Here is a 144,179-nt window from a genome sequence, read left to right as displayed (position 1 = left end):
AATAAAGGGCTTCTATTTTTGGCCATTTGAATGCAAATCTTGAGCCTTTTTCTCATTGTTTGGAAAAGTTCCAAGAGATGTTATAATAGAACGCAAGATTATGAATTTCTGCAGAGAATTCTGAAAAAATTGAAAACTATAAGCCGCTCGTACATTTTTTGTAGAATCTTGCAATATTACTTGACGATTATCGCAATATTTTCTTCTTTCTTAACCAAAATTGATTTGAAACACAATTCCCAACAAAAATGGGAATCATTAAATGATTCAAGTCAATTATTTGGTTCGAATATGCTTGCGGACAATGTATTTTTTTAAGAGAACCAATATTTTGTTTTCAAAACGTGGTTTCAATAATTAGGGAGATCGTACTAGGATGAAAAAGGTTGCAGTGAAACGGAAATCTGTATAGCTTTCCTAATAGACATGCAAGTTGTTGATTTTCTTGATATGCTTTAGCAAGACCTTACTTTGCCTAGTTTTCACAAATAAACTGGAGTTTTTTAATAGCTCTTGTTAAATTTTGTGAATTTAACAAATGTAAGATATTTAGCCAATATTTTACAGTTTTGTACACGTGTTTGACACCTTCTTACCCGGGATATTGGCAGTTATCAAAATCGGTGAGCGCAAAGTAAACCGAAGCAAAAGTAAGCCGAAGCAAAAGTAAGCCGACATAAAAGCAAGCAGAAATTTATGTAATAGTTAAGTAATCTATCAGAAATACTACTTCGTTAACCAGAGCAATCAACACTGTGCATAGTATTATAGTGTTTAATCTATTCCAATACACCAAGGAAACAAAAATACGTCAATTTTTTGACATTTATTGGGTACGGGCTTCAGAGGACCGCTGTCCATGGCCATGCCTCTCATCCGATGTGGTCTGTAATCCGGAAATCGCGGGCCCGTTATCGCGAGCGCGCCCACCGGTCCGCAAGAGCCAACTTAAAATTCGGGTATTCCAAAATTTTTCGGCTTACTTGACCTCATTTTCAAAATTCGGCCTGCTCGCCTATCGACTTGCTTGACCGCCACCATCAAAATCTTATCGATAAATTTTAAAATTCGGTTCGTTGGTATCTTATTTACGGAAAGAGTTCTATCTTCAATTTTCAGTAATTAATTCAACTTGATTGGCAGGATGTGCCAGCACCTGGAATTTTTTGAAGAGCAGATTGATTTCAGGGTTGAGGCAATCGAGCATCAGCTGATATCGACTCAATTCACAACATTTAATCCACTCTTTGTGCCGAATAGGAAGCCAATTGTCTGGATGAACCTGACAAGCTACTTTCTGGTGCCCAGGGAGGCGTTGCCCGGGTTAGTTTTCAATTTCCTGACCTCTTAGTTAACTGCAGTATAGTCATAATTGCTCAGTTCAGTTACTGATGCAAGCTACAAATGTATACAACAATACAAAAAAAAGATAACAACTTTGATTGCAAAGTAAAACGGGAGACATCAAGGCTCAGATTTGAACCTCAACTTAGGAAAAAGCTCAAAAATTCTTGTAGGCTCAAAAATTCCTGGGGGGGGGGGGGAGGAGGAGGAGGTGAGTCCTCTATTGACTGAAATCTCATGGATCGAGGAAAGTTTTTTTATATGCCAAATGTTGGTCGAGCATGCTTTTTTTGTAGGTTAAGGGTAGAGATTACGATCACGGTACAATTAGCAGTCAGTAATTTTTTAAAATAAATAAAGACAAGTACAAAAAGCACCGCTAAAGCAGCTGTACAACAACAACGACTACTCATACAGTTGGAACCATGTCAAAAAATCTTTGGATCTCTTCTGCTATACCCCCCCCCCCCCCACGTAAATTAGGCGCCCCGATTTCTATATGCTCGGATCGGGTTTAAAGTCTTTGCCAGTACTTCTCCAGCGAAAATTGAGCTGAGTCTTGTCATGGGCTAATTTGGCCTAACGTAGTTTTTCCCCGCTGAAATGTGCAAGGTTTTCCACCAATAATTAACTGCAACCATTCATACTTTTTCCCGAGTATTGCTAAGCCGATTATTGTGCCATACTGACGATTGCTGAGCGCCAAATGACGAGCTGCAGATGATCGAAAATTGAAGAACGTCAATCTGATCAAATGTAATTTCATTTGGTCGGTCTGACCAGAGGTCAAATCCATCTGGTACATTCAGTAGAATAGCAATTAGTAGAATAGCAATTAGTAGAATAGCGATTTATATAGACAAGGGAAGGTGCGAAAATACAGCTGAAATAGACTTTCTAACTTGTCTTTTTCGAAATGCTATTAACAAAAGTTTTTCATTAACTTCTACATTTTCTTCACCTAATTCGCTCAAGAGTGTAATAAAGAGTGGAATAAAGAGTGTAATTATAGTGTATTTTTAAAAGTGTAATAAGGGTGTACTAAAGAGTGTAAAGAGTGTACATAAAAGTGTAATTTTCTCAAAATTACACTCTTACACTCTTATCCCTGCTAATTAAGAGTGGAATTGGCTTTACACCCTTATTCTCGCTTAATAACGGTGGAATACGGGTGTACGCCTCGGCCCGGGAGCTGCTATATTTATTCCTATGTTCAACTACAGGGACCGAGGAATCTACATGGTGGAACTGTACCACGACTGCAACTCTACAGCAGAAGCGAGAGAGTTCAAAGTTGTGATTCACATGCCAGACTATGCTGACTATGTCATTACTGACTGGGTCAACAACATCGGCAGAGTTGCTTTCGATGAGGACCACCGAGCGGACTCAATTCAGTTCTCGTTCCACAGGAGAGCACTTTTTGAAATCTATCAAATTGTTTTTGACGCTTCAAGTTTGTTGTTTAAGAGTTATGAATGGACGCGGTTTGATTAGATCTTACGATGGATCCCCGAACGATGAATCATTAATTTTGAAATTCATTTTTTGTTTTGCTTGAGTTGTGAAAAATGACATACCGTTCTTGACATGTTTTATTTTGATTAAAAAGAGTGAAACAAAAACTGAGATCATCACGATAAAAAATTGTTTTTCAAGCCTACTTTCAATAGTTTGGTGTCAATCAGACAAGTATCATACAGACAAGAAAAGTCATCAACTCGGGTCGCAATTTCTAAGAAGTCATACAAGGATCATATATGCTGCTATACAAGTCATACTCTAATTCCCAGTACGATCCTTATAATATGACTTCAAGGAAAACATACATAATCCCTGTATAACTAATAAGAATTCATAATGATCATATATGACCTAGTACGATTACAGAAAAAAATTCCTCAAAAGATGTCTGCTTCGATTTTTTTGCTGTTAATTGACTAAGGGCGTATCGATTTGAGCATTTTGGGATTGAGTTTGAAATTGTATGCGGTGTAACACGTATGTTGGCGCACTTTAAGGTCCAATCCGCTAGATTTAAAGGTCACTTAAAGAAACAACAGAATTTTTTATCGATAAAAATTTTTTCAGGTGTGATGTCTCAGATCCCTTTCACGGTTTGCGTGTCAATAAGATTAGTTACATATTCTAGATTATAATATATTCTTTGATCGTCAGAATTTTGAACGCAGATAAGCTCATTTCCATATTTCAGAAAATTGTTTCAGATTTTTTTAAAATTCTGTTTTGTTTAACAATTTTTTTAAAAATTGTTAAACAAAAATTAAGACGTTAATGCACAGCGAGATGAAATCCATAAAAAATCAAATAGAGCAGAAAGGTGTTTTTAAAATAGAAGAAAACCGTCACTTGCTCAAACCGTACTTCAAATACGTTTTTTATGCAAAGATAGATTATTGCCCCTTTACCAAAAACAAGGCGGCTCGTTAATGTGCGTTCGCACATGATGTTCCGACCCGAGCTCATCTACATTTTTGACTAAAATGTCAACCAAATCAAGAGATAACAAAAATAGATGTTTGAGTTTAAAACAATCGTTACACATTCTATCTACTAATTGAATTACTAATGCCATGCTTCATTACAGCACCAACGTGACCTGACATTGAAGAGACTAGAAAAAAAATAGCACCAACAAAATTTTGGCGGCAAAAAATGAATATCTAAATTTAAAAGCACCTGGTAACAACGTCAAAATGCAGTCAGATAAAACCTTAACTACACAAGTTTACCTTTTACTAACTATACAGCAGATGAAAAGTTTTCTTAACGAGACTAGGTAACAAGCCGACAAAAAGAACGAACAGTGAGGCGAAACTTAAAAATTAATCAACATTTTTTGCACCAAGAAAATTCAAAAATCTTAAAAAACATTGGTTTTTAATAAAAAAATCCTTGATAAATTACTAAAAAGTCATTACAAAACCAAAAGCACCCGTCTGTGGTCAGACTATGCCATAGAAACAAACTAAAGAGAAACTCAAAAAATTACAAACGATTTGCGAAAACACAAACCTTTGCTACCATTAAAATCAATACCTATCATCTGAATATGTATTTTTAATTCAGTTGTTATTTCTGCTATTTCAGTTGAAGGATTTATACTGAAAGATTAAATAAGTTTACTTGGGCCACATTTAAAAACCATTGGGATCTGTTATTACGCGATTGTTCTGAAGGAAGAGAAAAAGAAACGCAAAAAATGGCCATTCAATAAACGTTCAGAAAAACGAAACAACAGTGGCACATAATATCAATATATATGTTATTTCTTGAAATACACGAAATTCGATGGGACATCTGATTGATGAATAGAAGTTAAATTTGACGAAAGGAACCTATTCGCTATATACTGAATGTTTCGAGCAACATCATTCATTCAGTCCTCAATTACAAGCCTATGAGATCTGTGAGCAATTTACGGCTACCTAAAGAACAAAAACAGCGAATTCAGGAAAAAAAATTGAGCGACAAAAGGGTCGAAGGCATTAAAAAAATGAACTTTTCACTAAACACTCTTCAATTTTAAATTAATTTTTCAGGAGCAATGGGAAAACCTTTTTTATCAATATAATTTCAAAAAATCAACAAATATAAACAAATACATTAGACGCACGAAAATTGCGGGAAAACACGTATTATCAACGCCATTAAATTCATTAGCCTTCAACGGAAGCCAGTATATACAATAAATGCTGCCTCGAGGGGACAATAAGTTTTTTTGCCAATCGTATTTCATCAATAAGACCTTACAACAAGTTAATGACTATGAAAACAACAACAGAGAGAGGCAAAAACCACAAATTCAGTAGAAAAGTGCCTGAAGAAAATGTCGAAGCAACTCAAATCATAAGCTCTTCCCTGAAAACTTTATTTATGATCCGTTGAACTTCTTCCCTAAACCAATAGGGACTCTCAGCAGTAAGATGATGTGATAAGATTTCAAAAGGATCGAAAAACAAAATAAAGTACCCAAAAAAAATATGAATTCTCGTGGCATTGATGTTTTAAAACTAATAGGTAGAAGATAAAACCGCTAACCAGATTAATTTTGGCTATAGTAGAACGGAAATGGATTCTGTTAGAACCAACAATGACCAAGAGTATTCACGAAAAAAAATTAGGAATGGTTGAATTTCAAAAAAGTTTCGAAAAATTATTTTTAAACCCTTAACAGCCAGTAAACTCAATCTTTCATCGGAGCTCAATGACGATGCTCAGATATAACCCATAGGGAGGAAAATGATGTCTGTCATGCATAGATAGTTAAAAAGACATCACAATAAGTCTTATGACAGAAAACAATAACAAAAACAGCAAAAACTAAAATTCAGTAGAAAAATGCGAGAAGAAAGTGTCGAAGACAATTAAACCATTAGCTATTCTCTGAAAACTTTCTCTGTGATCCACTGAACGTCCTCTCTAAGCCAATTGGATTACAATAATCTTTGGATAATGTGATAAAGAGTTCAAAAGTGACCAATAATTCAAAAAATCCAAAAAAAAAATTTAAAAAAATTGAAATCTTTGTCATTGAAGTCATATAACCAATAGCTAGAAGATAAAACAGCTAAACAGAATATTTTTAGTCGCAGTAAAAAGCAAGTGGGTCCAGTCAATACTGAAACTCACTAACAGTTCAAGAAAAATTTAGGAATTGTTATTGTTCAAATAAAATTTTCGAAAAGTGATTTTTATTTTAACAGACATTAAATTCAATAGCTTTCAACGGAAGTCAATAAAAACGCTCAAAGATACCCCGGTGGCAGTACATTTATGTTTGTCATGCATAGGTATTCATTATGAGATCACAGTAAGTATAATGACTATTAAAACAACAAAAAAAACAGGAGAAAACCAAAAAATCAGTAGAAAAGTGCAAGAAGAACGTGTCGAAGCCATTTAAACCATAAATTTTTGTTTAAAATTTTTATTGGTCATCCACAGAACATCGTTTTTAAGCTAATGGGAACTGTCAATATTTGGATAATGTGATAAGATTTCAAAAGTAACCAATAATACGTAAAAATCCAAAAAAAATTTTAAAAAATTGAAATTTTTTGTCATTGAAGTCATATAACCAATAGATAGAAGATAAAACCGCTAACCAGTTTAATTTTGGTTGCAGTAGGAAGGAAGAGGGTGCTCTCACCCCTGGACTGACTTACAATTCACTATAATAAGATTATGATTCTTTAATATTCAAAAAAAAATTCGAAAAATTATTTTTTAAGTCTTAACAGCCATTAGCCGCCCCCTCAATGAAATAGACATGTTCACTTAATGCTCATTATGGAACATATTGCACTGTTAGTCAATGAATCCCTACCATAGGACTCCAAAAAAAATAGTAAAACTTCAAAAAGAAATTCAAAATTTCATTCAAAATTACGAAAACTCAGAATCGAAGCCAAAAAAAAACATGAGCAATTCCTTGAAAACGACGTTTTTTGTTCATTGCGCTTCATTCGACTATAAAGGAGTTTTGTCATTAATAGAACGTCGATATAAAATGTGACTTGTCTCTAGGTGACTTAAAAAAGCAAAAAAGAGAAAAGTTTTATTAAAAAAAGGGCTCTCAATTAGAGTTCGATTTTTTTTTGATAGTGAACTTCCCTATGAGACCAGAACTAGTCTTTCTATCGCCTTGCATTCAACTTTTACGAACTCAAAATTTATTCTTTTTATAGAAATTTGAATTAATGTTTTCGTAAAAAAGATCTTAGTTTGAAGAAAATTGTACTAAAAGTGAACAATCATGCTAAAGATCCCATTGTTCACACAAAACTTCAATCCTCGATAACTCCTCGAAAAAAACGAAATTCAAAAAAATCTTTTTACTTTTGAATTCTACGCTGGACCAGCTTTTTAATGATACCACTCACATTTCTCTACGACGAATATATCGATCGGCCAAAATTCACTGAACAAAAAAAAAAACCCATTTGAGTATATAGTTCCTTCCCCCACAAGTGGGGTCGGAACAATAACGCCAAATAGATAAAGTTACTGTTCCAAAACATGCTCACCTGCTTATTTGTCGAATACGGTAATGAATTTCGTCACAAATTCCAGTCCTAAATTCTCCTTTTGAATTTTGTGCTAATCTTGCTCAAGTTCCGTTTGGCAGGGGCGCTGGTCTGTAATACACAATTTGTATTGATTGGCACTGTAATTTTTTTGAGGATAATTATTTTGTTTCTGTTTTTTGGAAACATTTTTAACTATATTTTACATTGCAGAAATATGCAAATCCGAATAATTAAAGTGCTAGTCATTTTTCAGCATTCAAAAGACGGAGTACTTGCGATTCAACGTCACTTTTGAGTTCGCAGCCAGTCACGAGTACTTCACTGTAGCCAGGATCTACTTCACAGCTCTTCCCATGGAACACTTCTACAAGAAGTTCTACCGAGACACAGACGACAGAGACGCGAACACTCTTTACTCTCCAAAAATCAGTACAGAGCTGATTCAACTCTTCGTACAAGGTCTGTCCCAATAAAACTTGGTGTAATTTTCACGAGCCAAAAAGGGGTCATAAAAAAGGGCCATCTCAATCCATATTGAAAAAACGCGGTGTCAATTGAAAATTAGAGGGGTAACACAATTATTCATAAATAACTTGCGATAATAAGTTATTTTATAACAATTAAATATCGATGATTATCACCAGATTAGATTAAGATGACGTCAGCAAATTTGGTGCATGTGAAACTGTTCAGAGTCTTCATGTGACCTGCTCATTGACATACACAACCTGGATATGAACAACCCTTGCCAGTTCTCAGCCTCAACTTACCTGGACCCGATTGTCTACCCACTCACAGAGAGCTTCCTTCTAAGTGACAAAGGATTCAAGTCTAGCAACTGGGGAGGACAGTATTCGGTCGCACAGAAGTTCAAGGTCAATTAGTTGATACTAAATTATACTTAAGAATATTAAAAACGGGCAAACTAATTAATTTCTGAGTGAAATATTTAGTTCACGAGATCAAACAATGTTTTCATGCCATGTGTTTAGGTTGCCCTGGTAGACGATTACTACCTATCTCGTATCTACATCAACATGAACACAACTGTTAAGAAGTTCAAGTTGAGATACAGCACCGATATAGAAGGACAGTACTGGAGAAAATACGAAGAACTGCATGTTTGGAGAGAGGTATGTAAAAGAGGAGAAATTTGGAACCCCTTTCCCTTTTTGGAGAATAAAGAAAAAATTTCCTTCAAAAACTAATGTAGAATTCGGAAAATCTGATTTTCAACTTCTAGAGCGGCAATCGTACCATTGAGACAAAGTGCATAGTTCCCTTTTCATTTTCCCATGTTTCGCAACTTTTTAGAGAGTGATGTATAGATATAATTTGCCAATTTTCATCATGATACTATATATTGTTTGGAGAAGGGGGCTGAGAAACTATTTCATAGGTAGTCTGAAATGAGCTGGAACAACTCTGAAGCTCTGAAGATGACCCAGTGCATAATTGGTAGCGTCATAAGTCTGATATTTCTATTGTTTTAGTTTGAATAGCTTGTTTAGAAGTAAGCAATGAAGAAGGCGTTCGGGTCATTCAATTGTTCATTTGAAGTCATAACAAACTTTACATAAGGAACGGCATAACTAATGTGGTCAATAATGCGAGGTGAACAAATTCTTTTGTTTGGTCACTCTTGTACGTTGTTGCCTGATTAGTTACTAAGGAATAGAACAAAAACGATTATCAAACCAGTACCATAACAGAGCTGTAGCTTAAGAGTTGACCTGTAGAAAAGATGTGATAACGAAAACATTGTTGAGTGAGATGAACTGACTTGATAAACTCAGAAAAACGCTTTGCGCGATTGGAAACAACAACACCGGTTTGAGCGATTGGAACTCAGAATACCGTGAACACCGGAGAACCGCAGTTAGATCAAGTAACTTAATTGAGAGCTTGTAGAATTGAGAGATCAGTAACTCTTTAGTTGAGAGTTTGGTTACAGAGTTAAAGTTGTGAACCATCTTTTATAATAAAACTCTAGTTGATTTTGATTTGATTTTGTGATCTTTTACATTTCTTGTTCATTCATTTGATGTTATTTGGTTACTCGAATCAACTCATTGTTCCAACTAGAATTTCTTACAGCCGACAAGAGCAGTGTATGGACAAAGTAATCCCTTCAATAGAAGTCTGAGAGCAATCAAAACACCCCTTTCACTTTGTTAGAGTTTTGGGTACTAGTCGGTCCCCAGCTAGTCAGCCTAAGCAAAGTAAAAAATTCTACAGTGGCGCTCCTGAGTGGGCTATCTCGAGACCTCTTGACAGTTGGAGTTGATTGACGGCTGTGGTGGTTGTAGTTGGACGTTGGACTTTGCAAGTGCGAACAAGAGAGTGAAGGAGAAATGACTTGTGCGAGGAGGGAAGAAAGAGAAACTCGCGGACAGAGTCAACTTGGAGCTTGACTGAGAGAGAAAGAGAGAAAGTTAAAGTGCAGAGCAGTTTTCAGTTGAGTTGGAGTTCGACTGTGGGTATTGTTAACATTTAGTTTTTCTTGAGATTAGAGGAGAGTGTGTTTTGACTTAGTCAAGAGCGTAAGTTGCGTGAGGCTGAGTCTGTGCAGAGAATTGAGTAGAGTATCAGCTTTCCAAGCGAAGGTTGTTACAGTGCCTTGACGAAGATCAAGAGATTTGAGAGGCAAGGTAAAGTGAGAGTTGCGAACAGAGAGTTAGAGGTGGTCTAAAGAGGGAAAATATACGTGAGAGCAAGTTATTCAAGACTGTCATTGTTAGTAATTGGTTTTTCTTGAAGAAAGAAAGCCAATTCACAGTTTCGACAGCTTAGAACGTGAAGTTGGTAAGCTGGTATTTGGCAAGTGACAGTTGTGCGTGCAAGGTTGGTGAGTAGAGTTGAGTAGAGAGAGAGAGAGAGAGAGATTTTCCACATGTTTAATCCTTCCTTGAACTTGAAGGAGCACAAGCTAGAGAGTTTGACTCTGAAGGCAGAGAGAAAAGAAGAAGCTTGAAAAATGCCAGTGGTGGTTCAACAGCAGCAGGTCGTTAGAGTAGCGTGGTAGAGCAGATTAGGTCATGTTAGAGAAACGGTAGTTACTGATATGAGTGGAGGAACTGGATTTAGCAGACGTGCGAGGCTAAGGGTTCTTCTCAGACATAGAGGACTGTTAGACAGAGTAGAAAGAGTTCGAGCCGAGGAACACCACGAATATGTAGAGAAAGAAAAAGATACTTAATTATTTAGTAAACATGGAATGGAGTGCGTTCCCGTTTGTTTGAAGAGTATTTTCCATCAAAAAGGTTTCCGAATTGGGAGGACTGGAGGAGGTACTACCTTAACGTTGCAGAAGTGTTACAAATGAGTGAGGATCAAGCTTATGGAGTCTATGCTTAGTCTATTGAGATGTTGGGCGTTGCAAGCGGTTTCGGATTTGCCTTTCAGGTTTTGGTTGTCGGAAACTGGTGAAGTGGTAATGTCGTTAGGACAATACTTTGACATTATTGAGAATAGGCTATCTATATATCTATAAGTAGGGAAAAAACTGTGATCGTACGGACACCGGTAGAATTAGGGGAAGAAGTGTAATGGAAGAGAAAGCGGAGAGTGAGAATGGTCAAGCAGAAGGCTGGATAAAACACTTCTTAAGCGAGAACTCAGAGGAAGATTTTGAGCTAAGTGAAGTTGGTTCGGAATTAGAGAGAACGGGATGCAGTAATCAAGAAGAAGCAATGAGAAACTTCCAGAACGTGGTAGATTTGCTACAATTGAGTGAGGAGCAAGCAGTACAATTAGGTCTGCGTATGTTAGAAGTAAACAGGGAATAGCAAGTAGGTATTAAGTATCGGTACAATCAAAGCACCGGACAGGAAATAATTGTGATCCCTAGTGAATGACTCGAGACGAATATTGCTTCTATGTAGTTCAAAAAGAAGTCACTTAAAAAATTTGGTGAAGAAGCCTGTCGAGGAAAAGAAAACGATTGTAAAAGAGTTGAACAATGCAAAAATTTTGATGCACAAAAAGTTTCGGGGGATAGAGAGTTACAATCACGGGTTCAAAAAGGAAGAGGAGGAAAGGCAGCGCCGTGATATAAAGAGCAAGGATCAGAGAAGACTACAGGAGGGGAGTAAGAAAAAGTTCTTGTCAAAGTTAGAGAAAAGAGTTACGCCTGAAGGTTTTTCTATTACGTTGACAACTTACCAGCAAACAATGGAGGAGAGGACTGCCTCTTTGTGAGCGATTTGGACTATGAAGGAAGTGAGAATGAGGAAAGTTAGGTTCCTACTGAGTTCTTTGGATTTACTCAAGAAGAAAAGCCTTAAGGACGTACCTCTCATGGCACCTGAGTTTCCGTCTCTAGTAGGAGGCTTTGACGTTTGTTTTAGAGAAATAGAGTCCATTCATAGAATTTATGCAAAATGTCTAGCTGAGGACAATCTTAGAGCTAATTTGGTTGAAGAGATTTGCACCGTAGAAAAATTGAAGAAGTTCCACGTTTGCCTAAGAAATGGGGCTGTGTCCCTAGTAGAATTGAAGAGGAGTCTTTTCGAAACGAAAATAAAGACAAAATGAAAGGTAATGGTTTCGTTGGTTCCGCAAGCGTTAGTTCTGAACCTGGGCGATGTATAGAATCACAAAAAATAGGTTTGGAGAAATATTTAGACAAATTCAAAGGACTGACGACCCGGGTGACTTTAAAGGCAGACCACTAAAACTGTGTGTAGTTTTTAAAACAATGGTGGATTTTCAAGATTTTGAGTTAATTAGTACATGGACAATTGTTCATTTTGAAAGTAGCAGAGGCATAGTCCAGAGGTTCCGAGGTGAAGATGGGCAAGATAGATCTCAAGTATTTTCGAGGTGTTATAAAGCATCTCTGTACTGTGATACAGCAAGAATTTTTCAATTGGGTGGAACAGGCACGTCAACTGCTGACTGGAAGAAGTTTTTGACAATTGCACTTCAATTAAAGAAGAAGTGCAACTCGACGTGATTTCGAGAGTTTAGGAAAGCGTTGTGGAAGACAGCTGCGGTGGTCATGGCACCAAAGCCAACAGAAGAGAAAGCTCATTGGATTTGCAAGCTTGGCCACTGCATATCGGCAGGGGAAGTTACGCAGAGGACCAATGACGAATTAAAGAAAAGGCCTCAATTGCTATCGTTGCCAAAAAGTGAAACTTTTTAAGGAAAGTTTGAATATAAGGCACCAGCGATCAGGAAGAAATTGGAAGTTGGACAAACGAGTTTGAAACAGTTGATCTAAAGAAAAAAGTTCAAGTATTAGGCAGAGCTTGTGATACCATTTTGATGTGGGAGGCTACATCAGATTACCCTCAGGTTGATGAAGTATTCGCGTAGGTCGTTCGGTTGGCGAGCTATTTTCATAGCTATAACGAATTAATAGAGACTATTAGGATGGTTCATCTTGGAGAAAGAGGAAGCAGTGATGTCACGGATAGGCAATGGCGTGTAGAGTCTTGCGATTTTTTGTCGGTTTTCGGGACATTGGTTGGATACGTTTTTGCTTGGTTAGATTTCTTGCTTTTTCTAATGTTGGCTATCATGAAAAAATTTTGGAAGTTGGATAGAGCCAATATTTCACAGATCTTAGCAGTAAAACCGAATAGTCGAAATGAGCAGGACAACACTTCAGGATGTTCCTAGGTAGAAACAAACGAGTTGAGACAAGAACAAGATTTGAAGAGGCTCAAGCAAGTATTTAAGAATTACGTTCCAAGGTCTGAAAAATGTCCTTGGGTTCAGAGAGTGTGATGGACACATCAATCTTTCCGCCGCGTAGTGAAAGTTTGCAGAGATCTGAAAGTGAGCTCAGACAACCAATCAGTTCAGGAGATAGCAATCGGAGTCTTCGGTTAAGATTGAGGATTGAAGCGGGTCACGGAGTAGCTTTAGCAAGCGAGAAAATCCTTTGCTTAAAACGACCTCAGGAAAAAGGTGTTTGAAGTTCAGTTAAGCGCGAAAAGTGAGTTTTGATGTAAGGTGTACATAGAAGGACTTGAAGAAGTTTGAGTAGTTGAGTGAAACAAGCAGAAAGCAGGTTGAATTAGGCAAAGGCAGGGCACTCTCGAGCACTGACGAATTGATCTACGATACAGATGTAGAGGAAGCGCAACCAGACTTGACAATTGGTGTGTTGTGTGTGATCACAACCGAAGAGTTGGACTTTTGGTCTACTCTTGAAAATGAAGCTGGAGGTTCCTCGGAACAATCAGAAATTAATAATGGCATGACATCAGATATGGTGGAGGACAGATATGCGGACCCCCAATTGAATACAGGAGTCGAGGGAGCAGAGTTTTTAGAGACTTAATGAGGGAGATACAAGGCACAGCAATGTGTGGATGGTAGAAAGATACTCCGATGACCTAAGGTTTTGAATGGGAGCGGCTTTTAACTGTGTTAGTCAAGGCCTAGGCCCTCGAAGGGAATGTTATCCATTTTGTTTGGGGTCTTTAAACGAATTTTGCAGACGCGAGGAGGTTGATTCAATGCCAATTGTGTAGTCCCCAACTTTTGATAGCGCAAGTGATGTAGTCTACAACAAAAAGGGGAGTCTCTGTCAGTAGTCGAATTTCATTATGAGAAGGGACGAGTTCTGTCAGAGGGGATTCTCTTTCAACGGTTGTCGAGACCCGATGTCATGAGGGACAATGTGGCTTCAGACAAGTCGGAAGGATAGATGGAAAAGGCTGAAGCTGATCAGGAAATGGTGCTAGAAGAGGAGACCTCCAGATGTGAGGTTGCGGTCCAGTGAGGAGATAGGACATCCATTCAAGAATCGAAAGAAGAACGGTTTTGGGAAGGTACAGTCGGTTTCATAAACTTCAGCACGATAGCTTGGTCTTAATTTAATATATCATCTGGTTTTTCAATTTTTTTCTGTCTAATCATTGGTCGTTAAAAAGCTAAAGTTAATCCGAAATATTGGTTAATGGTGTTAAGTTTGTTTTTGTAGTGAAATAATTGCTTGATATTTTTGTCCAAACTGTAACTAGTAGAGGGTGCGTAAAGTATCAGTGGTTAAACACAGAAACTTGGTTTGTGAATTTTAGCTAATGTGGCATTTAACTAACCTTGAAATAGTATTAGCAAGGTGAGTTGAATCACGAGTAATTTTAATTTGGAGTTACCGGAATTGTTTGAAGGAGTAAATGTTGTAAAGATTCGATGGTTCAACTAACCAGTTATTGTGTAGATAAGACGTAACAAAATGGAATTGTGTTGCCTCTATATTAGTTGTTATGTGTTGTATCTATAGACAGAGGCATAATATGTTGATGTTCTATAAAAAACTCATTTGTAGTTAGCGATGGTTCACAAATTGGTCCACTAGTGCTAACTTAAGTGAATAAGCCTGTTGCGAAGTGTTGTGGATTTAGTAATGGAAAAAGTAAGGTGTGTATGCAAAGAAAACTGATATGAGTAATATAAATCTGAGAATAAAAAAAACGAAACTTCATGAGTATTAAACAATGTTGGAAAATAAGATCAAACAGATTCTTAACAATTATTCGGGAGAATAATAGTGTAGAAGGGAGGATCGTAGAATTCGGAAAATTTGAGTTTCACCTTCTAGAGCAGCAATCGTACCAATGAGATGAAACAAAGTGAACATTTCCCATGTTTCGCAAGTTTTTAGAGAGTGATGTATAGATATAATTTGCCAATTTTCATTATGATACTATATATTGTTTGGAGAAGGGGGCTGAGAAACTATTTCATAGGTATAGTCTGAAATGAGCTGGAACAACTCTGAAGCTCTGAAGATGACCCAGTGCATAATTGGTAGCGTCATAAGTCTGATATTGCTATTGTTTTAATTTGAATAGCTGGTTTAGAAGTAAATAAGGAAGAAGGCGTTCAGGTCATTTAATTGTTTATTTGAAGTCATAACAAACTTTACATAAGGAACGGCATAATTAATGTGGTCAATAATGCGAGGTTAACAAATTCTCTTGTTTGATCACTCTTGTACGTTGTTGCTTGATTAGTTACTAAGGGGTAGATTAAAAACCATTACCAGAACAGTACAATAACAGAGCTGTAGCTTAGGAGTCGACCTGTAGAGAAGTTGTGATAACGAAAACTTTGTTGAGATAGCTGAACTGACTTGATAAATTCAGAACACCGCTTTGCACGATTGGAAATCAGAACACCGGAGAACCGCAGTTAGATCAAGCTGCTTGAGAGATTGTAGAATTGAGAGAACAGTAGCACTGTTCTCGTTAGCTCTTTTAACAGTAGCTCTTTTAGTTGTGAGTTTGGTTACAAAGTTAAAGTTGTGAACCAACTTTTATAATAAATCTCTGGTTGATTTTTGGTTTGCTTTTGTGATCTTTTACATTTCTTGTTCATTCACTTGATCTTATTTAATTACTCGAATCAATTCTTTATTCCCACTAGAATTTCTTACAGCCAACAAGAGCAGCGTGGGCACAAAGTAACCCTCCAGTAGAGGTCTGAGAGCCATCAGAACACCCCTTTTAGTTTGTTAGAATTTTGGGCGCTAGTCGGTTCCCAGCTAGTCAGCCCAAGCAAAGTAAAAAATTCTGCAACTAATACCGGTTAAAAATCAAAATTTAACTATCTATTAATTTTGTAATGGTCAAATTTTACTTACGCGCCTTTGTATAAATTCTAATCAAGCCACAATTCTTTTCATCTCCCAGTGATCCCAGAATCTTTGTCATGATAAACCTCATATCAGACATTAAATCAAAACTCATTATTTGTGATTTGATGCAACTCTTATCGCTTCTTATAAGATAATATTACAGTTTCTCGAACAAATATCGTGCGAGGTTTTATAAAAACTTATCGGACAAGCTCAATGCCTTGAAAAAACTCAACTTAAAAGATCCCATATGACATTTCTTCCTAAACCAATTTTAAATAGTCGATTAGTCGTCTGGCAATTCCAATGTTTCTAAATTCAACAAGCCAATAAAATTTGTCTCCAGAGACACAGCAGTTTTGCACCAAAAATAAAGCCAAAAACACCAATCTCATAAGAATTACTTAAAAAGAAGGAGGCTCGGTAATGTGCGTTCGCACATAAGGTTCCGACCCCTCTCATCCACATTTTTGACATAATTGTCTACCCAATGAGGAAGAGACAGAAAACGTCAAGAAATTTACATATTGTTGAGCATATCACTAAATGAATAAAGTAATGCCGCGTTAAATGGCCGAGGAGACCTGCTATTAACGAGAGAAAGACAAAAGAAAAACTTAAATTTTAAAAAATAACAAACATATAAACCCGATTTAAGTCACAACAAAACCACAACAAAATCAAAATAGCCTCAAATAAAAATCTAAACAATACAAATTAGACCGTCCTGCACAAAAAGTCATGGAATCTGGTCTAACGTTCAAAAACAAATTTCATTTTTTGTAAACTATTTTATTCTAAGTGATTAAAACCAACAGGTATCAATTAAGATCATTAAAAAGGTTAATTTATTCCTCTTGAGGTATAATTGTGGAAGCAACTGATACCTCTTTTTTATACCTTTTTGAAGAAGCAATTGAGAGGTGTCATTATCCAGAAAATGTCCAACGACTACAAAAAGAACAAAAAAGACAGTCAAAGATTTTTAAAATATCAAAAATATTAACCAGTAAAAACGCAGTCGCCGCCATTAAAACCAAAATCAATTCGCTGAGGACATTAAATAGGTTCAAATGCGCACTCTTATTTTACCAACGCGACAAGATCTCTCCCTTTTAAGGATATAGGGCCAAGGAAAATATAAACCCACTTCAAAATTGGGCAGATATACAGAAATCACTTTTTTAAATGAAATTGCGTAGCATCGAAGCCAACAAATGATTAGTTGAAAACAAAGCACTAAATAGATGGAAATTTAGCTTGCTAGAAAGAGGATACGATCTATCTTTACCGATGCCCGCTAATTGTTGACAGAAGTAAGATAAAAGTAATAAGAGTTCAAAAATTCATTGATTTTTTGAAACAAACTTTTTCCAAAATCATTAAAAAGATAATTAAGCTTTTAACTAAAAACAAATACGGGTCATCTTTCATTTGTTAGGAAGTCAACTCGGCCAGATAATACTAAGACTAAGTCGTAAGGCTACAAAAATCAAATACGGAGAGAACTTAAAGCTTCAAAATTAATTTTACGAAACTACAGTATTGAAACCACTAAAAATATGAGACATTATAAACCATAAGACAAAAACAAACAACCACTAGAAAAATGTTTTGTGGTTCAGCAGAAATTTGATAAGAACTGTCAAAAAAACTAAATAGCATGATAAAATGACAAAATCAAGAACAAAATTGTAGCTTCAAAGTACTTTTTTAAATTATTTAATTTGAATGTCATTAGAATCGTTAGCTAAAAACTGAATTCAATAAATTGGTTCAATTACATCAAAAAAAGGCATTGCAACCTTTCATTTTCCGAAATATGTTGCAAACAACAAAAAGAACGAAAAATTAGAAAATCTGATAGAATTTGGGAGAGAAATTGTTGAATTTTGTTTAGAAAACGCAAAAAAAACATCAATTAGGTTTCTGGTTGAAATAATTACAAAGACATTAAATAAAAACCATTTTGAACAATTCAAACGCCAATCGGACCTGTCATTTAAGCATTATTTTGCCAAGTAAACAAGAACATCAAAAAATCAACATGTAAAAATCACGTTTATATAAAAAAAAGAAACGGATAGCACCAAAGCCAAGAAACCATTAATTATAAATAAAACCAACATTGAAATTAGAGGTTCTTTTACATACACAAGAGGAGAATTGACTGCCTTTACTGAGACACATCTTAAAGTTGACATAAGTAAGACAAAAAGATGCGAAGTTCACAAATTCACGGACATTATCTATAAACAATCATATACAAAGTCACAAGAGCCTTTAAAGAACACTTGATTTAAATTTACTTTTTCCAAGTGAAGAAGCGAAGTGGATGTAATTGATTAAAGAGACTGAGTCCGGCGTCTGCAAAAAATACGGACAGAATTCAAAATTTCAGAAACAATTTTACGAATCTACAGTATTGAAACAACTAAAAAATGTGCGACATTATAAACCATATACCCAAAGCGTATTAACAAAAAAATATTTTAACTCAAAAAAGTAAACAAAAATGTCAAAAGAGACTAAGTGACACCATGAGAAAATCAAGAAAAATAAGGGGTAGTTTCAAATTTACGTTTGTTTTTGGAAATTTTTTAATTTTAAAGTCGTCAAAACCTTTAGCTATGGAGTGAAATCTTTATATTGTTTCTTTTAAATACCTGGAGGAATGCATTGCTGGAAAACCACAAAAAGGACAATGAGCACTGATAAAAGTTCAAAAATCCATTAAATTTGACAAGAGAACGATGTCGCGGCCGTCAAAACTAAAAAAACACCAGAACTTTTAAATATTTTCTATTGAGAACACAATAATTCCCCATTGGACCTTTCATTAACGCGATAGTTTGTCAAGTAAACAAAAAGAACCTTAAAAATGCGCAAATATTCAATAAAAACAACCTATTTTTTTTAAAAATGGTAGTACCAAAGCCAATAAACCATTAATTATAAGTAAAACTAACATTGAAACTAAATTTTATTTCACTTAAAAAAGAAGAAAGATTGAGTATTCAAGTCTCAATTTTGGTTAAACTTTCACAAAGTGAGCTTAAACAAACCAAATTGAGAGCCTTTTTTGACGAAAAAGTTTGCAATTCGAATAATATAGCAGAAAGTTAAGAAAAAAATTTGAAGAAACGATTGAGTATCCCTCCTGTATCTTTTTAGATGAAACCAATAACACTGTTGTTGACAATTTTATCAAATTTTAGCAAATTTTTGTAAAATAAATACCGAAAATGTGCATGAAATCAACGAAGATCGGTCAACGATTTGAAAAATTTTCAACCTCGATAAATCCCTGGAAGAATGAATTTTCAAAATCTTTAATTATAACGAATTATAAGGAATAATAATTAAATTAATTTTTGAAATCCAGTTTTTCCAGGGATTTATTGAGTGTTAAAATTTTGTCCTTAGTAGACCGAACTCCGTTGTTTTCATTAAAGTTTTCCTTAATTTTTTAAAAAATTTTCATCAATTTTGTCAAAAAGTGGGATAAAATTGTCAACAAGTGTTAGTGGTTTTATCTTTAAAGATAAAGGATGGATACTGAATGGTTTCTTCCAACTTTTTGGGTAATTTTTCTCAAATATGTACGATAAATACCGATCGGCAAAAATTGACTGAGCAAAAAACCGTTTGAGTATACAATTCCTTCCCACTAAAGTGGGGTTGGTATTTCATTGTTCCGATATGTATGCAATAGAGGTTTGCCTTTCCGCCCCGATCCTCCAGTTATCAACATCCTTTTCAACAACTGAATATTAATGAAGGCTTTGAAGAACTGGTTTAATTTTTATTTCTAGTTCGACATGGACGACACATACCCCTCCGCTAATCACGGGCACTCCCACGCAGTCTACAGAGTGGGCTATTTCGACATCCGGGTATTGACGAGACTAAAGTGGGTCGAGTTCATATTCACTGAACTGCTCTCCCCCAATTCTGGCATCTCCTGGAGATTCGAACTGCAGGGATGCAAACCGAGTGACTCTGTAGCCGGCGACTATATTCGTATGTTTAATATACTTCAAATTTACACTCATGGTCATGCTGGTGACGTGACAATTTACCAAATGCCAAAAAAACTCAATGTGCTAAAATTCCCATCGACATAAAACCAATTTTTTCTGTGTAATTTTATTGTTGAATATTTCGGTTATTAACTATAAGTTACTTGTTTCACAAACAGGTTGTTTCATGATACTTAAGCGTAAAATTTTTTATTTGATGTTTGGATGTGATATTTTCATACTAAGTCCAGTGGTCGCTGAGGCATAGTCATGGCCGTATACGTCTGTCTAAATTAACTAGTCTTACATTTAAAACATGATAAATATACTATATACTTTATACCTCAAAAATTACATCATTTAGGCATGATTACGCCGAATAGTACGTCTGATAATTTTAACAATAGGGTACATATTGGGTTTTTTTGGTAATGCGGATCTTGCCCACACATCATCGGTCATGCTATGAAATCACAGCTCTGAAGGAATCTTTGTCTTCGTAATGCATATTTTTGCCTGCACGACCAACAAGTTTAGAATTCAATTTTGAATGAGCAATTCTTAAGTTCAAAATTGGCTAAGAAATAGTTTCATTTATTTAAAAGCCGGTCAAAAACGGCTACATCTATCAACATTACGTATGCGGTTTCTACGCTTTCTCCTAAATTTACCGGTCAAAGTGATCATTCTGAATGTTCTCCGAGACATGATCTCAAGCAAGGTACAAGTTGTTTGTGCGTAGGTGCGTGCGGTCTGGATCAGACGGAGGTTGTGAGGCCGGAATTCTACACCAGAGGGTTCTTGGCCGACCCAGATGCCCGGGCACTCTACGTGTGTGAAAAGAACTTGATGAAGTAAGCATCAGTACCTTTCGTGAACAAATCCTCTAAATACATGCCCCCACCCTCTCAAACAGTAGAACACATTTTAGCTATTTTAGCACTTGAGTCATTTATTGATACGGATTGAACCCAGCTACCTGAGGTATAAAGATAAAGACATACTAAAAAAGAATTAATCAACTTGGTTCATTGAGAGTCAAGTCAGTTATTGCAATAATTAGGATAATCAAATACGAGAAGTCTAAAACGCTGTTCAAAATTAACGCCAATTACGCCAAATTATTGTCAATGCTCCGTTTCGACAAAAAAACATTACTTGTTCTCTCTCTGTAATTACTGTCATCTGAATTTGAAATGTCATCGAATCCATTTCTGATCTCCGATGTACAAATGTATTATTATCGTGGATCCCGGAAATCAACAATAAAAGTTATATAATAGTTTAAAAGTCGTTTTTTTTCAGCGACAACATAATTGACTGTGTTCGGATGATGATCGTCAATGGAAGATTCCTGTGGACAAGTAAGATTTATCGAAAAAGCATTAAATTTATTGGCAAAACAAACACGAGTTATCAATTTCTTTTTAAAGTTTCCTTTTCCCACATTTTGATGGCTTTTTGATTCATATCATTTCGCACCTTTTAAGTGTGCATATTATTAGCAACTCGAATCAAAGGTCGACTGATGGAAAGACCATGTTCGACCGATATTGGGTATAAAGAGGGCGTTGATAGACATATGAAGACTTTGGGTCGATTTTAGTAGTGTGCTCAACCATATAATTTAGGCAAGGAAATCGCACCACCTCGACTTTATTTGTGTTTTCATATGGTCGACGTTTGACTAGGAATCCCATGAGTAGTAATAGAGGCTGACTAGAGGAACAACGGGGGACGGACAATTTGGGTAACGCAATTTGGGGGGACGGACAAAAATTTCTAAAATTGCACTTCGGCGAAAAAAAAGGAGAAGATTTTGATATCAGGTCAAAAAAAATTTTGGCATCCCACCCCGTTGTAAAAATGGCGGTGCTCAAATTGTCCCCCCCCCCCCCCCCCCCACCGTTGTTCCTCTAGTCAGCCTCTATTACTACTCCCATGAGCACATGGCATTTTTACGTAAATAGTTTACCATGTAATGTCACGCGCTCCATAAGTGGAGCTGAGTAGCATTACAAGAAGAAAGGATCCAATAAAAGAATACGATCGCTCAAATATCCTTCCGAAAGACTGGTTAAAAAAATACAATAAAATAGGCAGCTTATCATCCTTTTTCCAGCGATGAGTAAGATGATCGCAGGTGTGATTGGCTACCTGGTCCAGCCAGAGTACCAGATGTTCGCAATTGGCAGAAGCCAGAAGACATATCTGGCATCCTCTGATGTCGGAAACAACTGGATCACCGTCCCTACTAAGGTCATTCTACACTTTGGGTTTTCAATAAATCACAAAAAATGTAGAACTATTTTTAATGTTCATTTTCAACCAGATAGTTTTGCTTTTTTGTAGTTACATATTTGTAATCCAAAAATCTAAGAAAAAATTAGGGCTTTTTTGCTTCCGAATCTAGTCAAAAATCACAACCTCTAGTGACACATCTCGATCACACCGTTTGAAATAATTGAGAATAAAAATTCTAAGAAAATGAGACGCGCAGCAAACAGATTTTATTGTAGTCTGAGATAGCTACGAAGTCACACGCAAAAAAGCTAGACATTTGCGACTGGTTTGTATAATCGTTGTTTTACTGTCTGGCTGTTAATAATGGATATTAATACATTTTTCAATCCATAAGCGGGAATTTCTGGGATAACAACTTTCGTTCGACCCGGGCAGGCAAGAGTTTGATGACCAGATGACAGTGTCATTTGATCTGTAGTGGCTAGCTCGCATCGCTCAAATTTAACATTGAAAAGACAATTAGATTTTCTTCCAGGACTGGTGGGATGCGAGAGCCCAAAGCTCCATGAAATTCAAGGCGGTCAAGGTCATGCCAGAGACACTTCCACTCAAAGCCATAAATGACAACTCACAGGACTGGAGACCCCTTCAAGACAGCTGGTACGGGGTGGAAAGATTCCGGGCTAACAACACTGGGATATACTTTCAGGAGGGTTCTGCTGATCCATGGAGGTTGATCTACAATTGGGGGTCGACTTGCTGCTCGGCTTGAGAAACTTTTTTCAGGACGACTGCAATTTATGAACTACATAATCATAACTATTACAAATTCTTTAATGAAGTCTTCAATCAACTATTACAAAAATACAACTGCTAAAAATTGAAACAACGAAGCTTGAAGAGTTGAGCAAAAATTCGAATCACAGCTGTGCTGTGTAACGCTCAAAATTTGATCAACAGAAAAAAATAAGTGTTCATTTATCATAACCTTAAATACAATTGTGTAATTGCTCGCATAAAAATCAATAAATAGTTTCCTAATGACGTTTTTTTAAAGTTTTAAAAAGCATGCTGGTGTCAAATATATTATTTGAAACGATTTAGCTGAGAAAATGTTTGCTGGGGAGTCACCAAAACATTGAAGCGAAAACAAAAACACCTACTTTCCAACAAAAATTTTCCTTCAGCGATTCGAGAATTGTTGTAAAGAACTTCCAGCGTACTGTGCATTCTAGACCATCCCTCCAACTTTTATGTTATAGGTTACCAGTTCAGTATACTGTTCAGTTACCTCAAAACATAGTGTTCAGTTTCATCATATAAAATGCTAATAACGACGAAAATAATTGTTTCTGCGAAATAGCAGCTCAACATTGGTAAGCCAACACCACAGGTTGTGAGGCCAGACTTAAGCGACCTCTGATTAGACCATTCCCAGACTTTGAAGTCTGACCTGACCATTCCAGACCAATATGACCACTGACCCACTTTCGTGCATCGAAAAAATAGTGCGAACTTTGTGTGGCCGCGGCCTCCTCTCATCAGCCTAGGCTAGACCCCAAGTGTCCTCTGATCACTTGAATTTATTGTAAGGCTTTCTCGCAACGCAAGCTTTTCGCGCGACTTTAGTGCGATCCATGCTCTCTCATGCAGATGGTACGTATTTTAAGTGTTAGGGCGAAATATCTTTAACCGTGTTTCTAAGTCAAACAAAAAGTATTAATAAAAAGTATTAATATAAAAGTATTAATAGACTTAGTATTAACTTAGTATAAAGCATTAATCAGTATTAATAAGTATTAATATATAAGTAATATTAATAAAAGTATTAATAAAAAAGTATAGGTCAAATGAGAGAAATAATTTATTGCTCTGTGATCGGACTTTAATGAGACTTATGACCAGACCATTACAAGATTTCTCTGATCAAAATTTTGCGCGAGCGCAGTCTAAACTTACGTGCAAGCAAGCCTTGTCCAAAATTTTGAGCGACTTATGATCAGACTATGACCTCTGATCAGAGTTAGATGTGACTTATGATACGACTAGTTTCCAGTTTTTGCCCTTCGATGACAGCGTGACAGACCCAATCGGCGTGGTATATCCAGTGGTACCAAAACAGCGTCAGTATGATTCATAAAGAACTGGAATTGGAAATTTTTAACCCATCAATATCAATTTTTAAGGAAAAATTAGCTGGGGGTAAAAATTGAGAAAGGTGTTAAAAGTATGTTAGAAATTTCCCAATTTAAGCGAAAAACATGATATCAATAATCGCGTTTCAGCATTACTTTTCTAAGCTTCAAAAGATGTCAACTGTGGACTGTCAACAAGCACGCATATTGAGGACGCGAGTTTGGGTATGCCAGATTCAACTAAAATCTGTATCTTAATGAAAATTTTACTCAAACTTATAATGATTCTAACAACAAGTTTACTGATTTGAATCATTCAAATTTAAATTTTGGAACAGCTCCTTGATAACAAAAATGAAACAATTTTTGCACTAAAACAAAGAAAATGACAAAAAGATCCTCCAGTTGACAGAAATGAAAAAAATAGGCCAATTGTTTGAAGCATTTCTCACAGTTTTCGTTGGAGCAAACTTTCCATAAAATGGAAGATTAATCCACGTTATTCTTTGAAATATATCAAATTAAATTAAATTAATAACACTACAACACAGTTACAGAGATCAAAAGCAAACGATTGAAACAGTTTCTGAAAATGACATAAATGAAGCAAATGATTGCAAATAATCTACGGGCTGATATTCGTGTGGTACAGACAATTCGTTTCGGAAAAAACTGACTATCGTTGAAATATCGAATAGGCGTCATTGAAATGCGTAATTGTAATGTTAAAGCGTGAAAGCGCAACACTGAAAGTGGAAATTTTATGTTCAATCACGTGAAGTTTTTCAGGCATGCGTGTTTAAATTTCTGCTTTGGGTTTTCATTGAAATCATATGTTCCTTCATACAATGTTAACATGGGTTTTTTTCCTTGGGGTTTATTTCCTAGAGCCGGAAAATGATAATACATTGCAACAAACCAAGCCCAAAAAGCATGATAACCTCGTTTTAATCCTGAAACGACTTCTATTTAGGCAAAGCACATTTTTCAAGACGGTTTTGCTACAAAGACGGTTTAAGGCCTGGTAAAATAATATAATTATTGATCAGCCAAATTCGGAGAAACTCGGCAACGTTACTCTGATATGCATTTTCATTTGAAGCACCAGTCCACGCTGCAATTTAGTTGACAAAAATTGAACTAGATTGGTCCAAAATGCTTCACTAGAAGTTTGTGCATTTACTATCAATTTGTTGATCTTTGGAGCTCTGAAAACCGATCATCGTAGATATGATAACTTTTAATTAAAAAGAAAATTTCCTCTAACTTAATACAGCAATCAATTCATTGATAACGTCTTTGCATAACGCTAAAAACTAACAATGTGCTTTCAACGTCCCCGCAAACGATAACAAGAGAAACAAACCAATTGAAAACATTAGAGATTTGAAAATTGGCACTAACTTGCAAAAAAACGCCCCTATAAGCACCTGTCAACGTGCAAAGTGAAGTAAAAAGAACTTCTCAAGTACTTATTTTTAGTACTGAAATGAAATTCTTAAGCAATTTTGATTGGTTTTGCATTTAATCACCTTAAAATCACCTTAAAATCAGAAAATAGCCGCAATAGCTTCATAGATCTTTAGTCTCATAAAGAAGGTAAAAAAGACAGACCATAAAAGAAACTTATTCTTTTCATCAAGGGCTGAGGTGTTAAATTTTGATTAAGAATCTGTATAACTTATTGCTGTTTCTATTAGCTGCTCTTATATAATCTGCAATTAGAGTGCCAAGCACTCATTTGGCATTATCTCTTTATTAAAGAGTAACTCTATTGAATTAAAGCACAGAAAAGTCAATTTCAGAGTGAGGAAGTCATATTTAAGAGTGAGGCAAAAATTCAATCATGAGAATGAACAAAAAACTAGCTCAACGAAGAGCGAAAAATGACGTCACGCACGCAATTCAGTTGAAATTGCATGAACAAATGAACAAAAAGCCGATTTGACGTGGTTGTGACGTCATATGGTTGTAACAAAAATCTTGACGACGAAATAAACAAAAAAAACATAGCAGGACAAGTCCCAGACGTACAATTCAAAGAATTTTCATTGACTAAATAAAAAAACTAGACCTAGAACGTACTATGAATGAATGGATTGGGAAAACCATTTCCAAAAATTCAGATAAAAAAATCAATGTCAAAATGTCACTAGCGAGAATAAACAACCACTAGCGAGAAAAGTAAAATTGGCTCAAACCAAAAACTAGCCAAGGTCAAAAAAGTCAAAGCCAAAATGACGCATGTGAACAAAAAACAACTAGCGAGAAAAAAAATGGTCGAAACAAAAAATTAGGCCCAGAATGAACTTTGAATGAACTGGGAATATCATTTAGAAAAAAATCCTATCCAAAAAATAAAAAAAATAGTACAAATAGACGTGAAATTGCCGCATGTGAACAAAACACCAATAGCTAGAAAGCGAATTTTTGTTCAAACAACATTTTCTCAATCCTCTTTAAGATTAGAGTGAGAAAATTTCACGCCGCAAAACCACTCGCTTTTTCGCTCCCTTTCCTGTTTCTGCGTGACCAAGATCACTACTCCACGTTGACTTCAAAAATCATGAAAATGTGCGAAGAGATTTTTAAAAAAAGACAGCGCCCCAATACAATTCAAATTCTTTGAATTGTAAAAAACAAGAGCACCGCTTACAGCATCGCAGCTATAATCAACTATCAGCCGAATATTATGTTTCTTTATTCTCATTGGAAAGTCGATGGCACGTCATTTATGAGACTAAGCGACTAAGACAACAAAAGGAACAACAAATACGGGCAAAACTAAATAATTTAAACAATTTATGCGAATAAATAGTATTATAGTCAAAAAACTAAAAGCTGTGATCTGGAAACAGTACATACGTCGTCTTTTTACGCCGATGGGACCTGCCGCTAATGGAACTCATTGATAAGGCAACAAAAAGAACGATAATTACGAGTAAATCAAAATATTCCCAAATAACTTTTGGAAAACGATAGCATAAAATTCAAAAACCAGTGGTTGCCCACTGACTTTTGCTATCAGATAAAAAAATAACTTTGATTAACTCACTTCTTCACCCACTTTACTAACTTCGTGTGTTATCAAAAATCACTCCAATTTAACTTTGATCACTCCAATTTGGCACTCCAATTTGAGTGAACAGATCAAAAGCAGCGCCCCAATACAATTCGAATTCATTGAAACGTATAAATTTACGCTGAGATCAATAATTGCCTTGCTATCTCTCTGTGTCTATTGAAAACTAAAAGAAGCAGTCACAAATATGCTGACTAAAATAGGAATTTTTCCACGAAAATTGAAATCTGCAAATTTACCTTCGTCATTAAGAGTATTAGAGCACTGATAGTTGGGCCTCGGCTTAGATGCACTACTCTATTAGACCCTCATTCAATCTATGTATTAAAATTATGCATTCGAAAAACATAAGTGAGCACTGATGTCATTTTTTCGCGTGCAACACTGGAAAATCTTGTTACCCAGGTGACCTGAACTCCGACACAGGAAAGCATCACATAACATCACGCACACAACTTCAACGGCTGACCGGTAGAATTCGAGTCACAGAAAAATGAAGTCAGATGGTTGCAATAAAATTTCAGCATAGGTAACAGTCATTCGAATACTGTCAAAACAATTTTCGCAAATTCATTTTTAATGAAATGCAAATAGTGAGCTCGTAGAAACGATTTTTGATGAACAGATATTTAAACATGATTTTTCTCTCACAAAAAATCCTTATAAGGTAAGAGGCTTTTCATCAAACTTTGTCCATTCTCATAAATTTCATATATTTAGATGTTCCTTCATTGCATGGCTTCAGACAATCTTCTCTCGACATCTTTCCAGTTTATAACATTAAAAATAGCGTTCAAGTATTCCGGTCGGGCCTTGTACTGTACGTAAAAGGCATGTTCCCATATATCGATGCCCAACAACGGGTGCAATCCAGTAGTAGCCAGTAGAGGGTCTTGATTAGCACAGGTAGCCAGTTCCAGCCTGTTTTTGTCTTTATTGAAGCCAAGCCAGCCCCAACCAGAACCCTGTTAGATTAAAACGAAGGCTCGTGATTAGATAGATGAGAGCTAGGAACACTTGACAAAAGATACTGAACATAACCGACTAACGTCGGGCGAATTGCTCTCAAGCGACCGGCGAGCGGTTGGCTTCGTCAATAGCTAGCCACGGTTTAATGAGGCTAGCTTTAGCATAATTGAAGAGGCGTGAGCTGAGCGCAGCGCGGGAGGTGCACCGGGGGGGGGGGGCGGTAGCAACAGCGGGGGTAGGGCAACGGTTAGAGGACGGTTTTGGCTGTACGGGGCTTTTATGGCCTTGACAATAAAAAACAAATGATTGTCAAAAAAACCGACGATTGTCTTAAAAAATAGACGATTGCTCATTTAGAAAACAGTCGGTAAACTTCAAAGAAATAGAATGACCTGAACAGCTCAATTCTGACGTCTATCAACACTTAATGCTCAAAAACCATTGCAGACGTAATGTCTCAAAAATCAGTCAAAGGGAGTGCCATTTCTGAAAAACCAGCTGCTATCAATACTTCTGCCTTATTCTTCTGGCATTATATCCTTAAAGTCCCGAAAAAAAATGCTATTCATTGTAACAAGCAGCGACAACACATGCATTACCAGCCGTACAATGATTGGTACTATGGCAAAGCGATTTCAAATCAACAGCCAAAAAGGGCACTTTGACTATTACAAACCATATGGACAACCAGCAACGTAATTGGCATTTAGTTGATAGACATTCATAATCGAACAGTCAAATGATTTCAAGACATGAACTTATAACAGTTCTGTTGATTGCTCTGGTCTTTGAAATTCCCGCGTCATAGTCATCAACTCTGGCCTGCAGTTTATCTAAGATTTAAAATCGCTTCTCTTCCAAGATAGGTCCATTACAAAATCTAAGTTTTTAGAAAAAGGTTTTATTTTTTCAAAAACAACTCATTCATGAGTATTCAAAATCATTTTAAAACACCTCAGATGCTGTACATCTTGGTCCACCTCTAAATGCGTAGGACCATATAAAAAAAATTCTCTACGCTTGTACAAGGAACATAAAATTCACCTCAACTATCAATTGTCACCTCAACCTCAAGTATTGCAAAAAAAACGCAGCCAAAAAAACCATTTATAAGTGATTTTTCACAAAAAACAAAAACTATGGACATAGCGAAACGTGGCGAACAAATATAGACGAAACAACGCTATGGGAGTTTGACATTTTCTCTCCTTTCGAGCTGATCGAAAACTAACAACGAACATCCACATAAGAAAGGTGGTGACTTTATGCTATTAGAATCAAAAATTTTAAACCCGAGGACAAGAAGCGACCTGCTCATAGAGTCAGATAGGTCTGAAAGCATTTAGGTAGTATGCAAAATTGACTCAATGCAACCTTTTCTTTGTTGGAATCACTTTAACTATCACAAAAACTTTAGCAGTTGTTTCCTTGAGAACCTGGCAATCAGCATTGACAACACAGCTAATGAAAATAACCTAATTCTCAGGGCGGACCTTAACATCTATGATAAAAATACAAAAGAGAGAATTTTTTGATAAAAAATGGACTCCATATAAACTACAGCCTGTAAATACATCGTTGCCAACGTCAGCCAATCGCAGACAGCTTGATTGATTACATAATTACTGGTAATGCAGTTAAAGAGGGAATTTTTTGACGAAATTTCAAACCCAGCACAAAACTTATCATTTGCCAACTCTTTGTTCTCAGAGAGTTTAAAGGAAAAAATGTCCCATGAAAAAACAAAGAACAAAAGATCACATTACAGCTTGTGAAATTTTCAGTATCATTTCTTGCAAGCCAATTGGTCAAATTTCCATCAGTCCAACCAGCCCAATGAAATGTACCTGGAACTAAACAAGAAAAATATGATGTAATTTTTAAGTGTGCGCCACCAAAAACGTATTTTATAAGAAATGACAAACCAAATATCTCTTCGTTAAAGGACAGTGTCATATCCCAGCTATTCAAAAACTCAACTACTGATCAAAAATGGAAAATCATGAATGACGCAAGAAACAAAAAGAAGAGCAATAGGACAAATTTATTTCTTTGAGAACTCCTTCGGAGAATACCTCTCAAACTCTCAAGACATCGGGATTCTGCTAAATTACAAATTTTTGCGACTTGCCGATTACTTTTTCAGTATAGAAAAAAAATGGATCAAAACATCTGGAGCCGGAAAAAAGCAGCCTTTTCATTTCGGTTTGTTAGTGGACATGAGGTGCATAACATTGTCAGATCACTCAACACCAACAGACCTCTAGGCCTCTTTGTAACTCCTGCCGGTGCGCTGAAAGATGATGCCGAATACATTGTTCCGCATCTTACAAGGCTCTTGAACAACTGTATTGATCAATGTACTTTCTCAAAAAAGACGAGAAAGAAAATTCAGAGAAGCATGGTTCAATTTCTGTAACTTGTGGACTTTCAAATGGATTCGAGAAAAGAGAAAAACTATTAAATTATTAAGCTCTTTTTTGGACAGCAACAAACTGCTGTCTTATAAACGATTTTGGTTTTCGGTCACAATATTATACACAAGATTAACTTTTTACTTTACAGTAACCGTACGTTCTCGTATTGACAACAATGAGTATGTGGCAACTGCACTTCTTGGCCTCTAAAAGGCATTTGACTCAATTAGATTTATTGTTGTTAAAAAAATTAGGATTTACTGGATTTGACAAAAAATCGATACAAACGCTGACTGCTTTTACAAAGAAAAGCATTCAAAAAGTTCTAGTCAATAATAATGCATCCGACCCGATTGAGCCGCACAAAAATATTCCTCAGTGAACAGTACTTGGCCCTCTGCTCTTCAACATTTACAGAAACCATCATGCCTGTCATATTAACGATCGGGGTAACCGGGTTCAATATGCTGGTGATACCTTAGTTTTTTTTCAGGAGAGAAATCTATCAACAGCAGAAATCTATCAAAGTTCAGAACTTTGACCAAAATAACTTAAATTTGAGCTCCAAAAAATTGTGCAACCGATCAAAAAATAGATTTACAAAACCATCGACAATAAGAGTTAAGGGCGAAGTAATAAATCAAAAGGAATCTGTTGAATACTTGAGAGTCTTCATGATACAAAATTGATCTTCTCAGAAGAATTGAAAAATCTCCAACGGCAAATAGCATGTGGAATAAGGGCCTTAATGCAAAAAACACCATTCACAGTAGGCACCAGATTGAAGCTAATGAAGGCCTTGGTGCCTAGATGTCCATTACAGTGCCTTAAAATTAACTACTATCAGGCATTCAGTGACAATATCTCTCGAAACACATTTAAATTGTGCTATAAGAGCATGTGTGAGGCTAATAAAATAAAACAGCAATACCAGATTCTGCCAATCGAGTATGTCCTGAATACAAAAAATAAACATTGTATTCATTCGAAATATACTCAAAACAGTTCCTGCTTTTCATAATCTGAATGCTGCAATAATCAAATATCACCAAAACAAACGCTCGGAAAAAATTCATTTTAAACGTAAAGTTCAAACTAACTGCTCAAGAAATTGTTTTTTCGCAAGTGCAGTGAGCTCATGGAATGACTTCATAATATCAAACGCTTTCAAAAAGAGCGAGAATTTGCAGAATGTTAAGACAACACTATAAAATAAGGACCTTTCACTGAGAAGTTTCACTATTCCAACAAAATTAGGTATCGAGGCCTGTCATGGAGAGACTTTGAGTTTTCTTGATCTACGTTTTGTCCAGGAGTTCTTTTTTTCACTTCAGTTATTTCTATTCATTCATTACTATTTACACACTCCCATTGCCACGGTATTATATATCTGACATTGGAAATCAAGTGCTCTTGAACGATGTGCAGGCGTGGGGATTGGTGGGGGGGGGGGTGAAGTGGGAGGGCGGCTGATGTGGGTGGGGGGTGGAGGGAGGTGGCGGGGTTCAACCTTTTGGAACCACCCGTATAAGTATCCAAAACAGTTTCTGTGAGTCACATACTTGGAGACTAGTGAGCTGAAAGGTTCTAAGAGAACTTAATGCCCGTTCGGCGCTACCTCTTATCCTTTTTTGAGGACAAAAATTTAAATGGGTCACGAAAAGTCGGTCAAGCAAAAATTTGCATAAAAGGAGACCGACATAACTCATACAATTGCTACAAACTTCGTTTGGGAGCAAATAATCACTGACGTAATCTGCCCCCCCCCCCATGGATAAACCCCCATCTTCTTGCCTACCAACTAGAACGTTCATATGCGCTACAACCCATATAGCTACATTCTCATGAGTTGCTAGCATAAATATATGAACCCAAAGAATCGGTATGAGAATTAAATTACTATTCGCAACTGTCAAATTTAATTGACCTGGCGGCATTTTCGAAATACTATTATGTCGAAAAATCCGAACTTAATTTAAAAAGCCGGAGTAAATTAATAATAGCTACCACTTCGTATAGCTACAACGAGCAAACAACACTGGCCTTAGCGTATAACTCACATGAATAGCGATCGTTTTCGAACACATTTCTTCAACGAACACGTCAAATGATCCGAAGGCAGACTTGATCATATCCGCTAGGGTTCCAGAAGGTTCTCCTCCTCCATTGGGGGACAAATTCTGCCAGAATATAGAATGGTTCAAATGTGCGCCTCCATTGAGTGTGAAACTACGTTGCAAACTGAAACACAAATAGGGCAAATACAGATAATGACCATATGAAAAGTCTAAAGTTGAATGGGGGGGGGGGGGGGTTAATTTCCCAACTTTAATTAGATGGTCGAGCCCACTATTATCGTCAACCCAAAGTTTTTTAAGGTTCATCCACACTATTTTGGTACCCAATCGACCACGGTGTTTTTTTTCTTCAGTCAACCTGTCATTTAATGCTCCACCAATTTCTTGCAGAATATAGGTAATATCTCCTTTTGCACACATGATTTATATCTTAAGTCCATAAAAAATCTTCAAGCAGGTATAACTCACCATTACTGGATGGTAATCAACTGAAGATATTCCACAGGTTTCTAAAAGGTCATATTCCACTATTTTCTAAAAGGTAGACTAAACAATTAACAGCTTTCTAGAGCGGGCTTTGATTGAATGCAGAATCAGATTAAAGAACCAAAGAAATTCACAAGTTAAGAGTTGGTGAATTGTTTGAACCAACTGTTTTGGCAAAATTTTCAGCTAAATTTTTAAAAATTCAGCAATTTTTCCTTTATTTCATAACAAAATATCTTCAAAAATGCCTATTTGTCCCACATTGTCCAGTTTGACCACCGATGGTGCAGAGATAACTGCTGACACTCTTCCTTTACTCAGATAGGGGCTAATTATACCCCCATTTCCTAAGAAAGTTTTGGTCTCATCGTTGATTTTTGCATTGAAAGAGGATTCCGATTGTATTTTAGGTGTCCTTTTAAAACCATTTTTTGCAATTTTTTCATCCAATTACAGGGCAGTCTATTTTCATTTAAAAACTCATGGTTTATATGGCTCCGACTAACTCTTTTCTCAATTTTTAACGAATTCTTTGAGTTTTCCAAGCAGTAGAGGTTCATTTTATAGTCTTATGACTGAGTCTGATTATTCATATATCTAATTCGTTATCCACAGAGCTACAAAAAAACTATCTTATGCCTTCAGTTGATACAATGGTTTTTTGGTAAAATAACTCGATAAAATTTCAAAATTCATCATTTATTTTTGATATAACAACTTTTCGGTCAAATTAGCTATTTTTTTAAGAACTGGAACAATTCTTGTTTCAATGGAGAAGCAACAGGTCAAATTTACGTCCAAATGGAGACTAAAAAAAATAACAATTTTCAGCGAAAAGAATACGGTTTTTTGGCTTCAACGCCATTTGTGTAAAAATTTTGGTGAAATTTTCAGTTTTGCCTGTATGCGATTTTAAATTGTAGTCTTTTGACTTAGTACCGATGGTGACATGTCCAATTAGCTTCCTAAGCAAAAACATTTAATCTATTTACCAATTTTTAGTTCAAAATGATGGTTTTTTGAGATTTGCCACTTCCAATCTTATTTATGCCATCTTTAAGCGTAGTCTCAAAAAGAATTCTGCAAAAAAAGAAACACAGCATTCTGTTTCAAGTAAATTAAAGTTTAGTCTTCATTGCTGTTTTAATATTTAAATAATGGCTTTTTGGCATTATTTTCGAAATTTTTTAAATTTATTTTGATATTGATCAGTTCTCGAGGTTCTCTTTTGTTGTCTTGTCCAATCATCATATTAATGGCGCAATAATGACAAGAGATGAGAGAGCGCAATAATGAGAAAGTACAATTGATTTTTTTTTGCAATATTTTTAGTGAATAGAATTTTATTTTATAGGCTTCGACGCCGTTTCCTCGCAACATTGAAATACCTTTGATTTTAAGCCCGTATTCGTTCCTTTTTTAGTCGTATGACATTCTGGATAATGATAGGTCTCGAAGGTTTTGTATGAAGGTATAAATAAAGCCATTGAATGAATTCAGTTGTTTGCTAATTGCTTTCATGACTTTCAATTTAACCGTTTTCAAAAAGTGTAAACGTATTTTCTAACTTATCGCTTTTTGTTTTCTGTCTACTAATTACTTATTCTCAATAAAAAACAGGTCCCATATCTGTTCTGGTGAAGCACAAGTCATTTGGTTTAGTTAAGTTTTTATCTGATATTTTCATTTTTTCGTTTCTTTAATAGACTGAGTTTTGGTGATTTGTAATGCTTGTTTTTGTTTGATTTCATTGTTCTTTTTGTCTCTCACTCTCCTTCATGACAAACAACATTGGCCCTCTAATAAGTTAGTGTTTCATTTGTATAGTGGTTTGAGCTCTGCAATGCTGACACTAAGCTTGGTCCAATTTTGACTATGATCATATTCCACTATTTTCTAAAAGGTAGACTAAACAATTAACAGCTTTCTAGAGCGGGCTTTGATTGAATGCAGAATCAGATTAAAGAACCAAAGAAATTCACAAGTTAAGAGTTGGTGAATTGTTTGAACCAACTGTTTTGGCAAAATTTTCAGCTAAATTTTTAAAAATTCAGCAATTTTTCCTTTATTTCATAACAAAATATCTTCAAAAATGCCTATTTGTCCCACATTGTCCAGTTTGACCACCGATGGTGCAGAGATAACTGCTGACACTCTTCCTTTACTCAGATAGGGGCTAATTATACCCCCATTTCCTAAGAAAGTTTTGGTCTCATCGTTGATTTTTGCATTGAAAGAGGATTCCGATTGTATTTTAGGTGTCCTTTTAAAACCATTTTTTGCAATTTTTTCATCCAATTACAGGGCAGTCTATTTTCATTTAAAAACTCATGGTTTATATGGCTCCGACTAACTCTTTTCTCAATTTTTAACGAATTCTTTGAGTTTTCCAAGCAGTAGAGGTTCATTTTATAGTCTTATGACTGAGTCTGATTATTCATATATCTAATTCGTTATCCACAGAGCTACAAAAAAACTATCTTATGCCTTCAGTTGATACAATGGTTTTTTGGTAAAATAACTCGATAAAATTTCAAAATTCATCATTTATTTTTGATATAACAACTTTTCGGTCAAATTAGCTATTTTTTTAAGAATTGGAACAATTCTTGTTTCAATGGAGAAGCAACAGGTCAAATTTACGTCCAAATGGAGACTAATAAAAAATAACAATTTTTAGCGAAAAGAATACGGTTTTTTGGCTTCAACGCCATTTGTGTAAAAATTTTGGTGAAATTTTCAGTTTTGCCTGTATGCGATTTTAAATTGTAGTCTTTTGACTTAGTACCGATGGTGACATGTCCAATTAGCTTCCTAAGCAAAAACATTTAATCTATTTACCAATTTTTAGTTCAAAATGATGGTTTTTTGAGATTTGCCACTTCCAATCTTATTTATGCCATCTTTAAGCGTAGTCTCAAAAAGAATTCTGCAAAAAAAAGAAACACAGCATTCTGTTTCAAGTAAATTAAAGTTTAGTCTTCATTGCTGTTTTAATATTTAAATAATGGCTTTTTGGCATTATTTTCGAAATTTTTTAAATTTATTTTGATATTGATCAGTTCTCGAGGTTCTCTTTTGTTGTCTTGTCCGATCATCATATTAATGGCGCAATAATGACAAGAGATGAGAGAGCGCAATAATGAGAAAGTACAATTGATTTTTTTTTGCAATATTTTTAGTGAATAGAATTTTATTTTATAGGCTTCGACGCCGTTTCCTCGCAACATTGAAATACCTTTGATTTTAAGCCCGTATTCGTTCCTTTTTTAGTCGTATGACATTCTGGATAATGATAGGTCTCGAAGGTTTTGTATGAAAGTATAAATAAAGCCATTGAATGAATTCAGTTGTTTGCTAATTGCTTTCATGACTTTCAATTTAACCGTTTTCAAAAAGTGTAAACGTATTTTCTAACTTATCGCTTTTTGTTTTCTGTCTACTAATTACTTATTCTCAATAAAAAACAGGTCCCATATCTGTTCTGGTGAAGCACAAGTCATTTGGTTTAGTTAAGTTTTTATCTGATATTTTCATTTTTTCGTTTCTTTAATAGACTGAGTTTTGGTGATTTGTAATGCTTGTTTTTGTTTGATTTCATTGTTCTTTTTGTCTCTCACTCTCCTTCATGACAAACAACATTGGCCCTCTAATAAGTTAGTGTTTCATTTGTATAGTGGTTTGAGCTCTGCAATGCTGACACTAAGCTTGGTCCAATTTTGACTATGATCAGACTTTGGCTTGCTTTTTAGACGGTGCTCGTCCCTCACTTCCGTGTGCGTTCAAGATGTTCTGATTATAAGTTAATTTGAAAGAGCACCTCAACCTAGTTATACTTTAGGTATAGATATTTGACTCATAAGTTAAGAACACACAGAGGCCAGCTTCACGACTCATATTTCCAATTTCCCTCGTTCCGCAATAAATTAGCAAGTTTTCGATGAAGTTCAATAAAACTAACCTGATAGCCTTACTGGTATCTCCCTCTCCGATAGCATCTGCTAATTGTTGCTCCACAGCATTGTAAGTATTGACATAATTTAGATGGTGTTTGCCATGATGCAATTGCATAATCTCAGTACAAATATAGGGTTCCAGGGCATTGTAATCATACTGCAAATCGGGAAGAGTGGCCTTGGTTCTAGATTGGATAGAAAATCCGTCTCGCAAATTTGTAATAAGGCCAAACCCCGAAAATCTACCGACGTTCAACAAGTTACCTCGCGCTAGTTTTGTCAAAAACATCTCATTAGTTTCTATTCATGTGAAAATTCAAAGCACAATATTAAAGCTTTTTATTTTCTATACAGCTGCACGTACTGAAGCTCTTCAAAACATTTCTGTTATTATTATCTAAATTTAACTCTGATTTTGTGTCTATGTATTTAAGCTTATAGCAAATTATTTTGAGCTGCTATATAAGTTTTCATACCATTCGAGAATCTATATCTAAACTGTTAGATACCAACTCGCATAAACTTAAGAGACTTACTTAACGCTTACCTTAACACATTAAAACATGATTCAACAGAAGCAGCTCTTCTGAATTGACTCATTGTTGAAACTCAAAGAAATCGTTTAGCTCATATCCGTAGAGTAAATACAGAGTAAATACAAAGTGTTTAAACTTTTTAAAAAAGCCAACGAATTTCTGAACTTTCAACGCAAAAATCAGAAAACTGCCTTTCCTTTACATTATTAGCTTTCAAGAACTCTCAGAAAACCCACTTAAATTACTCAAATCACAAAAAATGAAATAACTTTTGGAAAGTGAATTCTAAAGAATTTAAGTTGCAGGTGGTAGAACAACCTAGTCACGACTTTGAAACAACCTAGTCAGGACTTAGTCAGGAGTTACATAAATTTCTTTATAGGTCGATTTTAAAATTTTACATGGCCAGGAGGCTTTCGGCTTATGTCAAGACATTTTTCGCCAGAAATTGCCAGTTGTAGCGTAAAATCAGATCAAGTTTCGAGATTGAGGAGGGTTCAAATTCTAATTGTTGTGGCGGAAATGCAAATCCAAAAGACCTCATATAAACTGTATTTTTACTCAGACCTCATCAAATTGAACACAAAAAGAGTAACGTCGAACGGATTGCATCCGAAGGACTGTCAAAGGTATCAATTTAGAAGGGGTCACAGGCTACAGAAACTGTTATTATGCAGAAATCTTCTGACTAGGTAGGGGTTCCAACCCGCACCCTCCCCGATTAGAGTCCTGGACTAACATAGATGCCAAATTGCCAAAAAATAGCCGTCACTGACCCGCTTGAAGCACATTGGAATTGAAACAGAAAAACTAAAAGATAGAAATTGACTGAATTTTTCCAGGTGTCAAGGTTTTCATAATTGGTGGGTAAATTCTGAATATTCGGTTAGATTCTAACATTACACTAAATTCAGCTTCTAAACTGAAAGCTTTTAAGCATAATACTAAAGCCAGATCTCTTTAAAGAATTTTGGTAACCTGATGCAATATGACTTAATGACCGGGCTTTATACGATTTTCTCGTTTCTTTTGATTTTGCTCTTTTGAGTTTCTACATTATATAATTGAATACGTAAAAGAACTGAAAAAAATTCAATTGAAACACAGAATAAAGTAAGTAAGAAATCAAGCGTGAAAATCGTGAAAAAACGTGATCAAAAGGTAAAGCGAATTTAAAAAAACATAGCAGGACAATTCCTGAAACAATTCAAAGAATTTTCATTGACTAAACAAAAAAGCTAGACCTTGATTGGACAACAATTGGATTGGCAACACCATTGAGCGAACATAAACCGAATAATGTCGGAAGAACTGTTCTCGAACGACAGGCGAGGCAATTTAAATCTATGAGGCCTTTTTTTGCCATGCTGCAATCGATTTTATATTAGCAACAAATTTTAGTTCACAGTGAGAATAGAGATCACTCAAAAATGAAAGCGAGAAAAAAGTCACTTGAGAAGTCAAAGACAGTTCTACAAGAAAAGCGCAAAAATGGTCATGCAAAAAACTTGCATAAAAAAGACCGGCACGTTTAGAATAATTGCTACGAACTTCGCATTTGCAAAAAAATCACAACCACGAAATCGAATTTTTGTTCAAACACCGTTTTCTTAGTCATTTTAAAATTCGAGTGAGAAAATCCACGTCACAAAATCACTCGCTTTTTCGCTCCACTTCCTATTTCGGCGTGACCAAAATCACTACTTCAATTTAACTTCAAAAATCAAGAAAATGTGTGCCCAGATCTTAAAAAAGTCAGCGCCCCAATACAATTCAAATTCTTTCAATTGTAAAAAAGGAGAGCGCCTAAATAATAGCCGCTGAGAAGGCTGACGGCGGCTATTAACAACCAGTAATCAGCACGGCCTTCTCTCGCAATCGGTTTTTGTTTTAGGGCTCAGAAACTGACCAAATTATTTTTTTCTGGCTTCCCTTTGCATTTCTTTCGAACAACCACCCTTTGCATTTATCTTTCGAACAAGGTTTATTTCCTAAACTTCAAATCAAAAACGACAGTTGAAAGATTTTTCCTGTTGTGCAAAAATGGCAGCCATCAGCTGCTGGGGAGCCATCATTGCTGAAAACAATTGATTGCTATTTGAGGGAAATTGCGCTTCATCAGAGCTGACTTCTGGTTCATTTATCGTTCAAATAGGTTTAGAGCACAAGCTGACATCTTCCTCAAATTTTCCTCAAAAAACAATCGCGAAAGACGCATTTTGCCACCGACACCATGTATGTCGCCCAACTTCCTTTCGATATCTTCAAGAGATAGAATCAAAACTTTTTTCAGTTAAATTTTCACAGAAACAAGTGTGTACGAACACAACAAGAAGGCTCAAAAACAAAGGAAATTTTGAACTCTCCACAGAAAAATGCGTCGTAAAAACAAGACAAATCTTTCCTAAGTTCCATTAGTCTGCAGCCAGGCTATTTCCTCAAAGCAATATCTTGAACAAAAAAACAAGAAAAATGTTGCAGAAGAACAAACAGATGCTGGTAGATCTGAAAAAACCTGCGATCGTTTTGTAGACCTTTAGTCTTACAATGTAAATGAAAAGCAGACCGAAACATATTTCAAAAAGAAAGTTCTTTTTACTGGAAGGCTGCCCTCAAATAGCCCACAATTAGGCTGAGATGTCCTCAATTGACTTCAACTGCTCCAATTAAAGTATGGAAAACTCAATTACAAACAGAGATAGAGAGAGAATGATAGAAAAGGTCATTTTCAAAGCGGCAAGCCACACGAGACGAAAAAATCTATTCGTGTGACTGAAAAACCTGCTCCAATAGGTATGAAACACGTCTCCCGCAATTCAAACAAACGGCGTTAATAAATGCACAAAGCTGATTTGAAGCTCACGAGTTCAGGCCGTGACAAAAATTTACGAGCAAAACAATATATCAACTCAGTTATCGCAGGTATAAAAACTGAAATAAGCAGCGGAAGATACAAAAGCTTTGCTTTCCAGCGGCCAAGACACTACATTTTCCCGCTAAATGGCGGACTATCCACAACAACAAAGCGGTCAAGAAATCACACTTTTTCAATAACTGGTTGGCCATTCTAAGAAAGATAACTTTTTGAGAGCAACAGATGTACAGTTCAATTCACCCCATTCTTAAACGAACCTACACCCGATACGAAACAGGTTAGGACTACAGCAACAATACAATCGCACCTGGATTTTTTCAAAAGTTCAATAAAATTCGTCATATTAACAGTAGATCTTACACACTTGAAAAAACCATCAAATATGAGTTAAGAGAAGATAAACCCATTACAACGTCGGAGAAAAAGCTCTAGAATGACAGGCGGGGCACTTAAATTCAGAGGGTGTAGCCTAAATGAATTTTTCATAAGTGCAAATAAATGCTGTGACATTCCAACACCGACCTTCAGCATTCTCGACAGAAGCTTAACAACTCGGCTATCAGACCCTTGTGCTTTGCTAACCTACATTTGTTTTCATTTCAGCAACAAACTTTACTTCGAAGTGAGAGCAAATGAGATCACTCAAAAATGACGACCAGCGTCAAAATTCAAGAATGTTCAAGGATGTCCAAGAATCTTCTAGAACGCGCAAAAAGGATTAGGCAAAAACTCTGAATTAAAAAGAACATACATGTCACCAATACTTTCGTTCAACAGCGATCAAACATTCAATTCAAACCAACGGCGGAAAGAAACATTGAAAAGTGTAACTATAACGACCAGACGAAATTGGTTTTTAACTTTAACACTCAGCAAGCAAAAAAGCAAATAAAGTTGCCTAGGAAAAGACTGGTAATGACGATCATGATGTTGATGATGAGGTGGATATAATATATTTATCGCACGAAAAATTTCCCACGAGAAAATTTGCTCAAATCAGAAAATAAGCAAAACTTATCAATCTTTTCACCAAAATTTAGATGAATCTCTACTCTTGGTGGATTTCTATGCTTAAATTCTACATAAAAAAGACACACGAGTACGAGGATTGCTCCAAACTTTGACTGAGAACAATGAAACGGTATCAATTCTTGAGATCATTTGTAAAAAATGAAGTTCAGAAAAAAAAATTGTACAACCATTTATTTCTGCAACGTTGAATAGAACACTCAAAATTTGTTTCAGTTTTTGCTACTAGTTGTAGTTTGTTGATTCTCTTCATTCGACATAATTTCCTTGATCAAAGAGTGAATTATCTTTTTCTGCATATCAATGATTTTGCGGGTGGCAACTGCCTCGTTTTTCAATTGGGTAACTAATCCAAACTGCTGATGATACAACTTCAGAGACCCATCTTGAAGAAATTTAGTTTGCCTGTCAACAAACTCAAGATCTTTCTCTAACTCAATTTTCTCCGGGTCCAAAACCGGTGGGATATATATCATTATAACACAGTCGGTCCAGGTATCAATTAAATCCTCATATCGTGAGCAAATCAAATAATCTTGAGTAAAATTCTGCTTTTTGAAAAACTGAACCGCATCGGTGTCTGCCAGAACCGCTAAAGTGTCGAATTTGTCTTTCTTGCTTTTAACTTCATCCACAAGAAATTGTCCCAAACCCAACTTTCTGAACTTCATCCTAACAGATAGAACTGTAATGTGAAATACTTTTTCGTTTGGAATAGCGAAGCTTCTTTCGTACGTTAAGGAGGCGATAAGTCGATTTTCAACATGCACTGAGGAAAATTTGATTCTCTTCGTTTTCTCAGCATAAATGTTTCTGACATGGCGACGTCTCGCAACCTGAAATAAAAGCATCCAATGCTACATTTACTACAGCAAATAACCAGTATTAAAAAATTCCACTTCATAGAACACATTTTTTAACCTTTTCTTATATAATTTCTTATTGGGCAAATACTTGAAAATGAACTTTTCCATGACCATAACTAATTTAGGCCAAAAACTAATAAAAAACGCTTGCGTATGTAATCAGCACGCATTGCTATGCCGAAACTGGACGATAGACGCTTGTTCCTGAAACTGGACGATAGACGCCTGTGGCTTTCCATGATTTGTAACAACTAAAGAAATAAGATAGACAGATCGACCACCAGTCCTTTAATAGACAACTAGACTTTTTGGGTTAGATTCGGACTGGCAATTTTATGACACATACAACCTATCAGGAAAAAGCCCTAAAAGAGCTTTTGCAAAATTGATATTAAAAGCAGAAATGTCGTCACGCACACAAATTTTAACTGCAAAGCTGTAGAAGTCATTGAAAAAGTCAATTCCAAGAAGTCAGGTCGTAAGAACCATCGATGGAGACAAATTAAAAAAACATAGCAGGACAAGTCCTGACGCACAGTTCAAAGAATTTTCATTGACTCAACAAACAACTAGACCTAGAACGGCCTATGAGGGAATCGGGAAAAAAAAGATTAAAAAAAAAGATTTTTTTTACAAAAACATTTTTTAAGTCCGATTTATTTTGATGGCATTTCGTAGTTGAACATAACGTACTTCTGTTTCTTAGAGAGAGGCTACAGGGGCTACTATCAATACCAATAAGCATTAGAGATGGTAACTAAGACTTGTAGGAACGACGTTCAAATAGCGGGCATCTAAAATTGGGCTTTATGGGTTTATCCCGTTTCTACTTCTGACTTCATTTTTTTATACTGACTCTGTACATTTTGAATTGCTTTGCTGAGCAACTGATGTTCAAAATCACTTTTAGCAGAATGAGAGAAGAGAGAAACTAGTCTAGAGAAGTCAAAAAGATATCACGCAAAATGTTGAAAAGGCGGCAAAATGAGGTAAAGCGAAAGAATTTTTTATTCGACGAAGTAAAAAAAAACATAGCAGGACAAGTCCTGACGTACAATTCAAAGAATTTTCTTTGACTAAACAGAAAACTAGACCTAGAACGGACTATGAATGGATTGGAAAAATCATTTAGAAAAAATCCTATCCAAAAAATCGAAAAAACAGTAAAAATCAAAGTGAAATTGCCGCATGTGAACAAAAAATCACTACCGATAAAGCGAATTTTTGTTCAAACACCATATTCTCACTCTACTTTAAAATTAGAGCGAAAAAATTTCACGCCGCAAAACCACTCGCTTTTTCGCTCCATTTCCTGTTTCGGCGTGACCAAAATCACTACTCCAATTTGACTTCAAAAATCATGAAAATGTGTGAACAGATCTTAAAAAAAAAGACAGCGCCCCAATACAATTCAAATTCTTTGAATTGTAATAGGAGCGCTATAATAGCCGGCTGAGAAGATGAGGCGGCTATTAAAAAAACAACTTAAAGTTAGTTACCCTAAACTAAGTAACTGCTCAATCACAGTAAGGTTGAGAAAACTATGCAACTGCTTGCTAGGGTTGGACCCTACTTTTTTCAAAAGTCCAAGATAAATTAAAGAAAATAAAAGCTAATAATTTTGCTAAAAATGTCCTCAAAAACTATGTTATTGGTTCCTTAGACATAAAAAACTATTTTTAGCTGATTGGGGCCATCGATATTAGTAAGCTGTATACTGCCGTTTAACTCCAAGAATTATGCTTTGGTTTTATTTGAAGTTTTTAAAGACACATAGTAAGTCCTTTTCCCTGCATTCACCCAACAAACTCTTTGTTTCTCTTCCTCACAAAGGCGCCTGAAAACGATCCATAGGGGTCAATGGTGTCCTTTCGGAGCGCATGTGACATTTGAAAATAAATTATGTAAATGCCCTTTTTTATTATGCGTAATCCGTAAACAATTTATTATAAGGAAACAAGACGCCCAGCAGACTTGCGACCACGAACCGAGTTTATCTTTCAAGTTATCTTTATTTTTATTTATTTCAAACAACCGAAAAATATTTCTAAAAACTAAGAAAGATTAAGAATTTAATTACAGACATTAGAAACACGTTCGGGGAAAAATTGTCAATTTATCCTGTTCTCCGCTTTAGCGCCGTTTATGCACCCCAATTTAGGCGTTGGCAGGCACGTTAATTTTTGCAAAGATTTTAAAAAACCGAGTTAGCTTTTTAAATATAATCTCACCTCTGCTATGAATTCATCAGCCCCTTCCGAGAAGTCTTCTTCCTCGTCGCTTGACTCGTCCTCTGAACTGCTTTCAGCCCCATCTTCCTCGTCTGAATAAACACCAGCAAACTTACTCGGACGACAATTAGGACATATCTCCTGTGCCTTTTCTTCCTCTAGTTCCGTGTAGGTTTTTTGCACGACTTTCAAAAATCCATGCAAGGGTATATCTTCGTTTATCCCAATTCCATCATCTGTGTTATGTAAAGCATTGTCTGTTACATAATTTTGCGCCGTGACATTACGTAATACTCCATAGCTAGGTTCTAAAATGTCCAAATCAGGTTCGCATTTTTTGTCAGTACATAACTTTTCCAAAGCTGTTTCTGGTGATAGTAAAACAACCAAAGTCCACGAGTTTTTCCCACAAACTGTGGAATATAAAACATCGGGTTCAATATTTGGTAAGCATGAATTGTAAAGCGCAACAACTGCGTGTAAGATTTCTTTGTTTTTGATTTGCAAATCAACGGCAAATTCTTTACTTGACTTTAATAATCGGTGAAAATTTATCAAAAAACAGTGAGCTTCAACGCTCTCATTGGTTGTTTTCGAGGAAAATTGACGCAATCCAAGATTTTCGACAGCTGCAGTAGCTAGAGACATATTCAAAAAATATGATACGATTATAAGCTTAAATATGAATTATGACCGAAGAAAAGTTTTAATTGAAGATTTTGAGGTAACTCTGTCCAGATAAGCCACATCAATTGCGCACAGATAATTACCAAACTGTGCAATACATCATTTTTTTAAATGATAATGTGAAAACAATTTTTTAGAAGCAAACTTTAACTGAATCTCTACAAATCAAATAGAAGCTAGCGTTAAGAAAAGCACGTACATTAAAGGTACATAGAACAATATTAGCAGGTGTGTGTATAATTTAAAAGCACGTGATTTGTAAACGACGATAAAATGTACAGCATAATGCAAAGAGTAGAATAATCTCAGCACAATAGCAATCGTTGAATTTTCCTTCGTCATTTCTTACAGCTTCAATCCCGTACACTTTAATTCAATGCCATCGTGTAAACAAAATAGCAAATAACGTCGGACAAATTGCTCTCGAATGACCAGCGGCTGCTTGATTATTTTTTGATGTTTTTTTTGGGGGGGGGGGGGGGAGGGAGGGGCTTCAAATTGTTGTTTTAGTAGAGCTTGTTATATAGCACCTCATAGTTCAAATCGAAAGAGAGCATTTTAGATAACCCCAAACTCAGAAAAGTCACTGGGCAAAAAATTCGCTCAGCATTCGACCTAAAACTCAAATTGGTTTTAAAAAGGCACTCAGGACTACAATAAATGCTTTAAACTTCATTCGACAGCTATTTCATTTAAAATACAATAGTAATTGTCTACATTATTGTCACTGTTGTACATTTAGTATTGGACGCTAGACGCTCGAGTCCCAAAATGTTTGGTGACTATAACGGGAATGAGCAATATCTGGCACAATGCAAGAGATAAGCTGTAAGGTATATTTGCTAACATTCAATCGCAGTGATGTTTGCTGTACACTGCAAGAAGATTCTGTATCTTATGTATATCGTAAGCACTATAGTCAGACCAAATTATCTCAGACTTCGCAATGGTGTTCATTTTTTTTTTACAAAATAAGAACTTAGAATTAAAAATTCAAGCAAACATTTTCTAATAATTAATTTTATTTGAATATTTTGGCCTTTCAGGCCACAGGTGAATTCTCGATGCCGATGACTACCGAAAAATCAAACATCTTCGAAAGAAGTAAAAAAGATTAAACTTTAGTACAAAATCGACATCTGTATGCTTTCGCATTTCAAACTAATGACTGATGCTGACCAATAACTTTTACTATTTACTGACCTGTTACATTTTTGAAAATTGCAAGTACTGACAATTGGTGCAGAATAAGTCGCAACTATTTTTTATGTGTACCAGAACATGACCGGTTTGTGAATATTTTACAGAACTCGTTTTAACTCGCAACTGCTGGATATTCGCAAATAATTGGAGGTTGGCGACCGACCACTGCTAATTTACAGCCAATATTTTTTTGTCTGCGGTCATCGAACCTGCAACATATAATGCAAAACAGAAACCTCCGGCCCAGCAATTGCTCAAAGCTTGTCAGCTTATGAATTTATACGTTTGTTAGAAGCCCTAATTACAAGAAACCAAGCAAAAACATTTCAAGAACACAAATCTGATGAGAAACAAATGAGCTTCAGCCTAAAAAATTTGATCGAAAAAAAATTTCAATAATACAAAACATGGTAAACAGATCAAAACCAAAGCCTCTTAAAAAGAAAATCTGCATCAGTCTGCCTACTATACCCATGTTTTCAACAGCAGTAGCAGTTTTCGTCACCACTTCAAGATTGTTTTTACTCTAACTATATGGAGTCATGGTTTCAAAATTACTTAAAAGGAAACAGTGCATACGCAAGAACTCTTTTCAGAACAGTTCTTTATTGCATGCACAATCTGTACACCAAGTGTCGATGTATACCACTAGTGGAAATAATTGAATTGGATTCTTGGAGATGTAGAAATACTACATTCGTTGGTATAAACTCAACGTTTTTGAGGGTATTTGTACAGCGCGCTTCCAATCAAACTTAGCTGCCTAAAATGTTTGGGTCTTTCCCATTATAGCCCTCCCCCCCCCCATTATGGTATAATTACCATGATTGGGGGGGCTATAGGTTATCTCACCACTAAGCTGGGGGAGGGGGGGGCAATAATGGGAAAGACCAAAATGTTTATCAACATCAGGCGTTTCAACCACCGAATTTTTTTTCTGAATTTTTTTTTGCATGGAAAAGTCGGACACCTCGTTCAACTTACAGTAAAAAATCACTTAACTTATGTCCGCTCTTACTCTTTCATCTTTCAGGCCATTGGAGGGTTTCCGGTGCCAATGCCTACTGACAAAATAAACATCTTTAAGATGTAAATGTGTAAAAGATAAAATTTTAATACAAAATCATTCGCACTCACTCGCATTTCAAAGTTCAAGTCGGTTTAAACTTGAACAAAATTATCATGGAAACATTTTCAATCAGTGATTGGGAAAACGTTTTTTTGACTTTCAAATTGTCACTGAATTTCAAATTTCACACTTCGATAGTCTTCATTGTGCTTAATTTTATTTCCAATCAGACACCATTTTTTCTACAGTTTTTCTTTGCTTGAAACTCCGCATTTTGTTTCAATCTTCAATTCATATTAGAATTGTTTATTTTTTATTGCAGTTTCTTTACTCTTATCAGTGTTCTTCACAGCTTATCCATAGACGAGCGCTAAAAATTTTGAAAATGAAACAAACATTGTTTCTGATGCGTTTCAGTTCCTTTACAATGTACGGCAGAGGAAAAAAGCCTACTGTTGTTACGCAATCATTTGATTACTAATCCTCAGAAACCAATGGTTAAAACCAATTATTCATAAACATCAGCTTTCAATTGATACCTCAAGATGCAGACCACTACAATATTGAAACTGGTCTACCTATTTTTGTCAAGGACCCCAAAGACTTTATTCCTCTGCACCCAACAGTTACATCAATCAACGGTGGAATCCACAGTTACGAAACATTCCTGATTCTAATAGTTTGGATGTCATGGAGTAGCTTTTCGCGAAACGGAAAAAAGTGTTATTCATAGCCAGGAAGCACACAAACCAATATCCACAAAAACTACAGCTAACAGTCAAATTAAGTCTTCAAAAAATCTTGAACAGAAGTAATCGAGAGAACTACCGTTCAATTCAATACCAACAATATATCAATTTACCACACTAGACTTCAAAAAGTAACGTTTACATAACTCCTTGGTAGCATTGTAAAAATACTGGTCACAGTCTTCCAGCCATGGAAGCGGCTGGCGGATACTATTTATCGAGATGTTAGCCCGAAGCTGCAACTACTTGCACATGTTCGTGGCAGTAGTTGCAAACTTTTTCGAAAAGGTCATTTTTTTAAAGGAATTTCAAACCTGCTAAACATTCACAGCAGAAAAGATGATAATTGTTTTGTTACTGTTATACTGCAGCATAGCATCTGGGTTACAAAAAAGAAACACTGGTAATCTTCCAGAACTTCAATAAAATGTTATTAAGTTCACCAACAATAACCCAATAGCAAAAACAACGTACGGGTGACTTTGATACTACGAAGAGCCTTATGGGAATCTCAAATTTCGAGGAAATGGACGAAGTCGAAGTAAATATCTTTACTTCGGAATTTGAATTGATTTTTGGTAGTCCTTGTAACTGTGGAAACCAAGAAATTTGAAATTGATTTTCGGTAGTCCTTTTAGCTGTGGAACAAAATCAAATATTTAGAACGGTTAAAAGTTATCATTAGGGAAAAAAATGTGTAAATTTGACTTCTCAAATTAACGTAAAAACTTTTTTGTCACGAGTGGAAAGGCACGCTTTTTGTACAATATGAAACGTGAATTCCCTCATCACACTGGAGTGATACTGAATAAAGAATTTTATAACTCATGCTGTATTTGTTTTACTGAAATGGCCAGCGACAAAAAAATTATAGATCATTGTCTTTTTACAGAATGTTTCGTTGGATATGCACACCGTGAGTAGAGCAATAAAATTTACACCAATCGTCGAGGAAAATGCGATGACCTACGAAATTTAATATATCGTCAAATCACTTTACTCAGGTTCCCATTTTACAAAAACTAACAAAAAATTTTACACCAATCGTTGCAGAAGATGTGATGAAAAATGACTTGCATCATACCGCTTGAGCACTTTACTCAGCTTCCCAGTTTACAACAATTTACGTTATTCCAAACATTAACAAATAATTTCTCGCCTTGAAATTGGAGGTCTACAATGAAACGAAAAAAAAAACAAAAGAGATGAATTTGCTGTCTCTGAGTAGTTGAGATTCATAGACAGCTTTCTTTCACTTTATGCCTAGCAGCTTTGATAAGCTAATCCAAACTTTAACTAACAACAGATTTACCATATTAGACAACTTCTACAATGAATACTCAGCCAATCAACGAAAAGTTTTGAAAACTCATACGCTGATTCGTTCAAATAGTTTCTGAAAAATTCCCATTTGATATCAAGAAATAGAAGAAAAGGTCTAAAAAATAATGATGTTGTTATCATGCTGGAACAACTTAGAGAACTCCGAAAACTTTTTATAGATTTCAACTATGCAAGTATCAGAGAGTTTGTTAAGCTCTTCTGAACAGCAGGTGTCCTTCAATTATATTGCTGGTTTGAAGAATTTGGAGCAGTTTCATATGAGATTTACGGGCTGGTATGTTTTCAGTTTTATTATGCCTCTTGAACTTGTCGGGAGTCACTTTTGTCAAATTTGGTAAACCTCATCGTGAACCGTTGACAAATCGTAACAATTTAGATTTGACGTAACGGTTGATCCAAGATCAATTGGCATCGGTGTTTAGTTCTCGCTCAGAAGTTTCTAACTGTTCACTTCTCAGTGTTTTTGGGTGAAAAAAAAAGAATTGACGTCCATACTATACGTTGATGCTGACAATCTTTGCGGTGGAGTGATGTTATATTATTTTCTCCCTCTCAAGGGTCTGGCAAATGTGGAGGAAATTGGCCTAGAAGATACACTGATGATGAGGGTGATGTAGGGTGTATAGTAGAAACAAACCGTGAGTACCTGGATTAAACACTTGATAAAAACAGTCACTTTCCTCTAAAAATCGAGTACAGAACTTCTGTTTTCTTAATGACAAACCTCTAAAGGTTTTCTTTGCCGAACTTTTTGTCGTGTTAGCTTATTTGAGGAATCGTTTAATAATCATCAGAAAATTTGTTAAAATAGTGAATCAGTACAAATAACAACAATTTTGCTCGATCCCGAGAAAAAAGAAATAGCGTTGGACAATTACGTTGAAAGATCGTTCTCACCATTTGTAGTGTAACTTGATCAGGAATTGCTATGTGTACCTGTTGGCAATGCCAAGAGCAGACCAAAAGTTTGCCAATATTTGCGTTATCGAACCTCACGCAACCTGTAGTTACTGCACTATGGAAATTGAGCAGAAAACTATGACATCAATACAATTACTTAAATAGAGGACCTGACCGCAGGGAAATTAGAAGAACTAGTACACTTTTTCTTCAACTAGAGTAGATTCTGTAAATTTACCAGAGTAGCAACCTCTAAAAAAGCCCATAATTGTTTCTGTATTTGTAATACAGAGCTAGTAAACAATTATAGTTAGAGATCATTGCAATTTTACTGGATGTTTCGCTGAATATTTGTACGTTGTGGCTGTTACCTGAAGCGTAGAACATTAAGATTTGCATCAATTGTTTTGCGCATGATGTGATGAGCGATGACATGCATATCGTCAAATCATTTTACTCAGCTTCCAAAATTATACAAATTGACGTCATTCCAACCTCTGACGAAAACTTATCGCCATGAACTTTGGTGTCAATGTTGAAGCAAAAAAAACGTAAAAGAAATAAAATTGCTGTTTAAGAGTACTTGAGTTTCATAGACGGCTTGCTTTTTATGCTTAGCAGCTCAGATAAGTTGTTTTAAACTTTATCCAAACAACAAATATACTATATTAGACAACTTCTATAGAGGAACCTCAGCCGATCAAAAAAGAATGTTGAAAAGGAAAGGACGTTTTGCGTACTCTTTCACTGATTTGTTCCAAAACCTTTCTGAAACATCACTCCCTAATATACAGAATCAGAAAAACGGTCTCAAATATATATCATTATGTACATCATGCTGGAACAAATTGAAGAGTTCCAGGAACTGTTTAGAGTGTTCAGCTGTGCATATCTCGAAAAAATTCTCGAGCTTTACTTAACAGGAGATGGCTTTCAATTCGCTTTCTGATTTGACGATTGAAGAGCAATTTGTAATGAGACTTACAGACTCGATTGTGTTCAGTTCTAAACCGGTTTGAATTTGTCAGGAAAAGCTTTTCTCAAAGTTTTTAAGCCTTATCTTGAATTGTTGACAAATCGTAACATCTTAGATTTGACGGATAGATTGATCCGAGATGGTTTGGAAACAGTACACTTTTTGTTCAGAAACTTCCACAACTTCTACACCAAACAGTTTTGATGAAACAAAAGAATCATCGTCTATCTTGTAGATTGATGCCAACAACCTTTACGGTGGAGTCATGCTACTCTTTCCTCTCGCTCTCAAGAGCTTCGAAATTGAGGCGCAGATCGGCCTAGAAGAAATGTTGAACAATAATGATGAGGGAGATACTGGACATTTTGTAAGAGCAGACCTTGATTACCTGGATCAACTATATGGCAAACACAGTGACTTTCCTCTAATATCGAATAAAGAACCTCTGGATCTTGTACAGTTGAGCGAATATCAATCTGAACTAAATTTCCTCTAAAGATTTCACACTGCAAATTAAAAAAAGTGAGACATGCATATCACTCAAGAAAGTATGTTACTCATTACTGGAACCTGAATTTTTTGTATCCATTGGAATGAAATTCCACAAATTGCACCGTGCAGTCAAAATGTGTTTATCGAAATGACTCTCAAACATCGTTAACCTGAACACTAACAGACGTCAGAAAGCAGTGTTTAAAATGAATCAGGCCCTATATAAACTAATGTCCAACTCAACAGTCGGAAAAGCCTAAGAAATAGAGTAACTTTTTTGCCAAGAATGAGGTTGAACTACCCAATGCCATTTCGTATGGTATCAATTCTTTCATCAAAATTTTGGAAAAGGGACTTTCACTGATTAGAAGGAGGAAACAGCCAATTCTTGTTCATAGAGGACAAAGCCAACCACAGTATGAGCTAGCATATTAGAAACGTCAAACCTGTTTATGTCACGCTTTCGCTATATTATTACAAAGAAGGCAACAGAGTATCAAATTTTGTATTCGGACACAGCGTTTCTACAAAATGGATCGTACCAAATTTAATAAAAATTGAGACATAAATTTAACCTAGAGAAGCCATTTTAATCTTTCAATTTTTAGAGAACATGATCAGCTAGATGATCGCTTCAATGGTTAAACCGACCCCAAGTTTGAAGAAAACTTTTAGGAGCAACAATTGAAGAGTTTGGCGCTTTAAAACCTAAATTATAATCAATAATTGCACGGCCATTTATCAATTTGTGTTAACACAACCAAGAAGTATACTCAAGCTAAAATAACACACGAACTGTTTAAAAACTTTGCAGAAAAATAACCTCTTGAGAGCTATAATAATACAGTTTAGCTCGGATAAGCATCAATTTTAATCTGACTGCCTCAACAAGATCGCCCTAAGTGCGTACGGGCATAAAGGTTACATCAACACTGACCGTAAAACAACAATACCTGTTGGACATGACAGTCTGAGGGACAAGTTATTCAACAAAAATTTTTAAGAAGAAGTTGACTGGGGAGATGAAACCGCTGAAACTTATAGTGTTTTTGAACTACCAGAAAGAGAGAAAGCCTTGATCTTGATTCCCATCATCCCTCAAAAACAAATGTAAAACAGAGTGATGTTCTTGAGTTTTATCCAAAATTTGATGAAGATGAAACAAATAAAATTACTCCCAACGTTTTCAAATTGATTCAAGCGGGAAAACACGTCGAACATCAACCAGTACTGAGGGATGTTCGTTGGAAAAGTCAGAAGAAGGAAGGCTATCAATCAAAGAACGGGCTAAGAAACAAACAGCGGTGAGATCTTATTATTATTATCATTTTCTCGAGTTGCAAAAGAATTTTTTTTGCAAGACAGAAAGTATTACCCACTGTTCAAAAAAGGCACGCGTGCTTATAGAGATAATTCTGACAAACAATAGAGATTTAAAATGGATTGCCTATCATTTTTTAAAGGACTTAACTTCCACTTTGTTCGTTTTTAATTTGAAGATTTTTTTTGGAAAGAAAAAGGTTTAAATCAGCCTTACCTGAAAATAGTAGAACCACTATATATATCAGGGGATTAATTCCCAGTTTTTGGTAAATACTGGGACCATGAGTTGGAATATCATCTATTCTAGTCTGTCATCATCCTGCATGTGGACAGATTTGACATCAATCAATTTGTTAATGATGTTCAAGTGCTCCTCCTCCCCTATCTACGACATAGACATCGCCATTTGCTTTGAGAAGGCAAATGTCTATGCCATGAAGATTTTTGATTTTCATCGCAGTAAACGGTGATACTTGGATGGAATCTACCACAAACCCATTACATTGGAATGCAATGAGGTTATGAACAAAAAGATTTGAATTCGAACTAAATTGGAAAGAAAAAGAAATGAACTAAAGAGAGACATTATTACACTACAAATGTTGAGAAAGAAATCATTTTTATCTCAATGCTTTCAACGAAAAAAAATTTTCAGCTAACAGACATTCTGCTAACGCCATTTAAACACTGCCCTCCATAATCCGTAGTCCTATATACCAAAAATCTTCAAATAAATTGTAGAAATTTCGAAATAGGAAATAGTTTTTGATCTAAATACAGAAAGGGGAATTATTTCAGATGAATTGTCCAGTCTTCCTTTTAAATTACCCGCCCACCTAACTTGGACAAATATATTTAATGTAGTCTTCAAACCTGTTCATTCAAAGTAAAACTTTTTTACAAATTGGACAAAGTCGATAAAAGATTTTACCGCTAACAACGGTCTGGTAAACTTATAAGTGTCAAATTTGGAGACAATTTTTGTGGTTGACGTCCTTTGATGAATGAGAAATGAAAATAAATGATTATTTATATCTAGTACAGTTTCATATATGACGGTTCTTGTGATTTTCTGTTAGGTGGCTCTAAATTTTCCTTATCAATTTTAAAAATCAAGTTAGAGCTCCTAATTTTGAACTGTGTCATTGTTGTCAGAAAGCTTTCAGATTTTACAAAGTTATTTTGTGAGAGTGTTTTGGTTGAGAATAAAAGGTTAAAATTCTCTTTCTAGAGCCCAAGTTAGGGTTTGCACGTTAATTATTTGACAGGGGCGCAGAAGGCAGTTTTTTTTCGTAATTTAACTCACAAAATTTTTGATTCTTAAACAGAGATTTGTGTCCTTCTACAAAAATGAATTTCCAAACAGCTTTCGCCGGCATAGTTTATTTAAATCTTAATTGAACCACTTCTGCAACTGTGAAGCATATTAATTTCAAAATCCATAAAACACAGCATGCTCAATTATTTTTGTAGTCTGTGATTTGTTTTCCAAGATGTAGCTCCGCTTTGATTTATTTCGCATAAAATCCCCGCCGTAAACAATAGCTAACAAGTTTTAACAATTCCGCATTTCCTAAATGCAAAAATTTCAAAACGAATTTTCCTCTTGCGCGCATTAGGAAACAAAAATGTTCTAAAACTTTCCCAAAAATGAATATCCACGGAAAAAGTAACAATTAAGTGTTCGTAGTTTGCCATAAGAATAACTATTTCGGCTGGAAAATAGGTGTACGATGCTAGAAGGTTTGATCGAAACAAAAAAATTTTTGGCGGAAAATCAGTTTTGCGGTCCCTGAAATTTTTGTAGGGAATGAGGCCCAACCCCCCCCCCCCTCCCACAAGCATATGTTAGGTTACCGTACTGCTCATCGTCATCCCCCCAACAGACAAGAAGTGTATATCGATGACACTTAGCGTCCCTGTTGAGAAAGTCAGGACAAGAGAAGGACAACTCAAATCAATTTATGAGTATTTGCACTTTTTCCTCTCATTCAAGTTTCGAAATACATTGCCGGAAAAGTTAGTTGCCACCCTCCCTAATTAAGCTTCCCCGTTTTTCGATGCTATCTTCGAAAATGCAAGTCATGAACTAGCTTCAAACAAAGGAGAAAGAATCTATTCATTTTCATACATGAAAGGAAAATCGAAGTTCGCAGCAGAACAAGTCTTCAATTGAATGCTGGAAAAGCAAACTAGAGAACGGAAAATTGCAGATTCCGGAATAAGAATTACAAAAAGCAAGAACTGTTTTGAAGAAAAAATAACTGTCGTAGTTTTAAAGACTACAATAACTCGATTTTGAATTTTGACACCCTTTCAATGGTGTGCATTTTTGAAGCACTTTGGAAGCGTTTATGCATGAAAGACGTGCATAACACTACAGCGAATCAAACATTGCTGGTGACGATAATTTCAAAAACTCCCGGCCTAATTTTCAATTGTTGACAACCAGGGAGCGTGGAGATATAATGTAGTACGCTAAGTGTATTTTTGTTTTTGTTTTCGATGCATGGTGATCGACCAACCTGCATGGTGGCATCATGTGACCAAAGCATCTAAATAGATAGTAGATGAATACATATTGAGATGCATGTCAGTCGAGCAGGAACTCAATACGTCATCTGATTTTTCCTTATAATAGATCCTTGAAGTCGACCTAATGTATCCACAAGACATACGAGACCCCAATTGTGATTTTTCCCTAGCACCAAAAAAATGATACATGATGAGTGGCTACCAGATGAAATGGAGCTGATTGTCGTGCTGTCGTTGTCAATTGTCCCTATGTTGCTACAAACAGTCTCAGACAAAACAGTCCATACGCTTCAACCTCAGAACCCTTAGATTTACGTTCTACTTGGTTTGATATCCGAAAACGTGCATCACATTGTCTCATTCAGTTTCTGCAAGAGAGTTGGCTGGAGCGGTATATCACAATGAACACCAAAGAGACACTCCTATTGGAACACACTCAAAAAATGTTGTTTGAATTAACGAATAACAGAGCGTACGGAAAAACCCTTAAACCAAAGAAAAGAATGATAACAATCACATTGGCGCAGGTTGTCTATCAAGTACTGCAAGTACATATATGGATCTCGTTTTACTTTTAATCCATTCTAGTCAACTGATGAGAACTTAGATGCCATCACAACGAACAAAATTTGATATTATCAGCGATTTCTTTCTGTCCTCCTAATTGCGCAATTGCAACAGAGAAATTGTGTCGATCCATACCAATCGACAGAACGTTTTGACTATAAAGGTGACCTTTTTTTATTTACCAACAAAAGCGTTTTTTTCCAAGGCGGGATCAAAACACTGCTGTTCGGACATGCCTATGAGACAACAGTTCAATTTTTTGCTAGTGATACGGAGTCGGACTCTCTGACTCAATAAGAAATGGAGGTTTTGTTCCAGCGGAAGGTTGACAGCAAACGGAAGGTTGTTCCAGCGGAAGGTTGTTCCTCTTTGCTTCAGCGGAAGGTTGACAGCAAACTGATTTTGGATTTTAAAAATTTACATAAAAAATTAGACTTTAACAGTCGAGATAATGTTGATTTCCCTGCATTGTCTATTCATAGCAAATAACGTCAGATCCAACTAATCAGAGGAAGAACTAACCAGTGAAATATTAGTTGAGGGAGGCAGATTCCATAACATCGCTTATAGGAGGGTGACGAACATGAAAACATTTTCCAGCCTGAATTTTGTGTTGCACACATATAAATCACTTTGTTTCATTTTCCCACATGGCAACTGAACCTAACGAAATTTTAAAGAAGCTCTTAAAAAACTTCTGACGGCCTCTATTTAAATAAATAATTCCAAACTTGTCAAGATTATCACTCTTTTTTTGCTAACTTGAGCTATTTTGTGGTAGGATGCTCCAGTTTTTTCGAAATCCTTTGCAACTTTCTAACCCACCCTGGTTTAATGTTGATTGCAAAAACAGAGTGTTTATCATGTTTTATATCCGTAAGTTTGTACAGATTCGTCGATGAAATTCGCTAAATTTTCTGAACTCAACCTTATGCTTTTTAGTGATAATCTGAAAACTGAATTCATGCAAGTAAGATGAAATAGGGGCATCGAGAGAGGGGGGTTATCATTCGATCCCTAAACATGTGAGGATAGGGGGTTATCATTAAATCCTTAAACATGTGAGGGTAGTTATCCCAGACAGGAAATAATTAAGGGGATTAAGAGACTCTCTGAAAGTCATTTTCCACAATGACAACAATAGCAACGGTTGATTTGCAAAGCATTCACGAGATTCACCGGCAAGTAAAAAAAGAATATTCAGAATATGGTGAAAGATTTTTAATATTTTTTAGCAACTTGTCTTTACCTAGATCCGGAGATCGATTTGGACATCGCATTGAAATTGAGGCTCTATGGTGGTTTGATTGGTATTGATAACTCCTCGCTTGACATATATTTCAAATCTTACAAAATTTTGAGACTACATGCATTTCTTCATGACGCTTCTGGATTTGTCTTTGAATACAGTGAGAAGGGACCGGGTTATTCGTATGTCCAACCCTGTCCAGTAACAAACGAGTATCTTGGTTTTTGAGAGTCTTTACCTACTCCCAAGCGGCCAGTAGCAGTTCAGACGTCTCTGACCGATGACAGTCTACCTGATGAATTTAAACAAGTTGTCCGAGAGGGAAATGTGGACTCGATTGTTTACCACGAAAATGATTGTGGTGAGTAGTATAGTCATTTGCTTAGTGACTGTGGAGGGGGGGGGGGTTCGGACCCCCTACAAGAAACTTGTGTTTTGAAAAAGTGAAATCTTTGTAATTTTTGTTGGTCACAGAGCAGATTACTATACTTTAACTATTTTCCTGAGTTTGTAGGTTCATGTGAATTGTAACTTTTGGGTTTGTGAGGAAAGTTCATTTTGCCGCGCAAGTGGAGGTAAAATTTATAAAAACTTTCGAAAAAATTTCAAAATTTTTCAGAGTCCTAAAATGGTCTGAAATGGATTTTGCGCTATGAAAGAGCGCTCAAAACTGATTTTTTGTTGACTTGAAAATTTTGTCATCTAAGGTGTCTGCTATAAAAGATAGAAAAATTTTCCCGAAAAAAAAGTCAATATTTGTTAACTTGATTATTTTGTGTACATAAAAGCAACTTTGTTCATTTATTTATTTCTCTGTTTGAGAATCATTATGACAACCATAGCGACCATAGATTTAAAAAACATTCATGAAATTTACGAACAAATAAAAGTCGACTATCCCGAATATAGTGAACGAATTGTATACTTTTTGGCGGCATGTCATTATCTGGACCCAGACATTAACCTGGAAATAGTTCTCAAGTTGAGACCATATGGTGGCCTTATTGGTATAGACAACTCCTCGTTAGACAATTACCTGAAGTCTTATAAATTCCTTCGATTACATGCAATTTTTTCATGGCGCTTCAGGGTTTATTGCAGAGCATAGTCAGAAAGGCCCTGGATATTCCTACGTTTTACCTTGTCCAATCACAAATGCTTATATTGGTCACATGACTGGTCTAACGTTTTGCCTTTTCGTGAAAACGTTTAACAGGAATTTGTTTTATTTGCTGGAATGTTGAATTCTGAAGTTGTTGTATTAGATTTTGAAGTTTTTTGTCTCAAAAAGACTGGTTTTGTAATTAAAGAGTTATCGATTTGCTCAAACAATTATTCAGACACAATTTTCTTCCTACCACCACTGCCATACAATTCACTTTCCGCTAGTGAGAGGAAATCTCATCAGTGGGTTAGTACGTTGTTACACGGTTTATCTTGGAGCACTGGCAGTTATCCTTACTGGTTTCTATCCCAAATCTTTATCGCAATTAAACTTCGTTTTCCCAAAATTGAATATCCACGTAAAAAGTAACAATTAGGTGTTCGTAGTTTGCCATAAGAATAAATGTTTCGGATGTAAAATAAGTATACGATGCTAGAAGGTTTGGTCGAAACAAAAAATTTTGGCGGAATATCAGTTTTGCGGTCCTTGAAATTTTTGTAGGGAATGAGGGCCAACCCCCCCCCCCCTCAAGCATATGTTAGATTACCGTACTACTCATCGTCATCCCACCAACAGACAAGAAGTGTATATCGATGACACTTAGCGTCCCAGTTGAGAAAGTCAGGACAAGAGAAGGACAACTCAATTCAATTTATGAGTATTTTGCACTTTATTGACTCATTCAAGTTTCTAAATACATTGCCAGAAAAGTTAGTTGCCACCATTCCCAATTCAGCTTCCCCGTTTTTTGATGCTATCTTCGATAATGACAAGTCATGAACTAGCTTCGAACAAAGGAGAAAGAATCTATTCCTTTTCATACATGAAAGCAAAATCGAAGTTCCCAGCAGAACAAGTCTTCAATTGAATGCCGGAAAAACAACCCAGAGAACGGAAAATTGCTGATTGCGGAATAAGACTTTCAAAAAGCAAGAACTGTTTAAAAAAAACTGTCGTAGTTTTAAAGACTACAATAACTCGAGTTTGAATTTTAACACCCTTTCACTGGTGTGCATTTTGGAAGCACTTTGGAAGCGTTTATGCATGAAAGACTACAGCGTCATCAAACATTGCTGGTGACAATAATTTCAAAAACTCCCGGCCTAATTTTCAATTGTTGACCACCAGGGAGCATGGAGATCTAATGTAGCACGCTAAGTGTATTTTTGTTTTTGTGTTCGATGCATGGTGATCGACCAACCTGCATGGTGGCATCATGTGACCAAAGCATCTGCCAGTAGATGAATACATGTTCAAGTGTCAGTCGAGCAGGAACTCAAAACGTCATCTGATTTTTCCTTATAATAGATCCTTGAAGTCGACCTAATGTATCCACACGACATACGAGACCCCCATTGTGATTTTTCCCTAGCACCAAAAAATGGTACATGATTAGTGGCTACCAGATAAAATGAAGCTGAGTGTCGTGCTGCCGCTGTCAATTGTCCCTATGTTGCTACAAACCGTCTCCGAAAAAACAGTCCATACGCTTCAACCTCAGAACCCTTAGATTTGCGTTCTACTTGGTTTGATATTTGAAAACGTGCATCACATTGTCTCATTCAGTTTTTTCAAGAGAGTTGCCTGGAGCGGTATATCACAATGAACACCAAAGAGACACTCCTATAGGAACACACTTAAAAATAGTTGTTTAAATTAACGAATAATAGAGAGTACGGAAAAACCCTTAAACCAAAGAAAAGAATGATAACAATCACATTGGCGCAGGTTGTCTATCAAGTACTGCAAGTACATAAATGGATCTCTTTTTACTTTTAATCCATTCTAGTCAACTGATGAGAACTTAGATGCCATCACAACGAACCAAATTTGAAATTATTAATGATTATCTCACGACAATCATACTTAACTTTTAAAAGCAATCGATGCTATATTATTCCTTTGAATTCCTATGTTAAATTTTTACTAGAAAATCTGGATGAGTCGTTGATAATTTTCTTTTCAATTTTAGTCACGCGCAAAAGTTCTGCAAAAAGTGTCACGAGAGCTACAAAAGAATCAAGAATGCAACGACCATTTCTTTTGTCCTCCTCATTGCGCAATTGCAACAGAGAAATTGTATCGAACCATACTGATCGAAAGAACGTTTTGAGTATTAAGGCGACCTAAAGGGTCTTTCTCCAAGGCGGGATCAAAACACTGCTGTTCGGACAAGCCTATGAGACAACAGTTCAAATTTTTGCAAGTGATACGGTGTCGGACTCTCTGACTCAATAAGAAATGGAGGTTTTGTTTGAAAATAAATGGAGCGTTGATATTGAGAAGGATAGCACGCTCCTTGCTTCACCGGAAGGTTGGCTGCAAATTGATTTCGGATTTAAAAGATTAAATAATGAATCAGACTTTAACAGTCGAGATAATGTTGATTTCCCTGTATTGTCTATTCATAGCAGATAACGTAAACTAATCAGAGGAAGAAGGTGAAATAATAGTTGAGGGAGGCAGGTTCCATAACATCGCTTATAAGAGGGTGACGAACATAAAAATATTTTCCAGCCTGAATTTTGTGTTGCACATATAAATCACTTTGTTTCATTTTCCCACATGGCAACTGAACCTAAAGGAATTTAACAAAAAGCTCTTAGAAAACTTCTGACGGCCTCTATTTAAATTAATAATGCCAAACTGTCAAGATTATCACTCTTTTTTTTGCTAACTTGAGCTATTTTGTGGCAGGATGCTCCAGTTTTTTCGAAATCCTTTGCAAATTTCTAACCCACCCTGGTTTAATGTTGATTGCAAAAACAAAGTTTTTATCGTGTTTTATATCCGTAAGTTGGTACAGATTCGTCGATGAAATTTGCTAAATTTTCTGAACTCAACCTTATGCTTTTTAGTGATAATCTGAAATCTGAATTCATGCAAGTAAGATGAAATAGGGGCATATAGAGAGGGGGTTATCATTCGACCCTTAAACATGTGAGGATAGGGGGTTGTCATTGAATCCTTAAAACATGTGAGGGTAGTTATCCCAGACAGTAAAGAATTAAGGGGATTAAGAGGCTCTCTGGGAGTCATTTTCCACAATGACAACGATAGCAACAGTCGATTTGCAAAGCATTCACGAGATTTACCAGCAAGTAAAAAAGAATATTCAGAATATGATGAAAAATTTTTATATTTTTTAGCAACTTGTGTTTACCTAGATCCGGACATCGATTTGGACATCGCATTGAAATTGAGGCCCTATGGTGTTTTGATGGGTATTGTAAACTCCTCGATTGACAAATATTTCAAATCTTACAAAATTTTGAGACTACATGCAATTCTTCATGACGCTTCTGGATTTGTCTTTGAATATAGTGAGAAGGGACCGGGTTATTCGTATGTCCAACCCTGTCCAGTAACAAACGAGTATCTTGGTTTTTACGAGTCTTTACCTACTCCCAAGCGGCCAGTACAGTAGCAGTTCAGATGTCTCTGACCGATGAGAATCTTTCTGATGAAATTAAGCAAGTTGTCCGAGAGGGAAATATGGACTCGATTGTTTACCACGAAAAAGATTGTGGTGAGTAGTATAGTCATTTGCTTAGTGACTGTGGGGGGGGGGGGGGTTTCGGACCCCCGTACAAGAAATTTGTGTTTTGAAAAAGTGAAATCTTTGTAACTTTTGTTGGTCACGGAGCAGCTTACTATATCTTAACCATTTTACCGAGTTTGTAGGTTCATGTGAATGGTAACTTTTGTGTTTGTGAGGAAAGTTCATTTTGCCGCGCAAGTGGAGGTAAAAATTATAAAAACATTCGAAAAAATTTCAAAATTTTTCATAGTCCTAAAATTCTACTAAAAATTCTCCTAAAATTCGAAATGGATTTTGCCCTATGAAAGAGCACTCAAAACTGATTTTTTTGTTGACTTTACTTTTTTCACTTAAGCAGTATAGGGGTTGAAACATATAAAAAGTTTCAAATTTTTCAGAAAAATTTTTCAAAATTTTTCAAAGTCCTAAAATGGTCTGAAATGGATTTTGCACTATGAAAGAGCGCCCAAAACTGATTTTTTTGTTGACTTGAAAATTTTCTCAGTTAAGGTCTCTACTATAAAAAATAGAAAAATTTTCTTAAAAAAAAATTTTGTTAACTTGATGATTTTGTGTACATAAAAGCAACTTTTGTTTATTTATTTATTTCTCTGTTTGAGAATCAGCATGACAACCATAGCGATCATAAATTTAAAAAACATTCGTGAAGTTTACGAACAAATAAAAGTCGACTATCCCGAATATAGTGAACGATTTGTATACTTTTTGGCAGCATGTCATTATCTGAACCCAGACATTAACTTGGAAATAGTTCTCAAGTTGAGACCATATGGTGGCCTTGTTGGTATAGACAACTCCTCGTTAGACACTTATCTGAAGTCTTATGAATTCCGTCGATTACATGCAATACTTCATGACTGGTCTAACGTTTTGTCTTTTCGTGAAAACGTTTAAAAGGAAATTATTTAATTTGCTGGAATGTTGAATTCTGAAGTTGTTGTCTTAGATTTTGAAGGTTTTCGTCACAAAAAGACTGGTTTGGTAATTAAAGAGTTATCGATTTGCTCGAACAATTATTCAGACACAATTTTATTCCTACCACCACTGCCATACAATTCACTTTCCGCTAGTGAGAGGAAATCTCATCAGTGGGTTAGTACGTTGTTACACGGTTTATCTTGGAGCACTGGCAGTTATCCTTACTGTTTTCTATCCCAGATCTTTATCGCAATTAAACTTCGTTTTCCATTCGGAAAGTTTTATGCAAAAGGAAAAGAGAAACCGGAATCACTGCAAACTCTATTGCAGAAGGAAGTTGTAGATTCGGACACTCTTTTATGCCTGAAAGTTGATGAAATTTCTCATCCGATTAAACAATTTACTTGTGCTTTACACTCTTTCAACTTACCCGACAAACAAAAGAATAAACATTGTGCTTAAAGAAAAGCACAGTTGTATATCTCTTGGCTAACACTGCCCACCAATGAGCCGTCGAGTGGAAAAGGTAGCTACTTCAGCTCCTCAAGTGAATTTATCTCCAAGTTGGACAGTATGCAGTTTCATAACGAATGATAATCAAATAACTCTATCTTTGGTCAGAGAGGAGAAAATAGAATCACGGGGGCAATCTATTCTGAGGAAACAACAAATTCTTTGCAACATAGCTGAGGTGGAGACGCTAAAAAAAATCTTTCATTGCTCGAATATTTTCAAATGTACCATGTCTTTACAAGAGAAAATGAAAAGACTGAAACTAAGTCCTTTAACTATTCAAATGTCGCCAGCACCGGTTCAAGTGGCCCTGTACGAAGAAAGTCTCCCTGATGAAATCAAGCAGGTAGTCAGAAGAAGCGTGGAGTCAATTGTCTAATCAAAAGAAACGTGGAGTCAATTGTCTATTACGCAAGGGATTATGGCATGCAATCGAACTACAAAGTGACTTACAAGAAGGGAGACAAAGACTCTAGATATACCACATATGAATTTTTATGGTTGAGAGAGTTACTAACAAAATAATGAGCTAACACTGATGTTTCAATTAATTTTTGATCAAAACATCTTTTAAAATGAGTGATAAAGAAGACCAGATAGATTCCCCTGCTGGAATAGGTTTGAATGATTTAGTTTTCGATGACGAAAATCAAGAGAGACGCTCTTGGAAATTTTGCAACTCTAGACTACCGCCATCAGAAGTAGTGTATTTTACCCAAATCATAATAATACTGTTTGTTATTGGCGTGTCTTTGATCAAATTTATGTTTTTTCATCTTGATTGTCAAGAGTCAACATTTTGGTTTTCACTGCTTTCGTGCACAGTTGGCTACGCGCTTCCTAAACCGAAGCTATGAACAAGATAATTTCAACAAGCGATAGACTATTCATGGCTGTTTGTGGGTCGTCATGCTGTGGTAAAACTGAGCTCATATTTCAAATGTTGCTGAGAAACACCTTTTATCCAAAATTTAAATCTATTTACTACTTCTATCAACATGAGCAACCCAAGTTCAGCTCTATAGAGCATAACTTAAACACTTTTTTCACGAAGTTTTCTGGATTTGATTTCATTTCACAGCTGGAAAACTGTCTGCTTGTTTTTGATGATTCTTGCGAGGAATTTTTCAATGACTAAGAATTTTCTAAACTCGCAACTGCTGGACGTCATAGAAATATTAGCGCCATTTACGTTAAGTATAACTTATTCCAACAGAGTAAATGGTCAAGAACAACAGATCTCTACACAACCCACATCATTTTGTTCAAACCACCTAGAGACATACAGCAGATCACCTATATTGACAAACAATTAAACAACACAAATTTTTTAAAAGAAAGCTGCGAGCTAGCAACAAAATTACCTTTTGGACACTTACTCATTGACTTGGATCCAAAAACTTCAGACTCCTTGCGTTATCGTTCAAATATTTTACAACCAGGTCCAACAATTTATTATCTACCTTCCTCCAAAGCGGTTGTAACTAATTTGACAGATGAGAGAAAGAGTTATGTATGCTAAAGCAAATGCTCGAGCTGTCTGATAATAATTTCAGAAAGTTCCTCAAAGAAGCACCAAATAGTTTCATAAACTTTCTGTGCGAGTATTTGCCCTATGTAATCAATGGCAACGTTCCAGTCAACAAACAGTAACTAAAAAATCAAGAGGACTCATTTCAGCAGTTATTATCAAACGAAACAAGTCTGAAGAAAAAGCGATTCATTTTAGCGAGAAAATCAGCATTTATCAAGGCAATAGGATTCTCGTGCTACCTTTATTTAAAAGTCAAATAACGCATGCAGAAGAATTTGTTTTGATCCCCAAGAGGACGTTCATATCGAAAAACCCAAACAAGGAAGAAATTTTTGATAATCCAATATGTCAACAAAAAGCCACTCAGTTATCGCTCCTACAAAGATCTAACCCAAATTTTAAGCAGAGCAGTGGAAAAAAATTTTAAGATGCTGACAGAAGCATTGATAGGCTGATCACGAGAACAAGGAGAGGTGATGGAACAAGTGATCCAGATGATGTAAAATCAGAATCGTTTGTTAGTGATGGCAGTGAAATCGAACCTGTAGTGAAAAAACGGAAAGATTCAGCCTTTGACTCAATGATGCTGGAACTAAAACTAATGGATGAAAATAAAACAAAAAGAGCTGCAATTATCCTGAAAAAGATTTTTGATTCCGATACTGTTTCCATTAGTGAAGAGAATAATGTTCTCCATATTGAAGATGAACCTCAAGGAGTGAAGGTGACAAATTTCTTGTGCAATTTACAACAACCTACCAAAAAAATTGACGTGCAAAAGTGTTCCGAAATATTGAGTGAACTTGATATAGCAGCCCACTTGGTTTACAATACTCATGCAACAAAAGTTTTCGATGAGTTTTACAGCGAAGAAGAGGAAGAGCAACCGACACGAAAACAAAAGAAACAGCAACCAAGAGGAAGATCTGAGACAAAAGAAAATAGTGCAAAACCAAAAGTCGACGAGAGCAAAAAGAAGACAGACGAAGACACGAGTAGAGAAGATTGGGCTTTCTAAAAATGATGTGACGAAACTTGATAACCTCTATTTAAGAGGACCTGCGTCATTTGGAAACGCAAAAAGACTGCAAAATGTGAGCAAATTATCAATTAAAAAAAGTAAAAATGTATCTGGAAACGAAACCATCCTTCCCCAAATATCGTTCACGTTGCCTCAAATTTCCCAGGTTTAAAGAAATTGTTAATGACCTAAATGAGATCTGGTCCGTAGATCTAGCATTTTTTGATAAACTTGCAAAGTACAACAGTGGCGTAAAATACCTTCTTGTTGCAGTTGACTGTCTGTCAAGATATCTCAGAGTTGAACCACTAAAAACAAAATATGCTACAGAAACTCCAGAGGTTTTCAAAAAGGTGGTCAAACATAAGCAACCTAAAAAAGTTTGGGTCGATGATGGCGTCGAGTTCCTCGGTGCTTTCAAAAACTTTTGCAACAAACGCGGAATTCATTTATACAGTACTTTCAGCGAGAAAAAGTCTGCTTTTGCTGAAAGAAATATACGGTCCGTCAAGAATATAATATACAGATACTAAGAAGAAAATTGGACATATTCATATCTAGATAAACTGGATTCATTTGTTAAAACCATCAATTCTTGAGTTAATCGAACAATCAATCTTGCTCCAAACAAAGTCACGAAAAAAGACGTTCCGCGGCTTGTATAGTTGATTGCGAAAGCAACATTTCCTCAAAGACCAAAATTTTTTGTTGGTGATCTTGTACGAATACTGAAAAAAGAGCAGACGTTTGGAAAGGGTTACAAACAGTCTTTTACAGACGAGATTTTTGAAATTTCGTCTATCCCAACATTGAACCCTCCAACGTATTCTCTTATCGATACCAATAAGGAAATTATTCAGGGTAAATTCTATCAACCCGAACTCCAATTAGTACGAGAATCGCCTGTGCAAAATGGCAAGTAAACGTTTTGAAGATGAATTTACGGTACATGTAATCTCCTCCGCTTCGATGGAGATCTTCGTTTAAAACACATTGGCTTCATTCAGGAATTTTTTCAATGATGAAATACATTTTTCAGGAGACTGGAGAGTAGCTTTGTGTGAAATTTTGTTTTCCAACTAAAATAGAACAAACGGGGTCCTAACTTCTTACAGTTTAGGTGGTTTAAAAGATCACCAACGAAATAGCTCTGGAGCCAATGTCATATCACGTCCATACAACCGTGAGCGAATAGTTTTCACGCCAGGAACTTTTGATACAGTGCCACATTTGTTAGCTACCATTAAAAGAACTGATGGTTTACCAAATTTTTCATTCAGAGATGTTAAAAGTTCCGGTAAATTTGAAACTGTCCTTGGAAAATATGAGGGAATTAGGTTTCCAAGCATTATTGGTTTCACGAAATTCCTAGCATTATTGGTTTCAAGGGCGTCTCTGATGGACGAGGAACACACATGGCGTACAAAATGGACACAATTGCAAATAAATTGATGGAAAAAGATGATACCAAGGCTTTTATGGGGGACTTTCTAGCTGATCTGTGCGCTGGGAAACATTTGATATTTATTTATACAAACATTATTGAGTATCAAAACGTTGGCGATGCAAAAGCACTTTTACTACGAGTCATTGATTCAAAACAACGGTTGAAAGACGGTAGCGTCTGCGAGCTTGAACCAACACACAGAATAGTTTTTCAAATTTGGACTAAAAAGAACTTTCAAGTACGATTCAGTCAATTTCTATAGAACTACGCACCGAAACAGGTCAATTAGTCCCCTATTCAGGGACTGGTAAAGTCATTCTGACGTTGCAGTTCAAAAAATTTGGTGAGTAAAAGCAATGGATTCATACTACACCAACCAAGCATCTGCATTGCCTTATTTTTCGGGACACTATAGGCAAAGAGGTAGCGGCTTTGGAGCTTTAGCAAGTCGTATCGGAAGAATCGCTCTACCTATTGCAAGAAAATTTATTTTATCAGCAGCAAAACGAGTTGGAAAAGAACTTCTGTTACAGAGCGTACCAGAGTTAATGGATGTTGTCAGTAAAAAAATCTCCAATGCAAGCGCTGAAAAACACGATATTAAATACAGTCAAAAAAGAAACAGGAGGCTCATTGGCACTGCGAATGAGACAAAGACGAAAGAATCGTAGACGATCAAAATTTTCAGGTTCAAAAGCGAGAAAAGGTAGCAAAAAAAGAAAGGTAGTCATTTCAAAATACAAATAGCCAAAGAGAAGTCGGTCCGATTTCTTTGCCAAAGTTAAAGATGATCGGTAATATGTTACCAACAGAGGCAACACATTCTTGTATTTTCTGATGAAAGCTTTTGTCAAAAAGTAGGACTAGTTTACAGTCCTAACGGACCCATGCTTGAGTTTGAGGTTGCTGGAGACAGAAATAATTTTATTGATCCGCAAAAAAATTTTTCTGGAAATCAACTGCAAGATTGTTCAAGCTTCTGAAGCCGATTTAAGATATGATGCTGGAGCTGCAGCGGATGTAACCAAAATAGACGCTCCTTACTTTTGTAATAATGTTTCATATTCACTCTTTTCTGACTGTACAGTATCTGCCAACGGACTGAAAATTTCAAATGCAAATGGAAATTATGCTCGCAAAAGTTTTATTGAAACCGAATTTTCTCACAATAAAGACGCAGAGGCAAATTGGTTGGCTTGCCAAGGTTATTTCTGCGAGGATAAACCTGGAGCGATAGCAACAACTGAAGTGAACAGACGAAAAGTTTTGGTAAGACAATATGCCGAATGTACTTTTTATGGAAAATAGGCATCAGATTTTTTTTACATGTGATCGACATCTTTTGACCGGAGTCACCTTGCAAACTTCCTGTCGAAGATCAATAAATGATTTTGTTGTAGTATCTGACGATGCTGGAAAATCATTTAAAGAGAAAATTATAGAAGCTAATTTGTATGTGAGAAAAATGACATTGAACGACGACGTCGTTTCTGCCATTGAAAAACATTACCATCAAGCCCAGAGTCCTATCCTAATTTGGAAACTATAACAAATACATTTTTGGCTTCCACTGGTTTGCAAAATTGGAAACAAGAAGATGTTTTTAGCAGGGAGCCTATTCGACGTCTTGCCATTTGTCTTAACACAAACGAAGCTTTCTTAGGAAGCAAACAATTCAATCCTTTTCACTTTCGTAAATTTAATCTGGAGCAGATATGTATTTATCGAACTGGACTCCCCGTTGCAGACAGCCCCATAAGTACAGCTGACGTAAACCGCTTGTACTTCAACATAATGTCAGATTTAGCTTATATTGACATTGGACTTGAAAAAAGTTAGTCTGAATACCCTAACCATTTTACTATGGTGTTTGATCTCACCAGGACTCGGCAGGCGTCACATGATTTTTTTCACCCTGAACTTACCAATTGTTCGATTTCAATTGAACTTAAGTTTTCAGCCGCGTTCCCCTGTAATATTGAAATTTTCATTGTTGGTGAAAAAGCGAGCAAAATTTTTATCGATTCTGCACGACGAGTTTCAAAAAATCATATTCTTACAAATTAATGGATGAGGATAAACAAACTCGTTCAAGGATGTAAACGTTTGAAGTACCAATTTCATGGTGTATTTGCAGCTGACAATTTTCTGCTGCACTTATCTGAGAACAGTTTCATTATAATGAATGTATCAACTTCTCAATCAATTGGAACACATTGGATACTTATTGGTCAAAGGAATGAAAAATTTATTTTTGCTGATCCCTTGGGACAAAATCTAACTTCATATAAACATTTGCACAATAGATTTGCTTCCCCTGATGATAATATTCAAACTGTATATGAATTGCTAAGAAACCAGCCTATTCAAAAACAAAACTTAATATTGTGTGGCTTATTTTGCATCTATATTGCTCATTATCTTTTTGATAAAAAAGAAATTGTAGAGATGAGTGATGTTGATTCGATACGTTTTGCGCTTCACATGATGCTCTAACACTGCTAACATGATTTGATGAAATAATTTTTTTTCAAAAACTAAGCGTACACACAAAACATCATTGTCAATACCTAATTTTCCATAGCCACTTACAAAAATATCCATTATTTGGCAAAAGCACCAGAATGGGGACCATACAAAATGTTTTCAAAACTCTTTAGAGTTTCACTTGATATCCGGTCAGTTTGTAATTGCTGATTCAATGTTTTCTCAGCATTATTCCATTATTCAGAGATTTGTAACCAACAATTCCACTTCGGCGGCGATTTTTGCTCAGGACATTGCTTAATTTTGGTAAGCGCTTCTGGATGCTGGTTGCTTCTCCTTTTGTCGGTGGCGCTGAACCATTGTATTCCACAGCTAGTTTGAGTTTTTCGAAAATCTCTCCAGTTATCTCCACTGTGGCTCCGTTTGAAAAAAAATATTTAAAGGTTGTGTACAAGCAAAGAACTGCATAAAGCCTATTTCGTGTTAATATTTCCGTAGTCAGGCACATCAAACAACACATGATAATTGTTAGAGGGTAACACTTCACAACACCCGTTTTCAAAATGCATGCAAACAGCGTAATTCCTGGCAAACATCGAAGTTGGTTTTTCTTCTTAAACAAAAAACCTGAAATTCTTTTGAAATTGTTTTATGTAACCAGGTGAGCGCTCATACATAGCTTCCATCATTTTCTTTACAATTTAATCTTGATCATATAATTCGTCCTTTTGCTTTAACTTTGGTCGCTTTGCCGGGGTTAGTTTAGTTGTCAAATCATTGTCATGCTAGAGTTTCGTGCAGCCGCTCGAATTTTTGGAGTCTTTTTTGTCAACATTTCAAACTCTTCCAAAGTCAGGGTTATTCTTTGTTGAAGTTCATAGTCATGTTCACCATTTTTGAATAATTTTAGAAAGAGATAAGTTCCGGTTCTTTCATATGTTTTGAGCGTAACCCGAATCAAGCGTTTTTCATTCTTAGAAACGTCAAAATGAGCGTCTTCGAATTCACCGTACAATCCAGCAGTAAATACCATATTATTTGATTACGTTAACAATTTTGTTCAACTGTTTTGCTCTGAGTAAATATTTAAAAGTGTTCAGAATATTTAGAACTATTCAACTAATAAGACTTCTGTATGGAGATTACAACTACTATTCGTTGTAGACAACAAATAGTGTTCTACGAAATCACACGCATTCCTTAAAACATTTATCAATAGAGCAGTTTTCATATTTTGGTTAACAGTTAAACATGTATATATTTATATAAGAATATCACAAACACAAACAATTATAGGTGTGTCAGGGGTTCATTTGATTGCATAGATAACAGTTAGCCTTAGGTCATGTAACAACTGTGTAAATTTCGCCTTTTGTTTTATTAGAGTAATAAAACTCTGAAAACCATGAGCAAGTCAATTTAACATACAAATAATATTGCATAAAGTTGCATATAAAAACTGAAGTTACAAACTGTTCGCCTAAACACAAGTTTCTTTTTCGTTGGGCTTTTCACACTAAACTAAAGTTTTTGATTTTACTTTCATTTTCATACAAAATTTGTTTTAAATCACATTTTTCCTCTAATTAAAAAATAGTCGATCGAAATTTCTAAAATGTCTTACTATATTCTCTCTGAAAGCGAAAAATTCTTTGAAAGGACAATTGTTTATCAAACGCAATATGAGAACTTCGTGGTCATCATAACACAAAAACGGATTAATGAAAAAGATGATTAGACTACCCAACAACACTGCATGCTGCCAAAAATTTTCATTAATTTCATAGCTGAGCTGCCCGAAAAACCGTTAACTGATTCATTTAAAGGATCATATACTACGTCGGGTGGCAAAATTCCTCCGTCCAAATTCAATCAGCCTCTTGGGGCCTGCGATATAAGCAATCTACTTGTTGAACTCAAGAAAATCTTTTACAAATACGACTGCGAGACAGTTGTGTCGTTCTTGGTGTCGTTCAAGCTTGCGACGATCTTGCCGATCTATGGGGTCTACCCCGCTCTCCTGATACCCCTAAATACCAACTCTTGCGACAAATCCAGCTTAAGATCCTAGTCCAACAGTATCTCCTACTAGTACTCAGGCAAGCCCGTCACTCTTCTCAGAAATTAACGGTAGCAAGTTCAGCTCTCATGAAAACTTCATTGGACTCTGGAACAATTTGTCGGGTACTCACTTTGAAACTCCCGCGAAACGTCAAGAAAGCGATGAAAGCCATATTACACCAGAAACAAATGAAGTCACTCCAGTGAATAGACAAAACCCAAAAGTCTGCAACGCACTAAGAAAAATAAAAACTTCAACAAATTTGAGGGAACTGTTTGGAAACTCCGAATGATATCTCGTTTCTACTATGAAGAAACAAAACTCGCAAACTCTATGATTTTGTACATTATCACATGCCAAAAATGTTTGTTACCGCATGCTAATAATTTTTGTTTGAAAAAATTCTCAACTCAAGAAAATATGTGAGAACTGTTTTTTTTTTCAAAAAACCAAACTGTGATGAAGGTTGATCATAATCTATTTTGGTGTGACTTGATATCATTGAAAAAAAGATACCATTCTCTTTCATAATGAGCAATGTATGGTATTCTGTTCAAAATTGACAGAGAATTGCTGTTTTATAACACTGTTTGTGAATATCAAATTTTGTTTCATAAGAAAAAACGAAACCAAGTTATTTATGAAATTAACTTAATGCAAGAAAATAATAACTAAAGATGTTCAAACTTCAAGTATAAGAATTTATTTTACAAACTCCATCACTTCCCATAACGGTGGCCTGCTGTGTTGTGAAAATTTGATCAAAAATTTATAAAAAAAATCAACATAAGATAGTAAAAATAACAAAATTGAATGTTTTTTAACTCCTTCAGGAACCTTTTAAAAAAGCTCATTTCTCTAGCAACTTTAAAAGACCTAAACCCTTCCCACCGTTGTAGTTTGTTGAATGAGTTTGAATTCTATCTGTTAACCACTGATTTTGTTATTGATACTATATAAATTTTCAGAGAATTGTTAATTTTTTAGCTGTCTTTTATCAAAAAAGCACAATTTTATTGCAAAATTTCTGCAATTATTCAAAAATGTGATTAAGGATTTTTGAAATTTTTACCTGAGAACTCAGGTATCTGTGTTAGAAGCTCATGTGAACCAGTAAATCATGGCTATGAAAAAATTTTTTCAATATATAATTCTCGGTCAAAGAATTGACCCCTTTTTTCCAATTTTTCAATTTCATTTAAATTTGTTTTTCTAAAGTAGAAAACTGTAATTATTTGCATATTTTGGCTGTTCATTTGGAACTTAGATTGGAGTGACAAGTTGGGTTCATTTGTGATCACACCACTAGACCATACCAAATTTTTGATATAATCTTTAACCACTGTTTGCAATTTTATGATTGTAAGGTGTTAGGTCAAGAAGTCAAGGGGAAAAGACAATATTTATGAGAGAGGATCCGGGGCACAATTCAATTTCTGTGTCTGAACGAGAGTAGTTACTCTATAAACAAAACTTATCTACCATAATTTATCTTAAATTTCCCTATTATACTTGTTCGTTTGAATAACTAGAAGGCAGGGGTGTGTGAATAGATTCAACAAAAAAAAATAAACAAAGACCCACATACAAACACAGAGGAGCGAGAGAGATAAGAATATTGATATATCCAATATATCCAGCTATTGGTCTACATGCCTTTGACTATGGTGGGTAAATGAAAATTTGTTGTACAATTTTGTACTTTTAGTTGAACTTGGTTGTTGATATTTCTAGAGCCTTAGATAAACCCTTAACAAATGATCTTTGTTACCGAACTCCTTAGGTGTGAAAGATCTACAGGTTGAGGGCACACCTTTATTGTCTATTTGCTAAAGCCGTCACTTTCCCATTTCTCTGTCTAAATTTGAGCTTTAACATTTAATAAAGAGATATTGTTGAACATTTTCAAGATTTTGCAAGAATTTGAAAACCCAAATACCTCTTTTGTTTAAAAAGTTTGATCCTATACTTTGCTTTCTTCGTTACCAAACATTGTTTAAAGATAAGCGAAACATTTTTAATATAATTTTTATAGTTAAGTCACCTTTCTTAGAACATTTTGTAATTTAAACGTCAATTTTGTACAATTCTCTTCCACTTAGATTTGATTGAAGACAATTACATCAACCAAACAATCATTAGTCTCAAAAAAGACTCTAATTTGCAGCGAGTGTTCAGCACAGCTTTCTTATAGACGATCATTAAACAAGCAGTTGGAGAAAAGACATAACATTTATCCAAACCTACCCACATTTAGCTGTTCCAATTGTTAGTTTGCCTTCCCTACGCAAACATTCCCTTGTGTCACACCACTAACCCATTTTAAAAGTTTGTTATTCGTATCGAATGGGTTTTCAATCAAAAGTTGATTATGCTGATTACGTGAATAACGAACATGGTCTTCCCGTTCCTGAACTGGAACCACGTGAAACAAATCCTTCGACAACAATACTGAGTTGAATCGAAAGTGGCATTTACTACTATGAACTTCTGCCCCAAGTCAACGATCTGGACATCATAGAATATTTGCGCAGAAAAAGGAGTGAAATCGAGGACGTCATAAGCAAACACACGAATCAGTTCCCACAAAAAGTGAAATTGATGGTCAAAATGTTTTGACCATCCAACTCAATGATTTGACAATGTGATGAAGATCGTAGTTCATCATGTTGTGTGCAATGACTGGTGTATAATTGAGGGTTCTACGTTTCAAATTACATTCGTTGTGTGCATACCCCAGCAATTGTCCGGAGAAGTGGCAATGGTCAAGAAACTTCTCATCTTCGTTTTCGAAGGCAACATTGCAAATCCAACAGTTAGTATGAATTGTTTTTGCAGAGGCAACTCCGATGAATTTGGGAAACTTTCTATTCTGATGAAAAAAAAATGTCTCGCCATTTTCTCAATTTTGGAAAGAAACCTCTCCATACAGTCAGGACCTGTATATATGTCAAAGTATATTGGTTCAGGATTTCCGTGTTCTATAACAAGTAGGCAGTAACTGCACGGCAAATGTTGCTCTAAAGCGTACGTTCCGGAGATATTTTGATTGATTTTCACAGTTCATACTGGGACAATGAGGGATGGAGAAAATACCTTGGACAAATGTAGAAAACCACCTTGCAGAAAAGTTATCGAACGCTACCTTGTTTTTTGATTGTATCAGGCAGTGTAATTTGCAAGGATTCCTAGTCCAGACAGTATTGCTGATGCGTGTTCAGGTGTTCAATTGAAGAGCAAATGTGAAGGCAGTTGCGACACAGAGAGCTTCTATCAAGATACTCTTTTCCAGTGATTTTTGAGACAAGTTTGTGAAGATTGATTATCAAAACATAACGATAAGTTTCTCCGTTGCTCAGCATTCAAGTCAACGAACTTGGAAAGATCCATGAGACTCATTGGCATATCGAAGTCTTCCACCGGTTGCTTTGCTGAAAGTTTTCACTGCTGTAGGTTAAGATCTTTGTTCTAGGTCTGAAGCAATGCCTTGGTGGTTCCAACTTCTCTTTTTTTGAACAATATGATATCCGGCTGTGAAGCAATACATGAAGCACTTCTCGTCATTTGAGTTGTGAATATTCAATAGATTCGAATCTCTGCGCAACAGGTGAACCTCTGAAAAAAGTATGAAGCTGCTCCAACGTATTGGGACATATCGCACTAACTTTATTGTTACTTTGTCTGTGGTCTGTAGCTGCCAACCGCCTCCATAGCTGGAAAATGAAACAAGTTTTGACACTATGGTGTCAACTAGACCTTCGTAGGTGGTGTCAGAAATGCCTGTATAGTAAACTGTTGTAGTGTGTGTTGAAGTAGACAGTGACTTTTTCTGGATCTTCATCTGTTTGTTTTTGGAACATGGTCTTCCCGTTCCTGAACTGGAACCACGTGAAACAAATCCTTCGACACCAATACTGAGTTGAATCGAAAGTGGCATTTACTACTATGAACTTCTGCCCCAAGTCAACAATCTGGACATCATAGAATATTTGCGCAGAAAAAAGGAGTGAAATCGAGGACGTCATAAGCAAACACACGAATCAGTTCCCACAAAAAGTGAAATTGATGGTCAAAATGACCCTCCAAAAACAAACAGATGAAGATCCAGAAAAAGTCACTGTCTACTTCAACACACACTACAACAGTTTTCTATACAGGCATTTCTGACACCACCTACGAAGGTCTAGTTGACACCATAGTGTCAAAACTTGTTTCATTTTCCAGCTATGGAGGCGGTTGGCAGCTACAGACCACAAACAAGGTAACAATAAAGTTATTGCGATATGTCCCAATACGTTGGAGCAGCTTCATACTTTTTTCAGAGGGTCACCTGTTGCGCAGAGATTCGAATCTATTGAATATTCACAACTCAAATGACGAGAAGTGCTTCATGTATTGCTTCACAGCCGGATATCATATTGTTCAAAAAAAGAGAAGTTGGAACCACCAAGGCATTGCTTCAGACCTAGAACAAAGATCTTAACCTACAGCAGTGAAAATTTTCAGCAAAGCAACCGGTGGAAGACTTCGATATGCCAATGAGTCTCATGGATATTTCCAAGTTCGTGGACTTGAATGCTGAGCAACGGAGAAACTTATCGTTATGTTTTGATAATCAATCTTCACAAACTTGTCTCAAAAATCACTGGAAAAGAGTATCGTGATAGAAGCTCTCTGTGTCGCAACTGCCTTCACATTTGCTCTTCAATTGAACACCTGAACACGCATCAGCAATACTGTCTGGACTAGGAATCATTGCAAATTACACAGCCTGATACAATCAAAAAACAAGGTAGCGTTCGATAACTTTTCTGCAAGGTGGTTTTCTACATTTGTCCAAGGTATTTTCTCCATCCCTCATTGTCCCAGTACGAACTGTGAAAAACGATCAAAATATCTCCGGAACGTACGCTTTAGAGCAACATTTGCCGTGCAGTTACTGCCTACTTATTATAGAACACGGAAATCCTGAACCAATATACTTTGACATATATACAGGTCCTGACTGTATGGAGAGGTTTCTTTCCAAAATTGAGAAAATGGCGAGGCATTTTTTTTTCATCAGAAGAGAAAGTTTCCCAAAATCATCGGAGTTGCCTCTGCGAAAACAATTCATACTAACTGTTGGATCTGCAATGTTGCCTTCGAAAACGAAGATGAGAAGTTTCTTGACCATTGCCACTTCTCCGGACAATTGTTGGGGTATGCACACAACGAATTTAATTTGAAACGTAGAACCCTCAATTACACACCAGTCATTGCACACAACATGATGAACTACGATCTTCATCACATTGTCAAAACATTGCACTCTGCATCAGAGAATGTTAAGATTGACGTAATCCCAACAAACGATGATAAGTTCATTGCATTGAATTATGGTGTATACATTGAGAGACGATAGCGCAAGCGAGACGAAGATTTCGTATACGAGTACTTGCGTTTCATTGATAGTTTCAAGTTTATGCCCAGTGGCTTGAGTAAATTGGTAGAAACATTGCCACATGACAAATTCTCAATTTTAGACAACTTCTATCGTGGACATCAACGTCAAAAACAACGTGAACTTTTAAAACAGAAGGGGAATTTTCTTTACTCATATGTTAGCAGTTTTGAAAAATTGAGTGACCATGAACTGCCCAACCTCAGACATTGGAAAAACAGTTTGAAGACAACAGTTTTGACATAACCTCCACAGAACTGGGCCACCTTAAAAAGATATTCGAAGAGTTTCAAAGATGCGCTGCATCTTTGAAAGTTTGCAAACCGGACCTTGAGCTGCTGACGGACCGCAACTTGCTTGGCATGACTGAGCGAATGATTCGTGGTGGGATAGCTTCAGTCTATAGCTCAAGGCTGGAAACTGCAAACAGTCCTCTCCTGCCAAACTTCGATGTGTCGAAAGAAGTGACGTCAATAGTGTACATTGACGCCAACAATCTTTATGGTGGGATCATGTTAAAATATGCACATCCATTGAGAGCATTTGAATTAATTACAGAAATTATTTTGGAGGATCTCATTAATGCGGATGATGAGGGAGATATTGGCTGTGTTGTCGAAGTTGACTTGGAATATCCGGATGAATTGCATGAGAAATATTCGGATTTTTCACTCATCTCAGACAAGCATCCAATAGACCCATTAGAGCTCAGAGATCATCAAACAAAAATGAAAAACGCCCTGAAGATAACAAAGGCAAAAACTGAGAAACCATCCACCCTAAAAAGCACTACGTTGCTCATTACAGAAATCTAAAGTTCTTTGTAGAAAAAGGAATAAAAGTAACAAAAATTCATCAAGCAATCAAGTTCCAGCAGTCAAAGTGGTTAGCAAAATTTGTTGATTTGAACAATACCAAGCGACAAGAAGCGTCATCAAAACTTGATCAAGACTTTTTCAAATTGATGACAAATTCTACATTTGGTAAACTCTGCGAAAGTTTGCGCAACAGAGTAACAGTCGCTTTTATTCGCACAGAGGAAGAACAACTAAAAACTACCTCTGAATGCAACATAAACGCAGAAAAAATCATCGGTGAAAAATTACCGCTAATCACTAAGAAGAAACAAAGCATAACGTGGTACAAACCTACCATTGTGGGGGCATGCATTTTGGAGCTGTCAAAACATTTTATGTTGAATTTTCATTATAATGTAATGAAAAAGAAAACATCATGTTAACTACTCTATTCTGACACTGACAGCTTCATTTACAAAATTCGGACTGGTAACTTTTATGAATATCTAGCGAAAAAACCTAACTTGATATCAAACTTTGACCTTTCAAACTTCCAGAAAACCCACCCATTATTTGATCGGTCAAACGAAAAAGTGGTGCTCATGTTCAAAAATGAGCTAGCTGGAACGCCAATTGAGGAATTTTGCGCACTGAAACCTAAACTCTATTCCTTAGTTGTGGGTGGTTACGGAAAAATGTCTGCAAAGGGCACAAAGAAATTTGCACAGTCTAAACTGCACCATGATATGTTCAAAAAAACTCTTGCCACCGGGGATCTTGTCAGGCTCGAAAATTTCAAGATTGCTTCAGAAAAACATCAATTACCAACTGTATGTGTGAACAAAATTGCACTGAGTGCTTATGACGATAATAGGTACATAAATGAGGATAGAACAACAGCACTGCCTTTTGGACATTTTTCTCTCCGGGACGAGTATCTAACAAAGCAAATCCGATTGGGGGGTCGAATCAGATAAAGATATAAACGTCTTTAACATACCTGAGGCGGGAGAAGCATCTGGTTGGGAAACTCCGGATCCAGGATTCAAACAACGCTCATACTCGAATGAGGAGCTAGATAACGTCGCGGAGTTAAGCAACTTATCTGAATTAAGTGATGACACCGACCAAGAAACACATAACCCTTTCATTCTTGCGGAAGCCGAGGAAGATGAAAGAGCGATTACCAGCCCCTCTGCCATTGATGACTATCTACCCTTGTCAATAGTTAAGCAAAGGAAACAGAAAAACATCAAAATTGACAAGAGTAGGTCAGCGAACAATCAATCAAACTCAAAAAATTTAGGAAAAAATAATGACGAAGAAGCGCAAAGTAACGGTGATGGTTCACCACTTGTCTCAATTAAACGCACTCGAGTTGCAATGTATGATTCTGACTCAAATTTATTAGTTAACCTTTGTATGTTTTAATAAGTACCTGTGTAAAAGAAAGGAAAATTAAAATGATACAAATATAAACTATTGAAATTCTGTTTTTGCTAAAGCGTTGAAAAAATAACTTACTTTATAATCTTTGTCAAACTTTCCTGCCAAAATTGTTCCGGAATTTATTGCCCAAACAATTATTTTCTATATGGTGCTGCTCCAATTCCCGTTTATAAAAAAACACCTCTCTACAAAAGTGACAAATTTGATCTGGAATTTCACAAGATGTAAGGGATTGGTAGATATATAAAGGTTTGGGTTTGAGGAATGTTTTGTGCTTCAAATGACGTTTATATTGTGGGAGGAAAAAGACAGGTTAGTTACATTTTGTACAATATTTGAGGTAAAAATTTCTGTGATGGAATGCAAAATGATCGTATTTTTCTTTTAATTCATCGAAAACTATCTCACAAACTTTACATTCGCCATTTGCCTATCATGGACATTTGCCTAAAACAAGGCTGAAATTGATTCGAATTTCTTTTAATAAAACAGTAGGTTGCGGGTATATGACTTTCAATAAGGATAATTCAGATTGTCCTTCTGAATCTTCATTTCCAAACCCTTCATTTCCAAACTCAACTTATACAGTAGAACTCAATTTTATTGGGTCCCAGAAATTGCCTTTCATTTCCCCTATTCACCGACACAATTTATCTTTAATTTTAACTTGAACACTTTCCCTCACTGACGCAAAGTAATTACAAACCCGTAAAAACACTTAAGATTTTAGTTTAACCCGACCATGAAAGTATATATCTAAGAGACAAGATCCCTTTGATTTAATTCCCCACAAATTCCGCCACTGTAAACAACATTTGACAAGACTAATTAATTCCCACCTTCAAAACCCCACAAAATTTTAACTCCACTTGCGCGGCAAAACGAATTTTCTTCACAAACCCAAAAATTACAATTCACATGAACCTACAAACTCAGAAAAACAGTTGAAGTAGTAATTTGCTCCGTGATCAACAAAAATTACAAAAATTTCACTTTTTCGGAACACAAATTTCTAAACCACCCTCCCCCATACAGTCACTATGCAAAAGACTATACTACTGTGGTGTGAACGCCAGTTACACATTGACCTACAAAAAAGCAGATGAAAACTCTAAATATACAACTTACGAATTTTTTATTGTTGAGTAACAAAATTACCTAACCTATGCTTTGTTAATTCATTAATTTCGAAAACCCTGTTTTGAATGAGTCCACATGAGGATCAAATAGATTCAGGTGAAAGAATAACCGATCTAGTCTTCGATGACAATAATCATGAAAGACAGTCTTAGCGGTTTTGTAAATCAAGATCTGAAGTTTCAGTTTTTACACAAATTTTCATCACACAATTTTTAATTGCTCTTTCTCTCATAAAGTTTGTGTTTTTCAACCTTGACTGTGAAGAGTCAACATTTTAGTTTCTACTTCTTTCTTGTACAGTTAGATATGCTCTTCCAAATCCAAAGTTATGACTAAAACTATTTCAACTACCGACAGAGTGTTTATGGCGATTTGTGGTCCATCATGTTGCGGAAAAATTGAATTGATTTTCAAAATTTTACTTCAAAATAATTTCGCACCTAATTTTCTGTCTACCAGCATGATCAAACTAAATGTCAGGCATTGGAAAGAAAACTGAACATACAGTTTTTAAAATTTGCTAGTTTTGAACAAATAGCAGAACTGGATAACTGTCTTTTAGTTTTTGATGACTCTTGTGGAGAAATCTTCAATGACAAAGAGTTTTCCAAGTTAGCTACAGCGGGTCGGCATAAAAATATATGTGTTATTTACGTGAAACATAATCTGTTCCAACAGCGCAAATGGTCGAGAACTATTGTCCCTATACAACACATATTGTTTTATTCAAATCTCCACGTGATGTGCAGCAGGTTGCTTTAATTGTTCGTCAGCTCAACAGCACACAGTTTTTGAAAGAAAGTTACGAGCTAGCAACCAAACAACAATTTGGTCATTTCCGCAACTTTATTCGAAATCATGAAACTTCATTTAGAAAAATTTTGTCGAAACAGGCAAGTCTGAAAGAAAAGAGGAAAATTTTTTTCAGAGAAATAGAACCCCTAAAAACGGTCACCTTTTTGTGTTACGTTTATCTGAACACAGCATAATGCATACCGAAGATTTAATTTTAATCCCAAAGCGGATGTTTTTCACGAAGCAGCCCGTTAGAAGCGAGATACTTGAACACCCCTTTCATAGAAAAAAGCTGCTCAGCTAACTCTTATCCAAAAACTGAGGAAAATGTTGAAGAAGCAGATAGAGTGGTCCAAACAGAGGCAACAGAAAATGAACAAGAGGAGCCCAAAAAAATGAACTCCATTGGTGATGACAGAGAAATGGAACCAATCATCACAAAAAAACCAAAAAAATAGGTTTGAATCCATAATGGCAAAAGTGAGACTGAAGGAAACACATAAAGTCAAACGTGCTGAGTTAGTGCTCGATATTATCCTCCAATCAGATATAGTTACTATTGGTGAAGAAAGTAGTTTGATTTACATTAACAACAAGTCCTCGGATATACAAGTTTCTCCATTTTGTATGATTTACAACAACCAAATAAGAGAATTGATCAAGACACTTATTCGAAAGTATTATTGATTCTCCAACTTACGCGTGATCTTGTCTCAAACACATATGCAAAGCAAATAATAGAAGCCCATGAGAGTTAACAAGAATTCTTCCCTACACTACAAAATACTCAAACAGGATGTGGCGTCCGAAAAAAAGCCTCGAAAGAAAACAAAAAGACAAACAAAAAGGGGCCGAACAGAAGAAATTGTCTCGTTTTATCTCCTGAGAGGAAAACATTGGAACAAATCTATTCAAAAGGCCCTGCATCATTTGGAAGCCCAAAAAGATTACAAACAAACAGCAATCTGAAGTTAGCAAAAATCAAGTCTTACCAAGAAACTAAGCCGTCTTTCACAAAATACCACTCGATTCGATTAAAATTTCGAAGACTCAAAGTGATTGTGAAGGACATCAACAAAATTTGGTCTCTCGATTTGACTCATGTTGACAAGCTTGCAGACTACAATCGCAATGTAAAGTATCCCTTGGTAGCAGTTGACTGTCTCTCACGATATCTTAGAGTGAAACCAATGAAAACTAAATATGCAACCAAAGCAGCTGAGGCATTCAAAAAAATGATCAAGTATAAGCAGCAACAAAAATTGTGGATTGACGATGGCACAGAATTTCTCGCAGCTTTCAAAAACTTGTAAGACAAAAGAGGAATTCATTTATACAGCACCTTTAGTGAAAAAAATCTGCTTTTGCCGAACGGAACATTCGGTCACTAAAAAATATCATCTATAAACATCTTGAGGAAAAGTGGACATACTCTTATACTGATAAATTAGACGATTTTTTTAGAACGATAAAAATTACGTGTTAACCGGGTAACTAGACTTGCACCAAACAAGTCAACAAATAAAGATGTGCCACGTCTTGTGTCTTTGAGCGCTGAAACTAGTTCCTCGAAAAAACCCAAGTTCGTTGTTGGAGATTTTGTCAGAATCGTTAAAAAGGACGAAGCCTTCAGAAGGGGATACAAACTGTCTTTCATGGATGAAGTATTTGAGATAACAGATATTCCGACATTGTTTCCACCAACCTATTCTCTCATCGACGGAAGCATCGGACCTGCATCGTTTGGAAGCCCAAAAAGATTACAAACAAACAGCAATCTGAAGTTAGCAAAAATCAGGTCTTACCAAGAAACTAAGCCGTCTTTCACAAAATACCACTCGATTCGATTAAAATTTCGAAGGCTCAAAGTGATTGTGAAGGACATCAACAGAGTTTGGTCTCTCGATTTGACTCATGTTGACAAGCTTGCAGACTACAATCGCAATGTGAAGTATCTCTTGGTAGCAGTTGACTGTCTCTCACGATATCTTAGAGTGAAACCAATGAAAACTAAATATGCAACCGAAGCAGCTGAGGTATTCAAAAAAAATGATCAAGTATAAGCAGCAACAAAAATTGTGAATTGACGATGGCACAGAATTTCTCGCAGCTTTCAAAAACTTGTAAGACAAAAGAGGAATTCATTTATACAGCACCTTTAGTGAAAAAGTCTGCTTTTGCCGAACGGAACATTCGGTCACTAAAAAATATCATCTATAAACATCTTGAGGAAAAGTGGACATACTCTTATATTGATAAATTGGACGATTTTTTTAGAACGATAAAAATTACTTTTAACCGGGTAACTAGACTTGCACCAAACAAGTCAACAAATAAAGATGTGCCACGTCTTGTGTCTTTGAGCGCTGAAACTAGTTCCTCGAAAAAACCCAAGTTCGTTGTTGGAGATTTTGTCAGAATCTTTAAAAAGGACGAAGCCTTCAGAAGGGGATACAAACTGTCTTTCACGGATGAAATATTTGAGATAACAGATATTCCGACATTGTTTCCACCAACCTATTCTCTCATCAACGCAGACAAAGAAAAATAGAGGGAAAATTCTATCAAACGGAATTGCAACTTGTGCGTGAAGAGAAAGAAGAAAATGAGTAGAAATCGTTTTGACGATGAGTTTACTGTTCATGTTATTTCGTCAGCGTCGATGGAAACCTTTGGATCGAACACTCTGGCATCATTCCGAAATTTTTTCATTGATGAAATTCATCTCTCTGTTAACTGGAGAGTGGCTCTTAGTGAAATAATTTTTCCCTCAAAAGTTCAGCACGTCGTGAATGGAGATTTAATAGCATACAGTCGTAAGGGATACGAAGACTCGCAGAAAATTTCGTCGGATGCTAATGTCATTTCTCGGCCTTACAATGGAGAAAAAATTTCCTCCATGACTGGCAGTTTTGACACAGTTGCTCAGCTCATGAGTACCATCAAGCGAACAATTGCGCAACCCAATTTTTTGTTTCGAGAAATCAAGAGTACTGGAATATACGAAATAAATTTTGGTAAATATGAAGGTATCACTTTTCCTAGTGAGGAAATACCTAGCATTGTGGGCTTTACGGGAATTCCAGATGGACGCGGTGTACACATTGGTTACAAAATCGGTACAGTTACATCAAATAATTAATGAAGAGTGATGAGACAAAATTACTCTTTGGAGAATTCCCTGCTGATCTATGCGCGGGAAAGCACCTAATATTCATTTACACAAACGTTATTAGATATCAGTATGTGGGTGACGCGAAAGCTCCGTTATTGCGTGTCATTGATTCAAAACAACGTCTGAAAAACAGTAGCGTGTGCGAACTTGAACCAACACATCGATTTGTTTTTTTTTCAAATTTAGACTATAAAAAACAGTTATCAAACTCTATACAATCAATTTCAATTGAGCTTCGCACAGAGACAGGACAATTGGTTCCTTTTGGGAACAGATAAATTATTTTAACTTAATAGTTCAAAAAGTTTTGGATTCCTATTATGCCAATTATCATGGATTCCTATTATGTCAATCAGGTAACATCATCGCCGCACTTCTCCGGATACTATAGACAATGGGGAAGTGAATTTGGGGCTTTAGCAGCGGGAATTGGACGCGTTGCGTTACCATTGGCTCGACGTTTTATTCTACCGACTACAAAATGTATCGGGAGAGAGCTTTTAAATCAAGGTGTTCCCGAACTTGTAGATGCAGTCTCAAAGAAAACGTCACCAAAACAGGCGTTGAAAAACACAGTCTCAAACACCGTCAAAAAACAGACAGGAGGACGAGCGCGGCAACTCCAACAACGACCAAGGAAAGAAATTGGGAGCCGTTTAAATAAGTTGACAAAAAAGCGCAAAACCTCATTCATTTGAAAGTCAAGAGCTCCAAAAAGAAGTTGATCTAATTTTTTTTCCAAGGTGAAAGATGATCGCTAATTTATAACCAACTGAGGCAACTCACAGTTCCCTCGATCTGTTTGAAAAACCATCCCTCTTCGTAACATTTGATGGAAGTTTTGTCAAATTTGGGGCCCGGTGTATAGCCCCAATGGTCCAATGTTGGAATTTGAAGTTGCTGGCATTAGAAATAACTTTATTGATTTACAAAAAATATTCCTGGAAGTCAAACGTAAAATTGTTCAGTCGTCCGAAGCAATTTTAAAATATGATGGTACAGCTGCTGCAGATGTGGCTAAAACTGATGCTCCCTATTTTTGCAATAATGTGCTGCATTCACTGTTCTCTGACTGGACAGTGTCAGCCAACGGACTAAAAATATCAAATGCAAAGAGTTTTCCAAGTTAGCTACAGCGGGTCGGCATAAAAATATAAGTGCCATTCAAGCGAAACATAGTCTGTTCCAAGAGCGCAAATGGTCGAGAACTATTGTCCTTTATACAGCACATATTATTTTATTCAAATCTCCACGTGATGTGCAGCAGATTGCTTTTAATGTTCTTCAGCTGAGCAACACACAGTTTTTGAAAGAAAGTTACAAGCTAGCAACCAAACAACCATTTGGTCATTTATTAATTGATTTAGCCCCAAAAACGTCGAACGCTTTACGTTACTGCTCCAACATTGTGCCGCCAGGTTCATCAATTTTTTACTTACGACCTGCGAAAGCTGTAATTACGAATATAACTAATGAAAAAGAAAGAACTATTTATGCAGCGGCAATTGCTACAAGTAACGGATATCGACCTAAAAAACAGATCAAGGCAGCTTCTGAAAAAATTGTTCAATTTCTCTACGAGTGCTTCCTCAATGTTGTCAATGGCAACGTCTCCATTTCCAGTACTTTAATCGAAATCACGAAACTTTATTTAGAAAAATTTTATCGAAACAGGCAAGTCTGAAAGAAAAGAAGAAAATTTTTGTCAGAGAAATAGAGCCCCTAAAAACGGTCACTTTTTCGTGTTACGTTTATCTGAACACAGCATAATGCATACCGAAGATTTCATTTTAATCCCAAAGCGGATGTTTTTCACGAAGCAGCCCGTTAGAAGCGAGATACTTGAACACCCATTTTATAGATAAAAGCTGCTCAGCTAACTCTTATCCAGCGAGACACACCAAAAACTGAGGAAAATGTTGAAGAAGCAGATAGAGTGGTCCAAACAGAGGCAACAGAAAATGAACAAGAGGAGCCCGAAAAAATGGACTCCATTGGTGATGACAGAGAAATGGAACCAATCATCACAAAAAAAAACAAAAAAATACGTTTGAATCCATAATGGCAAAAGTGAGACTGAGGGAAACACATAAAGTCAAACGTGCTGAGTTAGTGCTCGATATTATCCTCCAATCAGATATAGTTACTATTGGTGAAGAAAGTAGTTTGATTTACATTAACAACGAGTCCTCGGATATACAAGTTTGTATATTTTGTATGATTTACAACAACCAACTAAAGGAATTGATCTAGACGCTTATTCAAAAGTATTATTGGTTCTCCAACTTACGCCTGATTTTGTCTCAAACACATCTGCAAAGCAAAAAATAGAAGCCCATGAGAGTTAACAAGAATTCTTCCCTACACTACAAAATCCTCAAACATGAAGGGGCGTCCGGAAAAAAACCTCGAAAGAAAACAAAAAGACAAACAAAAAAGAAGCCGAACAGAAGAAATGTTCTCGTTTTATCTTCTGAGAGGAAAACCTTTGAACAAATCTATTCAAAAGACCCTGCATCGTTTGGTAGCCCAAAAAGATTACAAACAAACTGCAATCTGAAGTTAGCAAAAATCAAGTCTTACCTAGAAACTAAGCCGTCTTTCACTAAATACCACTCGATTCGATTAAAATTTCCAAGGCTCAAAGTGATTGTGAAGGACATCAACAAATTTTTGTCTCTCGATTTGACTCATGTTGACAAGCTTGCAGACTACAATCGCAATGTAAAGTATCTCCTGGTAGCAGTTGACTGTCTCTCACGATACTTAGAGTGAAACCAATGAAAACGAAATATGCAACCGAAGCAGCTGAGGCACTCAAAAAAATGGTCAATTATAAGCAACCACAAAAAGTGTGGTTTGACGATGGCACAGAATTTCTCGCAGCTTTCAAAAACTTGTCTGACAAAAGAGGAAATCATTTATACAGTAACTTTAGTGAAAAAGTCTGCTTTTGCCGAACGGAACATTTGGTCACTGAAAAATATCATCTATATATATCTTGAGGAAAAGTTGACATACTCTTATATTGATAAATTGGACGAACATGTTAGAACAATAAAATTACGTGTTAAACGTGTAACTAAACTTGCACCAAACAAAGTAACAAAAAAAAGATGTGCCACGTCTTGTGTCTTTGAGCGCTGAAGCTAGTTCCTCGCAAAAACCCAAGTTCTTTGTTGGAGATTTTGTCGGAATTGTTAAAAATGACGAAACCTTCAGAGAGGGATATAAACAGTCTTTCACGGATCAGGTATTTGAGATAACAGATATTCCGACACTGTTTCCACCAACCTATTCTCTCATTGACGCAGGCAAAGAAAAATAGAGGGAAAATTCTATCAACCGGAATTGAAACTGGTGCGTGACGAAAAAGAAGAAAATGACTAGAAATCGTTTTGACGATGAGTTTACGGTTCATGTTATTTCGTCAGCGTCGATGGAAATCTTTGGATCGAACACTCTGACATCATTTCCAAATTTTTTCAATGATGGAATTCATCTCTCTGGTGACTGGAGGGTGGCTCTTAGTGAAATAATTTTTCCCTCAAAAATTGAGCACGTCGTGAATGGAGATTTAAGGAGCACGTCGTGAAAGGATACAGTCGTAAGGGATACGAAGACTCGCAGAAAATTTCGTCTGATGCTAATGTCATTTCTCGGCCTTACAATGGAGAAAAACTTTCCTTCATGACTGGCAATTTTGACACAGTTGCTCAGTTCATGAGTACCATCAAGCGAACAATTGCACAGCCCAATTTTTCGTTTCGAGAAATCAAGAGTACTGGAAAAAACGATATAAATTTTGGTAAATATGAAGGTATCACTTTTCCTAGTGAGGAAATACCTAGCATTGTGGGCTTTACGGGAATTCCAGATGGACGCGGTGTACATATTGGTTACAAAATGGGTACAGTTACATCAAATAAATTAATGAAGAAAGATGAGAGAAAAGTATTCTTTCGAGAAATCCCTGCTGATCTATGCGCGGGAAAGCACCTAATATTCATTTACACAAACATTTTTGAATATCAGTATGTGGGTGACGCAAAAACTCCGTTATTGCGTGTCATTGATTCAAAATAACGTCTGAAAAACGGTAGCGTGTGCGAACTTGAACCAACACATCGATTTGTTTTTTCAAATTTAGACTAGAAAAAACAGTTATCAAACACTAGACAATCAATTTCAATTGAGCTTCGCACAGAGACAGGACAATTGGTTCCTTTTTCGGGAACAAATAAGGTTATTTTAACTTAATAATTCAAAAAGTTTTGTATTCCTATTATGACAATTATCATGGATTCCTATAATGCGAATCAGGTAACATCATTGCCGCACTCACCGGATACATGCATTCTACATCTTTTCTATGCATTATAAAGTGAAAATTGTTGAAGCAAATTTTTATGTGCGCAAGATTACTTGGAACGATGACGTTGTGTCGGCCATTGAAAAAATATTGCCTACTAGCCCGGCTTCCTATCCATACATTGAAACGCTTACAAAAACTTTTTTGGCTTCTACTGGTCTTCACAGCTGGAAACAAGAAGACATATTTGCCAGGGAACCAATCCGAAGATTGGCTTTATGTCTGAACACAAACGAAGCTTTTCTCGGTAACTATAGACAGAATCCATTTCATTTCCGAAAATTTGATTTGGAACCGATTTATATCTATCGAAATGGAATGCCAGTCGCAGATAGTCCAATATCAACAAATGATGATAAGCGTCTTTATTTCAATACGATATCAGACTTAGCCCATATTGACAATGGTCATGGTATAAGTTTGACAGACTACCCAAACTATTTTATTATGGTTTTTGACTTGACCAGTACTCAACAAGCTTCTCATGATTTTATTCATCCCGAGTTAACAAATTGTGCAATTTCGATAAAGTTGAAATTTTCGGCTATCTTGCCCAACAATATTGAAATTTTCATAATTGGAGAAAAAGCTAGCATCATTTTTGTGGATTCTGCACGCCGGATTTCAAAAAAGCACATTTTAACCAACTAATGGGTGAAGATGATATCAAAGACCTCATTCAAAAAAGTAGAAAAATGAAATACAAATTTCGTGGTGTATTCGCGGCCAACAACTTTCCGCAAAAACTCCACAAAAATAGTTTTCTCATTGTACATGCTTCGCCCTCGAACAGCCCTGGTGCACACTGGCTGCTTCTGTGTAATCGGAAAATTAAAATTCTTTTTGCGGACCCCTTGGGACAATCGAGTATTGCCTATAGAGACTTATATCACCGTTTCTCGGACACTAATGCACACATTTGTCAATTTCTCGAACATCAAGCAATTCAGAGTCGAAACTCAGAACTGTGTGGAAATTTTTTAATGATGTTCAATTAATTAATGATGGTCAATTAATGATGTTCAATTGCCTCGCTTTGCACTTCATATCATGTTTTAATATCTGAATGAATTTTTTTTTTCAAAATTTTATTTTTTCTTCAAATACAAGACGAACAGACAATAGCCAGAATCAATATCTAATTTTCCATAACCACTCACAAATATGTCCATAACCTTACAAAAAGCACCAGAATGAGGACCTTTTAAAATGTTTTTAACTCGTTTTATAGTTTCTGTACAAATTTGGTCGGTTTGAGTTTGCTCGTGGCCGGTTGCTGTTGAGAAAGCATTGTGGATTGTTTTCTTTGCGATTCCTGTAGGTTTCGTCGCTGACAATTTTGTCGTTGTCAACAATTTGCTGTGTTTGAAATTGGAAGACGCTTGAGAACACTGGGTCAATTTGTTCTCCTATTTTGTCATTGAAGTCAACAATTAACTTCAACTTTGTAAATACGTCTCCCTTCGTTTCCAGTTTTAAAGAATTTGAAAATAGGTGTTTGAAAGTTGTGAAAAGACAGGGGACAGCAAATGATTTGTTGTGCTTTTTAGACCCAATATCAGTTCAACTATCAATCAAAAGGTGAAAATGGTTAGTTGCTATTTGGCAAAACTCAGACTCAAAGTCAGGACAAATTGCATAAATAATCAAACTCGTAGTGTCTGTTGGCTTTTGATTAACAATTTTAAATCTAAATTGTTTCTGAAATTGCTTGAAGTAATTTGGGGAACGTTCATACAATGCTTCCACCATCCCTGCTCGCGTGTCGAAGTTTAGGCCTTTTATTGGGGGCGGTTTTGTTGAACAGTCTTTTGCTGACTTTTCTTCTGATTCAAGTATCTTCTCTGCCGTATCAACCAAGTTCCCAAAGTCTTGCAGAGATAACAAAATTCTCTGTTCAAACTCGTCTTCTTTGGCCCCTTTTTGAGCAGTTTCAGAAACACATAGGTTCCTGTCTTTTCATAAGGTTTCAGCGTTGCCCTTATTAAACGCTTGTCAGTTTTGGAAAAATCTCCAAATTCTGTATCTTTAGTGGAAATGAAGGGCATAGTCTGCATTTTCTTTTTATCACTTTTAAATATTCTAATCTGTGAAAATTCAAACTAATGGCGGCGGCAAGTTGGGATTAAATCAGTGTAGTCATTTTGTCTAATTAAATCCTGCTGACATGTGAATACAGAGTCAAGTACGCCTATGCCGTATTTGACTCTGTCTGTTGCTTTCACTTTGGATTGTATAATGAATTTCAGATTTGACCTTAGATATGGTTTCCCTACTGAAATGTGTAACAATGGTTGGTGGTCCGTTCGATCACAAAACCTGAAAATTAAAACAGTTGTGATCCTAGGTGTGACGTTAATCAAAGCACACGTTGAATTTATTATGAGTGTGAGCTTGCAATAATTGAGTTCAGAAAATTAAGAACAGATGTTAACCTAGATAAGAAATGCAAATGACACCAATGCAATTCATAAATCAACTTAGTTGGTGGCCCGTTATAACCCAAAACTTGAAAATTAAAAACAGATGTGACCCTAGGTGTGTAATCTGACGTTACTAAAAGCACACATTAAAATCAGTATAAATTGAGTGGGAACGTGCAGTAATTGTGTACGGAAAATTGAAAATAGATGTTAACTAAGATAAGAAACGCAATTCAGAGTTAACCTAAGTTAACTTGGTTGTTATATTCTTAAAGTAGAAATTAAAAACAAATGTGATCCTAGATGAAAAGTGTCTTAAAACCTTTATGTATTTTCCCCTCAAAAATTATTGCGTTCATTGTTTTTGGTTCCTCTTGCTATACAATTATATTTTCAATCTCTACTTGAAACTAGTGTTCCGTTATATTTTGATTGTTATGATGTCTGTAAAATTTCTTTCTTAATCTGCATTTTCTCGAGAACGAACACTGGTCTATCAGATTTTATACGAAAATTTTGTAGTTCTGATTCAACAGAAAAAAGTAGGAGAAATTTGGACAGTTTATCAACACTGCCTAATTCCAAAACTTTTCATCAATGCAGTTGCGGCTTTACCGAACAAAACAGAACCTTCTGAAAGCAGCATTATTATTTCTGTGGATTTTTGCCACCCAAAACCACAGCTGCCTTCCAAAATCACAGTGTGGACACGTTGACGGACGAAGTCAGGCGAATTTTTTATCGTTATAATTGCGAGTGCGTTCCTCTGTGCGAAAATCAGCTTGTAGTTTATCAGGCATGCGATGACCTGGCAGATATGTGACGACTCAAGTCAGCACCCGAATCTCCAGACAGTAACACTCCCTTGAGTGCACCAGTAACGCCTGCACATGACCCCATTTCCTCAATCACTCCATCACCGAGTCCTTCTCTTTTCGCAGGGCTCAGTTATCAACGGCATTTTTCAGTGATCAACGGAGAGCAGTCATTTGATTGCAACATTTTGTCGGGCACAAAATTTCAAACACCACGACAAACCAGCGGAAATAAATTCGAAACGCCACAGGAGACTGAGACGCCTCAAGTTACTGCAGCCCCCAAGAAGCGAAGGCCAGAGCAGTCCTTGATGGACATTTTCGATTGCTAGAAAAACTTTAACAAACGTTTCCAAACATTTTATATTGTAATTTGTCATAAAAGCGTGTTCGATCAAGTTCAATTGAAAGTTTTTGCTCAATTTTTATTGGCTAAAGGAAACCCTGACACGCATACCAAGCTTGATCGTGTTTATTTTAAGTAGTATGTCAGTTTTTGAGAAGCAAAGCAAAAAGTTTTTCATAATATACTAAGAGATCAAAGCTGATAACCGATTAACTGATAACTTATAAAAAGTTGTTTTTCCAACGTTTTCTTATAGTTAGTTCAATATTTTTTTTCTACATTGGGAGGTGCAATTCACCTCGCTGCTAGTTCCTTGAAAAAATGTTTTTCATAATCTTCAAATTTTAAGGTTATGTTCAATTTTCCATAATATTTTTTTCAAAATTCTAAAATCGTCAGATTTATTTTGACTTATCTCAAAAACGGCATATACGATTTTCAATTTTTCATTCTGAACTGTCATGTAACTGCTTATGGATGATAGTTGGACAATTTTTGAGAAGCAAAGCAAAAATTTTTTCATAATGTACTAAGATCAAAGCTGATAACCGATTAACTTACAATTAAAAAAAATTGTTTTTTTTTCCATTTTTTTCTCATAGTTATTTTGATATTTTTTGTTTGCTTTAGGGGTGCAATTAACCTTGCTGTTAGTTCCTGAAAAAACTTTTTTTCATACTCTTCAAATTAAATAAAGTTATCTTCAATTTTTCATAAATTTTTTTCAAAATTGTAAAATCGTCAGTTTTTTTTCGACTGTTCTCAAAAACTGGATATACAGTTTTCGATTTTTCATTCTGAACTGTCAATTAACTGTTTATGGATGATAGTAGGACAATTTTTGAGAAGCAAAGCGAACATTTTTTCTTAATGTACTAAGAGATCAAAGCTGATAACCGATTATCTAATAATTTTAAAAAAATTGTTTTTTCAATTTGTTTTCTCATAATTGCTTCGATATTTTTTGTTCACATTAGGGGTGCAATTAAACTCGCTGCTAGTTCCTGGAAAAACACTTTTTTTCAAACTTTTCAAATTTTAAAGTTATCTTCAATATTCCATGAAATTTTCTTCAAAATTACAAAATCGCCAGTTTTTTTTTCAACTTTTCTCAAAAACTGGATATACGATTTTCGGTTTTTTCATTCTGAACTGTCAAGTAACTGTTTATGGATGATAGTTGGACAATTTTTGACCAGCAAAGGAAAATTTTTTTCATAATGTACTAAGAGATCAAAGCTGATAACCGATTAACTAATAACTAAAAAGTTGTTTTTTCAATTTTTTCTCATAGTTTTTTCAATATTTTCCGTTTACTTTAAAGATACCTTTAACCTTGCTGCTAGTTCCTGAAAAAAAATTATAAGCAGATTCACCTAGGCAAAAAATCAACTTTGAATTTGTGCTAAGTTTCGAATTGAAACGCGCGCCATATTTGAACTCGGCGCCCAAAATTCATTTCAATTTAAGAGTTTTGGTTCAAGTCGTCATTAATTGTTCTTTCGTTTCCTGTTCGGGTTCATTCAATTTTCGTCGAAATTCAACAAAACTCGCATGGTTCATCAATGCCGACATTGCTCTGCTATATACAGCATCAAATACAATCGCTCAAGGCACGAAAACAGCGCTCATCCTGACGAGCTTGGTTTACTTGCATTTCAATGCTCTCTATAGAGTTTCAATGCCCGAAAATTGTCTCTGTTTGAGCAGCACATGCGAACATGCCATGGCAAATTTAACAACTGTTGTCGAACTTGTTACTAAGGCTTCAACAACGTTCATTTGTTTGCTCAGCAGATGAGTTCTCTTCGTGGGCCTCCCGTATTCGGTGTCGAATTCCTAGCGAGAGATACACCAACGGAGTCACTTTTCGGTGGAAGACTTCAAACATTCAAAGTTGTTCACAACAAAGATGCTGAAGGGAATGCAGACCATGCTAGATTCATGTTATCAGAAAAAACTCGAATCTGAAACTTGGTGCGTGAAAAATTATCCTACGGACCCCACAAAGTTCATTTTTGCGCAAAGGTTAACTGCTCAAACCTCATCGAGGTGAAGAAGATGGCTCTACTGACGACGAGCGTATTGAATTTTACACGAACTCACTCATGACACCAGTGCTCAATGATGGAATGTCAGACGAAACGTACTGGACTATGGTGGATAAAATGTTAACAGTATTGGCAACATTTGCGTAATCTAGAAGTGGCTGGTTCTTGAAAAAATTTATCAATTTGGACATAAATTTTGCACGCTACAGACCCGTCAATGACTCTTTATACTTACCTCTGCCCGCGGAAATCGCCAATTGTCGCAGTCTTCTTATTATAAGGAATCACAACGACCAAAACTGTTTCAAATAGTGCTACATTGCAGTTTATCATTTGCATAACAATATCAGCCTCGAATGTTATGGTAGAAATTCTAATACTGAAAGAACTTCACCAGACACTTAAAGCAATCTTGAACAATCTTTGGGTGACTTTGAAAAGCCCATGGGTTTCGACGATATGCAGGAGTTTGAGTCTTTGAACAAAATTCAAGTAAATGTCTTCGGTTACAAAAAAAGTCAGCTATACCCCCTCCGAGTTTCTAACTATGAGTCTTCTTTTGTGATGGAACTTCTTCTCCCATACGATAGGTGTATATATCCTCCTATATATATGGTATCACTACGTACTTATAACAGACCTGGTGAAAGTGGTCTGCTATGTGCGTGACATTATGTTTCGATTCTGCTATCGACTCTGTCATAACTATTTTTGGTTGTGTAGAGACGGATTCGAATGCTACAACCTACAATTACAGGCAAGCTCTATGAATGCACCAATTGTCACTCAAATGCCCTCTCCTATTCAAAGTATGTACAAATTTTCAAAAATTTAGGCTACTTGGTCTGTACCTCAACTGATATAATTCGATTTTGAATCTTTCCTACGACCAGCTGCGATTTGTGCGGGTCCCAGTAACACAGCAAATACACGAGTCATCGAAACACATGAGCCATGTGGCTTTGCATTAACGGTCATTGATCATCAATCAACAACCTCAGTTTTTCATCATGTAGACATTTCGGAAGACTGCATGAAAAATTTTGCAAGAATGCTACACGACCTTGCACGAGATATCCACAAACAAAAGCACAAGCACACTTTTTATAGAGGTAACAGAATCTTGCTCAACAAAAGTCAAGCAAAACAGTGCTGGATTTGTGAGAACGATTTCGATGTCGAAGATGACCCAGAGAGCACTATCGGTTTAGACCACCGTCACTTTAGCGGTAAATTACTTGGTTGGGCTCATGAAAAATGCAACCGAGCTCGTCGCTACGTTAACTTCATTCCAGTTGTCGGGCACAATTTTCAGAACTATGATTTACATCAAAATTGTTTGGCACTTAACGAATGCGAACCAACAACTACTGTTCAAGTCATTCCAGCAACTGACGAAAAATACATTTCCATGACATTTGGCGTTTTGGTTGAAACAATCACGACGGATGAAAGAAAATCCAAAAGAATCTACAAATATTTGCGATTTATTGCTTCGTATAGAATGATGAACAGCTCGTTGGAAAAATTGACCGAAATTTTACCCTCCGATCAGTTTGGTATTCTCAATTCAAATTTTCCCGGGAGTTTTTGATTCAGATTTAGAGCTGTTGAAACAAAAAGGTCATTATCCGTACTCATATAAAAGTGATAAAAGCAAATTTTTAGATTTTTAGACAAAACTTTACAACCCCTCGAAAATTGGCGTAACACTCTCGAAGGTGGCGCATTTTCAATTAATGAAACAGAATTGGAACATGCACAAAAATTGTGGGAGATTTTGCACTGTAGAACTCTTCAAGACTATCACGATGGGTATCTGAAATTGGACTGTGCATTGCTGGCATGCTTCTGCGAGTTTCATTGAGAGTTGAGTTTCAAAACACACAAGTAGGATTGTATGCACTTTTATCCTTTACCAAACATGGCCCGCGTCATTGCGAACTTGTAAAGCTGAAGTTGAGCTTTCGACCGAGCGTGAGCATCTGGATTTCATAGAGCCAGCTGTTAGAGGAGGAGATACTTCAGTGTACAAGGAGAGACGAATCGTTGCAAACAATTGCTATCTGGATAACTAGGACGCATCCAAGGAATCAGTTTTTGGTTTTTGTGTGGATGCGAACAACATCTACGGAGATGTTTTGCAGCTAGACAAATTACCAATTGCAGATTACATTTTGAGGTCAGATATCCCCCTGGTCGAAATTTTGAACACGCCAGATGATGCTCAAATGGGGTACTTTATTGAAGTGGACTTGCCTACCCAAACCACCTGCATGATGACCACCGTGATTTCCCTTTAGCTCCCACGAAAGATTTTGTCGAGGACGCATGGTTGAGTGACTATCATATAGAGCAACATGACCAACCTACCTCTAAAGTGAAGAAACTGCAGCAGACTTTATTTGACAAGGAAAAATACGTTGTTCACTACAAAATTCTAAAACTCTATGTGAATCTTGGCCTGATAGTGAAAAAATTATGTGGAGTGCTACAATTTAGACAAAAAAGTGGCTTGCTCCCTACATTTCATTAAATAGTCAGAAACGTCAGCTGGCATCGAACAAATTTGAAGAAAAAATTTTTATATTTATGAATAATGCTGTTTATGGAAACAATTGTGAGTTGAAACGTCGCCGAAAAGAGTTAGTTATCAGTCGTGATGCCGAGTCTACCCTTTCAACCATATCAAAATTCGAATTCGAGCGCAATTTTATCTTTGGAAAAAACTTAGCTGCACTATCGACTCGTCCTAAAAAATCTACTGGAAAACACCAACAATAGTAGGCGCTTCAATTTTGATCTTGTCGAAATATCAAACGTACCATTTTCACTTCATAGGGATGCGGCCCATTTTTGAGTGCCGTCTACTTTACAGCAAAACAGTCAGCTTGCTGTATTCCGTCAAGTGTGCAGATTTCTATCAAGAGCTCTCCAAAAAACCTCAAGCACTGCTGGATTGTTTTGACTTTTCGAACTATCCAACCAGCCATTTCTTATTCAACAATCAGAACAAACCAAAAGTGTTGAACTTTAAGGATGAGTTCGCCTGTGACTTCATCACAGATTTCGTTTGCCTGCAACCAAAGCTGTACTCAATTCTATCCAAAAGTAAGAACTTCTACTTGTTTCTTTCAAATAGTACCGTTGTAGTTATGAAAAGTTAGCTACGTTTGTTATGGTAAAACATCAGCCTCGAACGTTACGCTAGAAATTCTAATATTGAAAGAACTTCACCAGACACGTACAGCAATCTTGAACATGTACAAATTTTCAAAAATTTAGGCTACGTGGTCTGTACCTCTAGTGATATACTTCGATTTCAAATCTTTTCTACGACCAGTTGCGAGTTGTGCGGGTCCCAGTAACACAGCAAATACACGAGCCATCGAATTAATTGTCATTGATCATCAATCAACAACCCCAGTTTTTCATCATGTAGACAGTTCGGAAGACTGCATGAAAAACTTTGTTAGAATGCTACACGACCTAGCACGAGATATCCACAAACAAAAGAACAAACAAATTTTTATAGAGGTAACAGCAACTTGCTCAAAAAAAGTCAAGCAAATCAGTGCTGGATTTGTGAAAACGATTTCCATGTCGAACATGACCCAAAGAGCGCTATCTATTTAGACCACTGTCACTTTAACGGTAAATTCGTTGATTGGGCCCATGAAAAATGCAACCGAGCTTGTCGCTACGTTAACTTCTTTCCAGTTGTCCGGCACAATATTCAGAACTATGATTTACATCATATTTTTTTGGCACTTAACGAATGCGAACCATCAACTAATGTTCAAGTCATTCCAGCAACTGACGAAAAATATATTTCCATGACATTTGGCGTTTTTGTTGAAACTATTACGACGGATGAAGGAAAATCCAAAAAATCGACAGTTACTTGCGATTTATTGATTCGTATAAAATGATGAACAGCTCATTGGAAAAATTGACCGATGTTTTTCCCACCCATCAGTTTGGTATTCTCAATTCGATTTTCCCGGGAATTTCTGATTCAGATTGAGAGCTGTTGAAACAAAAAGATCATTATCTGTATTCGTATAAAAGTGATAGAAGCAGATTTTTGACACAACTGTACCAATCCTCGAAAATTGGCGTAACACTCTCGAAGGTGGTGAATTTTTAATTAATGAAACAGATTTGGAACAAGCACAAAAAGTGTGGGAGATTTTGCACTGTAGAACTCTTCAAGACTATCACGATGGGTATCTGAAATTGGACTGTGCATTGTTGGCATGCGTCTGCGAGTTTCATCAAGAGTTGAAATTCAAAACACACAATTTGGATTGTATGCACTTTTAGCCTTTACCAAAAATGGCCAAGGAGGCGTCATTGCGAAGTTGTAAAGCTGAAGTTGAACTTTCGACCGAGCGTGAGCATCTGGATTTCATAGAGCCAGCTGTTAGAGGAGGAGATACTTCAGTGTACAAGGAGAGACGAATCGTTGCAAACAATTGCTATCTGGATAACTAGGACGCATCCAAGGAATCAGTTTTTGGTTTTTGTGTGGATGCGAACAACCTCTACGGAGGTGTTATGCAGCTAGACAAATTACCAATTGCAGATTATATTTTGAGGTCAGATATCCCCCTTATCGAAATTTTGAACACGCCAGATGATGCTCAAGTGGGGTACTTTGTTGAAGTGGACTTGCCTACCCGACCCACCTGCATGATGACCACCGTGATTTCCCTTTAGCTCCCACGAAAGACGCATGGTTGAGTGACTATCAAATTGAGCAACATAACGTACCTACCTCTAAAGTGAAGAAACTGCTAGAGACTTTATTCGACAAGGAAAAATACGTTGTTCACTAAAAACTCCTAAAGCCCGATGTGGATCTTGGCCTGATAGTGAAAAAATTATATAGAAGGCTACAATTTTGACAAAAACAGTGGCTTGCTCCATACATTTCACTAAATAGTCGAAAACGTCAGCTGACATGGAACAAATTTGAAGAAAATTTTTTTAAATTTATGAATAATGCTGTTTATGGAAACAATTGTGAGTCGAAACGTCGCCGAAACAAGTTAGTTATCAGTCGTGATGCTGAGTCTACCTTTTCAACCATATCAAAATTAGAATTTGAGCGCTATTTTATCTTTGGAGAAAACTTAGCTGCACTCTCGACTCGTCCTAAAAAATCTATTGGAATACACCAACAATAGTAGGCGCCTCAATTTTGGACTTGTCGAAATATCAAATGTACCATTTTCACTTCAAATTGATGCGGCCCAATTTTGAGTGCCGTTTACTTTACAGCGACAGAGTCAGCTAGCTGTATTCCGTCAAGAGTGCAGATTTCTGTCAAGAGCTCTCCAAAAAACCTCAAGCAGTGCTGGATTGTTTTGACTTTTCGAACTATCCAACCAGCCATTTCTTATTCAACAATCAGAACAAACGAAAACTGTTGAAGTTTAAGGACGAGTTCGCCGTGGCTTCATCACAGATTTTGTTTGCCTGAAACCCAAATCCGGTCCGAAAACACACGAATAATTTCGGACCATCATATTCTACAGACCGCCTCCTCGAATGAAATCTGTCTGTCAGCGTTTGACAACAAACGTTTCATAAAAGCAGACGGCATTCATACTCTCCCATTCGGACACTAAGAAGCTCTTGACTGTGGAATTGATGATATTGACTGGGATAACGCAGATATTAAATGGGATCATAGAAGTTTCGGTTCAAATCTGTGTTTGAGTTCCGATCCAGAATGTGATAATGATTTCGTTGTCTCACAAACACCCTCAACGGCTGGGCAAAGTTCTGCACCTAGCTCTTGACAGCCACCCGACCCAGGATTTGCTGCAGCCAAGGCAGAAACAGAATCGGATATCGAAAGTGACGATTTGATCGATTTTGATGCCAGTACGGACGAGAGTTTTAGTGCCAGTAACCCATTCACAAACTTTGAGGCCGAAGAAGCCAGTAGTAGTGATTTGAAGAGCCACCGCAAAAAATTTTAAAACGAAGATAAATAATTTAAACAATTTCTAACCGCCATTTTGTTAATAATTTTCCGGCAAAAATCCCTTAATCTTCAGTATTTGTATTAATTAGAAAAAATGTCGTTGTAAAGTTTTGTGTTCAGTTTTGGTGTTCATTTTTGTCCAGTTTCTGTGCTTAAATTTGAACAGTTTGTTTCCTTGGTTTTGCCTAGCTTTCTATGTTTTATTTTCCGTGTTGAATTTAATAGTTCCAGTTTTTGGCTTTGTCTGGCATATGTTTGGGTTTAACGTGACGTATAAAAAACTCGTAATACCCTCCCGTCTATGATAACCCCCTACCCTCACATGTTTAAGGATCGAATGATAACCCCCCCTCTCTCTTTGCCCGTATTTCATACTACTCATGCACACCTGAAGGTTTGGTTGTTTTTTGAAATCAAATTCAGAATACAGATTTTCCAAGTTCTAAATAGTCTTTTTTCAATTAATTCCCCTGAAAAATGAAAGTCCAAACGGAGGGGCAAATGTCTGGATAATAATCCAGATAAACACCAATCAGTTAGAGTGGTTGGTTGTTTTTGCATGGAAAAGAAAGAATTGTTAAAGCCATGTAAACAGTAGAGTGGTACCATTTTGTAATGTCAACCCTATCTTTCACATTACATAGAACAAACAAAAAATCCCATGATTTAAAGTCTTACGCCTTAGGTTAACTTAGAAGCTTTAGTATTAAATTGGAGCCTTCAATTTTGGTTAGGATTTTGGGCTTACCGTGTTTCTGAACCGTGCACAATAATCTGAAGAGTAGAACTTGTTTTTTAAAAACTTTAAAAAATTTTTATAGTTTGAATCAAGTTTTCGTTCAAGAAAAGAGAAATCTACTATGAAAATGAAAAAATTTGTAGTTGGTTTTATAGTTTTTGCTAGCAAATGTCTCCAATTGTTGCTGACAATGTTCAATGTTATGTTCTACAGAGCTAGGCATAGAATGGTATATAATAAGCGGTTTGTTTAGATGTTCAATATAAATATAGGGGACTTGAGAATCAGACCATTTTCTCCTGTTACAGATGAAGTTGTGTTAAGTATTAAAAAACAATCTATCGCAAAATATCCCGCATTCAAACTAGAGTTTATTGTATCCCTTAAAGAATTCCTTTGGCTGGCTTCACGTTTCCTACCCTTTTCAAATAAGAATTTCCTGTCTCTTTGAGCCTCTTCTGCGTCTCCAAAGTCAACGCTATTTACTCAATATACTCAATCATGAAAACATTTACTAATTCAATAAATGTGACAGTGCTTGAATCTACAGTACTTTGATACATGAACTACAAGAACCTCGCTTAGATCACCCTACTTCTGATATCGGACACACAATTGACTTAACAAGGAAAATACAATAAAATTGAAGCTGCCAAAGGTTTCCATAATGGGCTTTTTGGATAATCAACAGCCTGAAGTTTTTTAATTATCCATTGTAGAAGTTTTCCCAATGTACGTGTCTTCTAACAAGAGCCTTGAATCAACATTTAAACATTTTTGTTTAATGAGGACATGCATCACAATGTCCTTGTTAAAAATTATTACAAGTATTTAACAGCTCTGCAGAACAAATACCGAACAAAATAGCACTTATCTGTTTAGGAATCTCAACTTTTGTTTTTTAACTCTGAAGAGCAACATTGTTGGCACATTAATCCTCGTAGACATCTTGAGACACTAAAGATACCCCGACGTCCAAATAATTTTCTTCCGTGTGTAAATTTTTTTTTAATGAATTAGCAGTTTTAATGCAAATGCTACCTCGCTCTTCTACGATCCGAAATTGGAGCGATTTTTCTTTTTTATAGCGAAAGATAAGGAAGAACTGATACCATCTCGAGTTTCCAACGAGTTGGAAAGAAAATTGTAATAATCTTCTGCTACTAAGCGACCTGAAAAATTTTCACTAAGTCCTCATCACTTGGTTGATAAATTCAGTATAGAAAGTTAGTGGTGGAAAAATGGACCCATAATCTCAAGTTTGCCGAAATTGTTTTCCTATACATAGCATCATTGTAGTAATGGAAAGACACAACAAACGTCTTCGCAACTATGAGGCAGGCCACATTAAAATACCGATAGAGAAAGCGTGCAGTTAGAAAAACCAAAAGTTTTCAAGCCAGGTAGTCTGCCCCGATTGTGTTTCAGTGTTCAAAGATTGTGTCTCAGTGACTAAAATCCGTGTTTGAAGATCATATAAAACTAAATCAAGGAATGCCTCAGTGGAAAAACAAGGAGTGCTGTAGTGACACATCCGTGATAACATCAATAGATGGAAAATTATGACCGATCCAATTGCACACTTCAGGCAGCAAAAACGACATGCTGTAGTATCTCATGAACTGAAAACATGAGATTCCACAAATTGTCAGTAACGAGTTTGAAGTGGAACCAAAAAACTTCAATTCACAGCAAAAATGGAAATCTTGAAAGACGTATCCGAAACAGAAGAACCAGAACATTTTGATTTTTTCATAAGTTTAAAAATATTCATCGTCTATTCTGTTAAAAAATTTTCAGACAAATTGTGGTGAAAAAAATTTTAGCAAATACTAAACAGTATCTTGCTAGCAACAACAACAAGCTGAGGGCGTTTCACTCATTCGAGGTAAAAGAGTTAACGTTGTCCCCATTTCATGCTGGCTATTATAATGCTTTGGCCGTAAAGTACCAATCAGAGCAATCGCTACTTAAAATCAGGAACTACCAAAATCGGAACGGCTTTCTATATTGCTACACGGCTACTTTCCATTTATTTTACGGATCTTCACACGTGAACGAAGGCACATTTTTGCGAACAAAGCGAAATCCTTCTGCATACGGTAAAAACAGCCCAAGAATTTATCAACCGTATGTTGCGCATTATATCCCAATGTCTGTGGATGAAATTGGCATCTCCACGAACAGAAACGACGTCCTATTAATTTTTGTTCGCTGAAAAATTTTTTTCTTAACGTAATTTTATGATTAGGCAGCTTTTATTGCAACTGCTATCTCGCTCTTCTACATTCCAAAATTGGAACGATTTTCTCTTTCATACCGAAAGAGAAGGAAAAACTGGTACCATTTCGAGTTTCCAACAAGTGGGACAATGAACTTGACAATGATCTTCTGCTATTAAGTGACTTGAAAACTTTCCACTTCTTCCTCATCACTTGGTTGATAAATTCAGTAGAGAAAGTTTGTGGTAGAAAACGGTTTGGGAAGAAATAGAGCTTGTTTTTTATAAAGTTAAAAACTTTAAAATTTTTAAAAGTTTGTATCAAGTTTTCATTCCAGAAAAGAGAATTCTGCTATGAAAATGAAAAAATTCGTAGTTGATTTTATGGCTTTCACAAGCAAATCTCTCCAATTTTTGCTGACAATTTTCATTGTTATGTTCTACAGAGCTAGGCATAGAATGGTATATAACAAGCAGTTTGTATAGATGTTCAATATAAGGATAGGGCACTTGAGTGTTAGACCCTTTTCTCCTGTTATAGATGAAGTTATGTTAAATATTAAAAAACCATCCATTGCAAAACATCCCGAATTCAAACTGGAGTTCATTTTATCCCCTAAAGATTTCTTTTCGCTGACTTCATGTTTCCTACCCCTTTTCAAATAAGAATTTCCTGTCTCATTGAGCTTCTTCTGCTTCTCCAAAGTCAACGCTACTTACTCAATATACTCAATAATAAAAACATTTACTAAATCAACTATTGCTACAGTGCTTGAATCTACAGTACTCTGATCTATGAAATACAAGAAACTCGCTTAGATGACCCTACTTCTGACGTCCGACACAAAATTGACTTAACAAGGAAAATACAATACAATTGAAGCTGCCAAAGGTTTTATAACGGGCTTTTTGAGTAATCAACAGCCTCAAGTATTTTCATTATCCATTGTAGAATTTTTCCCAATGTACGTGTACTCTAACAATAGCCTTGAATCAACACTTAACCTTTTTTTGTTTAATGATGACGTGCATCACAATGTCCTTGTGAAAAAATATCACAAGTATTTAACAGCTCCGCAGAACAAATACCGAACAAAATAGCACTTATCTGTTTAGGAATCTCAACCTTTGGTTTTTTAACACTAAAGAGCAACATTGTTTCCACATTAATCCTCGTAGACATCTTGAGACACTAAAGATACCGCGACGTCTAAATAATTTTCTTCGGTGTGTAATTTTTGTTTGAATAAGCAGTTTTAATGCAAATGCTACCTCGCTCTTCTACGCTCCAAAATTGGAGCGATTTTTCTTTTTTATACCGAAAGATAAGGAAGAACTGATACCATCTCGAGCTTCCAACAAGTGGGAAAAAAATTTTTAATAATCTTTTGCTACTAAGCGACCTGAAAATTTTTCACTACGTCTTCATCACTTGGTTGATAAATTCAGTATAGAAAGTTAGTGGTGGAAAAATGGACCCATAATCTCAAGTTTGCCGAAATTGTTCTCCTATACATAGCAACATTGTAGTAATGGGAAGACACAACAAACGTTTTAGCAACTATGAGGTAGGCCACATTAAAATACCGATAGAGAAAGCGTGCAGTTAGAAAAACCAAAAATTTTCAAGCAAGGTAGTCTGCCCCGATTGTGTTTCAGTGTCCGAAGATTATGTTTTAGTGACTGAGTTCCGTGTTTGAAGATCATATAAAACTAAATTAAGGAGCGCCTCAGGGAAGAAACAATGAGTGCTGTAGTGACACATCCGTGATAACATCAATAGATGGGAAATTATGGCCGATCCAATTGCACACTTCAGGCAGCAAAAACGACATGCTGCAGTATTTCATGAACTGAAAACATGAGATTCCACAAATTGTCAGCAGCGAGGTTGAAGTGGAACCAAAAAACCTCATTCGCAGCAAAAATGAAAATGTTGAAAGACGTAACCGAAACAGAAGAACCGGAACATTTTGATTTTTTCATAAGTTTAAAAATATTTATCGTCTAGGCTGTTAAAAAATTTTCAGACAAATTGTAGAGGATTAAATTTTAACAAATAATAAACAGTATCTCGCTAGCAACAACTTCAAGTGGAGGGCATTTCTCTCATTCGAGGTAAAAGAGTTAACGTTGTCCCCATTTCTTGCTGGCTAACATAATGATTTGGCAGTAAAGTACCAATCAGAGCACTTGCTACTTAAAATCAGGAACTACCAAAAATTGAACTGCTTTCTATATTGCTAAACGGCTACTTTCCACTTATTTTACGGACCTTCACCCGTGAACGAAGTCACATTTTTGCGAACAAAGCGAAATCCTTCTGCATACGGTAAAAACAGCCCAAGAGCTTAGCAACCGAATAGTGTGCATTTTATCCCAATGCCTGTGGATGAAATTGGGATAAGCAAGAACAGAAACGATGTCCTGTTAATTTTTGTTCGATGAAAAAATTTTTTCTTAACGTATTTATATGATTAGGCAGCTTTTATTGCAAATGCTACCTCGCTCTTCTACGATCCAAAATTGGAGTGATTTTCTTTTTTATACCGAAAGAGAAGAAAGAACTGATACCATTTCGAGTTTCCAACAAGTGGGACAAGGAACTTGACAATGATTTTCTGCTATTAAGCGACGGGAAAACTTTCCACTTCTTCCTCATCACTTGGTTGATAAATTCAGTGCAGAAAGTTTGTGGTAGAAAAATTGCAGCACAGTCTCAAGTTTGCCGAAATTGTTTTCCTATACATAGCAACATTGTAGTAATGGAAAGACACAAAAATCGTTGTAGTAACTATGAAGCAGGCCACAATAAAATACCGATAGAGAAAGCGTGCAGCAAAAAAACAAAGAATTTATAGCCAGGTACTTTAAGCCGATTATGCTGTTTCGTCCCAAAATCTCTTCTTCTATCAATGCACACAGCATTCAATAAACTGAAAACAAAATTAGGCCAGAAGAAAGAAAAGCTTGCGGGATCTGGGGTTTTGTTTTCAATGCACAAGAGATTAAAGTGTTAGACATTGTCACTAATCGAGTGAGTTCCGCGGTTGAGCGCACAATCCATGCCAATTGAAGCGGGAATGTCTAAATTTAATTCCTGAACATATCAAATTAGAACGTGTCTCAAGCGATTAAAAATTAAGGCTCTAATGATAAACTGTGAGTTGTCCCTCACAATGTCGAAAAAAACACCTTTGTAAAAATCAGAGTAAAGGTACCCGCGAACAAAACCCAAAATGAAGAAATACGTGAACGTTTCAAAAATGTGGGTTTCCTTGACTCTTTCGGTTTCACAGTAATTTCACTTATACAATTGGTGTCATTTTTGCCTAATGAAGGGTTACAGAGTTATTGCAAACCAATTTGGAAAATTTGCAAAAAAACGAATAAAACTGCTGCATCAAATTTTTTTTTAACCCAAACAGTTACTCTGATGTCATTAAAATATTCATTAAAAAACGTTTGCCTGACCTAAACAAATGGTTAACGCTTTAGCTAGTGGCAAGACTTCAATAACTCTCTAAAACCTGGCGCATGCTAACCATATTTTTCTAAACGTTTAAGTGCAACCATTAGGCGAGTACCACAAATTGTTTCTGACAACCGACACCCTTTTGCTAGCTGGTGTGCTTGAAAAATGTTGTAAACAGTGCTAAGAAACATATGGCCTTGATTCTGTTCAGTTTTTCTCTGCAACAATTCTTTTGATTGATGCTTATCTCAAAGCATGCAACACAAACGTTAGGTTAATTAAATGCGGAGAGCATCTTGAGATAGTAGAAAAACTGATGCATGATGGCTTGTCCACATTTTATTCGAGTCAATTTTTCATAGCTATCAACAAATATTCGCAAGATTTGATAATTCAGTTGATTGCTTCTTCAGTTTCAAAATCGATGCGAATAATCTCTATGGGGTTATAATGCGAACCTGCTGTCTGCCAATTGGTGACTTTGAACTCGTGAGATGACATTGGGTGAGCTATTTTCGACCCCGGAAGACTAACCATACGGCTTCATCGTGAAGGCGAACCGCGACTACACCCCAGTTTTGCACGACACTCATAGTGAATATTGAATTGCTCCAACAAGAGAGTCTGTGGAAACTGTCTGGTTGAATCAGAACTAAAAAAATCTGAGAGGAAAAAAGAAACTGATGGTCGCTACGAACAAAAAAATGCCCAAACTATGTTTGTCAAGCCCTGCTATACCTTACTTTACTTGACATTACAACTGTATGTGGAGATTTTGTCTGAAAGAGACAAAAAGTTACCAATTTCTCAGGTGATCTTAATGAATGGTGTTGCTTAGCAAAACCGCGAAACCGTACTAACTTTATACTAGTAAGATCTGAGAAAGAACTACTGGAACAAAGCGCAAAAGTTTCACTACTGCAGTAATTCTTTGTCGCACTTAGTACACTTGATTAAAGCCGTTGATCATTGCAGTCAGAACATTGGATTTCTCCAAGGTGTTTTTGTTCAAATTCCACTATGAAGCAATGAAGAAATAGTTTGCTTCCAAACCTTTGTACAGCGATACAGACTCAAAGACGTATGAAATTCTGACATAAGACAATTTTGTTAACTTTAAAAACAATTGCAATCACTTCAAGATTCAATTTTTGGAGCAACCCGGAGATATCTAGCATCTAGTACCCCAAAAAAAATAAGAAAGTCCTCACATTTAAAGACAAACTGAACAGATCAGTAAAGTCAGAATTTGTTGGAATCAAATCCCAGATGTACTGCAGAAGTGGTTTTCCAAATACCTTACTTAACCTAAGACTTCGCAATATTTTTCATTAAAAAAATCAGAGTTTTTTTTTCAAATTTACTTCATGCAAACAATTCAAACGTTTTTAATAAATAAACCAATAGGTGTTAAAAATTTCGGAGCTAAAGAGAAAAATCAATGTTTGTTTCTATCATTGAGATGCCAACAAAAAAGTATGAAGGATATATCCGTCTCCATACAACGTTTATACAATAACCAGTCTTTCAAAATAGTCCTCGAGCAACAATCAACTGAACGTGCCGCATAGAGTGAAAAAACATCAAAGTTTTACAGAACGCACGATCAAATTTTGCCTGTCGGACTACAACGATTAACGCTTTTTTCGATGACGGTGTAGAGAGTTTTCTGAATGCGAGAAAATGGTAGACGAAGTTGTCTTGCGTGAAGTTCTGTATAACTGTGACGTAAACATGGAAAACACTGACAATACTGAACGGGCAGAAACTACTTTTGCCAACGGCTACGACCGGCCGGAGAAATCATCTGAATTTAACCACGTTGGGTGATATGTCAGACAACAGTATTGAGGATACAGATTAGGGTTTCCTACAACGCACGTACAATGATATGGAGTTGGAAGTAAATAATTTGAGCGAAGAGCCATGCACACCCCGTCATAATTAATTCATTTGATATGAGGTTTAAGAAAGCGACGAAGAAATCCCAATTGTTCCACACAGGCGGGCAAGGTTTGCATTAATAATTGAATCTAGTAATTGTTTCAATTAGCAACGATCAGAAATTTGCTTTAAATTTTTTGCATGTTGGTAAATTATTAACCAGAACAAGTAGTATCAATGAACAAAAATTTTTGGTGTGTGGTGATAATTTGCCGGGCAATGTTAGCTCGTCTTCCTTTTTTCCCAACGGTAATTCCTTAGACACCGAAACTTGGACTAGCCTCTTTCAGCTTATTAAAAACACTTGTACTTTTTATCTTTGATTGAAGGAGTTTCCCGGTTAGAAAGGGGAAAACAATTTTAAACTTAAAACTCATAGCATAAAATATTTTCTAGAAATAAATGAAACAATTAAATTTTATTCCACTCTAAGTTAAGTAAATTCTAAAAAGGTATCTAAAAAGGCCAAGCCGGTATTTTAAAAGTGAACGGACAGTTCTCCGCGTGAAAATACCGGCAATTTTACTACTACAATAAGGTGGGTACAATAAGGTTTCAAGAAAGTAGAAAATTAACTACGCAAATGATTTAACAGAAACTATGAATTGAAGCGCCAGATGAAATGTGAAATGCTTCAAGGAAGTTGTCTGACAACTTGCCATATTACTGTAGGGGTCCGGACACCCTCTTTCCACAAGAAATCCTACCACCGAATTTTGTTCTTGTAATTTCTAACACATTTTACAATTCTTATTTAATAAAAAAATTCGGTGGTAGGATTTCTTGTGGAAAGAGGGTGTCCGGACCCCTAAAGTAATATGGCAAAATGTTAGACAACTTCCATGAAGCATTTCACACTTTATCTGGCGCTTCATTTCATAGTTTTTGTTAAATCATTTGCGCTGTTGACTTTATACTTTCTTGAAACCTAATTGTACCCACATGTACTAGTAAAATTGCCGGTATTTTCACGGGGAGAACTGTCCATCCACTTTTAAAATACCGGCTTGGCCTTTTTGTGAGCATGCTCTCAAAAATTGCATGAAAATTTGACCTTTTTCAATAAAATTACAAAAGTAAGTATACAAAACACTGTTCAAGATGTCACTAAATTTGCTGTTTTGCTGCTCGAGATTATTTTGCAAAACTGTTGTGCTCAATGACGAAAAAATGTTCAACGAGAACTCTGGAGATTATTCCTAAACTATATTTCTATTCTCTCCGTTTGGATAAACGGCAGATATTATTTTTTAACTTTTATGTTTTTTAGACTCTTTTTTCTATAAAAGAAGTACATAATAACAATACAAATAATAAGACATCATTCAGCGTCAAAATCAGCAATATAGGAACTGGCGCATTTAAATGATTTTACTGGGGAATCCTCATTTTCAGAGGGTGTAACCTGTAAAAAGTGCAACACTATCTGCTTGCTAAGATAATGATTGCTAATGATTGCTAGTGTTGCAATTCTCACTGTTTACAGAAGAGTTCGCAGCTGTGATTTGTTGTCAGACTCATCAAATTGCTGCGATAAATTTGGGGGTTGGATATTATCATTTTACTCATCGTTAGAACATTAGGGCTGAGGAAAGCCCGCATTGTTTGTTTGGCAACCTGAAGCTTCCCCTCCTTCGGGAAACTCAAACAAGCTTTAGGATTCTTTTAAACCGGATTCTCAGTCGGTTTCGGTGCACAGTTTTATTGTAACGTAATCGTCGTACATTAAAATATGTCCTAAGGGAGAGGTCTTTTTAAAAATTTTCGTCAAGCTTTATAGTTATAGTTGCCTTTATTTAGGCAGCAAAAATTTTTTTCTCATAGTTGTTATATGAGTAAAATATTAGTTGTTTCATTAAAAGTTTTAATCCAATATCAGTTAATATTTCAAAAGAAAATGAAACAACCTCTTGCGTTGATTTCAGCAGTAATCAAATTTTAGCAGTATTTTTCCATAATTTTTGTTAAAAATTTCTGTAAATACTCGACATTTATGAAGTCTTTGCAACAAATGAAAAGCGCTTACAGTCAAAGGTGAAGTTCCCGGAGATTTCAAGGATGATTTCGCCAGTACATTTTTTTTTATTTTCCAAAATCAGAGATGGGCTCCGTTTCGGGAAAAAGTGTGCGCATCTAAAATTTTGTCAAGCAAGCTTATTTGTTTTCTTGCCGCATAGAATTTTCCTGGTTTGTTATTAACAGAACATCACAATAAACGCTAAAGCAAATTGCTAAATTCTGCATTAACAAAATTATAAGGTTTTAAAAATTTTTTAGATCTAGGCACACAAGAATATTTTTAGATCACTACATTTCTTGATCAGTTACCACAAACACTATCTGTGTGGCTTTTATACAGTAATTTATAAGAAACGACTGCATTAAAGTTCTTTTGAGTCAGGAAAAAATAGTTTGTAGAATGTTGGATTAACAAAATTAGGTGGATTGACTCTAGTCATTAATCTCTAGTGAGGCGGTTTAGTTTAATTTATTGTTTGAAACATTGATATCCATCGTTAATCTGTAATTTTGATAAAAAGATGGCATGCCTTTGTAAAAAAGCATGATAATTGTTGTTTTTTGATTCTGCTCAAAATTTGTGTTTAATGTTGTTCAATTTGATTCGAGTAATGTGTATATGGCACTTCGACGTGAAGGTTGAAGATGACTTTCAGTCAGCCTTGAAACAGTTACTGTAAAACACCCAAGAACATTCTCAATGAAAGTTTTGAAAAATTGTACCTTTTCCGCGTTCCAAAAAGCGACTCCGATTTTGTTGTTGACTTTCCCATAAATAATGGTGGAGACAGCCAATATGTGCTAATGACTTAACTGCTAACTTTTGGTTTGGACGCCGCAGGGCTAGAGAGTTTAAGCACAAGCTAGTGTCTGCTGCAAATTATTTCATGTTTATGCAAGCAAGGAAACGCTCCAAAAATTCAAAACCTCTGCCATCAATTTGAATCTTGCCTAGTACTGTTACCTGAACCAGCGAACACTACTCTAACTTTCAAGAAATTTCAAGTCAAACACTTCTTCCACTTATGGTCTGTTTTGATCTATAATGATTCGTTGCTTGGAAATTCATAGTTCTTCTATTTCTACAGAGGAGAAGTTTTTATGCGAAATATTGAGACTGTCAATTTATTTGAAAAAAAAGTTTATAATGAAAAAAAAAATACATCGATACTCTATTGGTGACATTGGCGTCGAAAATGCGCTCCTGTATTACTGCTAGAAATGTAGAAACAGCTTTTCAACGAACAGTGAAAAACACTTGGACCATTGCCACTTTTTGATCTAGTTTCGAAATCTTTCCGTTAAACATGCTTTCCGTGTTTAAGTTGCCGCAAGTTATCTGCTAAAGGTGTCACCAGAGCAGCAAAATCTTTCTCGCCCACAAATTATACACAATGTATCCAAACATCATAACCTGTTAGAGCCGTTATTACAACAATAAAATCCAGAAACCATGTGCTCAAAACAGTAACTGCTAATAAAAATTTTCTATCGGCATTCGAAAAAAAGAGTTATTTCAGCAAAAATGGGCCCTGATCTCTCCGATATGAACAGTTCTCCGTGTTAAGCGAAATTCAGAGCAAAACTTCTAGTTCCATTGGATTATTTGATGCCTATCAAAGTCGCCATCGACAGTGTACAAAGTGCGTTTTATAGTGTTCAATTCAGAAAGTTAGCACGAGATCTCATTGTACAGACTTAGTTTCATTTGTATCAATCGTGGCAGTTTCAATTTGAACGGTCTAAGTTTTATAAGCCATTTAGCTGGTACAAAACTTTGTTCGGCCTAAGTACAATAAGGGGACGGTCAAGATAAGTAAAAAGTGAGAAATAATTTGGATGTGTGGACATTTCCCCCCACGCCATAATATTCGCGAGCATTTATATGCCGTATTATCCGCACGCATTTATAATACCATAGAATTGGCATGGACTTGTATACCAAACTATCAGTTTTCAACCAAAGTTTTAGACAGCTGCTGCTTGAGAAGATTATCTTAAATTCATTTCACCCACGGGCTGTGACAACGAAATTAAATTTCCATTTGCCTATAGGATGGTTGGAATAGTTAAAAAAATCTTTCGTTACAAGAATTTTTCCCTTTCAAATTGAGAACCTAAGCTCCTGTAAAATAATGTTTCGAATGGATATAGTTGAAGTTATTTTGTAAAATTCCTTTTGTGGGAAATGTTTTTAGAAGCAGGCAATTTGACGCCCTGCGGATTCATGGGAATATACTTTGAAGTTGTATCCTCAGTAGAGTACTTACTCGAAATTGTTTAAAATTGACAGTTTTGGTATTTGACCTGGATTACCGCGAACCCGGAGTTTGGTCCCAAGGCGTTTCAGTCCTGTACAATTATAAACCAATTGTAACCAGAACTGTGACAGCTAATTTCAATTCTAACATACAATTTCAGTCTGTCAAGAAAGGAAACATTCTGTTTATCCACTTCGAAGTCTGGTTTATAAGCGGTTCTTAATCTGAGCAGCATGACTACTGTGCTGTTTGATGGCTGTGCGGATGTATGTCAATTCTGTTTACCATGACAATGTTCTGTATAGTCTGTTTGATATCTTACATGCTGTGCAGTTTGGAAACAGTTAAAAATGAAAATTTCGAAAATCGGAAAATTTTGCACGCATGAGTTTAAATCACGGTAACGTGCCTTCATTTTTGAAAATGTATTGCTTTGTAATCGTTTAGACAAAGTAATTGGTATAGAAAACACCTTTTGTAGATCTTTGATCTCGTCCTTCAAGAGGTTCTCTCTTCTGGAAGCTGCCTGTTCCATCCTGGCTGCAGAAGTACCTGCATCTTGCAGCTGCTGCGTCATCAGTTCCTTCTCTGCCCACCTGACTTCTGCGGCCTTCAGGGCTTCTTCTTTCTCCTTCTCTCGCTTTGTAATCGGTGTTTGTGGGGTGGGGGGGGGGGGTGGGGTTGGGGTTGGGAGGGGTAGGGAGGTTTCAGGGAAGGTGTATTTATTTACATCTTTTTCGACAGCTAAAAGAACGCAACTAGACTTGCTTACTACTTTATTTAACTTGCGGTGCTTTGAATTGCGATCATTCAGCGTTCTCGGGTATTAACAAACTGTTTGGAACGAGTAAGTATCCGCTGTTTTGGATGAGCGGCCAGCGGAGAATGTTCACAGCATTAGTACCTTCAGCCACATTTGTTTCAGAGACTTCACAAATTGTTATAATTTTGATTACAATACGAAATCAACCCCCCCCTCCAACCTCATTCCCGCCTCCACCCAGCCCATATTACCATCCTACACACATATAAAACATCTACACATCTGTATTTGCACGTATAAATGTGTTGCATTTCTTTTGATTATAATTCTTTTGCTATAATTTGTTCCCATATTTATATTTATAACGGTTTGTATTTAAACTATATCAGATCCAGTAGCTCCTATCGAAACTTTAATTCTACAAATGCAGAAAATTGATTTTATGTGCTTTGCAGATCTGGGAAGCTCAATTTGAAGATCTGCAAAAAACAGTTAAATAATTCCAAGAAAATGAAGTTAAAAAAACCGACCAAAAAATGTAGAGTTTATGAAAAAGATCCCCAGGACCAAAACAAAATAGTGTTTGCTTAAATTCACCATTGAAACAAATCAATTCTTTTGTATAATGTGAGTGGAACCAACTCTTTTTTCGACATCCCCAATCAACAAATCAACAACCCCATTGTCAGTTTCAAGTTAATATTTGTCTTCTTTTAAAGACCATTTTTCTTTTCACGTCTGGGCCATATTTGACATTGCTGTCTGATTGCAAGAGGAGAATAGACTCGTCTAGGAAGATCCCCAATTTTCTTGGCAACAACGGCTTTGACAAAAAATATTAGTTCCAATCCTTTCATTTTTCTGTGAAGAAATAATACACTTGGGAATACTTGAGAAGAAAAAACATCCCCATTGTCTAAAATTAAGCAAAATTGAAAAAGTCGGTTGTTTGCCTAGATTATAAAGCTTTCTTGTAACTATCATCACATCTTTGACCAAGGATTAGGTTAGCTGACTTTTATTCTTAATGCAAAAACATACTGTCAAACTTGGAGATATTTTCACTTGAAGAATCAACGTAACAGCTTTGTCCACGTGATGGCTTGCTTGTTGACAAGGTAACTCATTTGAAATCTGATGAATTGCTTTACAACAGTTTTTTTTCAGTTGGTTGAAAAACAACCAACTGAATTTTCCTGAGGTCTTCTAGAACTGAGAATTTTTTAATCAGGAAACATTTTCCTCAATGAGAACTGAGAATTTTTTAGAACTAAGAATTTTTTAATCAGGAAACATTTTCCTCAATTTTAGGCACTCAAGAATTTTCAAAAACTATCTCCTTACCAAAATCAAATTTCAGTTTTTCTTCTTTGTCCTATTGCGTAAATTTTTTCTGAGGAAAACGAATTTTCAAATTGCAACGATGACATGCAGTAAAACCAGTACCTATATGAGCCAATTATCCAGGTTTAAACATGTGACAAAATACTAACTAATGGATTTCGTCTTTTCAGCGGCAAATGAATTTGAAGAAATCCTTGGGAGGAAAAATTTTGTGTGAAAATTGTTGTTTGAGATTTCTTTTCGTCATTTATGAATTCAACATTCTTAGACCGATCCCTCTAAAATCTAAAAAAGACTTCAACAACAAAAGCAAATAACACAAAAATGATTTAATGAACACTCAAAAAGTTATATCAGTCAGTTGAAGGGAGAAACGTTTGTGCTCGAGCAAAGTAAAGGCTATCGAAAACTAGGATCTTTCTGACTCTATTCTGCAGTGAAATCTGAACGTCTTGAACTACACGCGTTCGAAAAAAATATACGGCTGAAAGTTTGTTCCTAAGGAATAGTTGGTTATACCATATTAACAAAATAACTACCGGACAGTCTCAATTGTATAGCAAACTACCCGTTAATTTCTTGTTCAAAAAATGGCGCTGCCAAAAATTGCTGAATATTTTGCCATTCTGTTCTTTTTATCCAAAAATTTTTGGGCTGTTTTTTTTAGGTCTACTGTTTCTACGGTTGTCAAGCTGTTTCTCAGAAAGGAATATAAATGAACGATCAGTGATTTGTTTTCATTATGAGGCACTAAATTTATTCAACTGATGGAATTCGAAGATTTTTTTAAAATTTTTTAGTCCTGATTGCTCGCGAAATAGATGGAGCAAAATTTAAGTCCACATACCTTTGCCTTGAGGTGCTTTTCTTTTCAGCGCAAATTTCAATTGAGACCATTTTAGAACCAAATTTTTCCCTGAAAAACTCTTTTTACAAGACTTATTTGTTTAATGTTCTCACTCTTCCTGCGAATGTGAAAAAGAAGTTGACAAAAATCGGTTTTCAGTGCTTCTTACTGCACAAAATTTTTTTTCATACAGTTTTTGAACTCCAAAAAATAGTCGAAGAATATGCACTAATATTTTAAAGTGGTTCCAAGTTTGAAGCCTCTATTGTTTTGGCGGGAACTTTCAAAAACTACTCGCAACAGGGTACGATCAGATTTCAACTATCCGGGGCCACCTTATTTTCTGCTGCAGTGAACAATCCGGCAGCCAGAAGCTGTCATTTGATTGTAAAATGGGGGCTCTAAACAATTTATTTCCGACCCAACTCATGGGTTTTCACCAAATGGAAATTGGTCCAAAGATTTACCTGTAAACGAGACACATACAATCTGAAGCGGACTGTTAAAACTTGAGCAAGTTTTCAACTGAAGAAAACACAGTTTTGGCCGAAAATAATTCTTTAATGATTTAAGGATGGGAGGGTTGGAGGCATACGGAGGATTTGTTTTCTACTGATTTATTTCTACACTACCAGGTTCCCTTCACGGTTCGAGGCTTTCGGGTAATTTTTTCTTTTTTTTCAAGTGAAGAAAACAAAGTTTTCATGCTTTAAGTGTGGGAACGTTGGAGGCATATGGAGGATTAATCTACTACTGATTTATTTCTACACTACAAGGTTACCTTATAATGAGAGGGTTTTGACATTATTAGCCCAAACAACTGGTCATACTCGTAGTCCCTACTCAAAAACATTGGAGAGCACAAAAGGACTGAAAAACAGTCCGAATTGCTCTGAAATAACTTTTTGCTCAAAAGGAGCAGGGTAACTCAAATCTGTTGAGATATCGGAACCGTTAGCACCTTTGTTGTTGATTTAATTCTTTTTATCAATAAATTTATGACACAGAAAAGTAGCATCCTTCTCTATTGGAGCAGTCGCGCCAAACTGCTCAAGGCAAAATTCCAGAGAATTTTTGATCGATGGAGTTGAATTTGGTCAATAAATAAGTGACACAAACCGATTTAAAAGAACGTCACTTCGTTGAAAATTTTCTCGTATCCGCACATCGTGTACGCTATGTACTTTCAAAAAGAGAAAATGTACATTTGATATTGATCAGAGTCTGGTTTACTGTAATTTACTGCGTAGGTATAGCAATGAACAACTGCCATGACTTAAAAAAAAGTCTCCGACCAGAAATGCATCGTTTTCATTCATCCAATGTTACTGGTTAATGGTAGAAACTTTCACAGAAATATTAATTACAGTTCGACCGCAAATATCTCCTAGTTCGCCTACTTGACTACTTAAACTGAACACCATTAACGAATTCGGCACAGAATGAAACTTCAGCTGCAGGGATTTTTTAGTTGTTTCAAAAGTTCGTTGTTTTCACTTACTACTGCGTGAATTGATTCCAATTTTGCAGCAACTTCTGAACTGAAACCAGGTTGATGAGAACCCCCGACGTTTGATGATGATGATAATGCTAGATCTGAAGAGCTATTCTTATCAGCTACAGGCTGGCTCTGATTGGCCGGAGGCTTCGGGTTTCCGTCATTTTCTGAAAAAGCAGCGTCGCCCATTAGTGCAAAGGTGATTTCGAAGAGGGCGTCAGTTGTCTTGGTGATGGTTCCCTGCATTCGGGTAGTTGATGCCCGCAACTCAACACCCATGTTGCTCAGTTTGTTCACACTTGCAAGAGGTATGGCCGATTCAGGAGGGTGTGATTCTGAAATATTAGATGGTTCGTCTTTTCCTGATAGAATGCTTCTTCCCAGGTTGACCAGACTTGGAAAACTTACTAAGGCCTTACTACGACACCGTATAAGTCTTAGAAAAAACCGTACTAAGTCTTGTCAATTTTCCTACGGCACCGTACTACGGCCGTACTAAGATTTATAAGGTGCCATGCTAAAGACGTATCAAGACTAATAAGGTGCCGTAGTAGGGCCGTACCAAGATTAATAAGGTGCCCTTGAAAGTTAGATAGAATGAACACTGTCGGAATACCCTCCAGTCCCGTTAAAAAACTGACCGCGGAGAGTTTTCCAGCATGATTTTTGTGATTTTCCCTCCTCCTTTTTCATTCCGGGCTTGGGACCGGCAGTGACTGAGTTACTGAGATTAACTATAGGAGTACTGATATAGCACGGTGCCCTTAAACGGCGCCGTACAAAGTTTTGAAAGTTTTCTACAGCCCCGTATAAGTCTTAGTATGTTTTCAAAGTTTCGTCTAAAGTGGTAAACCTGGGTTAAGAATAAATGTTTAGAAGTTTTCGTGATCACACAGGCTTAGCGGTCGATCATATGAAAAATTTACTAATTTTAGCGAGGGGGTAATTTACCTATTTAATTTATATCTGGTCGACAACCTAGTAACAGCCGACTAAAAGACTTCAACCAACGACCTGTTTACATTTTACGTCACATAACACAAATTTTGATGACAAACTTGGTACTTTTTTCCACAATAGTTGGTGGCTAAGAGAGTTTCAATGAGACAGAAATGAGACGAGGCCTCCAGTAATCTCCTGTTTTCACACTGCGGTTTTTTAACTTGACGTGAGATAGTTTTTTTGACAAAAAACTCTTGCTTTTTGCTTTTATAATGAGTTCTTTTATTTGGTTCAGTCGTTTTATTTGTATCGCACACTGTGTAAGTGCGCTTTTTATACTTCTTTTATTCATCTCAGTAACTCCGCCACTGCTGGTCCCCAGCTAGGGATGAAAAAGGAGAAAGAGGGATGAACCACAAAAATCATGCTAAAAAATCCCGAAAAACTCGGTTTTTAACAACACTTAATTAGATTTTCCGTCAGTTGCTTAACTCTTTCAGCTCGATCAATCGCCGGATGCAGCCAGGTAACCAGGTAAAAAATATTGAAGAATTCGAAATCTTGTAGAAAACTTGCTAGATGATTTCATAATCTTGGAAGATTCTGGCAAGTCGAATTCAAACTCTTCCAAGATTCTTGCAAGATGATCCAATTCTTGCAATAATCTTGCAAGTTGATTGTAGGTAGTATATATTTCCTTCCCAGACTGCTTGCAAGATTCTTGCAAGATTTTGAATTCTTCAACCACTAGGGAAAAAAGAACACACGCCTTAACTTGAAGTAGATTTTGCTGACAAAATTAAGCGAAAATGCTCGGTTTAGAGAATTTTTTGGACCTTAATTAAATACACATTTTTTGGCCCTTAAGTAAATTTTTGGCCCTTAATTAAATACCTTAATTAAATTGTGATACAAGATTTTTGTTGTCATTAGTTTGCAAATGATTTCTTTGACGACGCCTTCATTCAACGCGCGTTTCAAACCACATTTACTGGCGTTTAAATGGCGACGAGAATACAATTGAGAGCGACAGCAATTCTGTATCACTTTTTGAATTGTTTACTAAAAATTCTTGTTTCTCCTCCTGTAAAATGTTTCTCTAAAGTTACTTTTAGACCTAATATTGTTGTTCTCCTTCATGAAGGCCCCGATTTAAAAAAAACCATACAAGCCATTAAACTTTCCACAAACAGGTTTTATTGCATTAAGCGCAGTTTTTTTTGTCTGATAGGAAAAAATCAATTCTATTCTATAATTTTTATTCAGGATTAAAAACGGCAACCAAAAATTGCTCACTAATCTTTCTTTTTGTAACATAACTACAAGTTAATCATCATTTTAAACATCTTCAATAACAAATTAAAATATATATTAAAAACATTTTTTAGTGTAAAAGAAATTTGAAAGCTACATTTTGTGTTGCAAATACGCTAAAATAGTTTGAAATTGGCCATGCATGCTGCAGCACAAGCAGTTGTTAGCTGAATATTTTAAAATTGAACAATACTTTTTGTCTAATTTTTGATAGTTATGATATTATGAGCAGATTTAGATGAAAACTGAACCCATTATGGCACAAAAGATGAAAACCAGAAATTTTATAACAGAACTGATTATAAATATAACAGTGTGGCAAGCAAACGAAATGTTTTGACAAAAAGGCTTTGCCAAAACCGTACAAGATATTCATCCGTGTTTTACCTTTTTGAAACGTCAGCAAAAACTTTCTAATACATTGTGGTCCCTCAAAATCAATTTTCATTCTGAAGGTTAAACTTTTTAGAACAATTTTGACTTGTGGTTTTTAAGAGACTCGTGGTTTTGCTTAGTGTGTCCAATAAGGAAGCTTTGAATGAAAAAATAACTTGACACTGTTGATAGTAGCACGTTTTGGTATTTTTTTGCAAGAATCTATCGTAAACAGTGGTGAGCAATACTTTCTGAAAAATTTATCACAATACATGCTAGAATCATGTCGGTTATTCAAAACAGAGAAAAGTGAAAAACACTATATATGAAAGGCCTTAAAAAATGAGCTTCTTTTTGGTTGGATAAATATACCTATAAGAAATAAACATTTTATTAAATCGTTTTGATGTTACATTGTCTGATTCGCAGTAGTTTTATTGAATGAAGATTCATCAATAAAATGATTTTATCAATCCCTTTTGCGTCAATTATGTTAGGAGGGAGCTGATCAGGCTACCAAAAAAGTGTTCCATTTAGTTTCTATAACAGTACCGACGATCAAATTATTGGTCTACATTTTTGTTAGTATACTATTGTGGGTATGTCATCTTTTTGAGTAACCGGGTTGAGCTCCCATTGAACTCCATGAATGCAACATAACAATATCGCAAAAACTCTATCGGTAGACCATCTACGGTTCATGACCTAATTCTCTCTGATTACATAACATCCATATAAGAGATATCTATAACTTTTACGGGAATCCATAAAAGTAAATCATAGCCTTAATTTTACTATTCGTTCTAGTCGCCCCTCTAACTCTACTGTTTTATTTAAATCAATTTTTTGGTGGTGAAAACTTCTCCTCTCCTTAAAATCTGTTGTTCAAGAGTCAAACAACATACTTTTGCACTGACAATTAATTGTCAGTACTTTGTGGATGTGTGGCACTAACAAAATGCGTGTAAAGTTTTTTTCAGCCGATCGAAAACTGTTTGACATAATTACTCTGATCCATCGACGCGATTATTGTCCTCAATGAATTTGTCATGAATCCTTGATAAGATTTTTTCTGTCTCGCATTTTTATGGTCTAATTGTTTGAATTTTCGAAGCTTTGAGTTTTTTTTATCATCCATTGGATTAATGAGTTTCAGTTGATCGCGCGATGAAGAACAACGGGAATTCAACGCGAGATCAACATAAGTTTTCCCAAGTACTTATACCACTGAATGAACATAAAAAATAATGGCGAAGCAATTTATCCCCGATTCTTTTTTGCTATTTTTTGCAGACTGAATGCTGATTAGCTACTCATATCTCTGCTCGTGAGAAATTTTGACATCTTGAGTATATGTCAACTTTTTTAACGAGTTTTGCAGAACAAGTTTTAGGCCAATTGCACTTAATTCAGCGGTAATGAAAATATTGCTTATGATTCGAAAAGGACTAAAAAGTTTCTTGTTGTTTGTTCTCAAAATCGTATTCGAATTCCAAGTTTTGTCAGAAAATTGAAAGAATCTTGAAAGATTTCACATTCAAAGAATATTTTGAAAAAAGTCTATTAAAATACATTCTGCTGATCAGAATTCTTTCAAGGGTCACTTCATACGGTTTTTAGCTAGTTTTAGCTACTAAATATAATTTAAAAAATTCTGAATTTGAAAAACTTGCAAGATTCTTGCAGGATTTCTGCATGATTTCGAATCCGGGCTAAAATTTAGTCCATATGGTTATCGGTTTTTTAACCTCTTTAATCAACGTTAATTTGCTTCAAATGTGTTTTCCATAACAATGGTAACTTGATAAATATTTTTGCCTTGATTGATATATTGCAAGATATTTGCAAGAATCTTGCAAGTTTTGAATAATCTTGCATGATTCTTGGAAGATTTGAATCCGCTCATCATTGGGGCTGCCAAAAGATGACCTTACTGTTTCTCCATAAACGCACACGGACGCCAAACTTACCATTAAAATTTCGAATCTGCATCTCGACGTTCTCGATAACATGGTTAAGGGTGAAGCTGTTTGACCGCAAGAGGGCTATCTCCTTTCTCAGACTCCGAATACAGTCGTCAACTGAAGTCAGTTTTGCAATAACTTCGCTGTTTGAAAACTCCTGAGGATCACCATCTTTCACTTGAGTGTTGTCAGAAGAAGTTTGTTCAGTTTCAGGTTTTTCTGTCATAATTTTGAGTTTGAATCCAGGATATGTTTTACGAAAATGCAGCAAAGATTAAAACAGTTGAGTTTCTTGCACGCTAAAAGTTTTGATTGGCAACTTGAGATTTGAGGTAGACCAATCATTAAAAAGAAACAAGGAAAAATACAAAATAAAAGCCTATGGAAAAATAAAATTAAATTTTTCCGTATTACTTTTGAAAATACCTTCAAAAAGCAACGTTCGTTTATTGTAATTAATTACAAACAAAATTACAAAGAATTCTAAACTGATATTTCAGTTTCTTCGTTGAGAATTCATGGAAGATAGTATAAAGCGTCGATATACTAGATAAACCTTGCAATTTTCCTCAAATATCCGCTTTTCTCGATAACCGCTGTTCTTATGCATGCAAAATGGCTTCCAATTTTGAGCGACCTGCATGCAAGTTTCAGACGCTTACAAGGGGAAAGGAATTCAACATACGTACAATCTACCAGAATTCAGATTTCGGTGTTGCCGGAGTTATACACACGCCTAGGATTAAACCCAAAAATTTGCAAAATATTCTAGCTCAGTAAGTAAATGTGTTAGCTTTGTCTGTGTTCTCAGTTTTGAATTATGTTACAGGAATTAAGTAAAATATCATGTGAGGTGTCTGTGGAAATTGGGTTTCTCAATACTTGACTTGAGTACACGCTTTCTTTCTCGCTCAGACAAAACTTAATGACTACCCCATATAATAGTAGCCCAAATTTGGGGTCTTTCCCATTATGGCCCCCCATGAAATTAAAGCGGCCCCCATTATGGTATAATTACCATGATGGGGGGGGGGGGCTGTAGGTTATCTGACCACTAAGGTGGGCGGTAGAATGGGAAAGACCCCAAATTTGCACAGACGTAGCCTGCAGCCTTAAATGTTTTGTAAATTTCTTGGATCTATTCTGTTCCACCCCAGCTTAGTGGGCTTATATTTTTTACGCCCCCCAGGCGCACGTGCTATTTTCTTACATAGTAACGTGTTATATAACACCATATAATTTGTAACTGCGGGGGGGGGGGGGGCGTAAAACACAGTGGGGTGTCGAAACAGAAGAGATCTATACTTTTTAGGTATTTATTGTTTGTTAAAAAGAAGATACACTTTTTAATGTACGGATTAGAGTTTTCAACTACTGTCAAGTCTATATCATGAAAACACGCATGTGAACGCTACGAAATGCCGAAAGTATGCATAGCCAGATAAGATGCCAGATTATGCTATATACTGAGCCAGAAGTTGACTTTCATTGACTTTCGGCATTTTGTATCGTGCACATTAAACAAGGTTATAAGACTCTCCAGAAGCCATTTCGAAGTTATATCTTCACACCTCGAAGCCCTCCTTGTCTTCAAGCACAGTCACGTAACATATAATTCTGCCCGGGTCGAGGTGTCACCGCCATTCAAACGCAAAATAATGTAAGATAAGAGGTGAATGTGTAAAATTTTGTACGATAAGCGGTGAATGCGGTGAAATTAAATAAATCGGGCGGTGAATGCAGTGAAAAAACTTAATTGCTTGGTAGCGGTGAAATTACATAATTTCACGGTTGATTTTAGCGGTGAAATTACATAAATTCACCGCTTTGAAAAAAATTGTCCAATTATGTGAGATAAGCGGTGAATGCGGTTAATTACAAAATTCACCGCTTAGAAAACGTTCCGAATTATTTTTGTCCAACAAAGTTAAGATACATTTAAGACGCTCAAAAAATTTACCCACAATTAATCATACATCTTTCTGAAATTTATGTAATTTCACCAACTAAAGCGAGCGGTGAACTTACAAAAACCACCACATTTCAGCGCTAAAATCTGTAATTTCACCGCTAATCTTGCAAAAATTCAACGCGCATATTTTGTAGAAAGTAGACCAAATTTGATTAAAATGGAAAACAAATTTAAAAGAATGAAATGCGATGTGGCGCAGCGGAAGAAAAAGTGGCTGACATGCAAAATTTGAGAGCTTCGACTCCGTGTAAGGACGCTAAGCTGTAGTAAGCCGTGAAATGCGGCGACGTTTTATAAGTTCACCGCTTACTCTGGCGGTGAATTTACATAATTTCACCGCAAAATTATTTACAAAACTCGCGGTGAAAAAACCTTTTCAGCGCTCATTTTACATATGTTTCCAATTTTTCCTCGACGCGGGTGCAAGTACGCAATACAATTTAGTTTTTCAGGGCACGTGCAGTACAATGAAATCTGATAGTGATGTCAAAGAACATATAAAAACATGTTTTAAATATCTTAACTATTGAAAATATTTTGCTTATCTTGGCCAGATTCGTCATACTTTGTTCAACTTAGAGAAGAGCTTTCCACGGTTCTCATTAAGGCGAGAATACTAGTGAAAAGTTTTCGACCAAACTTGGGAAGTTAATCTGTGTTCCTCGAGAAAAATTGGTCAGAAATCGAACAGTAATTTTAGCGCCAGTAACTGTCAAGAAGGGTCTTTTTGTACGTTTAAGAACTGTCAAAGCTGTCATAGCGAACAATGGTAGGTAAAGAATTGACCCTTTTTTGTTAAAAACTGACGTATGTGTTCCAGAAATAAAGAAAACTTTCACAAGGATTTTGTAAAACAGTCAGTCGAAAACAAGAACTTTGCAGCAAAAGTAAATCGAAAACTAACCTAAAATCTAGCAAATTTGGGGGGAAACAAAATACATTTAAGGAACTTCTAAAAGATTTAAAAAGAAAATATTCTCATCTGCAATTAACTGCAAGTAACTTGTCGGCGTTTATATTGAAAATAGAATATTGTATTTGGTAATCACTTGGATCTTCTCAATACTCAGTCTCAACCAAAATAAACTATGTATAAAAGACCACAAGAATCAAGCTGGAAAACTTAACAGAATTTTTTTCTGCTTTCAGAAACCTAAGATGCTACTATAACACTTGATATCGCCCAAAAAATAAATTAAAAAATTCGGACCTTCAGTGTTGTTGAAATTAGTGATGATACTTGTTTATGTGATATCATCTTTCTGTCGGAAGTCTAAGACCGAAAGAACCTTCTTTGACATTGTCAAGTGTATTTATTTTTTATACTTTCAACTGATGAAAGACAGAAAAACTCTTATACAGAGACCTATTCTATAATATATTACGAATAGTTAATGCTTTATTTATTCTCATCTTGGATAGCAGAAAAGACCACTGAAACCTTTTCTATTTTGTTAATGTGTCCTCTATTGCGTCAAAAACCCACAGTACTTTCTAAATTATCAACAAATAACCAAAATCTTACAAAATTAACAAAAAATAACCCTATGAATTAATCGTTCTTTTTACATAAAGAGTGTCGTCAGAGACAGAAGAAGAGATGTTCTCTATGTATCTGGAATTTTATCTTGTATTCTGATTAATCTTTGCCACCTCAGAAAGAAATAATCTGCTCTACTTGCGACCATTACTGCTCTTCAATATTGAAAAAGAACCATTGAAATTGTAAGAATTTCAAGAACCATTCAAGTACCTTGCTTAGCAACGACATGGAAATTCTTGTCGGCTTTTTTTCACTTTCGACTGGAAGTTGAAAAGTGAAAACTGTTTTTCACCGCAGGATTTATTTGACGGAAGCTAATTCCGGAAAAAATTGTGCCGCAGATTAGTTGCAGCATAATCCTTCATTTTAGCGCCAGCGGCGGAAAGGTTTGAAGGATTAAAATTTTGTGAAACGCCTTTACAGCCGAACGTAAGTATATCAATATTAAGCACAACTATGCTTTCAGTTTATTATTTGGACCAAGGATTTTCTAATGACTTTCAATTTCAAGCACATAAGAAAATATGTTCCATTGATTTAAATTTTTCTTTATTTTGTTTTTGGTAATTTGCAACTTGTTTTGCTTAAATGTTTTTAGAATGCAACGCGATACCTACCTTATACGAACATCTGAAATCTTGTTAGTTATAAAAATATTTTGAGCTCGCTGTTAGTGACGAAGAATGTTATTCTAACGAACAATTTAAGAAATTGAATAAAAATCAGATCCCAAAAGTATAATTATTTTTATGACAAAATTCAGGAAGCAGAAATTTTTTAAATCCCAATTGAAGAACTATTATTTGGAAGAAATACGAAATAGGTGTCTCTTTAGTGATAGAGAGATGAAATATGAAATTAGGAACAAGCCAGGTTGCTAACCTGATGTATTGTATAACTTATTGCAACCAACTGATTTGGAATCCAATCATTTTTGAGATATCAAGGATAATATATTATCTAGGTAAAATAATTGACGATTCCTGTACTAATTGTAATTCTAGTCCTCCTGTCTGTACAAAATTCCAGTTAAAAAATAATAAATAATTAAAATATAGCTGAAAATATAACTTCAACAATATTTTTATTTGGCCAATAACCATTTAGCTTATTTGGGTCTCTGCAATGCCCTAACAAGCTGCTCTACTTTTACGTTTGAATTAAATATAGTAGTATAAGCCAAGGAGAAGGCGCGTCAAAACTAATAGACTGAGCGTCAAAAAGGAGTGCAGTTTTTTAATCACGTTTTTTTTTTTTAGAAAACTCTTTCGTCTTGTGACAAACTCCAAACAGAACTGACAGGAAGCCGTCAATTTTTTAAAAAAGAGTATCTATGTTGGCAGTTTAGATTCAATCCCTGATTACTATGAATTGTTAAAACAACTCGTGGTATCCTTGCAGATTGCTGGCTCATAAAATGCAACTAGAAAAAACATCTATTTTTCTTTGCAGTAATTCTTACGTCACTAATTGAGATCTGCTTCTCAAAGTCTTTCAGTGGAGCGACTAAAAAATAAAATTGAACTAAAAACTGGATGAACAGATTTTGTAACCCCTGAAAGTCCTTTTCAATTTGTGTTTTCTATATCTCGAGAATTTTATTATTATCGTTTTGAATCACTTTTAATCTTTCTGTCTCAATTTTATCACACTTAATTGCATTCTTGCTAGTAAATGACTCTATCGGTGTATCATGTGCATTGAAAAAAGTGTCAATTCGAATAAAAAATTGATTTCTAAGTTAACTAGAACAAAAAAAAACAAAAGCTACCGCACAGTTCATTAAGCATCGGTTCAGAAAAAATTGGCTACTGTTAGGACTGAAAGATCAATCCCAATGATTTAATCATTAATGCAGAAATGCAAAGAAAAACTTCGTAAGATCAAGGCTAAAATCAACGCAACTTTTATACGATCACCGCCGAATTCAACGCAAAATTATATAAGATCTACGCCTCGAGGCACAAAAGTAAACCAAATCACCGGTTATTTCAACTCAAAATTACTTATGACTTACGCCTATAGACACAAAATGAAGTACGATCAACGCTAAATTGAACGCAAAATTATGTCGGATCGACGCCTAGAATCTCAAAACTATATAAAATCTGTGCTTGGAAACGGCAATACATTCTTTTCAACACCTCAAGCATATATTCTACGTAAATTCATCGCATTCATCGTCAACCTTACATAATTTTGCGGTTTTTAGCGCTGGCACCTCAACCCAGGTATACTTGCTTTTGGTCAGGTGCTTCATAAGATTCATTGTAGTAGAATGGCTAGCCTAATTGTCGTGATAAACTTAATAAATAGCAAATTCTTTGCTATTTGATAAGTAGTGTTTCAGTTTAGCTTAGTGGCGACGAACCGGAAATATTATTGGACTGCCCTAGAAAAGGGGACTTTAGAGTTCTGGTTAATGTGAAGTGCGTTCATAAGGAATTCCAACTATCAAATCTTTCTGTTACCGTCAAGGAAGAAATCAACGTGATTATCAAAAACAAGAAGTCCCGGTTAGGGCAGAAAAATCACGAATCATCTGAAGTCCCGGTTAGGGCAGAAAAATCTCGAGTAATTAGAAGTCCCGGTTAGGGCAGAAAAATCGTGAACATCAGAAGGCCCGGCTAGGGCAGAAGTTCACAAATATGGACAACAGTATGACTCTCCGCTCGTGGGCTGAGCAGACAACATGTGTTTTTTGCAACTCGGGAACACAGAAAGTTGATGAGATAAATTGTGCCACCTGTCATAAAGTTGCTCATTTAAAATGCGTGGGACTCGGAATGCCTGTGAAAGGACATATGCTCTGGAACTGTCTAGATTGTGGACCGCATTCTCTCGGTGCACTTACTGATATTGTGTTGGAGCTGAAACAAAAAATAGCTGCATTAGAAACTGTCCCAGAAGATATCAGGTCGCTGAAACCAGAGGTCACTGCACTCAAACCTAAATATAGCTCGGTCGTACAGCAAACAACGCAGAATGAAAGCAATTCTTTTAACCCTACCAATAGATCTGAAAACGGAATTTTCGGTTTTGAACTCGCAGGCCGAAGCAAGGCTCCTTTTCAACCTTTCAGGAGTCGTTTTAACAGCACGAACAGCTCAAAAAGACATAAACCGGATGACGAGAATGACGATGATGCAATGAACACTGAGGATTTTCAGGTGCGAAAGAAAACAATGCGACCCCAAAGGCAAAACTTTGGTACGAAGCAGAGTCATGATGATTTCAATGGTATCAAGAAAAAACCTTCTAGGCGACACATTTTTCTTGGGAGACTAAATTCAAACTGCACAGAAACTATGATTAGAAACTGGTGTGGTTTGAAAGTGGAGCCCCTGTACTCCACCTGCGAGAAATTACAAAGGAAGGCTCAAAAATGAAAAGCTTTCACCTAGTTTTCTCCGAAGAGGCCCATGAAACTATTATGGAAGACAGTTTTTGGCCAAGCAATGTGGTTCATGGACGTTTCTTTTTGAATGATGATGCTCGGAACTGGTTGAGATCACTCCCACCAGACCTTTCGAATGAATCTTGACTCAAAAATATTACGTGTTCACTTTTAAATGCACGTTCAGTCAGAAATAAAATTGAGCAATTTGAAGATGAAATTCTAATCAATGAATACGATATTTTCTTTATTAATGAATCTTGGATCTCCTCGAACATTGATGAAAATTGGATAATAAAGCAACTTTACTCCAGTTCAAACTGTTATGATCATTTCAATCTTCCGAGAACGTATGCAAAAGGTGGTGGACTCATTGCCATTTATAAGAGACACTTAAATTTAAGGCTCACTTCACATGGCTGCAATCCGTTTTTGGAATACGCATGGTTTCAGTTGAAAACCAACGAAACTGTTAATATTTGTTTGCTATACCGCCCACCAATTGCTAACTCTACTGATTTTTGGAAATTTCTCTATGAAGAAGTGTTGCCATTTTCACTGGAAGGAAATGTAATTATTATGGGTGACTTTAATCTTCCCCATAGCACCAGATTGACGAATTTCTTAGGAGAATCAAGTCTTTTCCAGATTGTTCTAGAGCCGACTTATGAGAGTGGAAATATTCTTGACCTGATCATTACAAATAACTGCGAAAAGGTCTCAGTATTGTTAGCAAAAGAACTGAGTTTCTCTGATCATAAATTAATCAAATTCGTGATGGCATCGGAGATAACATCCCAAAAATCCTCTCAGTGTGTTCGGAAAATTTGGAGAAATGTGGAATGGAAAGATTTCAGCAATGCTTTGGAGTTACCGTTAGCTCTCAATCAGCACATCACAAAGCCACATGACCTTGCAGAATTGCTCGTTGACACTTTTGTTGAAGCTGTGAAATATAATTTACCCGCTGAAAAGCGCAGCACAAAAACAAACATTTGTCCTTTTTTTGACACAGAGCTTGAAACACTGAAACGGATGCGTCGCCGAACAGAGCGTTTCTACCAAAAGAACCCAACAAGTGAGAAAAAATTAGCGTACCAGCAAGCTATTTTAAAGTATAAAGAAGCTTTTAAACGGAAGAAATCGATGTACTTTGACAGAAACGTCAATAAAAACATCAACCTGCGTGTTAAATTTGCAAATTTTCATCGGCTACTTGGTGTTCCCACTGAGCACAAGGTTCCAAGGAACTGGGGATCAGTTAAAATGAGCGTTGACAGATTTCAGAAGTTCTTCAGAGACAAGGTACTTGATATCAGAGAATTAATTCCTACTTCCACTGATAATGGCCTGAATAGCTTGTTTTTGGTTGATGAATTTAATCACGTCAATATGTTTCTTGATCAGTTCAATTCAGTGGAGTGGAATTAAAAAATGTAAGAGAAGCTCTTATTGATACATCAAATAGTTTCTGTGTGCTAGACCCAGTTCCAACAAGTGTGGCTAAGCAGACTTTTGTCTCCTGGTGTGATCATTTTCTGAATCTAGCCAATAGCAGCTTTGAACGAGGCACGTTTCCTGATTTTTTCAAAACTGCAGTCATAAAGCCAAATCTGAAAAAAACCGAACCTTGACACTGAATTACCTAGCAGCTATAGGCCTATTGCAAATACATTATTCTTCTCAAAATTATTAGAACGATTAGCGGCTGATCAACTTAAAGAGTATCTTGAAAATTACAAACTTTTGGATGTGCAACAGTCAGCATATAGAGCTGGCCACTCTACGGAAACTTGCTTAATTAAAACCTTCAATGATATCCTGATCCAACTTAATTCAAACAAAAAACAACTGATTTTGGGCTTGGATCTCTCAGCAGCTTTCGATACAGTAGATCAAGACATTTTTGGCTGGGTGTTAGAAAATCGGTTCAACATCAGAGGTAAATGCAAAAGTTGGATCATGTCTTACATCAGCAAACGAAAACAGAAAGTACAAATTGGAAACTGCCTCTCTGCTGAAGAAATTGTTGATTTTGGCGTACCACAAGGTTCGATCCTTGGACCTCTGATTTTTACTATGTACGTAACTCCAATTGGTGATTTGATGAAGCGAATTCAGTTGAGATATCAGGTTTATGCAGATGATACACTAATTCTTTCGACTTTGAGGCAACAAACCTTGGAACATGATATAAAGGATCTAGACACGAAGTTGAGTCTTTTGTTCCAGGCTTTCAGTCAGATGAAGTTAAGAGTAAATCCTGATAAGACTGAAGTAATGTTAATCTCGTCAAGAAAGCAAAATCTGAACTTAGCTAAGCTTGATTTAGCAGGGGAAAATCTCACGTTGAAGCCCAGTTTTAAATCACTGGGCATAACGATCGACCAACACCTTTCTTTGACAAGACACATAAACTCAGTGACTGCTTCGTGCTACAATGAGCTTCGCAAACTGTACAAGATCAGACATTTTCTTACGATTGAAACGAGAAAACTAGTGGTCCAGAACCTTATAATATCTCGCCTTGATTACTGCAACTCAGTTTTATCTGGAGTACCCAAAACAGAGATTATGAAATTCCAACGGGTACAGAATGCAGCGTGTCGGTTTATCTTTTCACTGAAAAAGTCTGAATCATGCAAAGATTTCATGTATCATCTACATTGGCTTCCTATCGATAAACGGATTGATTTTAAAGTACTGATTTTTGTCCATAAAATTATTCATAAGTGTCATGTGCCGGATTATTTGAATCATCTTGTGGAAATTCAACCTGACCAGTACAGGAAAAGATCAGTAAATGCTTTCAAGGCTGTCACAGTTCAGTCAAAAAATTCATATGGCGATAGAGCTTTTTGCATTCGCGGTCCGAAATTATGGAACAAACTACCCCAAACACTCAGAGAAATAAGCGACCATAAACTATTCAGGAAGGAACTCAAGACACATTTCTTTTCAATGTGTTACGGACAGCCTGTTTTCAGAAATTAGTATGGATTGCAATGCTAGAAGAAGGTCCAGAATTGATACCATCAAAAGAAACCTCAGTTTGAGGGGCTGTCTAGTTTATGACAAATCGAAGCCGTATCGACGAATTATTGTTGATAATGAACAACAATTTCAAAAGCGTACTTGCATTTTGGGATCATCTCTTGTGTTTGGTGTTTTTATTCAAAATAGTGTTACAATTTCATGTCCAGGTGGTAGTATATCTACTATGTGCTCTGAAAGCGTCTTTACAGAAATTTTTGAAAGAAATGTACGCCAAGTTATTGTGATGGCAGGAACGAATAATCTATTTGACAAGAAAAATAAACGATTGATGGGCCCCGTAGAGACATCGGATGAAATGTTCTATCTGATTCAGAAATTGAAGTTCTACCGTTTGCATGTTTCAATTCTTGAGCTAATTAGTCGACGAGGGAAAGCGGAAACATATGCTAGAGTGAACTATTGTTACAGAGATGTTGCTTGAGGACTGAATGTCCCCTTTGTAACATTGAATAAATTTAAGGCTGTGAAGCACCTAAGCAAAGACGCAATCCATCCAATTCCGCGAGATATTTGAGAACTTGCCTCTGATTTCAGACGTGCTGTAAAGCATACTGAACTCTATTATACAGTGAAACGATATCAGTAAGAGCACGGTTAGTGCTGAAGATTTTAATCCTTTTAACAACGTTTTAAACCAATTATTCAAGATGTATGCGGTTCGGCTGATCTGACGATATTCCTGGTCTTGTTGTGTCAGAATTAGTATTTTGAATTGCCTGGCTAAGGCGGAGGATGAACATTCCTTGATGCCCAACATAACCCACCTTTGTGTACAGAAAGGGTGGATAAAGAAAGACCAGCACTACTACTACTACTACTAGTAGTCGACTGCTCGCAAATGACGCAAAATGCAAATTACAACTCGAGAAAATTAGATATCAATTTTGTAGGCGAACGGTCTTTAATATTTGATGATGGTCTATGAAATACTCCACAAATAATTTTTGTCAATGAAGCCCAATATCACTTTTTTATTATGTCTTATAAGTTTTTTTTCTGACTCGTCTTTTCGAAATAAATTTTGCAGAAAGGTTTAAAAAGTTACTGACTTTACAGTTGACTGAATGTGCTTTTTTATATATGGTTTTTATAAATCTCATTATATTGGGAATAACTAGCATGGCCTTTTTTCCCGTTCTGAGATTTCATTTCATATATTGCACAGAAGCGTGCGGAACTCTCTGCAAGTGAGAACTTTCAGCTCTCTTATACTCAAGATTGGAATATCAATTAAAATTATTTCTTACTTGAGTAAGATTTGGAGCACTGTAATCAACATAACTTACCGCATTCAGAGGCTAGCACGAAATTCGTAAGAATTAGTGAGCAGCAACCTGGATCGAACTTCATGTCTATATCAATACTAGGCTATTCTAAAAACAAATTTTTCAAGTCTAACAAGACATGGCCGAGACATGTATAACACTTCTAAGTTGATTCCCTGGCCAAAATCAACTTTTCAAAAAAATGAGCAAACATTTTGAACTGCAAAAACTTTTTCAAACGCAATCTTATCGGGATTATCTTTCCTTCATTTTCCCGAGGTACTCAGAAAACACTAGGCAGCTGCCCGAGGCCATACATACACTAGCCTTCGGGGGTCACAGGAGGTCTCTTTAACGGGCGTTCAGCAATTTTCAGCCCGTTTCGACCAAAAGTTCACGCTATTTGACTGAGTTTGATGCAAAGATTTTATCTTGGTAATATGTCTGGAATTTGCAGCAGAGAAAAAAACAGTGAAAATAAAGCTGAAAATGTTCTCATGTTGTCACGAAGCCCAATCATAAATACAACGGAAAAAATGATCCATTGATTAGCCGTAGTCGGAATGAGTCCCGGAAATTTGCGATGAGGCGATACGACAAACATGGCCACAGATTGGAAACTGCGGTGCCATATTACCAAATTGTCCACGAACTAAAACTGTTGACTGTTAATTTCGATTGAGTCTTTTCAGTGTTTTTAGTGTAATTACTAAAAAAACTTTGGTTTACAGTTTTAGTCCGGTATATGAAATGCGTCACAGTACGCACTGCTCTCTGGATGACACATTTTCAACCACTTGTTGAATTGTTTTTTTATGGTTTTGGAGCTTAGATTAAACAAATTTAGTAAGTTTTGTGCCATTTAACTTGGCCCACAACTTAAGGAGTTTTCAAGCTTTACGTTGCGACAACCGGAATTCTTCAAAACTCCTTGAGTTTTTTTACTGATTTTTAGTGATTCGTTCTGCATGATTTTTGGTTATCAGTTACCAGAAAATCTGCTCTAGCAATCTTTTTGTGGGTGGTCTTCGTTGGCAATAATTTTGTGCAGATTTAAAGATTGAGTTTGAGTACCTTGTGTGGACACGAGTTGATTCACTTGGTGCTCACGACATAATTTCTCATCGACAAAAGATCTATTTTAAATGTATCGATATTGGTTTTAAGGCACAGATTTTTTCGGTTTCAATGAGCTGTATGCAGTTTAATATATGTGATATATAATTTTTTATTTATGATTTATGATTGTTATTAATTTCGTGGATATAAAGACGATCGAGATCGGAGAAACCTTGCATGGGCATTGCACGAATTACGCGGAGCTCACTATCTAATATCTCGTCGATTTTTGCCTTCAATTTCTAAGAAAGAATTAGATTTATGAGTGCTTCTTGGCGCAATCCTCCTGCATTAGGCTTTTATTGCGAGGTTTACGTGTTGGTGTACATATTGTGTCGGTTTACTTGGCGTTTTGGGTTTAAAGTTTGAGTTGATGACGACACCCGAGGTCGAGTATACCCGAAAACGACAGTCAATCAACTGAAAAAAACAACAATCAGAAATAGGAAAATTGAAAAAATTTTAAAGAAAACTGTTTGAAACAAATTGAAAACAAAGACACAGGAGAAAAAGAAGAGAAGAGCTTTGCAGCTATGCTGACGCTTTTGACTAATAATTCGAGTGCCTTTTCATTTCATTTATACTTGTTCCTCTATATTTAAAAACTAAATGACATTGTGTTTACTCCTACGATAAAAAAGCTCTTTTTTTTGGCATTTTAAAGATTTTTCGACCATTTCCTACCAGCTTTCCGGCTTTTTTTGAGAAAATCACAACAAGTTTCTGTTGATATCCTGGACAATTTTGGCGCTGTGCCAAACTATTTTTCAAAAAGCTTTCATCTGCTAGTTTTTGCAAATATTTGGCTAATTATGACATTTTCAATCCTAGTTTTGACTACATTTTGACTATTTTGGTGTTATCCAGAACTAAACTATACAACTTTTTGGCTTTTTTTTGTCTATTATTTTTTTTACTTTTTCTGGGTTTTGAGGGCCTATTTTTGACATTTTTAAATCTAATTTGGCAGTTTTCCAACATTTTTTGGCTGTTGGTTGACAATTTTTTGGCTGTTTATGTGGATTTACGCATCTATTTTTTGACATTTTATCGACTATCATTGGAAGTTTCTGGACCTACCTTTGACAGTTTTTGGTCATTTTTGCGTTTTTTGGACCAATTTGAACCAATTTTGATGTGCGTTTGGTCCTGCTAAAAGTTGGCCACCACTTGGATTTAGAAGACTGCGCAAGTTTGGGCCAAAACTTTATCTAGGCGGCCAAATAAATGTAATACAGCGTTAGGCCTACATTAGCCTGTTCTCAGCTGTCCTTTTTCTTATTATTCCCCACATTTCAGACTGACCTTTTAATGAGCAGCATTGCTCCTGTTTTGGTGACTACAGCCACTTTTTTTTGTGTCTGAAACTTTCACGTGGTACCATCATTGCAGCCAACATTGGTCAGGCTATAGTCAACCTGAAGCTACGATTAAGTAAGAGCTCATCCTCACACAGACAGCTTCATGGAGGTAGGGGATTGAACTCTCAATCATTGGCGTGTGAATCAGACACCTTACCTCTCGGCTATCACGCCACAATTTAATCACGGGCAGCACAGCTAAAATAATGGCATGATACAGACAAGTTACTGCATTCAGACACGGGAACCAATGAAGTAAGAATAAGTGATTAGCGATTCGAATCAACCAAGAACAGACTATAGTTCAAATGGCATTTTTTAAAAACAGAACTCAATTAGGAATATATACACAAAATCACATTTGCTCTTTTGCTGAACAATTTTACTGCAATTTTAAAATATTATACAAAAAAAGTTAGTTTTTTTTTTTCATGAAAATGTTGCTATAACCAAGTTCGAATTTCCTTAGCGGTCAGCTCGGGTTCGACAGGCACGAGATAATTGGCTTTAAATTTTACTCCGAGCGGGTTTTTTGCTGACGCGTGATCCACAGAGAATGATCTATGTGACAAACTTGCTGCGCTCAAGAATCTCAACATCGCCCGCAACTCTGTCGCAAGGGATGTTCCGCTGGGCGCAAAAAGCGTTAGATTCGTCAGAAGAAATGACAAGGATTCAAAAAACAGGGGCGATTGAATAGCTGCAGCAGAAGGCGCTTGTGGTTCACATCAAGTTGAACCCTAATTACTAATTTTAATACAATTTGCAAGAGTCGGCCGCGGAATTAATGCTGGAGAGTCGACTTGCGGGTTAATAGTGGTTGCCTCCTTCGGTTAAAAGGGTTTCGCTTGGAGCGAGAAACGTCCGATCATTCTGATGAAAAGGTTATCTTGTTTTTTTTTAATTCTTACCACAGTCGTCATGTCTGCATTTGTGTACAATTTCGCGTATGAGAGTGACCATTTGATATTCGTTGCCATTATCGCTTCAACAGGTCATCCTTTAAAATCAAATCTAAGAAGATGAGTTTTTCGCTCTTTCATCTTTGTTGGAAAAATTTGTAATTGACTTGTGAGTTCCGTACGCAAATTTATTTTTTCTGAGTTCACGAAAGATAAAAACGCCGTTGGTAATAATTATTTGCATCCGGGGATCCGATCTAAGTGACTTTCTTTTTCGAATAAATGTGGACTAGTAATCTGCGTGGGGGAATCTACCGGTATCTACGTCAAGCGACTATTGTAAGATTAATTAGAACATTGTTAATTAGAAAGTTATTTAGAACATTTACAAAGTTGACAGAAAAGTAAGAAAATCAGTCGGGACTGTTTTTTTTAATCATTGAGATAATGTTAAAAAATTAAACCAATCAGACGACGCGTAACATTTTTTACTAACTGACACTATTGTTCTACACCATAAAATTTTGAAAACAATATGTTTTTGAGATGAAAATGTGGATTGTCAAAGGCTTTTTGAAGCTCTGCAGGCATGTCTGTGGAACCATAAAATTCAATTTTGAGTTGATACGTTGTGGATTAATTAGATTCAGCGCGAATGAATGATGCATAAGTTACAATAGATAGCCAACAAGGCAACTCGGTAATGTGCGATTGCACATAAGGTTCCGATGCCGCTCATCCACAATTTTGGCTTGATTGTCTACCGAATGAGCAACATAGAAAAACCCAAAAACTCTAGTATTTTTTAAAAAATTGGTTTATGAACGAAAAGAAAGTCTCCAAAGCAAATAACTGTGGTGGAGTAAAAATGGCGCATTAGATTGATGAGATGTGCAAATATTAAGTGAGTCAAGACGAACAGCAAAATCAAACAACAGCAGCAACAACAAAAATTATTTACATCAAAAACTTCATGTCCGTTTTAAAAAACAAAACTTAATAACAAAGTCAAAATAGCGTCAAATAAAACTGATATAAAACAAATAACTTTTAATTCACCAGAACAGATTAGGGAGTAGTAAAAAAAGGCTTGGTAACAATCAGGCAATAAAGAACAAAAACAGTAAAGTTGGAAAATTCGCTTATTTTTTTTTTAAATAATTTAAAAATAATGAAAACTATTAGGAATCAACTAAAATACTCCATAGGTGCACGACTACCAATGCCTCTATAGAAGGAATTAAGAGAAGCCGCAAATCTATTTTTCATGCGGTTACAAAAAGAAAAACATATAGACAACAAACAAAAAATCAAATAAAGCTTGGCAGAAAACGCTTTCGAAACCGTAAAGCCAAACTATGGCCATCAAAATGTGTTCAATTGCTTTTTCTGCAACCACCAATAAAGTATTCTGTGACCTCTCATTTTTGAAGCTAGGTAAAAAGTCGGCAAAAATGGAAAAAATGCAAAAATAAGTTAAACATTTAATTTTTTTTCTCGAAAAAAGTATATCCAAAGACATGAACGCCATTAATTACAGAAAAAAACAACTAATTAGAATCGGATATTCTTCTAAAGAAGACCATGAGAATTTCGATTATCCAGAATATGTCTTATGTCTATAAAAAAAAGGTGAAACTTGACAAAAAACAACAATTAATTTACTCTTTTATTCGTGTCGAAGCCAGTAAAGTAATCGAATTCTTTAAAAAAATTACATGGTGTGACACTAATCTCCTTTTGAAACCTTTCTTTGACATCAATAATGTCATATTTGGCTTGTAATTAACGAGACTAGGTAACAAACAGACAATAAAAGGAACAAAATTGCGAAGTTAAAAAGTGTTTTTCTTTAATTTGGAAAACAATTGTTTTCAGAGTAATGAAAGCCATCAGCCAGCTACTGAAAACAGAATATCCTCTCAACTATTCAACCAAAAAAGCCAATGAAACCGAGTCAATTCACAGGAATTTTCAGACGACTAAAAAGATAAAGTAATCACGGCAGTTAAAGACAAAATTTTAAAAATTCAATTAAATTCTTCGAGAAAGTAGTGTTGAAGCCGTTAAAATCATAATCTATGTCTTTAAGGATTCCAATAATATCAATTGTGTCTTATTTTGAAAGCCAATAATGTGATATTTGATATGTTTTTAATGTGATAATATGACAAAACCAGAAAACGTGAAAAATGGGCAAATACCTGAAAATTAAGAAACCGTGAAATCTAAATGTATCAAAGCCAGTCACCAAAATTTAAGGCATTAAACCGCAATAAAGAAAGATTTTGATTTCAATAGAAAGAAAAAACATTCTTTCATTGCTGACAATAAGCTACAAGTTGAGCAAAGCAAGAGAAAAATAGAGGCAAAGTTCAATACGTCATTAATTATTTGAAAATCAAATAATTTTAAAAATCAAAACGACCATGAGTTTTCAAGTAATCAACTAGATACAATAATGTGAAGCTAATTAGGAACCCAAATAATCCTATCATTGGAGAGTTTTTCTTTTGAAATGTTCTTATTTAATTATTGTAGAAAAGATCGAATTTTTTTTTTAAAAAAAAGACCCACTGTTTACAATGCGAGATATTTTTGGATTATACCAGTCCATGATTGGTCCAAAACTAATCCTGCTAGTGATATATGTTCTTTAGAAACACTTAGTTAATTGAATGTTATAGATATTGATTATTTGTTATTTAAAAAATCAAAACTAGGTGCTGCGTTTTCGATAACCAACGAATGAACTTAGCAAAAAACGGCGAATTTTTAATTACAGAGCACTCTCAACGGAATTTGAAGTAACAAAAGACCCTTTTTTAATCTACAAAAATTGTGTTATTGGTCGTTGGGTCTGTACTTCCTGTAAATTTAATCAAAATGGACTAAAGCAACTTATTTCGTGCTGTTTTTGAAGAAAAAGTCTTAATTTTGAAATATTTTTATTATTAGCCTACAATACTTTTTTTGATGTTTTTTGTTTTAACAAATAAAAATCAACAACACTTTCTAAAGAGTTAACAAATATTAGAACAATTGGCAGAGTTTTTATTCAAAAATTCCGGAAAAAGTGAATAAAATCTCACCGGAATTCACACTATTTTTTCAAAATTTAAACCTCAATAACTCCCTGTAAAAAACGAAAATTAAAAAAAATCTTTTTAATTCCATATTCTACGTTGGACAAGCTTTCTAATGATACCAGTCTCAACTCTCTACGATGAATATATCGATCGGCCAAAATTGACTGAACAAAAAAAAACCCGTTTGAGTATATAGTTCCTTCCCCCTCAAGAGGCGTCGGGAACAATAATTTATTTTTTTTGCTTCGGGCAAAATATTTTTCGCATCTGTCTATGAACATTTATTCAACTATTGTTAGATACTCGTCTTACAAACCTTGAGATAGCATTGTGATCTAGAATCTACCGAAATTTGTTTTTAGGAGCGTTTTGTGACTAATCAATAGCCAGTAAAAAATTTTATTTGAATAAAAGCTCCCAAATTCAGCGTTTCTGTAAAGTTGTGGTTTCAAATTCAATTGTTCAAATTTAAAGGCTATTGTCCTTTTCAACAATTGATCAGAAATGATTGCAATGTGATTCCTGTCCGAAACATCATATTTCGATTTCAATTGCTTCTATAGTCCCTTAAGCACTATATATATTTTTTTCGGTCGTTATTTCGTCTCCACGGACTTATTGACAATTTAGAAATCTCTTCTTCCTCCACCTGTTCTTCTGAACAAATGTCTTCCTAATTCGTTACTGAGACAAAAATTTGGATATGCCGGAGAATTATTTCGATAGTAAGTAAATATCTTAAGTTCCATACTCAGATACTTTTTATAAAGTTTTTTCTCTCGGTTTTTTGTCTCACATTTGTGCGGAACTGAGGTGAAAATATTGGACATTTTTTGAAAAATTATTGCACATGCACTGTGAGATAATTTTTGGCGTTCTAAGAACTTTTCTTGTGTTCTTATAAAAGGACAAACTATAACAAGTTGGTTAGCTAATCGAAATACAGTGTTAATTACTTGAGCTGGTTAGCTACTTTGGTGAAATAAATGTCACAAGAGAGGGTTGAAAATCACAACTGTATCGTGAGTTGCAGAAATGAGAGAAGCAGATGAGAAGGGTAACTTATGTCAGACTTTAGGGCAAACTTCGAGATTGGGATTATAAAGATTGGGATTGTTTATAAGTAATAATCCCATATCTCAGTATGAGTTCCGCGATCCAAGACAGGAATTGACCGGACCGACTTGGGTCGCGGACAGTGGGGCTCCAGACCAACCATTCCCAACATTAGGTATAGACCTGATTGGCCACCCTTGGCCACACTGAACAGAGTCTGTCCAGACAATTGGTCAGAAGGAACAGACCCTGAGCCAGACCCACTTAAAGGCGCAGAAGCATCCAATAAAATTTGTAATATGTTTGTTTCATTTTTGCGAGCAAGAAATAAAAATGAGATAAAAAAATAATGAAAAAAGAAACGATTTAATGACCAATGCGAATTTTAGAAGTTAGCCTGATGAAGTAATATAATCATCTAGAAATTTATGTTACCAATGATTGGCTATTATTTTCAAAAACAGTCATTGCACCACAACACATCTTCTTTTGGTTGGACCTCTAGACATTGAATATGGGTATTGGCCACACCAAAAGACCGATAAATGGGTAGCGGCCAGACCAGGGATACTGAAATGTGGGCATTGATCAGAGCGAACAGATCAAAAGGTGCCTTTGGCTGGACGGATGGCGCGAACCAAATTTTCACCAGACCGTAGAGTTGGGTCGCACCGGACCCCCTTGTCCGCGACAAAATTAGTCCAGGCCAATAATTGTCTTGGGTCGCGCACCTCATCCTGGGATGAACAAGTGGCATCATAGCGGCAAAAAACTAACACTTCTTTGCAACAGAGATAAATTTTTGCGAATCAAAAACTGGTTTTTTGGAGTTAATTGGGCATGGACAGAAGGGTATAACGTGATCTTTGATATTGAGAAAAACGGTTTGTGTGCTAATCGAAACAATGGCGCGTTCACTAATTGTAATTAAAATTGAGTTTTTCGGGGTTCCATCCCCGTGTATTTTTATTGGCGTGTTCGCAATATCCTTCGCTGCATGAAAACCTATCCACTATTTCTGTGAGGGTTCTGATTTTTCTTCTCTTACAAACAGATTACAATCTATTTCTTAAGTTCGGTCTTCCAAGCGCAACTTTTTACAGCTATGGTGACAAAGGCCGAAATTAAGCATGCGGGAACGCTTTTAACCTAGTTCAGAAACTACGTACACTAGATTAGATATCGTAGTTTTGAAACGTTAAAAAAATTTTTTTGATCTGTTAAGTTTTATATAGACAAAAAACGACGTTTTTTCTTACGTTTTTCGTTGGTATCGTTGGTATGGTTTTTGGCCGGTTTGTATCGTCGGTATATATTGTCGGTGTTGAATCGTAAGAAATCGTCGAAGTGTTTAATTTTCTAACGTAAAAACCGATCATATAGTTTATGATATCATATAAAGAATATACCAATACTCGGTGCTCTATCATCAATAATCGGTGTGTGCAAATTTGTAAACTGAATCCTCATTAATGTTCAACAAGACTCGCAAAATTAAAATTAAAAACAAATGAAAAGTTCATGCTTGTTTACTTATTATATCATTAGGCTACAGAAGAAATTAATTTAAATTGTCCCATTATGTACGTTTGGAACTTCTTCAAATAGACGGCTATCAAAATATTTCACTTCTTTTAAACTAAAAAACATCAACATGTTATTATGAAAAAACGACAATTCCTTACGATGCAAACTAAACGAACCGAACCCAAGAATTCCGAAGTTATAAAAATACCGGAAATTTCAAACGTTTAAAACCGATCAGATCGCATCTAAGAGATCGATCATACCAACACTTTTTGGGCCCCCGACAGACCATATTGACATTTTGTTCCGATTCCCACTTCAGTGGGGCGGTTGGGGAGGGAGGAAGCATATACTCAAATGGTTTTTTTTTATCAGACAACTTTGGCCGATCGATATACTCATCGTAGAGAGTTGTGAGTGGTATCATTAAAAAGCAGTTTTAGGTTTTAGGTACAACCTAAAACATGGCATTAATTTTTTTATAAAGATTTAATTGAATTTTTTTTACAGAAAGTTATCGAGTTTTGAAGTTTTGTGAAATGTCGAGAGTTTTTATTCACATTTTCAGTAATTTTTGCTGAAAAATTTTGGTAGAATTTTGCTCATATAATTTAAAATAAGTTAAAATTTTTAACGGTAGAACGTAATTGTTAATA

At 36.0% G+C, this 144,179-nt stretch overlaps 4 protein-coding genes across 5 annotated transcripts in view; 1 reads left to right on the top strand and 3 right to left on the bottom strand.

Moving 5' to 3' along the window:
* LOC142351164 (uncharacterized) overlaps positions 1–23,306 on the top strand; it is a 264,396-nt gene extending 241,090 nt beyond the window's left edge. The window contains exons 28-37 of the mRNA XM_075403279.1: positions 1,189–1,323; positions 2,568–2,756; positions 7,651–7,856; positions 8,091–8,272; positions 8,390–8,530; positions 19,812–20,019; positions 20,761–20,872; positions 21,324–21,382; positions 22,141–22,277; positions 22,798–23,306. Of these exons, the coding sequence (XP_075259394.1) occupies positions 1,189–1,323; positions 2,568–2,756; positions 7,651–7,856; positions 8,091–8,272; positions 8,390–8,530; positions 19,812–20,019; positions 20,761–20,872; positions 21,324–21,382; positions 22,141–22,277; positions 22,798–23,034 (1,606 nt within the window). The 3' untranslated portion in view covers positions 23,035–23,306. The remainder of the gene's footprint in view (positions 1–1,188; positions 1,324–2,567; positions 2,757–7,650; positions 7,857–8,090; positions 8,273–8,389; positions 8,531–19,811; positions 20,020–20,760; positions 20,873–21,323; positions 21,383–22,140; positions 22,278–22,797) is intronic.
* Positions 23,307–27,935: 4,629 nt separating this feature from the next.
* On the bottom strand, positions 27,936–37,752 carry LOC142351236 (superoxide dismutase [Mn], mitochondrial-like). Its single transcript, XM_075403376.1, has 3 exons — positions 37,391–37,752; positions 32,926–33,106; positions 27,936–28,444 (listed from the first exon to the last, which is right to left on the bottom strand). The coding sequence occupies exons 1-3, from the start codon at positions 37,672–37,674 to the stop codon at positions 28,208–28,210; spliced, it is 702 nt and encodes a 233-aa protein (XP_075259491.1). The 5' UTR covers positions 37,675–37,752; the 3' UTR covers positions 27,936–28,207.
* A 4,175-nt stretch (positions 37,753–41,927) lies between these two features.
* LOC142351117 (uncharacterized) lies at positions 41,928–46,998 on the bottom strand. 2 transcript variants are annotated; one of them, XM_075403210.1, is made up of 3 exons: positions 46,327–46,998; positions 44,923–45,975; positions 41,928–42,661 (listed from the first exon to the last, which is right to left on the bottom strand). In XM_075403210.1, the coding sequence occupies exons 2-3, from the start codon at positions 45,568–45,570 to the stop codon at positions 42,038–42,040; spliced, it is 1,272 nt and encodes a 423-aa protein (XP_075259325.1). In that variant the 5' UTR covers positions 45,571–45,975; positions 46,327–46,998; the 3' UTR covers positions 41,928–42,037. The 2 variants fall into 2 exon arrangements, with proteins under 2 accessions (XP_075259325.1, XP_075259324.1); XM_075403209.1 differs by lacking the exon at positions 46,327–46,998 and having other exon boundaries at positions 44,923–46,033.
* A 14,611-nt stretch (positions 46,999–61,609) lies between these two features.
* Positions 61,610–123,866, bottom strand: LOC142350404 (uncharacterized). Its single transcript, XM_075402251.1, has 3 exons — positions 123,242–123,866; positions 118,644–118,975; positions 61,610–61,759 (listed from the first exon to the last, which is right to left on the bottom strand). The coding sequence occupies exons 1-3, from the start codon at positions 123,459–123,461 to the stop codon at positions 61,610–61,612; spliced, it is 702 nt and encodes a 233-aa protein (XP_075258366.1). The 5' UTR covers positions 123,462–123,866.
* Positions 123,867–144,179: the final 20,313 nt, after the last annotated feature.

Source organism: Convolutriloba macropyga, chromosome 12, assembly GCF_964194025.1.
Source record: "Convolutriloba macropyga chromosome 12, txConMacr16.3, whole genome shotgun sequence".
NCBI lineage: Eukaryota > Metazoa > Xenacoelomorpha > Acoela > Convolutidae > Convolutriloba > Convolutriloba macropyga.
This window is presented reverse-complemented; position numbering and strand designations above follow the sequence as displayed.

Excerpts from the sequence above, each read along its gene's own strand:
- LOC142351236 (XM_075403376.1), bottom strand. The coding sequence starts at position 37,674 with ATGTTTTTGACAAAACTAGCGCGAGGTAACTTGTTGAACGTCGGTAGA. Across the intron at positions 33,107-37,390 it reads GATACCAGTAAGGCTATCAG|TTTGCAACGTAGTTTCACAC; the intron begins GTTAGTTTTATT and ends TTTGTGTTTCAG. Across the intron at positions 28,445-32,925 it reads CGAAAACGATCGCTATTCAT|GGTTCTGGTTGGGGCTGGCT; the intron begins GTGAGTTATACG and ends TTAATCTAACAG.
- LOC142351117 (XM_075403210.1), bottom strand. The coding sequence starts at position 45,570 with ATGTCTCTAGCTACTGCAGCTGTCGAAAATCTTGGATTGCGTCAATTT. Across the intron at positions 42,662-44,922 it reads CTGATGAATTCATAGCAGAG|GTTGCGAGACGTCGCCATGT; the intron begins GTGAGATTATAT and ends CTTTTATTTCAG.
- LOC142350404 (XM_075402251.1), bottom strand. The coding sequence starts at position 123,461 with ATGACAGAAAAACCTGAAACTGAACAAACTTCTTCTGACAACACTCAA. Across the intron at positions 118,976-123,241 it reads GCAGATTCGAAATTTTAATG|AATCACACCCTCCTGAATCG; the intron begins GTAAGTTTGGCG and ends CTAATATTTCAG. Across the intron at positions 61,760-118,643 it reads TGGAATCAATTCACGCAGTA|GTTCAGTTGCCATGTGGGAA; the intron begins GTAAGTGAAAAC and ends AAATTCCTTTAG.